Below are 140,034 nucleotides of genomic sequence, written 5' to 3' on the forward strand. Positions count from 1 at the left end.
AAATCTGGATTCAGAGTGGGGGGAAAGAAAAAGAAAAAAAAGATTTAGGTGTCCTAAGCTGTCATCTAACTGCTGGTCTGCTTGAAAACAAACAAGCAAACAAGATGGTTTTGTATGATAATCAATCCTTTCAGCCATTTTACAAAGTGAAATCATCTCCATCTGTCCAGTCAGTAACAGTCTTCTGCTGTTCCTCACCGTCTCTGTCCTACTGAAAGATCTGAAGGTCAAGAGAGCCTCCAGACACCTTGAGGACTCACCTCAAGTGAGTTGAATTGACAACAGAATTGCAAAAGAGAAAAAAAAAAAAAGGAATTTGCTTAGTAAGTCATCATCTGCACTTATGCATCATCTGAAATTCCTTCACAGCTTGAAATTTATTATCAACAGGGACGTAAAAGGTGAAGGGTTTTCCCCATCCTTTGTTCCCCATGGCATTTTTTACACCATTTACTGATTAACACTGACAGACAAGAAAACAAACTACAGCCAGGTTTCTGTCTCACGAGCACAGACCATAATTTAGTCTACACATCCTTCTGGCAACGTAGCTGGGCTGCATGCTTCTGCCTGCCTGCTGCTAGCAGGCTGAGTTTGCCACAATGCTCAGCAGAGCACAAAGGCTGGCTCAGAGCAGTCCTTTCCTACCAGTACTTGCTGAGGAGGATATACAACTAAGAGGACAAGATTTGGGCTAACTAGACTACAATTAATTCCTTTTGTTGGGAAGTTCTGTGACTTAGCAGTTTCATAGTCCTTTCCTTTCAGTCAACCCAAGGTTCAAATCCAACCCCAACTGCACAAGCTGCTTCTTCAGCTCAACCTGCAGCAGCTCTGCAATGCTGCATTCACAGGCTCTTACTGTGCACAAGACTTTGCAAGACTTAAACATCCCTCCAGTGTTTTTTCTGATATTTACCACCTTGTTAGTTTCTTCCCTCTGCAGCAACTCCTTGCAGTCTTCTTGACATCAGTCTCCACAAAATGCATCAAGCAATGGAGCAAAAAAGAACTGATGCCTGTTGTATCATGTACATTCCTGGATTTTTTCTTTTTCATCTCTCTGGCTGCCCTGAGAACACTTCCATCTGCATTGGTGTCACCAGCTCACAGGACAGCATCTGGGAAAGGACACTGAAATACACACTCACCCTGGTACCTCACCTGCTGTACTGCAGCATGAGGTTTACCTTTCTGGGTGCCCAAGGTGTGGGTGTGATTTACATGGAGTGAGGCTCTGGAGATGAGTGCAGTAATGGTCAGAAGGCTGCCTTTTTACAGTGTTCATTTCAACTCACGGCTGACAAATAACAGCACTTCTTTGTCACTGGCTTGCTGTAAGAAGGTGCACTGCTGTCATGTTAAAGGTCAACAAAGCAAACAAGCATCAAACCAAAAGGCTGTGCTTGACTCTTGTCAGCTGAGCCTGAAGGTGAGCAGCACTGAGTGGGAGCTGCCACGCGACAGGGCTCAAGCAACACTACCCAGCTACACTACCCTCCTCCCCACTTAACAGCAGAAAGCTTCTCTTAAAAATGGGCTGGTGGCTTCATCTCGTTCACCCTGACAGAAACCAGCTGCCTCAGGCACCAGTACACCTTCAGGCTTTGGTGCAGGGGTGGGTAATAGCCATGGTAACAGACACCTCCACATCCCTCAGCCCCACCGGACCACCTCAGAGACACAGAGGCCAAAGATGAATTAATGTACCCATCTTGTGGACATGAGGAGCAGACCTTGTGTAGGACCTGACGCTCATACACTAGCAGACCTACCTATTTCCATTATGTACTGGAAAACCTTGCAATTCTCTGCTAGGTGTAAAGCTGATTTGCAGAGCACCACTTGTACATTTTGACAGCTCACCAGCAGTAAAATCAAATTAACAACTGAGAAGGAACGTTAATTCCGCTATTTCAAAATCAGGCTGTTGCTGGAAGCCATAATAATCACCAGTTCAGATTCTCAGCTTTTAGAAGGTAGATGAGATTGATCTGTATAAACCAGCTTTCTTCTTTTTTACTTTAAAATGATATTAAAGTCATTTCTCAATTTTCTTTAAAATAATTAAAAGTTATTGCTTGTCAATCTTATTCAAGATTATTTTCACTCTCTTTGCCTATCACATCTCTTTCTCCCCCATATCTTTCCCGCAGGTCTCAATTATTCTCAAGTATAATGTCCTTATTACTTATGCATCAATAGCAGTACAGTTAAGTTTAGTCTTGCATTCTCCTATTTGTGATCTGAACTATTACATATAAAATAGAAAGAAGGGGAATGGGAAGGGGAAGAGGAACGAGAAGGGGAAGAGAGCTCCTTGTTTTCATTGCTTTTTTGATTCAGACTTTGTTATCAAAGACAGATTTCATCAACTTGTGACTCCTGACGTGATGTTAGAACTATTTCCACAATGGAAAACAGAAGTTTGCTTGTAGTCTGTATGGTGAACATGGTGACACATTCCTTATAGAGCAGGCAGTCTGGATCCTGCACATGGTGCACACAGGATTTTGGGAATCACTATCCTATACTGGAAATAGACAAACAATTAATGATGGCCCATTTATGCAACACACACCCTCTTGTAAGCTCTTTGTGAACCAGTGGCTGGGCTCTTGGGTGCACACAGTGTGTGTTTCATCACATTACTTCTCTTTGTACACTTCTAAGGCAAACCACTTGCTGTTTCCTTTGGATACACAGTCCATCTGATATGCCTGTTTCCTGACTGGGTAGTGATAAAAGCTCCCATTCCCAAAGCAAAAATGTGCCTACAAAAATGATCTTTCCACAGACCCAGCATGACTGCAGTGCAGAAAGCCTTGCTGTCAGACAGAGCTCTCTTCTGCATCCGTTCCCTTTTTTCTTATTAACTGTTATTCTCTGCATTATAGAAGCCTGCAAAAAGTCTAGCCTTGGTCAGACTGTATTGTGTACAAATGCCTCTCAGTAGGCAGCTTCTATCCTCAGAATCTCAGCACCTGAACTACAGACTTACAAGAAAAGAGGAAAGCGTGACCATCCCCATGTCACAGAAATTATTGTTCCCAAATAATGCAGCTTATGACAGAAGAGTGAAACTGAGTCAAAATTCCACCATCGTTTTAAGTGGGCAATGTCTGCTATGAGTGCCACAACAATGCCTGCATCTGCCCTTCCCTTGACCATGGCTGCTTGGTTTGGTGGACTTCAACTCTTCACTTCCTCATAGAATCATCACAGAATCACAGAACAGTTTGTGTTGGGAGGGACTTCAAGGCCCATCCAGCTCCAACCCCCTGCCATGAGCTGGCTGCCACCCACCGGATCAGGCTGCCCAGGGCCCCATCCAGCCTTGGGCGCCTCCAGGGATGGGAAATCTGGGCAGCTGTGCCAATGTCTCACCATCCTCTGCACAAAGATTTTATTTGTAATATCTTAACCTAACTTTCCCCCTCTTTTAGTTTAAAGCTAGTCCCCCTTGTCTTATCATTTTTAGACCTTGAATCTGTGCAGATTAAGTGCCAATAGGAGAAAAAACAGGAAATTCAGTAGAGAATGGCCCACATGATTATGCAGGCTCCTTAGAAGCTTAGAGTGCCTACTACCATAATGAACACACTGGGTCATTCACACGGTACAGTGGCCATGATGTCTGTACACGAAAATGTTACATTAAAGCCTCACAGAGCTCTCAGGTATTACCACAGGACTCATCAGTAAGAAGAGACATGAAAACAGCATCAGAATGCCTTCTTCTGGAGACACTATCCTTATAAATCATCAGAAGGAAATTTGCAATCGAGATAGGAAAGAAAGTAAAGAGGAATTATTTGCAGAAACCCCTTTGCCTGCTAGGACTACTTACCAGCTCTCCCTCCATCCAGCATTCTCTCTGTAGAGCTTGGAGAAGGAATGCTGCAGCATAGAGCCAATCTTCATCCTAAGTCATTTGTGCTCACCGGTGTCAAAGGAGCTCTATTCCTCTTTCCAAAATAAAGTACACTGGATTGCAGAAAATGAGTTCATAAAAAATTATTTTACATGCCTGCTACAAAATTATACTTCTGTCCTGGGTCTCACCCTACTATACATCAATGTGTGCAAGACATCTGTTGCTGGGCTTCCTGCCAAGTCCAGCAGGACACAGTGTGAAACCTAAGTTATGAAAGAAGTAGTTATGAACCTGTAACAAATACATTTTCTTGACCCTGCATCACTCTGCTTTCTTCAGGAACAGGGGGTTCAGCAGCCTTTTCAGGGAACCTGCAGCTCTTGATAAGGCTCTCATACTGTATGACTTGTCAGGAATTCTGATTTTGTTCTGTTCCATTTCATTTCCACATGCTTTACTCCTTCCATTTCCTTATTTAAAATACAACTCATTTCAGATGAACTAAACGGTAGAACACAACACAAAATAAAACAAACAAACAAACAAACAAAAAAAAAAAACAGCAACCTACATGAGCAGAAAATACACTAATTTACGCTAATGCATTTGCATAAAGATGAAATCAATTATTTCAGAAGCAAAGAGTTGATCAAAAGTCCGTTGTTTTGAGTAGTTTTTTAAACAAGATAGCAATAGTTGGTGAATGTGTACCATTGAGACAGAGTGAAAGAAGAACTGAAATCACCCCAAGCATTTCCCAGAGCATCCCTTGGATTCCCACTGAGGAGGTGGCTAAGGAACAGTTTTCACAGAGGGAAGAGAATCCACTGAAATCCACAGAGATCCAGCACTTTGCTGAGCTCACCAATATGGACTGCCTGTAGATGATTTTTTCTTCCATGCCTACCTCTCTTTCAGTACTCTTTTCTCCAGAATTACAGCAATACAGACATCTCCATCTCTTTCATTCTCATCTTTCTTCCAATCCCTCTCCAGCTGCTCACATAAGTGGCAGGGTAATTATCCCTCAAAAACACAAATAAGCAAATGGTACAAAGGCACATACAGAGAAGTTGTTTTGAAGTATTGTCTGAACTTGTGTTTTGTAAAACATTTCTGTAGGAAACGACATTCAATAATGATGCAATTCAGAGAAGAGATCAGTCAAACTGCATGAATTCTCTCCTTTGCCTCCTACAATGCTCTCACGATTTTTCAGACAGAACAACTTGGCCTGTATATTTTAGATGCTTTGAGGCTTGTGTTCATTTTTGTTTGTTTGTTTTGTTATCCTAGAAGTTATTAAAGGAAAAAAGCTGTGAGAAGGATTTGTTTGAGGGCAGGCTGGTTATGAGACAGGGAGGACTGACCTTGGAGAAGTTTAACTGCTTTAGTCAGGTCTAAGTTTAGGGCAACAAGGTTGTCCCTAAGATAGACAAAGTGGGCCGAACCAAAATCATCTCTCCACTAGGCTGGAAAAATCTCTCAATTCTGTCAGTTCAAAGAGCTCAAGAGTGCATATTTATCCAAGACAGATCACAGAATGAAAAAAAAAAAAGAAAAAAAAAAAAGAAAAAAAAAAAAGTAAATATAAAATAAAGGGAAAAAAAAAAAAAAAAAAGAATGTACTCCAAAACATGCTTTCGTTCAGCAATGGAGGGTGCTCTTTGGGTGCAATTTCAATAGAAGCTGCCTTATAGCCAAGGTTCAAACTAATATCTGATGTTTGGCATCTTTGAACCCACTGCGAATCTGGGGAACATGGCTCTGTCATGTTTTTCTTTTGAATCTTTATTCTATAACATCTGTAACCTGTGTTTCTGAGTTTGGGTGTTTTTTTTTTTCCTAATTAAGGCAGATGATAGCATTGCAGAAACAGCAGCGACACTGGCCTTATCCAAAATCAAATGTGAGGGCATTACTGACATCACGATACTGTGATGTTTTTCAATGACTTGAGAAATGCAGGTCTTCTCTCTGAGAACCGCATTTCCAGTGATATTTCTCCACCACTGAATTGCTCAGTCTTTTTCCTCAGTAAGAGCAGTGGAAAGAATAGGCACAAGATAAATGTATTTCATTTTGCTGTGCAAGTGAGCTTCTGAAGTGCTTCTTTCATCCAGAAATTAAAAACAGACAGTTAAAAAGAGAAAATGCTCATCCTGCAGTCTCAGGACAAGCAAACTCATCAAAAGGACAATTTTGTAGAAGTTGTTATCCTGGCTGCAACCTCAGGCATGCTTAGACCAATATCCTGCTCTCTACTGCAGATTTCAGATGAATGTAAATGAACAAACTCCTGACATACACCATGATAAAATAATTTGCCATTAAAGGAATGGGTTTTTAGCACTGTTGGTTAACCTTTAGCTCACTTTCTACACCTTAAGAGCTGCTGCCACGCGACAAAAACAAAAAGCTCCAACCTTTTTAGAGCTCTGTATTTGTTAATTCATGAGCTTTCATTTAGAATTATCATTCAAAAAACCTTTCTGCTCACTTTAGATATACTACATCCAACTCCGTGCAACATCCCATATGTCCGGATTCCCCATGGGGAAAAACAGGAAAACACAAGCAGTGAGAATGCTTGCAGCTTTTCCTGTGTTATTTCCACCACATTTTGCTTCCTCTCTCTCAGCTGCACAGCTGCAGTCCCTTGCAGCACCTCTTCCTTAAGCATTCCAGAAACCACTCCACATCTTACTCATTGCTTCCCACAAACCAACTGGGAGATCAGACAGCAAGGAGATGGCTGCATTTCAAACACAGTGCAGTGTCCCTAGAGCAGCAAGAGTCTGAAAGCCGGGGATGAGGAGGATGCCACTTTAAGCCATGCTGCCCCAGGAGGTGTCAGTGAGTGGTCATCTCATGGAGTCTTTTATGCCCTCTTCAAGGCTCATGAAGCTGTCAGTGGAAGTGCTACATCTACACACTTCAATGAACTTCGGTACAAGTTGTATAAAACTATGACAGTAAATTTTATTTATACCGTGCTTCCTATTTGAACACCAGCCTTGCACATGTTGTTAAAAAACACCTTCATCATTCAGCCCTGATCTGCCACTGGGCAGAAACAGACTTACATCAAATTGTTTGAGGAATGTGGAGGTTTAGAGTAAGAGCAGTCCACCAGACCAATTGGGCAATGTGCAAGTGAACAATTTTTCAACTTTTGAAGTATGGGATAGTTGATAGCAGAGAGAAGGTATGTGATCTGCAGAGACCTTGACAGGCTAAAGAGGTCAGAGGGCTGGAGTACCTTCCCTGTTCAGCAGGATCCCCCATGATTGGGGCTGTTGATGTGGTCTACCTGGACTTCAGCAAAGCCTTTGACACTGTCTCCCACAGCATCTCCTGCAGAAGCTGGCAGCCCGAGGCTTGGATGGATGCACTCTGGCTGGGTGAGGAGCTGGCTGGAGGGCCGGGCACAGAGAGTGGTGGTGAATGGAGTCAAATCCAGCTGGCAACCGGTCGTGAGTGGTGTTCCCCAGGGGTCGGTGCTGGGGCCTGTCCTCTTCAATATCTGTATTGATGACCTCGATGAGGGCATCGAGTGCACCCTCAGTAAATTCGCAGATGACACCAAATTGGCTGGAAGTGTGGATCTGCCTGGGGGTAGCGAGGCCCTACAGAGGGATCTGGACAGGCTGGAGAGCTGGGCTGAAGCCAATGGGATGAGGTTCAACAAGGCCAAATGCCGGGTCCTGCACTTCGGCCACAACAACCCCAGGCGACGCTACAGGCTTGGGGCGGTGTGGCTGGAGGACTGCATAGAGGAAATGGACCTGGGGGTATTGATGGATGCTCGGCTGAACATGAGCCGACAGTGTGCCCAGGTGGCCAAGAAGGCCAATGGCATCCTGGCTGGCATCAGAAACAGTGCTGCAAGCAGGAGCAGAGAGGTGATTGTTCCCCTGTATTCAGCACTGGTGAGGCCGCACCTCGAGTACTGTGTCCAGTTTTGGGCCCCTCACTGCAAGAAAGACATTGAGGCCCTGGAACGTGTTCAAAGGAGGCAACAAAGCTGGTGAGGGGTCTGGAACACAGGGCTGATGAGGAGAGGCTGAAGGAGCTGGGAATGTTCAGCCTGGAGAAGAGGAGGCTCAGGGGAGACCTCATTGCTCTCTATAACTTCCTGAAGGGAGGCTGTAGTGAGCTGGGGGTCGGCCTCTTCTCTCGTGTCATCAGTGATAGGACCAGGGGGAATGGCTTCAAGCTACGGCAGGGGAGATTCAGGCTGGACATGAGGAAGTATTACTTTTCAGAAAGGGTGGTCAGGCACTGGAATGGATGCCCAGGGAGGTGGTGGAGTCACCGAGCCTGGGGGTGTTCAAGGAAAGGCTGGATGTTGTGTTGAGGGACATGGTTTAGTGGGAGCTGTTGGTAATAGGCGGACGGTTGGACTGGATGATCTTGAAGGTCTTTTCCAACCTTGGTGATTCTATGATTCTATGATTCTATGATTCTATGATTAATGATTACTTCTTCGCATTGGGCCCATAACAGAATAGAACTGCTTTCTCACTCAGTTTTTGTAAAGCATTGTCTTACATCCACCAGTTAATAGCACAGCACACTCCTGATGCACTTATTACACTCTACAATTTCCCCCAGTTCCCTACAAGTTCCCCCTCAGATGTCAGTGTTTAACCCTCTGGCTATGATGAACAGTATTTTATTAATACTACAGTACCCTACTATTCATATTTACTTATTTCACCAGCCCCTTATTTGCTGCATCTTGGAAATACTGGCAGAAAATAATTATAATAATTTAGTTGACTACTTTCTTTATCTCTCGTGCACTCCACCTAGAATGCATTAATTTATTTGCAGCATATAATCAGGAACTTTATTCTGAAGCTTCACAGTAATGCATCAAAAGCACCTGGGACCTATAACCTCTGCTGAGGAAAAATCTAAAATGTGTTGACACATCCCCAGCAGGCCCATTTGTGGGTAGATAGATAGATAATGAGAAGAGCAGATTCATGTATCCATTCCTCAAGGTCAAACCTGGGAGCAGGGAATAATTCATGGTTTATTACAGAACAGTAGAAGCCAGTACTTGCATCAAGGAAACCAGACCCCCAGATGAGTTAAAACAGTACATCCCCTATGACATGTAAATGTGTTTTTTAGACAGTCTCTTACATGCAATTCATAACTGGCACTGCTAAATTGCAACCAGAGCAGGAGCTGCCTCATCTGCAGACAAAGCATTGGCAGAGAATTGTTCAGGGTCTCTGCAGTGGCTGAGAGCCCCTGTTCCGTCCTGGTGAATCAGCATCCTTCTCGTGTTCTGTTCATTGCATACTGCACAGTTGCATGCAAGCTAGGCATGCACATCTATGCTTTGAACTGGTCCCCTCTTCTTCTAGCAGAGCCCAGTTTATTTTTCAGCAGCACCTTTATGTGCAGCCATCCTCACACTGAGAGTAAACACTGAGCACTGGGCACAAGTGATAGACAGAGCCACCTCCTGGGTGTGAGCACTGAGGTTTGCACTGAGAACAATGTGGCCATGGGGCATTTTTATCATTTCCAGGAACACTTGCTGAAAAGGATGAGGTGTCTGAATGCTACAACTCTGTCTAACCAGACACATCTGCTGGATCTCACCTTCCATGTTCTTCTGTGCTCTCCTTCAGAGCTCTTATCCCTCACTATCCATCTAGTGCAGATAGCAAAGAGATGTGAGAACTCTATCTCACCAACACAATGCTCTCTGCATTGGTTTGGATTTAGCCTGCCTGTATATGCCTACTGGAAGTGGGAAAGGCTCCCCAGAGCAATGGTCAGGGCACAAAGCCTGCTTGAGTTCAAGAAGAATTCAGAAAATTCTTTCAGAAATATGGTTTGAATTTTGGGTGGTCTTGTGGGGAGCCTGGTGTTGGAATCAATGTGGATCCCTTCCAACTCAGAGTATTCTGTGATGCTATGGTTCTATGAAACAGAAGCATGGAAGCATGGAAAAATGTTGTCTGCATTTCAGCTTCACCATTTTTGCTACAATCATTAAATGTTTGGAGTTGGAAGGGATATCAGAAGACCGTCTACATTTAACCCCTTGTTGCATGGGGAGAGGGACACCTTCCACTACTGGGGCTCGCTCAAAGTCTCACACAATCTGGTCTTGAACACATCCAGAGAAGATGCAGTCGTCACCACCCTTGTCCTCTCACTACACTACAGAAACACAGCGTTATGGGTGAACAATTGGCTGATGACTATTTTGAAAAACTGAATAATTACTTCATAAATGTAGGCATTGATGGCACTGTTCTGGTATGGGGCCAGCAGCTGTTTCACTGGAACTGGGGTTGGCTGCACTATAGAATGAAATAGAGACAAACACTTCTTGCAGATGCGTAGAGACAACGTGAGTAGAAAAACTTTGGCTAGGCAGACCACAAACTATCCTAGAAGCTCACTCAAGCCCAACTAATACATCTAAAATACAGGTGGCAGGTGTAAGCCTGTTACTGATATTGCAAGGAGCAAACCAGCACAGCACGGGGAGCATGAACCATTTCTAGAAGTGAGATTAGCTTCCTTAAACTGACTTTTGTTTGAAATGGCCTAAAAACTGTGTACTTTCTTAACCTTTCTTGGTAAGATGAGAGGGCCTCTTTGTAGATGCAACAGCGTACATGCTTTGATCCTTATACATGGGGGAATGTAAGGTTGCGTACCTCTTTATTTTTGTGCAATTAGAGGTTACTTCCCAAGTTAAGATTGTGCACTCTCCATACACTTGATAAGAGATTTGCAGTCTGATGTCCAACCACTGTTTTTAATCCAATGTAAAGGTGTGAGATGCCACCTGTTGAGTTAGGAATAGGCAACGGAATGTAGGCACCAGGACCAGGAAGAATCACGGCTCATCCCAAGTAAGCACACAAAGACTTTCCCGTACTTAAGAAGGACTGAAGCTCCTGCTGTCAAGGAGCTTTTCTTTCACCCTGCAGTGCTAAAACTAGCAAGTTACTTTGGGTTACTGTTCAAAACCAGCAGCCATTCAAAAAAAAACAAACACCAACTGCAGCTATCTGTTGACTCTTCTTCCCAAATAAAGCTCAGGCTCTTCCTGTTTACCATCTCTTATAATATTTTCTACCCTTTCTTCCCACTTTGTATTTGAGTTGTTTTTCTATGAGCCAGCCAGTTTCTAAACACAGAACATAGAACCATCCATCTCCTCTAAAGCATACAGAGAAAATTAGTAACGGAAAAGCGCGGTATGGAACTCACAGATATTTGGTTTTCAGTAGTGAATTTTAATATTCAGCCCTTAAACTACCATGGATTATGAAAGCTGGGAAACTGTAGGCATAAGAATTGTTCAGGGCCAGACTCTGCAGTCAGTAATAAAGTGTAGAAAATACATGCAGGTGACCTCTCCCAGACAGAAACAGCCCAGATCTCATCAAGGTCATTATTCTAGCAGTATCTCTTTATTTCAGGACGAGCTGCTCTGCCAGATAATGCACAGTGCTTCCAGCTTGTTTGAACAATCTGTATGCACAAGGTCAGCTGCTGATTTCCTCCTGTAGTTTATTGTTCCTTTTGGCCAAAGGCAATGAAGTCAATGAATCTGCAGTGCCTTTCCTAAGTGTTTGTAAAAGACGTAGCAGTGTCACAATTACAGTAAACAAGAAAAAAAGATATATGTGCATGTTTGTATTATTATATTGCTTTCAACAGCTTGCAGAATGATCAGCTCTCTCAGTTTTCTTCACTACCTCTTCCTCCATCTCTTCATTAAGTCAGCAAGCTTCTTCTGACCCTTCCCACTCTTCTGCTATGAATAAATGGCAAACCTCTTCAAAAGCTGGGTACTGACAGATTCTACTTTCTCAGACACTAACGTGCGTGTAACCTGCTGGGTAAAGTTTTGTAGAAATAATGATGAAATATTCATGGGAGCTTGATGGCAACAAATAAATGGAGCAAAGAGAGACTACAAAGCACAAAAGAGGTCATTTATCACATTATTCTAAGCCAAGATATGAAATAACAATGCAATCTTCCGAAGCCTGCTGGGTGAAACATGAGCCTTCAGCTAGGCCTGGAGGTATCAGACTCTTTGCTATTGCCATAGCAAATCAATCTGCTGGCATGTTTGCTCCTTAGTGTGATAGGTATTACTGCAAAATCTCCCAGGTATACCAAAATGAACATACATTGCAATATAGACAAGACTGTCTAGATGCAGCTAAATAATAACATACAAGGGCTGCTCTGAAAATAATGCCTCCTATTTTATTATGTTGGCCCATGACAGCAGAGGCAAATGGTATGGCAGTAAAAGGTTAAACCTCCCCATCAATACTGCATTTCATTTTGTTGCTGTGTGAGAGATGGCAGCAGAGGGGCAGCCTGACAGAATGGTGTCAGGAAGAGTGTATGGAGCAAAGCTGTGTCACTGAATTCCTCCATGTGGAAAGAAAATGCACCCACTGACACTGCTGAATGTTTATGGAGACCAACCAGTAGAAGTCAGCACGGTGAGGCAGTGGGTAGTGTGTTTCAGCAACAAGGCCATCGTAGCAGTGTGTCACCTCTACTGATGCAGATGTTTACGAGTGTGGCATGCAGGCTCTAGCAAAACCGCATAACAGTGGTAACTATACTGAAAAATGGTGTTGTATAGCTGAAAATTTGCTCTATCATATGGTGTTACTGTGCTCTTTGTAGTAGTTTCCATGGAACTAAATATGAGGCATTACTTTCAGAGCGACCTACATATGTGACACAAACTGACATGAATGAGAAAATAAAGCTGTGGAAATGGCTCAGAAGACAGGGTAATGCTAGTGGCACCTTTGGCAAAGTCAGAAAGGAGAAGGACTAGATTCAGAGGGACGTTCAAGGGGTTATTCGCCCACACTTCTTCCAGCCTTACAGTCAAGCAAGCAAACAAAGCTCTCGAAGGGTGTTTTTTTCTTTTTTTTTTTTTTTCCTCAAAAATTGCTAAAACCTCAGTTGCCAGAGATAAAAGAGGAACTCTAGTTTTTACATAGTGAGTGGAGATTCAAAGCGGTAAGCAATCAGGACTGTAACACTTTTACAATGGCTTTTCAGAGGTGTAAATGAGTCTACACAAAGACCTCGGCACCCGACGTGCATCGCAGCTGGCTGAGAGGATGTGAGAGCAGGCTGCCCTTGTCTTTGCTACTGCAAAGTCACAGCGTTTTGATAGCAGATTTGATTCATCCCATTTATTGTCTAAAATGGTAAAACGTTGTAGTAAAGCAAAGACTGTGAAAATTCCATCTACTGCTTAATCGGGACTGTGCTTACGTGAAACCTTCAATTGCACTTTAAAAAACAATAGCCTATTGTTCTCTGCTTCACAGATTTGTAGAAGAGTCACTTCCCAGAGATTCTGTGGGGCTCAGAAGGCCCTCGTCCTCCCTGCACAAAGCAGGATCTCTGGGCTACAAGCCTCCAAAGATGGAGATCCCACAGCCCTCAGGACAGCTCCTTTGGGGCATCGCTGTTATCCTTGGAAAACAAAAGCAGTTTCTTATATGTAGTCAGGCACAGATGTAAAGAGCTCATCCCTGAGCCTATCAAAACGCCCTGAAGCTCTCTCTGCTCCCAGCTGAATCAAAGCCAGCCCCCACAGTCTTGCAGACATGATGCCCCCACCTGCTTACCACTAGAAAAATTAAATAGGACAGGCCTCAGGGCCTCTGGCACCCCATGGCATCCCGCTGGCCTCCAGGCATATCCCACCCACTAACCATCACATCTGAACCCAGCATCACAACCAGGTTGGATGGGGCCCAGGGCAGCCTGGCCTGGTGGGTGACAGCCCTGCCATGGTGGGGAGGTTGGAAATGCGTGATCTTTAAGCTCCCTTCCAACCCATGCCATTGTGTTGATGTGTTTACCCACCTCATGGGCACCAACCCAGATGCTAACATCTGTCTGGGGCACAAGGACACTGTAGGAGTGTGTTGGAAGTCACACTGCAGTCAATGTAACTGACACCGCCTGTCCACACATCTAATCATTTCATCACACAAAGTAACCAGGCCTGACTCAGTGTTGTGGTTTGGTGATTTTTTGTTGTCAGTATTCCACATCAGAACATCATGTGGACAGTGGGAGATAAAGAGTTAATGTTCTGGTCCCATTTACTGCCCAGTATGGGCACTGTGAGTATCCTGATGGGAGGGAAGGGGCAGCATCTCTGGAGGACCCCAGCCTTTTTCCTTCCAGCCCCAGCTTATATCTAAGGATAACCCCGTGATGCTCAGCCATGCTGACTGTCTCAGTCACTGTCTTCTCCCTCATTTGCCCAAGGATGTGGTTCCAAGGGGGCAATCTCAGTGATCAAAGTGAGACTGATTGGCCTGTAGTTCTCCTTTTTTCTCCTTTCTGAAGGCATTATCCTTTCCCCAGTTGTTGGGAATTTCCTCCAGCTTTCATAGCCTTTCAAAAATGCTTTAGAGTGGCCTTACATGGCCATTGGCCAGCTCTATCAGCAACCTTGATGCAAACTGGAATCCCATGGCCTTGTTTGCATCAAGTTTTGCAAGTAGTCACTGACTCAGCTCTCTTCCTGGTTGATCTCATTCTTCTGGAACCCTGCCTCTGAAGAGCCCATCAGTGAAGACTATTGAAGAGACAGCATTGCAGTGCTTTTCACTTAAATTGTCCACCCTATTCAGCCCACATTTTCCTTGGTTAGCTTTTCACTGCTGAGCAGATGTATGACTTACAAGACTGTATTCTGATACTCATTTCATCCACGATGGAACAGAATTGATTGCTATAAAAATAAAATATGTCAAATTCATTGGTATTATCAGACAATGCAGTTTTAGATTACACTGGGAGTCCATCATGCAGTTTTATCATGCAATGATTACAACAGAAATGTCCCTTAAAACTGTTACTTAATGAACAAAGAATCCCTTTTCCTACAGAGAAATTATTTCTGAAGATTTAAGGTTTATTTAATCAGAATCTGCTTTCCTATTTCAATGCTTTTTACCTTATTTTCATTCCATCCAGCAGTTTTATCGTATCATAGCTTTCTTTCAATTGAGATCTCTGGAGATACTTTACCAGGAGATTGCCATACTTAGACTTGATGTTCCTAGGAAAGCACATCAATGTAGCATTTTTGAAAGGCCAACTTGTTTCCTATTGTCCCTTAGGAGACAATATCACTTCGTCCTATCGTTGTTTAAACGTACAAAGAGCTTTTTGGCACTGTGCCTGAACATAGCTGTCAAGATTGTAAATTCAAGTTATAAGCCAAGGAGCATTCACAATTTTATCTTATCCTGAGTTGCCTAACATCAAAAGAAATACTGAGAACACAACCAGTTTTATGCATCCCTTAAAATGCGCAACTGCAAAAGCTTTTAATTTAAAGCAGTAGAAAGCACGACAGCTGTTTTAGAGAAGGATATAAATGATGCTGTGTGCTATGCAGTTGCCAAAGCATCTCTATGTCAGGACAAACAGCTCCAAAATGCAGAAATGGAAGTATATACATACAGAATACACTCTGACAGAAGACAGATCAGCACTCAGTCCCTATTTGCTGCCATGGCGGTAGCATAGAGGTGTCTTCCTCCTCTTCAAGCATCAGCAGACTAAAGCTATACAATTCGATCAAACAAGTGAGAATTTACAGAAATTGAAGTGACATAGACATGGATAAACTGTGTCCAAGTCCCCTCAAACCTTATCCAGCACCCCAGAACCTTCATCCATGATTTGACTTGCAACTTGGTGGAGATGTAGTATGGGAGATGGGCATAGTCCATCTCAACATGGGTTTTTCTTTAAATGCTTCTGACAAGCAACTTTCCTCCACGAACTGAATCATTAAAACCAGATCCCAGAAATTTTCTTACCAGGAAGAGGTATACACATTGTTTACAGCAGTGCTGAGTATTCCTATTTTCCAGTGACTCCAAGAGAACTGTGAATGTTTAGTGGGTTTCTGATTCAAGATTATGCTTACAAATTTAGACTCCATAGGTGGTCATGATTCTGGTTTCTTCAAGATATATCAGTTCCCTATTACTGAAACCTTATCCTAACTGCAGCCACATTTTCAGCTTAAAAGATTTAGTGTATGACGACTAAGAAGCAAGAGGTAAGTAGGTATGCCACTGATAAGCATGCTTTTGACGTATGCTATGCTGCTTTTTGTATTTTGAGGATATACCAGCAAAGAGTAATGAATGGGCTGTATGGCCAGCTGCAAGTAACTCCACAATAAATTACGTTGGCCAAATCTCTATTAACTGCATTGTAAAATTTTGTGTGTAACTGAAAATATAACCCTTACTGGGAATCAAATTGTCATTATGTGATAAAAAATATTAGATTTTGAGCTTGATTGAAATCAAATGTCAAAATGCAGCAGTTTTTAGGAACTGGCTAGATGTATGCTTCATTTGGAACAGTGATTTCATTTAGAGAAGGAAAACACAAATCTCAGCTCCAGCACACTTGGTTCTCAATGGAAGGTGCTCAGTTTCACAGCAGTGGGTCATCCTTCCCTTTAGAGAGTTCCTTTCTGTATTTCTGTTGAGTTTCCAAGTGCACTGCTGATAGAACTCTGCTCTCAGCAAAATCTCTGTGTAATGCCAACACATAACAATTTTAGCAGTGTATCTGGAAGGTAAAGGCCTTAAGATTTCCCAGTAGGACACCTGGTCTTAATCTCAGCAGTTCTGCACATTGGATGAATCCTGAACATACAAAAAGACAACAGCATGTTTTAGAAAATGTCAGGGAACATCACTAGGTAGAGTTTGAGTGGCTGGTTCAGAGAATTGAGTGTATAAACTGAATTAATTTGAAATTGCTCTTTCCCATTCCTCTTAGCATGATGAAGCAAAATTCAAACTACCAGAATTACTTAAAAGTTGTCTATGTAAATGTGCGTTTTCTGGAAATAAAAAACAGAAGATTCAAAAAAGCATTTTTTTTTTTTTTAAATAAAAACAGAGAGTAACAGAAACATATGAATCTAATGCCACAAAATGCATCAGTTGCCTTAGAAAACTCAAATACTCAGCGTCTGTAAAAATGGACACAATGGTTGAAAATGGGCTTACAACTAATATGCCTGAGTGAGCATAGTAGTGACAGTTTTAAAGCAGGACTTGGTCTTACAGGTCATTTCCAGCCTTAATGGCTCTACAATTCTATGATCCTGTGCTTATTTTCATGGAGATAATTTATCATTTAAAGTTATAAATTCCACTGTCCTAAATAATTATGAACTTTTTCATCCTGAAGTCCCAGAATTTGGGACAGGTTTAAAAAAACACACTGAGCAATTGAAATTAATGAAAATATATCCCTCCCACCAAATTGGTTGTCATGGTAACAAGTGTTGTTAGATCCAGGAAAAGAATGAAACGGCCTACAGAACTAGCCTTCCCACAAGCCAAAGCATGAAGAAGCTTCACATGGTGCCATGTTACATCACAACTCACTCCTGGATGCCAGCAGCCACTCCTGACCCAGGAGGCAGCAGTCTGGACTCTGTGTCCAGCTCAGGGAGTTTCAGTGGGTAAACCACCTGCTGTTATTGCTGCAAAGCCCAGTTATGCAGCACTACTTTCAAGTGAAAATACTTCTGCCGAGGAGCTTTTCTGAACTGGCACCAGGACAGGGCTTGTGTCAGCCTGCTGAGGACTACTCACACCTGAACTCTTGCTCTTATAACAGCGAAACTGAACTCCAATTCTAAGACAATGCAGACCTTCACAACCGGGCAGTTCTTTGCATGTTTCAATTATTAGGAATAGAGCTAATGCTGACATTTACTTCACCCTGATTAAGCTGTAGAATAAATTGGATATTATTTAAAACACCGTTTCAAGGAGCTGATTTTCTGTCTGTGATCTGCACTCCCTTTGAGATCCACAGACTATACATAATGCATCTGAAAAAGGTGATTAAGAGGAGCAAGATGTTATCTATTGGCTTGAATTCTTGTCTACATCTCTAATCTCCAAACATTCTAGGAAACTACAAACTGAAAGTCACTGCTTTTCAGGCCCTGGCTGCACTTCATATGAAAGCCTTGACTGACAGAAGAATCTCCATGTATTCCTGCCTAACAAGAAATCATGAAGCTGTGAGTGACATCCATTCATGGAATGTGCATAACCCTAAAAAAGAATGAAAGAAATCTTCCTCCAGAGGGTGTCCAAACCTATCCTGACTGGACTCCCTTGTAGGGAACTGTGATGGACCTGACTCTGGATGGGACATCAGCCCAACAATAGCTGTTCCCTTCCTTGGTATATATTTCGTTATGACCATATGAAAGTCCTTGCTCCCCATCTCATGTTGGCCAATGCACTGAGGAGCTAAATCTGGAGCCATACACCTCCACATCACCACCTGTCTTTGAAATTTCTCTCTCTTTGCTCTGATATGAGAACTGTAACGCAGACTTACATTCTTACTCAGATACCTTAGCCCATTTCCCAGTGTTAGCAGTGAAGGAGCAAAGCAATAGTGTGGTCCATGTCTGGTACAAATGAGCTGACATGGACCCTGTCCATTTCTTAGCTATTTATTTTGAGGAAAAAAGGAGGAATCATCAGCTGACCGAGACCTGCATCAAACGCCAGCAGTATCCTCACTTAATATGCATGTTATAAAACTCAAGTGCTCAATCAGTAGTCACTGTAGGAAAACACACTTTCACTGTTGATGCTCTGTTGACACTTGCAATTCAACACTACTAATTCATCTCACAGCCATTTAGCTTACATGCAGCCTGATCAGAAAGCAAACGAAAAGTCTTGCCCTTGACTTCAGTGTACTTCAGCTGCTGTTTTGCTGCTTTGTTTGTGCTCCTGGACTGAAGTGCCATGCAGCATCTTTCAGGCCAGAGTGAAACTTTTTTTTGCAGTACTATATTCTCTAGAGGAACAACCTCTGTAATGAAAGCACCGACACTGACCCTTAACTAAAGCACAGCTTTAGATGCTGTTACTGCTCTGCCTTTATAAAGTCTCCCACCAGCTTCACAGCTCTAAAGAAGAAAAAGCGAAGTCTTATGGTGCTGTCAAGGAGCATTTAACTCATGCTCACAAGGCATTATTCTTATTCAACCTACCTTTGCCAAATATTAAAGTCTGTTTCACTTCCGAGCTGAATACACCTGCTGTTGTCATAGCATTAACTTCACTTGCTCTTGAGCTATACAAACCGCTAGATTTATGTCACTGTTAATTTGCCTCTGTGCATAAAGCTTGTAGGCTGATTTATAGCTTTAAAATAATTTCTGGTCATAAGCATCTGGGCCAACTCCTTTCCAGAAGCAAATCACTGAGGATTTTCCTTCTGCTCTAGGTAACTCCTCTGAAGGTCTATAAATGCAATTACTCAGAACAGCTTCCAAGTGGCCAGGCCCATCTTAAGAGGCCTCCTCCCCCTTCTGCCACTTTCATACCTATTGCATTCATGGGAAAAAGAAAAGTTATGCAGATTAAGGCAAATTATCACTGGTCAACATGTCTAGGTCCAGGCCAATGATTCAGCCATACATTTCACCATTACACAGCATGAATAAACTATGACAGAGAAGGCACGCTTCAAAGGCCCAGACCTCTCACCAGCTTGCCCTCATTGCTGATCCATCATTTCACCAATGAACCACTGCAGAGGTCTGTCAGTATTGCTGTCACAATGATAAATGAGTCCACTAGCTACAACTTTCTCAAACAATATATTGACACCATCTGTTGTTAATGCTGCCAACACCTTCCTCTCAAGATGCTCCTGGGCTGCCATCACTTCACCAGTTGAGTTTGTTTATTTGAAATTGTTAGGGGAGTAATTGGAGTAAACACTCTATGATTAGAAATACAGGGACTTGCTCATGGATAAGAACACAGGAATAAGCATTTGGAGCAACTGTCTTCACCTATATACAAAGACACATTAAATGACACATAAAAGTCATTTTAACCAATGCTGCCAGTATTTTAACTGCTTTAGCCTGTAATCATCCTTTTCCCTATAAAATATATAAATCATAAAAGGATATACATGGAAAAGGATATACATGGGTAGGATTTCTGGAGCCACTCACTACTGTTAGCATCAGGTTCTGTGATTTGATAAAGTACTGCCTTCACAGCAGGACAGCCATGAAGCGTTTTCACTAGGTCAGCACCCAGTGCACTCTCCTACATTTGCTTGTAGGATATGTAGAAAGTTGGAACAGCAATCTGATCCCTTTTTTGAACAAGGTTTTGTATTGTTATCTAATCATACACTGACGCATTGATAAGCTTAATCAGTGTGGCTGAAATGGTAATGAGGTTCAGGATTGCATGACAGGATTTATTGTTTTGTTTCATTTTGTTTTTTTTTTAATAATAGCCTTATAAAATAAATTTTTATAAATGCTGGTCCCTGAATCTTTGTTGTGAAATGTTTTGTTCAGGTAAGCACAATGAGCACATACTTATTACTCCAGCTTTTAAATAGCTTTAAAAACAACGCTGAAATCAATTAATAATGCAAATCCTTCTACATAATAGCATTTCACTGCATATTCTGAGGAGCTCAATGGCAGATCCCAGGTCCCTCAATTCCACTGTGATGACCTTCCATGCTCGCCTTTGAATGCAGTCATTAATCAGCAAGCATAAAACGTCAAGTGACAAGAAAAGGAAAGCATTGAAGAGGAGGCCTTATTTTCCAGTTCTGAAGATAATATAATGATAAAAACAGCAGAAGCCAGCCTTCACTACTGCTCACATTTGTTTTTCAAAGACCCCTAAGTCTTGTGCACCCTTGAAGGACAGCACTGAGTACCTTGTTCGAAAACATATCCAAGTCTAGAGAGGAGAGAGTGACTGTTACTTAGCTCATCTCTGCTCAAGCACATCTTTATGAAGCCTCTTCCTATCTTACTTCAGACTGCACCCACATCTTGGATTAAGACAAATCCTTGGAAGAAAGAAAAGGTAGGAAGAAATAAGAAAAATGGATCAAAGTTCTTTAATCACAGGAAGGACACGAAAAAGGCCTATGTCCAAATAGAGCTCAAAAAAAGCCCCAGAAACTCAGTTTGCCAGTATATGAGGTCTTCTCTGTTTGGGATGGTGTTGCTGTCATTTTTTTCAATTTGCTGTAATACACACACCACCTTACCCACATGCAGGTGGAAGACACATTGCCCATTCTCTCTCTACATCTGCTGCTGACAGTCAAGTCTCTCTAAACCTTAACACTAGGCATCCCTGGGACAATAGATCTTTTCAAAATGTTAAGAAAAAACTTATGCAGAAGGCAAAAAGCTTGCACCTGCCACACTGCTGAAATGAGTGAGTAGGAGTGAATGCCACGGAAGGTGTTCTAAAGAAATAAAAAAAGCCAATTAGTGCTGCCTAGATCTTTTTCCACATCCAAAGTTCATAGAGCCTTGCTGTGTTACCTGAGCACGAGCAGTGATTTTGTCCTCACTAAAGTCCTCTGAGGACTTTAAGGAAAAGAAAGTTCCAGACTTGTGAAACTCAGTTCAGGGCTAAAGTTGATCTACCTAAACCATATGCTTTATTAATTCCTTAAGATCCTTATGACACAGTATTAGGGATACCTGCAACTTGCACGCTGTCTTTCCCATTGCCAGAAACCAATTTTATCCTACCCAAGGCAAAAACCTCCTTCTTTGGAAGTATATAATTTCTCTGCTGACTTCATAGCTAGCATGTCATTGTTCTGGAGCTTTGTACAGCATATCACGCATGTAGAGTTAAGCTAGACAAATCCCAGAAGGGGGCCCAGTGTTATCAGTGTTTTTTATTAAAGTATTAAGTGTTACCAGAGTAGAGAGCAGCAGTATGGTGTGATCCTACCTTTACATACATTCCACCCCAACAAACATGCTGTCAGTGATTCAGAAAAAAAATAAAACACAGGAGAGTCATGTCATTGTGGACATATTTAGTGGCCTGGTGGTGATGAGTGTAAGGTTGGACTTGATGGCCGTAGCAATCTTAATGGTCTCTTCCACCATTAATGATTCTGTGATTCTGTGGTCTCTCCTGCCGGGTAGGTGATTGATAAACATTTACATTTTTTCACGGACAAGTATATTAAACAGTGCAGAACCATTTTTAAATTACTGATCTTGAGAATTACCTAATGTGCCTCACTCAACTGCACATGTGGCAAGCACTATTTGCCAGCTCTTGCAAACAGCTTGAGTTTTCCAGTTCAAGCCTATGGTATCATCACCTCAATGCAGTTTGGAAATCACTGGCACACTGGAGTTCCTGCTTGTAACCCTATGCTTGTCTGAATGCTTGGGATAGTTACAAGCCTAAGCTTGTTTGAGTGTTTTTATAGACCCCAAGGAGAAGATATTGGCAGTCATTTCATGAGTCCTCCCACTTCAGCCCAGCTGTCACACAAGCCCTGTACCACCATGTTCTTTCAGTCAGTGGCAGGAGCTGGCTGTGACGTCTGTGCACCCTCATGCCTTGACACTTCATTCAAAGATATTTTGGGAATTCTGTGTTTTTTGAAGAACGTTCTTAGGTTATTTTCTATTTTTCACTTTTGGAATTATACCTTTACTTTTCTCTCATGAGTTTATCTGCCTCCCATTCACATTTTCACAAGTTTTCATTCATTGCTGTGCCATACGTGGTACCTCTTCCAGAGTTAGTACGCAGTCCTCCATTGTCCTGTGTGGCAGGGTCTGCATGAAAACTCTCATAGGCAACCCCTTTTGCATCTTGCTAACAGAAATTCCAGTTTCTCTGCTGGCCCCCCTCGTCCCCACAGGAGCTCCCTGTGAAAGTGTCCAACTTTTGTTCTCTGAGACTTTTCAGACTTAGTGGTACGGTAGACAACATGTTATTAGACAAATAAGTAATGATAAACTTATATATAAAACAATGACATGCCTTCCTCTTCCCTTTCTCAACAAAGGAGATGAGTTTCTTTGTTATTACATAAATGAAAGAGCTGACACTCACTTCAGTGCTCAGCACATGTGGGTTTATTGAATTTTTAGCAGACTTGCTTGTTGTAGCCATTCCATTCTTCAATATGCGTAATCCTAAGTCTGGTAGACAACACTGTTCACCAGAATATTGTAAAATAGTGCCTCCAGGCACTAACTCTTCCAGAAAGAAGAAAGAAAACAAAACAAAACAAAACAAAACAAAAACAAAGAAGAAATGCTTTTGACTAGAGCTATTCTGATAGTTCTGATAGTTTTGACCAGAACTATTCTGATTCTGTTGTGGGGGACTACTCACTGCTCACACAAACAGTATGTTTCCACAGTGTAGTGTCCACTAAGCAGGGTAACTGCTAGATCTGCCAGTTTTTGGTGACATACCATCTTCTATATCCTGTCTGCTTTTACTTGATGTACAATTGATCCCTCTGATGCAGAAGTGTAACATTCATCTCCCGGCCCTTAAGTAATATGCCTGCTTTATGCATGAATCAGCCTCCCAGTTAACCTCCTGTCCCAACTCTACAGTTCCATTTAATTGTAAATCACTCAGGAACAACTAATGAATGTCTTTGGCTGGTATCCATACTGCGCTCTGCATGTCTTTCAACTGTCAGCCTCTCAAAGGGCCCATGAAAGGGTACTATAAGGTTATAAGTGAATAGAATTGCATAAATAGTTTTAAGTGTAGATTATACTTCACATTTCAAAGATTACATCCACAGAAGATCAATCTTCCTGTCACAGGGACTTTGAAGTTCAAAAATGTCTATATTTTATGGGAGAATCAGCATCATATACTCCTACAGAATCATCTAGACAGCAAATCCCTTGTACCCACGTCAGCCCTGTCCCCATCTATCTAACTCTGGTCCCGTTGCTAATGCTGTCAGTTTTCCATACAACCGGGTGTCTGTGACTGCAGAGCTTAGTAAAGACTGAACACATACATTTGCTCATGCCAATGTCAGCATGAGAGAGCAGAGTTGGTATGTGATAGGGTCTGCTGCAGTCACTTTCTCAAGCTGGGAGAATGAAAGATCAAACAACAGTTAGCAATAATCTGAGCAGATAAGACAGCAACTATGTCACTGAATTTCCCTTGATGTTTTGGGGAAACTGGCCTGGACAAAGGTCAGAGCAGTGCTAAGGAAGAAAGAGCAGTAGGGATCCACAACCAGGTTCCACACACACACAAAAAAAAGATAAAAAATGCATACCATTTAGGCTCCATGAAAGAAAAAAAGAAAAAACATGAAACTTCCTGTGACTTCTTGCTTCAGAAATAAAAAAACACTCTCAGCTGAATATGGTGAGGAGCCTAGCACCATAGTGCTTACATATGCATCAGCACTATTTTGTTTAAGTGTAAATGCATGTGCATATGCATGAGAATATGTATCTCCATGTTTTTATGCACATATTTTCCAACTGGTGAAGCATCTGTATTTGTAGGGTCTGTAGGTAACATAAAGGTGAGGAAGTCATTATCACAGTAAACTGTTCCTACTCACTGTACAACTGATTGAACTGAGACAGAAAGAAAAGGTAAAAATCACTAATACGAGAGGTGAAAAAGAAAAAATTGACTTAATGATATCTCATCATAGTTCTACAGTCACAAAAGGACAGAGGGATCCATCAGAAGGAACTCATGAAAAGTAAAGATCATGGAGGACTAATACTTCTTAGAAGTGAGCATCACACAGTGCTGTGCATGTCCCTGTGCAGGGGACACAGACAGCTCCCAGGAGCTGAGCTGCCCAGGAGTACCAGAGTAGCTTATATCTGATGGCAACTGAGAAGGTGAGCAAGAACATCGAGTAGGAGGAACTGAGTGGGCAGGAGAGGGCAGGAGAGCAAGCCCTGAAGAAGCATCCTGGCAAACAAGTCCCAGTTTGGTGACAATGTCTCAGCTTCTAAGTATACAGAGCTACCTAAGCAGTTCCTGAACAAGGAATGCCCTGAGGCAGATAAGTACAGTGCAGTGCAGCACTGAAGTTCAGCCTCACTGGCATAGTGGCTATTCAAGCATTTCCTCCCTTTTGTCCTACAGCACCATCACAAATTAGATTCCTGCCCCTAAAACTGCAACAATAAAAGCCTCTGCTTTGCAACATTATTCCAAACAAGATTCAAAGAAATGGGTCATGACATCTTCAGCTGCAGAGCTAATCTATCATAATGCACCATGGCTTCTACAAATTGCTGCCTTGGGCAGATAATGGCAGGCATTTCCAGTCATCCCAGGTGGCTAATATATGGCAATGGTTCTAACGTGCATATGCTGGACCACCACAGCTGCTCCACTGAGCAGTCATGCAGTATTGATGGATGCTGTTCTTGACGTGGAACATTGAACATGTTTAATAGTGAAGTATTGCCACCAAAATCATTCTCTTATGCCCTTCCTCCACATCCTCAATTCAAAAGTCAGAAGTAAAATCAAGCTGCATCAAAGCTGTCTGGTGTTCTCATTTTTGGAAGAGATATTTGTGCTTTCATCTGACAGCTCAGTCAAAATACTCTGTCCTGTTTCAACAAAAAGGATGGTCCTGCACATTAACAACCTGTAACACCTTATTTGTTCCAAAGCCTAAAACCTGTATTTTCTCTGAAATAAGGATGTGACACTTTGGCTTTTGTTTGCTTGTTTTTTAAATGAAAAAGCCTGTTTCTTAATTAGTCTTTAAGAAAGCTGCATAGAAAATAGCAAATGATTGTCACCATACTTGTTAGTGCAATATGCATCATAATGTCTTTCTGTCAAGGGCTGAAAACAACCCCATTTTCAAGTTTGGTTAGATAATATTTCTAAATTACTTAAAACACAAAAAGCTTACCTCAATTTCTTTGTGTGTGTGTACATATATATATGTATACATGTATATATATATACACATATATATATCTTTGTGTGTGTATATATATGTATATATATCTTTGTGAGTGTGTACATACATATATATACAGATATTGGTGTATATACATAAGGAGATATATGAATTACAGACAGCTTAAGAATCCATATCAAAGAGTTTTAAATCTATAGCAGCATTTCATCTGACTCTTGCACCTGGAGTTGAGCCCTTACTACATTATTCGTTTTCTTCTTTTTAGAAGTTGTTGCCTGTTCTGATTTTCTTCTTCACTTCTATGCTCTTTTTTAGCCTCCCTTTTATATCACTTGCCCTTGGTATTGTTAATGGTCTCACTGATTGTTTGCTTGTTAAATGATTTCAAGCTTGAAGGGACTGATAAATCATCTGAATTGATCTCCTTCATGATGCAGTTCAGAAAAACTCACCCAGGTACTTTCACAATGAGACCAATGACTCACATTTAGCTAAAAAATGATCCAATAGACATCTCAATGTAATCTGAGGAGACCAAAGGACATAAAGTTCTCCATAGCCTTTTTGTGATGAGGTCCTCCGGATCTCAGTATTTTACAACTGAAAAGGAAGGCTTAATTCCATTTTGTTTTTTCCTGTCTTCACTTTCTGTAAGCACATTCTCTCTGCTATTTCCCAAACATTTTTCCATATTATTAGTTGTGTAGTAGCAAACATACTAAAAGAAGAGCAAGTAGTGTGTCTACAGGAAGAAAGATCAGAATTAGAATAAATATACTGAGTACTCCATGCATTTCTTTTGGAAAGCAAACATGATTTAGGCATATAGAAACAGGACTGTAGCCAAGATTATGCGAGGCCAAAGGGGTGAAGTTCAATAAGGCCAAGTACCAGATCCTGCACTTTGGGCACAATGCCTGGCAACAATACAGGCTTGAAGTAGTGTGGCTCAAAGACTGCATAGAGGAAACAGATCTAGAGTTGTTGGTGAATGCTTGGCCGAACATGAGCCAACAGTGTGCCCAGGTGGCCAAGAAGGCCAATGGCATCTTGGCTTGTACCAGAAGTGTTGCCAGCAGGACCGGGGAAGCGATCATCCCCCTGTACTCAGCTTCGTGAGGCCACACTTTGAAAACTGTGTTCAGTGTTGGGCCACTCACTACAAGAAAGACATCAAGGCCCTGGAGTGTGTCCAGAGAAAGGCAATAAAGCTCCAGAGCACAGGCCTTAAGAGCAGTAGCTGATAGAGCTGAGATTGTTCAATCTGGACAAGAGGAGGCTCAGGGGAGACCTTATTGCTCTCTATAGCTTCCTGAGGGGAGCTTGCAGCAATGTCAGAGTTGGCCTCTTCTCCCAAGTGACTAGCAACAGGATGAGGGAATGGCTTCAAGTTGCACCAGGAGAGATTCAGGTTGAATGTTAGCTGAGGGTACTTAGTGGTCTTCAGCAGGGTAAAAAGCTGCTGTCCTTTTTCACAAGACAGGGCAGAATACATGTGAGGGATGCACTTCTGTTTCATGCATTCTGACTCAGGTATAACAATACCTGAGCTGATAAGCAGACCCACTGGCGCATAAATACTGTAAAATCATGCAGAGTCAACAGCCCACATTCCTGGGTATAGCCAGTGTTGTTGAAAAGTTATTGGTGATAGAAGAAAAAAAAATCAGTATATACAACTGCAAAAGGAAGAAGTTTGAGTACAAGCCAAAAACTCTGTGCTCTGAGTATTTGCATCCGCTAGAGCCCATGGAACTCTCATGTACACCTCTCAACACCTCCAGGTCAAGAGATATCCTGTCTGACATCTGATGTTCACAGCAAGATAATCAACATGTGCACATGCGTGCAGCCTTTACGTATGTCAGACTAAAGAGACATTTTCCACACATCAAGCTATCTCAAGTATTAGATGTGCACTAAGCAGTACTTGACAGTGCAGTAGAGTATTATTATTGATTAATAAATTATTTTGGTTAATCTTGTGATGAGAACTTTTTTTCAGTAATTCAGAAAACAGGACAGTTACATTAGAAACTGTAGAAAGAGCCAGGTTCAGCATTAGCACACAGCCTCTTGAGGGCAAAGCTGCAAACACACTGGCAAAGGCTGCCTGAGGAGGGCATACATTTCCATCTTCAGAGGTTTTCAGTAGGCTAAAAAAACATCAGCCAAAAATGGCTTGGATGCAGTTAATCCTGCTGCAAGCAGAGAGATGACTTGTGGTGCCAGTGGTCCTCCTTAGTTCTGCTCCATACATTTTCTGCAACTCAGACAGATGAAGCTAATAAGGAAGTGACATCTTCTTTAACTGTACTTATTCTTCACTAGTGAGTTTCACATCACATTTGCTTCCTTGGATTTGTTGTTTGGGTGCTGTTTTTTTTGTTGTTTGTTTTGTTTTGTTTTGTTTTCTGAGACTGAAGTACATTTGTTTTCTTGCATTAAACAAATATTTTATACTAATCTTATAAAGAATTTCACACCATGGCAAATTTGTAAATGCAAATACATGCAATGTTTGTAGAAAGATTGTAATGTAGCCTTGAGGTATCATCTAGATTCCTATCTGCTTTGTTTATCAACAAAAGAAGAGCTAGTCTAAACTGCCAGTCTTGCCATCTTACCTGCAACACAAGTTGTGTTCTTTTCATTCAGAATATCACCATCAGTTGCTAAGATTCAGAAGCTAGAATGTTAATATAATCCTTTGATGTTCACATAGCAAACCACCATAGCTGCCTTTCTGTTGTACTCAATATCCATTAAAATAAAATAAAATAAAATAAAATAAAATAAAATAAAATAAAATAAAACAAAACAGTGGAAAAAAAATACACAAACTGAAAAAAATACAGGCTGCAGAAGAAGAGAATGAAAGAGAATGAATAAAAACGAGAGGAAAACATGAAGAATGGATATTATTTTAGGTATTATTATAATACAAAAAAAGAGAACAAACAAACTCATTAGAAGTGACTAAGCTTTTTTTTTTTTTTTTTTTTTTTTTTTTCAGCCACAGACTGTAAGAAGAGGCGCAGCTTCACTGAAAATTGCAGTGTTGATGTAAGATATTTAGAAACCTGTGCCACTGTTTTTACTTGGAGTTATCTAAGAAATACAATTGGTCCACTGATGTTAAACAGAAGTCATTGTACAGAACCATCTCCCAGATAACCACAATTGAAAATACTTAGAAATGTTAGTTTTTTTCAGTATGATGAGGTGCTGATAGATAAGGGAGGAAACAAAGAAGAGCATACAAAACAGCTTCCATCATCAGGCCATAAGATTATTAGGACTGAAGACAGAGCCACAGGGATGATATTAGTGGTCTTAATACACTGCTTTTATGGTCAGCAGCAGCAATGAAGATAATGGACTGATTTAATTGACAAGTCATTAATTGCAATTTCACAGTAGCCCTCAGATCTTTTTTCAAATCTAATCTCACATGCCAGCCTTAGTGTTGGCAGTTCAGCAGATTTGATTTCTTATAGTACAGGGAACATCATACATAGGACACATTGTCCACATTTTGTCTTGAAAACAGTTAAATTGCCTTTCATTCCTATTCTCTACCCCAGTCTGTATACTCAAAGCCAAATTTAAAACAAACTGACAGAGGTTTGATGGTTCCATATTGTGCCTTCGATCTTGAACTCTTTTGCATGTTTTTATGCATGGTGAAGGACGGTGCGAAATATGTCACAATTGAAATACTTCATCTCATGTTGAGAATGCAAGATGAGACCAGCAGTGGAGATGGAAACAGACCAGTTATGACAAAGAAGCACCTTCTCCAGAGCTACAAAGTAAATGACTGTTAAATTCTCTCAGCACATGTTTACAACTGAATAATAATAAAAAAAATCACTGCCCTTAAGCCATTCTTAATGAAACGCAAAGATTTATAAAACCAAAACACCGAGAATCAGTGTTCACTTGAGAACATCCTTTCAAGAACACTTCTTTGTGATTCCTGAAAGTGGCTAACAGCAGAACTGCAAATACCACCGTTTGTAGAATGGGCTTTTGTTGTGTCCCAGAAAATCACAGGCACTGACTGAACACAAATCACAATAATGTCAGCTGTGTTACCTAAGGAGCCTAATTACAACAAATTAATTTGACATTCCAGAAAACAAGATCTTGACTGGTCAAGTTTTGTGATAAATAAAGTTTGATTTAACCCACATATTTTTGTATACATACATACATACATACATATATATATATATATATATATATATATATTGTATATCCCCGACGTAAGAATATCCAAAACACAAAGATTCCATTTTTTCTATGATCCAAACTTTTGGTGATTCTTGAAATTACCTCAATAACTCTGTTTTCACAGTCCATCTTCTATTATCATTACAGCAGCTCACTTTCCCGTATGTGAAACACGCAGATGTAAAAATGTTTTGAAGGATTTAGCACTCGCTGTACACGAAACAACAGTCCCCCCTTCCGGACGAGGATGACATTGCACTCCATTGCACAGAAACCTCTGCAAAGGAATGCACTGCTCACGGTTACTGCATGTTTTCAACAAGCACTGCTTAAAAAATGTACGTGCTACGGAATGGGAAGGACTGTGAGGCGTGCCTTAACGGGTGGTTAATTGAAGTTCTCGTGCTGCTGGACGTTAGCATGGATTATATGAGTAAAGAGCAAATCTAATAGTCAACATAAATAAGGGTTTCCAATAACCCTGACTGAATTCAGAGGTGACCAGGAAGCAGTTCAGACCTCCGGCCGTGTGGAGTTCATGAGCCTCTAGTTGGCTTTGCAGTTTATGGAGCAGCAGTCAGAATGGCTGTGTGAGGTGTGAGCTGGCAGAACATCTGCTCTGCCTTGTGGCAGGGCTACAGTATGAAAGACAGAGATTAAAAAGTGACACTGGCGACAGACCGAAGGAGCAGGAAAACTACAATTCACCCTTGCACAGGCAGGTTATTTCGAAGAAAAAGAAAACAAACAAACCCAAGGCAGCCTGTGTTTAAGAATCAGGTTATCAAAAAAAAATCTATCTGGACTTTACTAAGTCCTCTGACACGGTAGCCCACAACATCCTTCTCTCCAAATTGGAAAGATACGGGTTTGATAGGTGGACTGTTGAGTGGACAAAGAACTGGCTGCAGGATTGAGTGGTCAGTGATGGTCAATGGCTCGGTGTCTGGATGGATGAGTGGTGACAAGTGCTGTCCCCCAGGGGTTGGAGCTGGGGCTGACACTCTTTAACGTCTTCATCAGTGACACTGACAATTACAGTGGGGTTGAGTGCACCCTCGGGAGAATTGCTGATGACACCAAGCTGCGGGTGCGATCAACACCAGAGGGATGGGGTGCCATTCAGAGGGACCTAGACAGGCCTGAGCAGAGGGCCCAGGTGAACAACATGAGATTTAACAAATCCGAGCGCCAGATCTTGCACCGGAGTCGAGGCAGTCGAATACGAGCTAGAGGACAAAAGGATTGAGTGCAACCCTGGTGAAAAAGACCTGGGGGTAATGGTGAATGGCAGGATGGACATGAGCCAGCAGTGTGCCCTCACAGCCCAGAAAGCCAACCAGATCCCAGGCTGCATCAAAGGAACTGTGGCCAGCAGGTTGAGGGATGTGATCCTGCCTCTCTACTCTGCACTGGTGAGACCTCACCTGGAGTCCTCACTACAGGAGTGATATAAACCTCCTGGAGGACGTCCAGAGAAGGGCCACAAAAATGACCCATGGAATGGAACACCTATGGTGTCCTATCCTAGTGGCTTCTGCTCTGGAAAGTTTTTCAGCTAATTTTAAGGTACCGTGAAGTTCCTTAGATACTAGACAGTATGTTCTCTGTATGTATACTAGACAGTATGTAATTTTTTTTTCTCTTTCCCAATTGATGTGCAGGCTACAAAATAACTTTTCTCAATGACTCTTTCTCCAAAATGACATAATACTGCAGCCATAAGATGAATGGATTGAATCCTCGCACGTAATGGATGGAGCTGGCGCAGACTCTTCCCTTCAGGTAGGCAAGCACCATGCGTGGCATGGGCTTCTGCAGCCTCCACCTGTCAGGCCGCTGGCCCTGACATCCAGACAGCAGAAGCGGGCCAGGCCTCGGGGAGGAAGAGGAGGCCAGAGAAGAGCCCGAGTTGCCGGGCACTTGAGGGAAACCATCACCAGTTGCTTTACCATCAACCAGATGTGCAGTCGCTCAGGAGCTCTGGTTGCAGCGAGAATTTGAGAACCTTTCTGGCAACTGCGAGGTCCTCCACAGCACATCCACTCACACAGATGAGGTCTCCAACTTTGCTACAAGAGGATCCAGCTTTTATATTGTTATATTATCGTATCCACCAATCTGATTCCTGTGCCCGGGGGTTTCCCTGTCCACAGGTGTTGTGATCTGGGCACACCTATCCCCCAAAGTAGGACTGCAGAGCAAAATGCCTCTGCTTTTGCATGCGGCCAGCACCAGCTCCCCTTCAATGCCATTTCCAGGGTGCTGAACAAGACACCGGGCACATGCACGGCAGAGGAGCACCCCACGCACTGGGAGATTCGCAGGCACAGGAATCAGACAGGTGGGGTATGAGCCCCACGAGTCCCAGCACTGAGCTGAGCCACTCCCAGCAGAGCATCCAAGCAAGACGGCCTCTCGCTCTCACCTCGACGAAGAAACATCGTTGAGCAGGCAGTAGCTGCTCTCTTCTAGTGTGTCTTGGAGCATGGTCTGCAGAGTGCGCTGCCTGTCACTGCAAGTGTTGTGGTTTCGTGATTTTTGTTGTAGGTATTCATAACATCATAACATCACGTAAAGCAGTGGGAGTTAAATGATCTGCACAGACTGAACCTGCAGGACAGGTTAAATAGGAGTGAAAGAAAAGCTACTGAGTCAATTGCCAGATACCCTGCTGTTATTCATTAATTCATTCAGAAACGCAGAGGGAGACTGATGCTTAGCGTCGTGCAGTGACGCAGGCAGACCTGCCTATGGCCCTGCCATAAGTCCCTGTGAGGCAAAGAAGATAAGCTAGTTTCCAGCCCTGAGAAGGCAGACCACAGTAACTCACAAGATGAGGGAAACTGGATCCTCCTCTCTGCTTGGAATAGGAGGACCCACTCCCTTTCCCCTAAAGTGGCTCAGAGCAATAGCTGAGAGCCTGTGGGGTAAGAAAGACAAGAGAGGATGGTGTGCAGGTAACAGTTTGAACAGTTTGAAGCCAGCAAGTTACAGCCACCGGTCCAGCCAAGGACTCACGCCACTGGTTCGAAACCAGTGTCAGGAGAAAAAGGCAAAAGGTGTTAGCAACTGGAGGCTACTTGCTGAGAGGCACCAAGGCAGCCGTCTGCCGCCTGGATGAGCTCTCCAAGTAGGTTTGCTACCTGCCAGGCGTCTGCGTTCATGAAAAGAATTGAAGAAGGAGGCCGTGGGGTCTGATAAAGACAGCTACTATCAACCCTTCTCCTTCAAGGCGGGTCACATGAGACTGCAACAAGGAGATGACAAAATCTGAAGGGAGATGGGTAGTGTTCTCCTCGACCACCATGCTGGGCAACCATGACCCAGGAAGAAGGAGGCAAACCCGGCAGGTGAATGGCTGGTGGTGTGATACAGCCACAGAATCATTAGGGACAGATAAGACCTCTCAGGTCATCAAATCCAACCATCAGCACATCCCCACCATGCCCACTAATCATATCCCTCAGTGCCACATCCACGTGTTCACTGAGCACCTCCCGGGACGGTGAGTGCACCGCCTCCCTGTGCTGCCAGTTCCAACGCCTCACTGCTCTTTCTGGGAAGAAATTCTTCCTAATATCCATGATGTCTTGCTCAGGGTTATGGGTACTGTGTTCCTGGATACAACTTCGAGATACCAGGCATATTGAGGTTGGATGAAATGCAGCTGACCAGGAGGGGCAAGAATTCTGGGCAGCATGCTGGCTGGGCTGGTTATTGCAGCTTCACACTGGATATAGAGAGAGATGGGGGTGTATTTCCAAGTGACAGAGAAGAGCCTGGAAACACCGTCACTTTTGGAAACGGCCTAGAGAAAACTCAGATTTGTACTGGTGCAACTCTCCTCCAAGAAGGCAACAGGGCTGACAGCCCAACTGAAGCCTCAACACATGCAGCACGGTTAAGAAGTAGAAGGAGCTACAGTGCAGTCAAAAAACAGTGACCTATCACAGCAGTGCGGTGAGACGAACCACCACACTGGGGTGCTACAACGGAGCGCCACAAGGCTTTTGGAAGAAAGAAGGCAGGGAAGAAGAGGCTGGGGAGCTGCCCTCAGTGTGAACTGGGTGTTAGCTGTTGTGGTTTCGTGATTTTTTGCGGTCAGTATTCCACATCTGAACATCATGGGGACCAGTGGGAGTTAACGCGTGAATGTGCTGGTTCCCTTTACTGTCTTTTGCGGACTCTTTGAGTATCGCCATGGGAGGGGAGGGGGCGGCATCCCCGGAGGACCTGGCGGGCACAGGAGTGCGGTGGAGCTGCGGACGGGACCCGGAGCGGCTGCCTCTCTCCTTCTGGCCCGGCTCAGCCGGCTCAGCTCGCCGCGGAGAAAGCGCGTGCTTTCCTCGCACTGTCGTGGTTTGACTCTCATTTTTTGATACTCTCGTCTCTCTCGTTTTCTTTTAGTTCGATTCAGAAAATTACCCTTCCTCCTCAGATCGTTGCCGTCGTGTTTTCTCTTTGTTAACACTGCCCGCCAGCTCTCTGCCCTTCCCCCTCTCCGGGACGCGCGTGGCCCGGGGCCGGCCGGGTGGCGGCAAACCGTTCGTAACCGTTTTTTTTTCCTCTTCTTCCCGGGGCTGTGCCCTTGTCACGGACTTATATCTAAGGATAGCCCGTGACATTAACCAATGGGAATTGTGCAGGGCTGCCTCTGAAAAACAGCCGCGATCGTGTTGAGAGCTGACGGGTGCTCTGAGCCGTGGGCCGTGGCCCACACGGCCCAGCACAGCTCGCAGGGCAGCCGTCCCTGCCCGGCGCCTTCACAGCAGTGGCCCTATCTTAGCAGAGAGAAACACCACGCCGTATTCGTGTCACCGCTTTTAGGCCACACGCACAGTTGTGAGCACCCATTCTCAAGGAGGAAGCACAGGAGAAACGTATCCGAAATCTCTGACAAACACCTTGAGACCTCACTGAGTATGGCAGCTGCTTCCATCTGACAGACTGAGGTGTTTCACAGAAACGCCAGATGGTTTTGGTGCTGCCCTTTCTGTGTTTTAAGAAAAGCAACGCCTCCTATTTTGTTACGTCAGCCCATGGCGCCAGAGGCAGATGCTGGAGGTAGGGCAGAAGGGGCTGACATCCACCCACATGGTGTGAAGATGTGCTCCCACACTCCTTCTCCCCCACAAATGGTTCATTCACCAGCTTCCTAGCTTTAGCCTTATTGATCTGGCTTAATGTAGCATGGAAGCGATAAGAAAGTCTTTCAGCCACCCTGCCTTCTAGAGGAGCTCTGCAAGTCGTTGTGAAGAAAAACAAAATAAAGCAGGTTAACTTCTGTATCTGGAGACAGTCAAGTAGCTTTTGAAGCTGTCCCACTCTCTACCGTCTCTTCATCCAGAGAGCCAGAGCTCTCACAGTAGGCCCTTGATACTTCCTCTTCTGGCCTGCCCAATATAGACCTCGGCAAGCACCTCATGGTTTTTTTAGGCTCTGTCAGCTTCGCTAAGAGTTTAGCTTAGGTTGACTGTGCTCCTGTGATCCTGCAGACACAAACCGTTGATCGGCCCCGCAAGTAGGAGTGAATTCAGCTGGACCTAGAGGCTTAGAAAGCAGGGGGTGTTAAATCACATGATACCTACGCTGCATGAATAATACAGATGATGTTTATTCTGTATTAGTAAATAGATGTTAATACATAGATGTAGATGTAAAGACAAAAGCTTCCCTACTGCGAGTGAAGATGATGGTGCACTGGTGTCCTTCAGTAACAGCACGGTGAAGCAAGAAGGCTGGCTGTCTTTCAGGGAAGCCAGAGGAGCCAGCAAGGAGCACACAAAGGGGTGTGCAGGGCCTCAGGGCTGGAGCTGGGGGCAGCCCTGAACTCAGCCAGAGTAGCACAGCCAGACAGCTCTTAGGGAGTGCAGCTTCCTCTCCCACACACTTCTGAGCCGGTAACAAAGAGCTTGCTGGGTGCTGATTACAGGCGTTGTTCTCAGGAGCTGGATGGTTTCAGCCAGCAGGATGGAAATGGAAGGGCTGCTGGTGCTCTCCAAACTTCTCAGGGCTGATGTGGAAGAGAACAGAGTGGAAATCAGAGCCCTCGTCTGTGCAAAGCAAGCCAGGAAATTCTCCTGTGTAGCCACCCCACCCAGCTCTTCCCAGGGCCAGAATGGAGCAGGGATACAGCGGGGTCAGCTGCAGAGGGGCTGGCAGCAAACGCTCGCTGCTTTGCCCGCACTGCCCCTTGTCCGCAGAGGTTGCAGAGCGCTCCTGGGTCGGGACCAGGATTGCAGCTCGCCGCCCAGTGTCTTTTCTTCTCCCTGCCACACTGCTTTGACCCCCACGCTGCTCTCACTCACCCTCAATGGTGGTGTTCAGCTTCTCCTCACGTCCATTTCTCAGGTGTCTCCCGGCAAGCCCTAGACACACACAGCCCGTCAGAAATCCCACCAGGATGGGAGGGATGGGAGGTGGCCAGCCCACCTCTCCAGCACAGTTCCCCCAGCATCCTTGCTGGCCTGGCCACGCACCCGCGACTGCAGCACCCTGAGAGGCACCAAGGCACCCAGCAAGGCTCCCACCGCCACCCGCTGCACAGGCAGGGCTGCGGGAGGGCAGCAGGGAGCCCCTCGAGAACCCAGCCCCCGCCTTGGGCCAGCACAGCTCCGCGGGCACATGGCTCAGCCAGCAGCAGCACATGCTGGGGTCGAGCTGCTGCGGGGCGCAGAAGGGTCGGGGTTCGTGGCTCACCAATGAACCTGATGGCCGCCTCTTGCAGTGGTTCCTGGGGGCTGCATAGGTAGGACAGGCTCTGCTCCAGGAACTGATCTGCTCTGCTGCTGTGGCCCACCAGCTGGAAGACAGCACACATGGATGGGGCTGGCGCATTCTCTTCCCCTCGGGCAGGCAAGGGCCATGCATAGCATGGGCCTCCGCGAGGGAAAGGAGGCCGGAGAAGAGCCCAAGCTGCCGGGCACTTGAGGGGAAGGGGTATATGAACGGCAGCAGGCTGTGCCCTTCAGCATGAAGCTGTGGTAGAGGCATGGGCACTGGCCCCACACCCTGGGCCAGGCCTGGCAGGCCTCATCTGGGCCAGATCTCAGGAGCTCTGGGGCACTTGTCCTTACCAGGCACTCGCCGATCCTCTGCAGCTGCGCTGTCTTCAGCAGATAGCTGAGGTGCCTGTGCTTCAGCAGCTTGGCGGCACAAAGAAGGGCTTCCCAGGAGGCCTGCAGAGGAACAGAGACCAGGAGATGCCTTCAGTGCCTGCCAAACAGGGCTGGTGTGTCCTGCACCTTGCCACAGCTTGGGGCTTTATTGGGCTCTGGTGAGAAGGAAGATGCAGCAGCTGGGGAAAGGTATCTGTTCTGTGCTCAGGCAGGGGCATGGGCCAACCACCATCTCTGGCACTGGGTGCTGCCAATGCCCAGGCCATCCTGAGGGCTGTCAGCACCTGCTTCCTCCAGTGACCGTGCAGTTTAGAAATGCCCACCTGAGCCACGCTCTGGTCCTCGTCATGCAGGTGGAAGAAGAGAGGCACGAGGATGTTGTGCACTTCCTCCTTAATCTCCACTGTGTGGGTGTCCCCTGCAACCTCCATGGCATCCTTACAGAGAAGGATGGAGCGCTGCCTCGTCTGGGCGGACTCCTGGTGACACAGAACAAGAGACACAGAACTGAGTCCTGCCTTCTCCAAGCCTCCAAGCCAAGGTCGAGCAAGGGCGTGGGCTGGCCAACAGGGACCCAAACGTTTGTGACTCTCCCGCTCACAGCAGGGAGCTGCAAAAAGCCAGCTGTGCAAGCAGCACCATTGCGCAGCTGTACACCACTGTCAAAGCTGTGCATCTGCAGGGCTCCGCACGGGAGGGGCTGCCCCAGCACGACAGCCTGAGAAGCACCAAGCAAAAGATTTCCTGCACACAGCCAGGCACTGTGGTGGGAAGAGGAGAATTCGTAGGCCAGTCCAGTTAGGCACACACCACGCGCTCATACGCCCCGCAGCCATACTTCCAAGCCTCCCACTCCCCCACTGGCCTTACGTTAAAGAAGAAGGGCAGCAGGAGCTCAGGCAGCTGCAGGGCAGTGGGCACCACCTTCTCTCTGTCTGCCAGGTGCAGCATGTTGTGGAGGACAGTCACAGACTTCACACCGATGATGCTGTGGGCATCTTGCAGTTGCTCTGTGATCTCTGGCAGCAGGTCTTGCAGAGTTACTGCCTGTGGCAAACACAGCATTTCTTCTTCAGAAACCTCAAGCACCACCCCAGCAGAACACCTCTGCTTACAGACCGCACAGCCCAGGGCAGAGACCTGTTTGGGGCTGGATCTGAGCACACAGTGTCCCGTGGGATGGAATGGGATGGGATGGGATGGGATGGGATGGGATGGGATGGGATGGGATGGGATGGGATGGGATGGGATGGGATGGAATGGAGGGCTGCTGCCTTTGGCTTCCAAAGCAACCATTGGTATCAGTGCAGCCCTCAATGGCTGATGAAAAAGGCAGTGGGGCAGTAGCGCAGCTGACAACTCTCAGTATTACGGACAAAGTCCAGGCAAGCCTATGTGGGCACCGCCGCCTGGGGCTGGGCTGCAGGCCCTCTTTGCCATCCCTTTGTCTCAGTGCCACCCACTCACCATCTCGGGTATCGCAGACAGCCTGACCAGGCTGGTGGTAGCCAAGTCACGCAGCAATGAGTACTGACTCTTCAGGTGTGACTGGAGCAGGCTCTGGATGCTGTAGCCATTGACGTACGCCACGATGTCAGTGACCTTAACGCACTTCAGCAGCTGAAACACACCCAGCAGTACCATGAGAGGCCGTCCCCGTCGGCAGGATCCATGTGATGAACTGCCGCCCCCCCTCAAGGCCCAGGGCAGGAGGCCAAGGGCCAGCCACAGTTCTGTCTCGTGGCAGCACAGCAGCTCCCTTCCTGCTGCTCCTGCCCTCACAGCCATGTGCAGCCTCTCGCTCTCAGGAGCTGCACCAAATGCATGTTCTTCCACCCTTTTCCTCAGCCTCGAGGGGAAAAGGCCTTGGGGCAGGGCTGTCCCCAGCGGTGAGAGCGGCCCTGCTCTGTGGACATGCAACCTGACCCTCCCCACTCTGCCACACAGACTAAGGCAGAGGCACCTCCAGGAGGCACCGCTCGCCTCTAGGCCCACCTCAGCAAACACAGCCATGGTCCCGATCTCCTTGTGCTCCTGTCTTTGCGCGAGAGCTGTGACTGTTTCTTCAAACACCATGGGACAGCAGAGCGGTACTGTGCTTCGCAGCGCCCTGGTCAGGGAACGAACACAGAGATGCACTCAGTTTGCTGAGAAGCCTATCTTACGAACAACTTGTGGTCTTCCCACAGGTGCCCGCTGCTGGCCACCTCAGCTTCCCAAGTCCCTGGGCTCTTCGTTGGCTCGAAGGCCACCCTTCTGGCTGCTCTGCCACACATCTCCGGCACAGGCCGCGGCACTGCATGCAGAGCCAGCCCCGGCAATAGCCGCAGCCAGCAGTGCGCAGGGAAAGGGTGCTCTGGGAGGTGACAGGCCCTGCAAGTCCTTTCTCACCAGGCAACAGCAGCCCCTCTCCAGGGGAAAAGAGCTGGGGAGACAGGGACAAGTGGGGAGGCTCTCACCTGGTCAGCACAGCCACGCCTGTGTGGTAGGTGTCAAGGCTCATAAGCATGTCCCAGCCACCCTGCTGCTCTATGTCCTCCACCAGACCGTCACTCTTCAGGTGTTGGAAAAGAGCTCTCATGCTCTCCACCGCATGCCTGCGGACACAGCAAAGCGTGCGTCACACTGGAAGCCCTGGCTCTGAGCCTGGGGCAGAGACCCGGCAGCGGGGATGGAGCACCTGATGATGTTCACAGGCGACATGTCCTCATCATCGGTGATCGCACTGAAGCAGCCATGCTGTGTGCACTGCAGCAGGAAGGAGATCTGGAAGAGCATCCCTACGTACAGCTTGTGGATCAGCTGCCAAGCAGAGCCTTTAGTGGAGGGCAGATGGAGGATCGCGTGCAGGGCATGACTTATCTGCAGGAAGCACCCAAGGATGGCCCTCAGGGTACAGCTGCCCCTGCCATGCTGCCCAAGCCCATGGGGTGACATGCTGGGGTTCGAGGGGCAAGGAAAGAGAGGACAAAGGGCTGCGGAGGGGCTGCAGGGGGGAGGTGGGAAGAGACAGTAAGGAAGGGAAAGGGAGTGGAGAAGAGAGGAGGCGTGGGGAATGCAGCCCTGCCAGGGGTGAGCGAGGTGTCATCCAGAAACTCACTGCCAGGTAACCGGTGCAATTGTGGCCCGGGCCAAGGCCATCGTGCCTGGGCTTTGGCCATTTCTGCAGCAGGGACTCCAGCACGACCTCTGCAAGGCTGGGTTCGGAGACCATCGTCTGCCACATGATTGCAGAAGACCTGCAGAGACAAAGCACGCTGTGTCAGGGACTGCCCCAGCCACCATCCCTTGGCCTGTGCTGGCCCCAAGGGTCTTGAGCCATCCATGAGGTGTGCGGGCCCCGCAAGTGTCGCACCATGGGATGTCACGCAGCACGAAGCTGACCACACACTGTGGGTTCAAGCGTGTCATCTGCTGAAGGGTCCGGATCGCAATGTCCCGGAGCGACTCCTCACAGTCCGACATGAGGTGGTCGTAGATGCTCTGCACGATCAGTGGCACCTGGAGGAGACAAAAGGGCACTGAGATGGAGCAAAGCCACAGCCCCAGCTGCCAGGGGGTAATGCTGCTTCCTCCTGTGGCGCTTCACTGGTCTGAAAAGCCAGCCAAGCTCTCAGGCTGCACTCTCAGGTCAGGGGAAGCCCCGCAGAGGGCAAAAGCACAGGGCAATCTGGCTGAGAAGTGCTTACGTTCGAGAGCTGAGGGTCCGCATCTTTCAGGACCGCATCCAACGTCCTGGCAACCACATCGGTGTCAGAGACCCTTGGCTGCGTTATGCCCTGCAGGATGGTTAGGATGAAGTCTCCCATCTCGCTGGGGCAGAGCCAGCTGCCCACTACCTGTGGGAAGGAGGAAGGGAGATAAGGCCAGATGCAGTGTGTTTAATGGTGATGGGACACATGTGAGCAGCAGCGAGGGTGGCTCTGGAGAGGGGGAGAGATCCAGGGCAGCACTGGCGCTGTAACCCAGGGGAGCCCAGCGCTGAGCTGACTGCAGCCTCAGCGGGTGCAGAGAGGGAGCTGTTGTGCAGAGCCATGGCTGGGCTGGAGTCAGGGTCACAGAGCGCTGGCTCTGCAAGCAGCGGGGGCTCACCGATAGCCAGAACAGCTGCAATCACAGCTCTGACACTGAGAGAAAGTCTTTGGCTACTCCCAGCTGAGACACGGCTGGACCCTGCAGCCAGATTGTTGAGAGGCTGAGACAGCCCCTGCCTCGTGCCCACACTAACTGGCCCGTTGGCTCACATGAGCCTCCTGCCACGGGGAGTCTAGCATCCCAGCAAGGGACGAGCTGCTTACCAGTGTATTCAGAGCAGCATACTGGGCACAGAAAAAGTCCCAGCATTCACCATCCGCATACGATTGGAGATTGGCATGTCCAAACTTGTAACCTGGGCAGAAGGAGTAAGAGAGTGAGTGGTAGGACTGATGGGGAGAAGGCAAGAAGAGCACCTCTCAGGCTGCAGAGAGGCAGGAGAGCTAGGTCCAGCTTTCTGCCCTGAAGGAGGAGAGCAGCCCTGCCATGCCGCTGCTATAGACTCGCCAAGACAAGGAGGGCGGCCAAAGAGGTGCGCTGCCTCGCCTGGAAGTTATTGTGTGGAGCACCGCAGCCCATCCCAGCCTCTCTTACTCTCTCGCATTGCCAGGATCCTGTGGATGCCATGCAGAGCCTCCATAGAATCACGCCTGATGTCCTGGTCCTCCTCGGCACAGCCCAGGATGAGGTGCCCCAACAGCTTCCCCACGAGCATCTTGGACTGGTTTTGTATGGAGCGATCGCCGTCCCAGCTTTCACTGTATTGAGTCGAGCTCTGAGGAACGAAGGAAAGGCAGAGTTGCTGGGCTGAACTGGTGCGCCTGGGACAAAAGCCCTGTCCCCCCAGAGCCAGCAGCGGGTTGAGCACTACAGGAGTTGAGCACCAGCGCTTTGGCCAGCTCTGCCCTGGGCCACGCAGGGGCTGACCCGTGGCAGACCCACATCTAGGTGAGGAGCACACGGACTGTCTTTGGTGAGAACTGTTGAAGGGTTTTGAGTGGCTGCTGGATTTTGGTGTGTAGAGGACTCTGTCCCAGACCTGCTGGTCTTGCAGGGAGCCCAGAGCTACCAGCTTACTGGGGCACCAGGAAGGGGCAAGAAGGGGGTTAAACGCTGCCCGTCTCTCCGGCTTCTTACCGCTATCAGAGAAGCAGGGACTAGGACTTTGCTCAGGTTGGCAATCCTCCCCATGGCACACCGGCGCACTCTCAGCCACTCAGATTCGGCGCAGGGCAGCAGGGCCTGAGAAGACAAAAGCTGTTGGTCAACCACAGATGCGATGGCAGCTCCTGAAGCGGCCGCTGTGCCGGGCAACTGGCGGGGCACTGACAAGGTGCCCAGGCTTCCCCTGAACAGGAGAAGAGCCTGGAATGGAGGCCCGGCCTCCTGGCAGCCTCAGGAATGGCTGCCCCAGCGGAGACCTGCTGCGGTCACCAATCATTATCCCCACCCTCAGCTCCTACAAAATGGCTCTGCCCCTTTTCCAAGAGGGAAGGGCTTTGGGGCTGGCATGCTGCTGGGTGCCCTCAGCGGCCAGAAGAAGAGCGTTTCAAGGCTGAGCTCCCTTCGCATGGTGGCCACATCCCAGCAGACCTCGGCCTTGCTGACATCTGGCACAAAGAGTATCCCCGAGGCAGGTAAAGGAGGGCAGTGGGTCAGCGGTGCCAGCCGCCGCTGCGGGGTCTGGGAAGGGCACTCAGCAGCCTTCCGCTGCTCAGGTGCAAACCACTGGACTTCAGGTGGTTGCGTCCCCACCCCATTGCCCGCTTTCTGTGCCTCTTTCTGGGACACGGTGCCCACCCCAGAGCATCCCTTCTCTCTGGAGGAAGGAAGAGCCCCTGTGAGCCTTGCTCTCTGCACGTGCCAGACCTGCAAGACGATCACCAGGTTGAGGGTGGCGGAGTGTGGCGGAAGACGCAGCAGCACATGCAGCACGCTGTCCAGAGCTTGCAGCATCTGCAAGAAGAACAGAGCAGGTGTGCACTTTTGCTTGCCCTTTTTTTGCAGGAAGCTGGCTTCAACTCCTGCCACCTGAAGCAGAATTCAGCCACCCTACAGTGCCAGGAGCCTGCCCTGTGGTGCCTCCGGGTCTGCCTTGGCTGTCTCCTTCCAGCAGCCAAAGCTAACTGGAAAAAGCGTGCAGAATTGGCTGGCAGGCTCTCTGTAGCACAGCCAGCTCTTACCTCATTGTAGAGAGAAGCGTCAAAGCTGATCTCTTTCTCCTGTTCGGCGAGAAAGCAGATGTAGCTAACACAGGGGCTGAGGTGCTGTTGGATCTGGGCTATGATCTCAGTGCTGCAAGGAGAGGAAATGCCTGTTGGATGCTGGCAGCTGGGGCATGCCTGCTGCTGTCAGGCCCTTGCTGTGGAGAGCCCTTGCACAGCCGGGCTCTGGGGCACTTGCCTCCTTGCAGTGATGGCGAGCGCGGCGTGCCTGCCCAGGCACATCAGCGGTTGCCAGTACTGGGGGAACTTCTTCCGCAGTAGCACCTGGAGAGAGACGGACGGCGCAACTGAGCTGGGACTCGGGCGCTGCCGGCAGCCAGCACGAGGGTGCACAGCACCGCTGTCCCCGCGCCGACACCGGCACCCGAGGCAGAAGCCCCATGGCCGGCAGGCAGCTCTGCGCCCAAAGAGATCTGTCCCACTCGTCCCCGTTCGCACCGCCGGGCCGGCATCCGGCCAGCTCGGCCCCTTCCTTCAGCCTCGCCGGGTGCCCCTCACCTCGTGCTGCGCGTCCAGCTTGCCGTCGGCCAGGTACCTCCCCTCCAGCCGCAGTCTGCAGACGGTACGGAGGGAGACCAGGAAGCTCGTCCTCGCGTCCAGCTCCTGACAGTCGAGGAGACGAACGGGAAGAGTGAGAGGGCGCGAGCAGCGGGGCCGCTGCGCGGAGGGGGTGCAGCGGTGGTGCGGGGGGCCGGGAGGGCAGCAGCTCTGCGCGGCCAGCCGCGCTCCGAGAGCCTGGGTGCGGGCAGCAAGCACGGCGGCACCCGGCTGGGAGCGGCGGGCAGAGCCTCGCGCCGACGAAGTCGGACATCGTTACCTTTTCCTGGCCGGCGAGGAAGGACCAGAAGAACTCGCAGTCCTCCTTCTCCTTGTCATCCAGCTGCTCGACGCCGAAGGCAGCGGCAGCGTCATCTGCTAAAGAAGGAGCGTGGAGAGCTGGGGGCGAGGGCGGTAGGCGCAGGGAAGAGCCGCGCCCTCTCCGGCTCCGTTGCCGCCGCCCCGCAGACGGGGGAGCCACGCATCGGCTCCGGCGCCGGTGCCCGCTCTTCCCCTGGCGGAGCGAGGAACGAGGCTCCCGGCGTCGAGCAGGGTGCGCTCCCTGGCCGCGGTCCCGCCCAGCCCGACTCAAAGCCTCGCTCGCTGGCGGGCTCCACGTGTAGCGGCTGGCACGGCGCCGCCGTGGCACACGGCCACGAGCCCCGACCGCAGCCCGCCGCGGAGCCCGGAGCCGGGGCTGCGGCTGGCCGGGCCCGGTGCCGCCCGCGTACTCACCGGTCTGGAGACCGCGGATCTCCTCGAACGATTCGAACGACTCTCGGCCATCCATCTCTGTCCCCGGGGAACACAAGAACTGGGACTCTGAGGGAACGCTATCGGTAGAAGTGGAGCTCCTCGAAGAGCCTCGCTGCTCCCGTGCAGTCCCGTCGCTGTCCTCCTGGACACTGAGGGGCTGCCGTGCCGTGCCTGGGTAGCCCCAGGCGTTCCATGGGCGTCACAAAGGCCCCATTATGCCATCACCTGCGCCACAGTGTTTGCGCTGCCCACTGCCCGAGGATTGCCACAAGGCTGTCCACCTTTGGGCACCTGAACTGTCTCGCTTAAAGTCCAGGCTGAATATGGCCCCAGGCACTACACAAACACACCCTCTCTGATGCACTCCCCTTTCACAGCGCCTCTGTCACATTGCTGCCTTAAGCTTTAGCATAGCTTTTCATCGCCGTGGTATCGAAAGGTGTCTTGTGCAGAATTACAGCAATGATGAAAGCACCCGAGGAGTGTTTGGCACTTCCCTCTGTGGGAATCAAATGTTGTTTCTGCCTTAGAATTGGATATTTTTTTTTTATTTTTTTTTTTTTTCATGATCTCCGCTATCATAGTTCTTTTTGGGAGTCCTTCTACTTAACTTGTGGAAGATCTCTGGTAAGTTCACATTACTTATCCTCTAGACGAACCTTCCTGGGAACGCACACATTGTATATAGGTGTATAGATGCATATTTTGTCATACACACTGCAAGAATATCCTGCACGAGAGCAAACCAGAGAACTAGCCATGGTTCTCCACGTGGAGAGAACTCCACATGCCCAAGGAAGCGCCCTAAGAGACACTGGAAGGCCTGGCATCATCCCCCAGTACTCTTTGTTCAACGAAGACTTTAAAGAAAATCACTGTATCAATACAAGGAGAGCATGGAGACATTTTGGAAACAACAGGATGGCTACTGACTGGCACCAGATAACAAATAAATTGACAAGTAAATAGCAAATGTAAACCTTCTGATAAGATTGTGAACCTGGAGTACCCAGCCAGTGGGGAAACAGAGGAGGGGGGGGAGGCAAGGGGGAGAAAACCGGGTCTAAAGGCTCTCATGATGTATCCATAGGTGTGCTCCTGCTTGCGGGACGCCCGCCATTGCAATCGCGAATAAAATCTGCTTTTATCAGAGATACCGTCCAGACAAAATTACTTGGATATTTCCAACAAGGATTGAGTGGTCAGTGATGGTCAATGGTGTGGGGTCTGGATGGACGAGCGGTGACAAGTGCTGTCCCCCCCTTCATCAGTGACACTGACAATTACAGTGGGGTTGAGTGCACCCTCGGGAGAATTGCTGATGACACCAAGCTGCGGGTGCGATCAACACCAGAGGGATGGGGTGCCATTCAGAGGGACCTAGACAGGCCTGAGCAGAGGGCCCAGGTGAACAACATGAGATTTAACAAATCCGAGCGCCAGATCTTGCACCGGAGTCGAGGCAGTCGAATACGAGCTAGAGGACAAAAGGATTGAGTGCAACCCTGGTGAAAAAGACCTGGGGGTAATGGTGAATGGCAGGATGGACATGAGCCAGCAGTGTGCCCTCACAGCCCAGAAAGCCAACCAGATCCCAGGCTGCATCAAAGGAACTGTGGCCAGCAGGTTGAGGGATGTGATCCTGCCTCTCTACTCTGCACTGGTGAGACCTCACCTGGAGTCCTCAGTACAGGAGTGATATAAACCTCCTGGAGCACGTCCAGAGAAGGGCCACAAAAATGACCCATGGAATGGAACACCTATGGTGTCCTATCCTAGTGGCTTCTGCTCTGGAAAGTTTTTCAGCTAATTTTAAGGTACCGTGAAGTTCCTTAGATACTAGACAGTATGTTCTCTGTATGTATACTAGACAGTATGTAATTTTTTTTTCTCTTTCCCAATTGATGTGCAGGCTACAAAATAACTTTTCTCAATGACTCTTTCTCCAAAATGACATAATACTGCAGCCATAAGATGAATGGATTGAATCCTCGCACGTAATGGATGGAGCTGGCGCAGACTCTTCCCTTCAGGTAGGCAAGCACCATGCGTGGCATGGGCTTCTGCAGCCTCCACCTGCCAGGCCGCTGGCCCTGACATCCAGACAGCAGAAGCGGGCCAGGCCTCGGGGAGGAAGAGGAGGCCAGAGAAGAGCCCGAGCTGCCGGGCACTTGAGGGAAACCATCACCAGTTGCTTTACCATCAACCAGACGTGCAGTCGCTCAGGAGCTCTGGTTGCAGCGAGAATTTGAGAACCTTTCTGGCAACTGCGAGGTCCTCCACAGCACATCCACTCACACAGATGAGGTCTCCAACTTTGCTACAAGAGGATCCAGCTTTTATATTGTTATATTATCGTATCCACCAATCTGATTCCTGTGCCCGGGGGTTTCCCTGTCCACAGGTGTTGTGATCTGGGCACACCTATCCCCCAAAGTAGGACTGCAGAGCAAAATGCCTCTGCTTTTGCATGCGGCCAGCACCAGCTCCCCTTCAATGCCATTTCCAGGGTGCTGAACAAGACACCGGGCACATGCACGGCAGAGGAGCACCCCACGCACTGGGAGATTCGCAGGCACAGGAATCAGACAGGTGGGGTATGAGCCCCACGAGTCCCAGCACTGAGCTGAGCCACTCCCAGCAGAGCATCCAAGCAAGACGGCCTCTCGCTCTCACCTCGACGAAGAAACATCGTTGAGCAGGCAGGAGCTGCTCTCTACTAGTGTGTCTTGGAGCATGGTCTGCAGAGTGCGCTGCCTGTCACTGCAAGTGTTGTGGTTTCGTGATTTTTGTTGTAGGTATTCATAACATCATAACATCACGTAAAGCAGTGGGAGTTAAATGATCTGCACAGACTGAACCTGCAGGACAGGTTAAATAGGAGTGAAAGAAAAGCTACTGAGTCAATTGCCAGATACCCTGCTGTTATTCATTAATTCATTCAGAAACGCAGAGGGAGACTGATGCTTAGCGTCGTGCAGTGACGCAGGCAGACCTGCCTATGGCCCTGCCATAAGTCCCTGTGAGGCAAAGAAGATAAGCTAGTTTCCAGCCCTGAGAAGGCAGACCACAGTAACTCACAAGATGAGGGAAACTGGATCCTCCTCTCTGCTTGGAATAGGAGGACCCACTCCCTTTCCCCTAAAGTGGCTCAGAGCAATAGCTGAGAGCCTGTGGGGTAAGAAAGACAAGAGAGGATGGTGTGCAGGTAACAGTTTGAACAGTTTGAAGCCAGCAAGTTACAGCCACCGGTCCAGCCAAGGACTCACGCCACTGGTTCGAAACCAGTGTCAGGAGAAAAAGGCAAAAGGTGTTAGCAACTGGAGGCTACTTGTTGAGAGGCACCAAGGCAGCCGTCTGCCGCCTAGATGAGCTCTCCAAGTAGGTTTGCTACCTGCCAGGCGTCTGCGTTCATGAAAAGAATTGAAGAAGGAGGCCGTGGGGTCTGATAAAGACAGCTACTATCAACCCTTCTCCTTCAAGGCGGGTCACATGAGACTGCAACAAGGAGATGACAAAATCTGAAGGGAGATGGGTAGTGTTCTCCTCGACCACCATGCTGGGCAACCATGACCCAGGAAGAAGGAGGCAAACCCGGCAGGTGAATGGCTGGTGGTGTGATACAGCCACAGAATCATTAGGGACAGATAAGACCTCTCAGGTCATCAAATCCAACCATCAGCACATCCCCACCATGCCCACTAATCATATCCCTCAGTGCCACATCCACGTGTTCACTGAGCACCTCCCGGGACGGTGAGTGCACCACCTCCCTGTGCTGCCAGTTCCAACGCCTCTCTGCTCTTTCTGGGAAGAAATTCTTCCTAATATCCATGATGTCTTGCTCAGGGTTATGGGTACTGTGTTCCTGGATACAACTTCGAGATACCAGGCATATTGAGGTTGGATGAAATGCAGCTGACCAGGAGGGGCAAGAATTCTGGGCAGCATGCTGGCTGGGCTGGTTATTGCAGCTTCACACTGGATATAGAGAGAGATGGGGGTGTATTTCCAAGTGACAGAGAAGAGCCTGGAAACACCGTCACTTTTGGAAACGGCCTAGAGAAAACTCAGATTTGTACTGGTGCAACTCTCCTCCAAGAAGGCAACAGGGCTGACAGCCCAACTGAAGCCTCAACACATGCAGCACGGTTAAGAAGTAGAAGGAGCTACAGTGCAGTCAAAAAACAGTGACCTATCACAGCAGTGCGGTGAGACGAACCACCACACTGGGGTGCTACAACGGAGCGCCACAAGGCTTTTGGAAGAAAGAAGGCAGGGAAGAAGAGGCTGGGGAGCTGCCCTCAGTGTGAACTGGGTGTTAGCTGTTGTGGTTTCGTGATTTTTTGCGGTCAGTATTCCACATCTGAACATCATGGGGACCAGTGGGAGTTAACGCGTGAATGTGCTGGTTCCCTTTACTGTCTTTTGCGGACTCTTTGAGTATCGCCATGGGAGGGGAGGGGGCGGCATCCCCGGAGGACCTGGCGGGCACAGGAGTGCGGTGGAGCTGCGGACGGGACCCGGAGCGGCTGCCTCTCTCCTTCTGGCCCGGCTCAGCCGGCTCAGCTCGCCGCGGAGAAAGCGCGTGCTTTCCTCGCACTGTCGTGGTTTGACTCTCATTTTTTGATACTCTCGTCTCTCTCGTTTTCTTTTAGTTCGATTCAGAAAATTACCCTTCCTCCTCAGATCGTTGCCGTCGTGTTTTCTCTTTGTTAACACTGCCCGCCAGCTCTCTGCCCTTCCCCCTCTCCGGGACGCGCGTGGCCCGGGGCCGGCCGGGTGGCGGCAAACCGTTCGTAACCGTTTTTTTTTCCTCTTCTTCCCGGGGCTGTGCCCTTGTCACGGACTTATATCTAAGGATAGCCCGTGACATTAACCAATGGGAATTGTGCAGGGCTGCCTCTGAAAAACAGCCGCGATCGTGTTGAGAGCTGACGGGTGCTCTGAGCCGTGGGCCGTGGCCCACACGGCCCAGCACAGCTCGCAGGGCAGCCGTCCCTGCCCGGCGCCTTCACAGCAGTGGCCCTATCTTAGCAGAGAGAAACACCACGCCGTATTCGTGTCACCGCTTTTAGGCCACACGCACAGTTGTGAGCACCCATTCTCAAGGAGGAAGCACAGGAGAAACGTATCCGAAATCTCTGACAAACACCTTGAGACCTCACTGAGTATGGCAGCTGCTTCCATCTGACAGACTGAGGTGTTTCACAGAAACGCCAGATGGTTTTGGTGCTGCCCTTTCTGTGTTTTAAGAAAAGCAACGCCTCCTATTTTGTTACGTCAGCCCATGGCGCCAGAGGCAGATGCTGGAGGTAGGGCAGAAGGGGCTGACATCCACCCACATGGTGTGAAGATGTGCTCCCACACTCCTTCTCCCCCACAAATGGTTCATTCACCAGCTTCCTAGCTTTAGCCTTATTGATCTGGCTTAATGTAGCATGGAAGCGATAAGAAAGTCTTTCAGCCACCCTGCCTTCTAGAGGAGCTCTGCAAGTCGTTGTGAAGAAAAACAAAATAAAGCAGGTTAACTTCTGTATCTGGAGACAGTCAAGTAGCTTTTGAAGCTGTCCCACTCTCTACCGTCTCTTCATCCAGAGAGCCAGAGCTCTCAGCACTGCTGGTCTGCAGGGCACCCTCTAGGACCAAGACGTTCACAGTAGGCCCTTGATACTTCCTCTTCTGGCCTGCCCAATATAGACCTCAGCAAGCACCTCATGGTTTTTTTAGGCTCTGTCAGCTTCGCTAAGAGTTTAGCTTAGGTTGACTGTGCTCCTGTGATCCTGCAGACACAAACCGTTGATCGGCCCCGCAAGTAGGAGTGAATTCAGCTGGACCTAGAGGCTTAGAAAGCAGCCTTGTGACTCAACGGGGGTGTTAAATCACATGATACCTACGCTGCATGAATAATACAGATGATGTTTATTCTGTATTAGTAAATAGATGTTAATACATAGATGTAGATGTAAAGACAAAAGCTTCCCTACTGCGAGTGAAGATGATGGTGCACTGGTGTCCTTCAGTAACAGCACGGTGAAGCAAGAAGGCTGGCTGTCTTTCAGGGAAGCCAGAGGAGCCAGCAAGGAGCACACAAAGGGGTGTGCAGGGCCTCAGGGCTGGAGCTGGGGGCAGCCCTGAACTCAGCCAGAGTAGCACAGCCAGACAGCTCTTAGGGAGTGCAGCTTCCTCTCCCACACACTTCTGAGCCGGTAACAAAGAGCTTGCTGGGTGCTGATTACAGGCGTTGTTCTCAGGAGCTGGATGGTTTCAGCCAGCAGGATGGAAATGGAAGGGCTGCTGGTGCTCTCCAAACTTCTCAGGGCTGATGTGGAAGAGAACAGAGTGGAAATCAGAGCCCTCGTCTGTGCAAAGCAAGCCAGGAAATTCTCCTGTGTAGCCACCCCACCCAGCTCTTCCCAGGGCCAGAATGGAGCAGGGATACAGCGGGGTCAGCTGCAGAGGGGCTGGCAGCAAACGCTCGCTGCTTTGCCCGCACTGCCCCTTGTCCGCAGAGGTTGCAGAGCGCTCCTGGGTCGGGACCAGGATTGCAGCTCGCCGCCCAGTGTCTTTTCTTCTCCCTGCCACACTGCTTTGACCCCCACGCTGCTCTCACTCACCCTCAATGGTGGTGTTCAGCTTCTCCTCACGTCCATTTCTCAGGTGTCTCCCGGCAAGCCCTAGACACACACAGCCCGTCAGAAATCCCACCAGGATGGGAGGGATGGGAGGTGGCCAGCCCACCTCTCCAGCACAGTTCCCCCAGCATCCTTGCTGGCCTGGCCACGCACCCGCGACTGCAGCACCCTGAGAGGCACCAAGGCACCCAGCAAGGCTCCCACCGCCACCCGCTGCACAGGCAGGGCTGCGGGAGGGCAGCAGGGAGCCCCTCGAGAACCCAGCCCCCGCCTTGGGCCAGCACAGCTCCGCGGGCACATGGCTCAGCCAGCAGCAGCACATGCTGGGGTCGAGCTGCTGCGGGGCGCAGAAGGGTCGGGGTTCGTGGCTCACCAATGAACCTGATGGCCGCCTCTTGCAGTGGTTCCTGGGGGCTGCATAGGTAGGACAGGCTCTGCTCCAGGAACTGATCTGCTCTGCTGCTGTGGCCCACCAGCTGGAAGACAGCACACATGGATGGGGCTGGCGCATTCTCTTCCCCTCGGGCAGGCAAGGGCCATGCATAGCATGGGCCTCCGCGAGGGAAAGGAGGCCGGAGAAGAGCCCAAGCTGCCGGGCACTTGAGGGGAAGGGGTATATGAACGGCAGCAGGCTGTGCCCTTCAGCATGAAGCTGTGGTAGAGGCATGGGCACTGGCCCCACACCCTGGGCCAGGCCTGGCAGGCCTCATCTGGGCCAGATCTCAGGAGCTCTGGGGCACTTGTCCTTACCAGGCACTCGCCGATCCTCTGCAGCTGCGCTGTCTTCAGCAGATAGCTGAGGTGCCTGTGCTTCAGCAGCTTGGCGGCACAAAGAAGGGCTTCCCAGGAGGCCTGCAGAGGAACAGAGACCAGGAGATGCCTTCAGTGCCTGCCAAACAGGGCTGGTGTGTCCTGCACCTTGCCACAGCTTGGGGCTTTATTGGGCTCTGGTGAGAAGGAAGATGCAGCAGCTGGGGAAAGGTATCTGTTCTGTGCTCAGGCAGGGGCATGGGCCAACCACCATCTCTGGCACTGGGTGCTGCCAATGCCCAGGCCATCCTGAGGGCTGTCAGCACCTGCTTCCTCCAGTGACCGTGCAGTTTAGAAATGCCCACCTGAGCCACGCTCTGGTCCTCGTCATGCAGGTGGAAGAAGAGAGGCACGAGGATGTTGTGCACTTCCTCCTTAATCTCCACTGTGTGGGTGTCCCCTGCAACCTCCATGGCATCCTTACAGAGAAGGATGGAGCGCTGCCTCGTCTGGGCGGACTCCTGGTGACACAGAACAAGAGACACAGAACTGAGTCCTGCCTTCTCCAAGCCTCCAAGCCAAGGTCGAGCAAGGGCGTGGGCTGGCCAACAGGGACCCAAACGTTTGTGACTCTCCCGCTCACAGCAGGGAGCTGCAAAAAGCCAGCTGTGCAAGCAGCACCATTGCGCAGCTGTACACCACTGTCAAAGCTGTGCATCTGCAGGGCTCCGCACGGGAGGGGCTGCCCCAGCACGACAGCCTGAGAAGCACCAAGCAAAAGATTTCCTGCACACAGCCAGGCACTGTGGTGGGAAGAGGAGAATTCGTAGGCCAGTCCAGTTAGGCACACACCACGCGCTCATACGCCCCGCAGCCATACTTCCAAGCCTCCCACTCCCCCACTGGCCTTACGTTAAAGAAGAAGGGCAGCAGGAGCTCAGGCAGCTGCAGGGCAGTGGGCACCACCTTCTCTCTGTCTGCCAGGTGCAGCATGTTGTGGAGGACAGTCACAGACTTCACACCGATGATGCTGTGGGCATCTTGCAGTTGCTCTGTGATCTCTGGCAGCAGGTCTTGCAGAGTTACTGCCTGTGGCAAACACAGCATTTCTTCTTCAGAAACCTCAAGCACCACCCCAGCAGAACACCTCTGCTTACAGACCGCACAGCCCAGGGCAGAGACCTGTTTGGGGCTGGATCTGAGCACACAGTGTCCCGTGGGATGGAATGGGATGGGATGGGATGGGATGGGATGGGATGGGATGGGATGGGATGGGATGGGATGGGATGGGATGGGATGGGATGGAATGGAGGGCTGCTGCCTTTGGCTTCCAAAGCAACCATTGGTATCAGTGCAGCCCTCAATGGCTGATGAAAAAGGCAGTGGGGCAGTAGCGCAGCTGACAACTCTCAGTATTACGGACAAAGTCCAGGCAAGCCTATGTGGGCACCGCCGCCTGGGGCTGGGCTGCAGGCCCTCTTTGCCATCCCTTTGTCTCAGTGCCACCCACTCACCATCTCGGGTATCGCAGACAGCCTGACCAGGCTGGTGGTAGCCAAGTCACGCAGCAATGAGTACTGACTCTTCAGGTGTGACTGGAGCAGGCTCTGGATGCTGTAGCCATTGACGTACGCCACGATGTCAGTGACCTTAACGCACTTCAGCAGCTGAAACACACCCAGCAGTACCATGAGAGGCCGTCCCCGTCGGCAGGATCCATGTGATGAACTGCCGCCCCCCCTCAAGGCCCAGGGCAGGAGGCCAAGGGCCAGCCACAGTTCTGTCTCGTGGCAGCACAGCAGCTCCCTTCCTGCTGCTCCTGCCCTCACAGCCATGTGCAGCCTCTCGCTCTCAGGAGCTGCACCAAATGCATGTTCTTCCACCCTTTTCCTCAGCCTCGAGGGGAAAAGGCCTTGGGGCAGGGCTGTCCCCAGCGGTGAGAGCGGCCCTGCTCTGTGGACATGCAACCTGACCCTCCCCACTCTGCCACACAGACTAAGGCAGAGGCACCTCCAGGAGGCACCGCTCGCCTCTAGGCCCACCTCAGCAAACACAGCCATGGTCCCGATCTCCTTGTGCTCCTGTCTTTGCGCGAGAGCTGTGACTGTTTCTTCAAACACCATGGGACAGCAGAGCGGTACTGTGCTTCGCAGCGCCCTGGTCAGGGAACGAACACAGAGATGCACTCAGTTTGCTGAGAAGCCTATCTTACGAACAACTTGTGGTCTTCCCACAGGTGCCCGCTGCTGGCCACCTCAGCTTCCCAAGTCCCTGGGCTCTTCGTTGGCTCGAAGGCCACCCTTCTGGCTGCTCTGCCACACATCTCCGGCACAGGCCGCGGCACTGCATGCAGAGCCAGCCCCGGCAATAGCCGCAGCCAGCAGTGCGCAGGGAAAGGGTGCTCTGGGAGGTGACAGGCCCTGCAAGTCCTTTCTCACCAGGCAACAGCAGCCCCTCTCCAGGGGAAAAGAGCTGGGGAGACAGGGACAAGTGGGGAGGCTCTCACCTGGTCAGCACAGCCACGCCTGTGTGGTAGGTGTCAAGGCTCATAAGCATGTCCCAGCCACCCTGCTGCTCTATGTCCTCCACCAGACCGTCACTCTTCAGGTGTTGGAAAAGAGCTCTCATGCTCTCCACCGCATGCCTGCGGACACAGCAAAGCGTGCGTCACACTGGAAGCCCTGGCTCTGAGCCTGGGGCAGAGACCCGGCAGCGGGGATGGAGCACCTGATGATGTTCACAGGCGACATGTCCTCATCATCGGTGATCGCACTGAAGCAGCCATGCTGTGTGCACTGCAGCAGGAAGGAGATCTGGAAGAGCATCCCTACGTACAGCTTGTGGATCAGCTGCCAAGCAGAGCCTTTAGTGGAGGGCAGATGGAGGATCGCGTGCAGGGCATGACTTATCTGCAGGAAGCACCCAAGGATGGCCCTCAGGGTACAGCTGCCCCTGCCATGCTGCCCAAGCCCATGGGGTGACATGCTGGGGTTCGAGGGGCAAGGAAAGAGAGGACAAAGGGCTGCGGAGGGGCTGCAGGGGGGAGGTGGGAAGAGACAGTAAGGAAGGGAAAGGGAGTGGAGAAGAGAGGAGGCGTGGGGAATGCAGCCCTGCCAGGGGTGAGCGAGGTGTCATCCAGAAACTCACTGCCAGGTAACCGGTGCAATTGTGGCCCGGGCCAAGGCCATCGTGCCTGGGCTTTGGCCATTTCTGCAGCAGGGACTCCAGCACGACCTCTGCAAGGCTGGGTTCGGAGACCATCGTCTGCCACATGATTGCAGAAGACCTGCAGAGACAAAGCACGCTGTGTCAGGGACTGCCCCAGCCACCATCCCTTGGCCTGTGCTGGCCCCAAGGGTCTTGAGCCATCCATGAGGTGTGCGGGCCCCGCAAGTGTCGCACCATGGGATGTCACGCAGCACGAAGCTGACCACACACTGTGGGTTCAAGCGTGTCATCTGCTGAAGGGTCCGGATCGCAATGTCCCGGAGCGACTCCTCACAGTCCGACATGAGGTGGTCGTAGATGCTCTGCACGATCAGTGGCACCTGGAGGAGACAAAAGGGCACTGAGATGGAGCAAAGCCACAGCCCCAGCTGCCAGGGGGTAATGCTGCTTCCTCCTGTGGCGCTTCACTGGTCTGAAAAGCCAGCCAAGCTCTCAGGCTGCACTCTCAGGTCAGGGGAAGCCCCGCAGAGGGCAAAAGCACAGGGCAATCTGGCTGAGAAGTGCTTACGTTCGAGAGCTGAGGGTCCGCATCTTTCAGGACCGCATCCAACGTCCTGGCAACCACATCGGTGTCAGAGACCCTTGGCTGCGTTATGCCCTGCAGGATGGTTAGGATGAAGTCTCCCATCTCGCTGGGGCAGAGCCAGCTGCCCACTACCTGTGGGAAGGAGGAAGGGAGATAAGGCCAGATGCAGTGTGTTTAATGGTGATGGGACACATGTGAGCAGCAGCGAGGGTGGCTCTGGAGAGGGGGAGAGATCCAGGGCAGCACTGGCGCTGTAACCCAGGGGAGCCCAGCGCTGAGCTGACTGCAGCCTCAGCGGGTGCAGAGAGGGAGCTGTTGTGCAGAGCCATGGCTGGGCTGGAGTCAGGGTCACAGAGCGCTGGCTCTGCAAGCAGCGGGGGCTCACCGATAGCCAGAACAGCTGCAATCACAGCTCTGACACTGAGAGAAAGTCTTTGGCTACTCCCAGCTGAGACACGGCTGGACCCTGCAGCCAGATTGTTGAGAGGCTGAGACAGCCCCTGCCTCGTGCCCACACTAACTGGCCCGTTGGCTCACATGAGCCTCCTGCCACGGGGAGTCTAGCATCCCAGCAAGGGACGAGCTGCTTACCAGTGTATTCAGAGCAGCATACTGGGCACAGAAAAAGTCCCAGCATTCACCATCCGCATACGATTGGAGATTGGCATGTCCAAACTTGTAACCTGGGCAGAAGGAGTAAGAGAGTGAGTGGTAGGACTGATGGGGAGAAGGCAAGAAGAGCACCTCTCAGGCTGCAGAGAGGCAGGAGAGCTAGGTCCAGCTTTCTGCCCTGAAGGAGGAGAGCAGCCCTGCCATGCCGCTGCTATAGACTCGCCAAGACAAGGAGGGCGGCCAAAGAGGTGCGCTGCCTCGCCTGGAAGTTATTGTGTGGAGCACCGCAGCCCATCCCAGCCTCTCTTACTCTCTCGCATTGCCAGGATCCTGTGGATGCCATGCAGAGCCTCCATAGAATCACGCCTGATGTCCTGGTCCTCCTCGGCACAGCCCAGGATGAGGTGCCCCAACAGCTTCCCCACGAGCATCTTGGACTGGTTTTGTATGGAGCGATCGCCGTCCCAGCTTTCACTGTATTGAGTCGAGCTCTGAGGAACAAAGGAAAGGCAGAGTTGCTGGGCTGAACTGGTGCGCCTGGGACAAAAGCCCTGTCCCCCCAGAGCCAGCAGCGGGTTGAGCACTACAGGAGTTGAGCACCAGCGCTTTGGCCAGCTCTGCCCTGGGCCACGCAGGGGCTGACCCGTGGCAGACCCACATCTAGGTGAGGAGCACACGGACTGTCTTTGGTGAGAACTGTTGAAGGGTTTTGAGTGGCTGCTGGATTTTGGTGTGTAGAGGACTCTGTCCCAGACCTGCTGGTCTTGCAGGGAGCCCAGAGCTACCAGCTTACTGGGGCACCAGGAAGGGGCAAGAAGGGGGTTAAACGCTGCCCGTCTCTCCGGCTTCTTACCGCTATCAGAGAAGCAGGGACTAGGACTTTGCTCAGGTTGGCAATCCTCCCCATGGCACACCGGCGCACTCTCAGCCACTCAGATTCGGCGCAGGGCAGCAGGGCCTGAGAAGACAAAAGCTGTTGGTCAACCACAGATGCGATGGCAGCTCCTGAAGCGGCCGCTGTGCCGGGCAACTGGCGGGGCACTGACAAGGTGCCCAGGCTTCCCCTGAACAGGAGAAGAGCCTGGAATGGAGGCCCGGCCTCCTGGCAGCCTCAGGAATGGCTGCCCCAGCGGAGACCTGCTGCGGTCACCAATCATTATCCCCACCCTCAGCTCCTACAAAATGGCTCTGCCCCTTTTCCAAGAGGGAAGGGCTTTGGGGCTGGCATGCTGCTGGGTGCCCTCAGCGGCCAGAAGAAGAGCGTTTCAAGGCTGAGCTCCCTTCGCATGGTGGCCACATCCCAGCAGACCTCGGCCTTGCTGACATCTGGCACAAAGAGTATCCCCGAGGCAGGTAAAGGAGGGCAGTGGGTCAGCGGTGCCAGCCGCCGCTGCGGGGTCTGGGAAGGGCACTCAGCAGCCTTCCGCTGCTCAGGTGCAAACCACTGGACTTCAGGTGGTTGCGTCCCCACCCCATTGCCCGCTTTCTGTGCCTCTTTCTGGGACACGGTGCCCACCCCAGAGCATCCCTTCTCTCTGGAGGAAGGAAGAGCCCCTGTGAGCCTTGCTCTCTGCACGTGCCAGACCTGCAAGACGATCACCAGGTTGAGGGTGGCGGAGTGTGGCGGAAGACGCAGCAGCACATGCAGCACGCTGTCCAGAGCTTGCAGCATCTGCAAGAAGAACAGAGCAGGTGTGCACTTTTGCTTGCCCTTTTTTTGCAGGAAGCTGGCTTCAACTCCTGCCACCTGAAGCAGAATTCAGCCACCCTACAGTGCCAGGAGCCTGCCCTGTGGTGCCTCCGGGTCTGCCTTGGCTGTCTCCTTCCAGCAGCCAAAGCTAACTGGAAAAAGCGTGCAGAATTGGCTGGCAGGCTCTCTGTAGCACAGCCAGCTCTTACCTCATTGTAGAGAGAAGCGTCAAAGCTGATCTCTTTCTCCTGTTCGGCGAGAAAGCAGATGTAGCTAACACAGGGGCTGAGGTGCTGTTGGATCTGGGCTATGATCTCAGTGCTGCAAGGAGAGGAAATGCCTGTTGGATGCTGGCAGCTGGGGCATGCCTGCTGCTGTCAGGCCCTTGCTGTGGAGAGCCCTTGCACAGCCGGGCTCTGGGGCACTTGCCTCCTTGCAGTGATGGCGAGCGCGGCGTGCCTGCCCAGGCACATCAGCGGTTGCCAGTACTGGGGGAACTTCTTCCGCAGTAGCACCTGGAGAGAGACGGACGGCGCAACTGAGCTGGGACTCGGGCGCTGCCGGCAGCCAGCACGAGGGTGCACAGCACCGCTGTCCCCGCGCCGACACCGGCACCCGAGGCAGAAGCCCCATGGCCGGCAGGCAGCTCTGCGCCCAAAGAGATCTGTCCCACTCGTCCCCGTTCGCACCGCCGGGCCGGCATCCGGCCAGCTCGGCCCCTTCCTTCAGCCTCGCCGGGTGCCCCTCACCTCGTGCTGCGCGTCCAGCTTGCCGTCGGCCAGGTACCTCCCCTCCAGCCGCAGTCTGCAGACGGTACGGAGGGAGACCAGGAAGCTCGTCCTCGCGTCCAGCTCCTGACAGTCGAGGAGACGAACGGGAAGAGTGAGAGGGCGCGAGCAGCGGGGCCGCTGCGCGGAGGGGGTGCAGCGGTGGTGCGGGGGGCCGGGAGGGCAGCAGCTCTGCGCGGCCAGCCGCGCTCCGAGAGCCTGGGTGCGGGCAGCAAGCACGGCGGCACCCGGCTGGGAGCGGCGGGCAGAGCCTCGCGCCGACGAAGTCGGACATCGTTACCTTTTCCTGGCCGGCGAGGAAGGACCAGAAGAACTCGCAGTCCTCCTTCTCCTTGTCATCCAGCTGCTCGACGCCGAAGGCAGCGGCAGCGTCATCTGCTAAAGAAGGAGCGTGGAGAGCTGGGGGCGAGGGCGGTAGGCGCAGGGAAGAGCCGCGCCCTCTCCGGCTCCGTTGCCGCCGCCCCGCAGACGGGGGAGCCACGCATCGGCTCCGGCGCCGGTGCCCGCTCTTCCCCTGGCGGAGCGAGGAACGAGGCTCCCGGCGTCGAGCAGGGTGCGCTCCCTGGCCGCGGTCCCGCCCAGCCCGACTCAAAGCCTCGCTCGCTGGCGGGCTCCACGTGTAGCGGCTGGCACGGCGCCGCCGTGGCACACGGCCACGAGCCCCGACCGCAGCCCGCCGCGGAGCCCGGAGCCGGGGCTGCGGCTGGCCGGGCCCGGTGCCGCCCGCGTACTCACCGGTCTGGAGACCGCGGATCTCCTCGAACGATTCGAACGACTCTCGGCCATCCATCTCTGTCCCCGGGGAACACAAGAACTGGGACTCTGAGGGAACGCTATCGGTAGAAGTGGAGCTCCTCGAAGAGCCTCGCTGCTCCCGTGCAGTCCCGTCGCTGTCCTCCTGGACACTGAGGGGCTGCCGTGCCGTGCCTGGGTAGCCCCAGGCGTTCCATGGGCGTCACAAAGGCCCCATTATGCCATCACCTGCGCCACAGTGTTTGCGCTGCCCACTGCCCGAGGATTGCCACAAGGCTGTCCACCTTTGGGCACCTGAACTGTCTCGCTTAAAGTCCAGGCTGAATATGGCCCCAGGCACTACACAAACACACCCTCTCTGATGCACTCCCCTTTCACAGCGCCTCTGTCACATTGCTGCCTTAAGCTTTAGCATAGCTTTTCATCGCCGTGGTATCGAAAGGTGTCTTGTGCAGAATTACAGCAATGATGAAAGCACCCGAGGAGTGTTTGGCACTTCCCTCTGTGGGAATCAAATGTTGTTTCTGCCTTAGAATTGGATATTTTTTTTTTTTTTTTTTTTTTTTTTCATGATCTCCGCTATCATAGTTCTTTTTGGGAGTCCTTCTACTTAACTTGTGGAAGATCTCTGGTAAGTTCACATTACTTATCCTCTAGACGAACCTTCCTGGGAACGCACACATTGTATATAGGTGTATAGATGCATATTTTGTCATACACACTGCAAGAATATCCTGCACGAGAGCAAACCAGAGAACTAGCCATGGTTCTCCACGTGGAGAGAACTCCACATGCCCAAGGAAGCGCCCTAAGAGACACTGGAAGGCCTGGCATCATCCCCCAGTACTCTTTGTTCAACGAAGACTTTAAAGAAAATCACTGTATCAATACAAGGAGAGCATGGAGACATTTTGGAAACAACAGGATGGCTACTGACTGGCACCAGATAACAAATAAATTGACAAGTAAATAGCAAATGTAAACCTTCTGATAAGATTGTGAACCTGGAGTACCCAGCCAGTGGGGAAACAGAGGAGGGGGGGGAGGCAAGGGGGAGAAAACCGGGTCTAAAGGCTCTCATGATGTATCCATAGGTGTGCTCCTGCTTGCGGGACGCCCGCCATTGCAATCGCGAATAAAATCTGCTTTTATCAGAGATACCGTCCAGACAAAATTACTTGGATATTTCCAACAAGGATTGAGTGGTCAGTGATGGTCAATGGTGTGGGGTCTGGATGGACGAGCGGTGACAAGTGCTGTCCCCCCCTTCATCAGTGACACTGACAATTACAGTGGGGTTGAGTGCACCCTCGGGAGAATTGCTGATGACACCAAGCTGCGGGTGTGATCAACACCAGAGGGATGGGGTGCCATTCAGAGGGACCTAGACAGGCCTGAGCAGAGGGCCCAGGTGAACAACATGAGATTTAACAAATCCGAGCGCCAGATCTTGCACCGGAGTCGAGGCAGTCGAATACGAGCTAGAGGACAAAAGGATTGAGTGCAACCCTGGTGAAAAAGACCTGGGGGTAATGGTGAATGGCAGGATGGACATGAGCCAGCAGTGTGCCCTCACAGCCCAGAAAGCCAACCAGATCCCAGGCTGCATCAAAGGAACTGTGGCCAGCAGGTTGAGGGATGTGATCCTGCCTCTCTACTCTGCACTGGTGAGACCTCACCTGGAGTCCTCAGTACAGGAGTGATATAAACCTCCTGGAGCACGTCCAGAGAAGGGCCACAAAAATGACCCATGGAATGGAACACCTATGGTGTCCTATCCTAGTGGCTTCTGCTCTGGAAAGTTTTTCAGCTAATTTTAAGGTACCGTGAAGTTCCTTAGATACTAGACAGTATGTTCTCTGTATGTATACTAGACAGTATGTAATTTTTTTTTCTCTTTCCCAATTGATGTGCAGGCTACAAAATAACTTTTCTCAATGACTCTTTCTCCAAAATGACATAATACTGCAGCCATAAGATGAATGGATTGAATCCTCGCACGTAATGGATGGAGCTGGCGCAGACTCTTCCCTTCAGGTAGGCAAGCACCATGCGTGGCATGGGCTTCTGCAGCCTCCACCTGCCAGGCCGCTGGCCCTGACATCCAGACAGCAGAAGCGGGCCAGGCCTCGGGGAGGAAGAGGAGGCCAGAGAAGAGCCCGAGCTGCCGGGCACTTGAGGGAAACCATCACCAGTTGCTTTACCATCAACCAGACGTGCAGTCGCTCAGGAGCTCTGGTTGCAGCGAGAATTTGAGAACCTTTCTGGCAACTGCGAGGTCCTCCACAGCACATCCACTCACACAGATGAGGTCTCCAACTTTGCTACAAGAGGATCCAGCTTTTATATTGTTATATTATCGTATCCACCAATCTGATTCCTGTGCCCGGGGGTTTCCCTGTCCACAGGTGTTGTGATCTGGGCACACCTATCCCCCAAAGTAGGACTGCAGAGCAAAATGCCTCTGCTTTTGCATGCGGCCAGCACCAGCTCCCCTTCAATGCCATTTCCAGGGTGCTGAACAAGACACCGGGCACATGCACGGCAGAGGAGCACCCCACGCACTGGGAGATTCGCAGGCACAGGAATCAGACAGGTGGGGTATGAGCCCCACGAGTCCCAGCACTGAGCTGAGCCACTCCCAGCAGAGCATCCAAGCAAGACGGCCTCTCGCTCTCACCTCGACGAAGAAACATCGTTGAGCAGGCAGGAGCTGCTCTCTACTAGTGTGTCTTGGAGCATGGTCTGCAGAGTGCGCTGCCTGTCACTGCAAGTGTTGTGGTTTCGTGATTTTTGTTGTAGGTATTCATAACATCATAACATCACGTAAAGCAGTGGGAGTTAAATGATCTGCACAGACTGAACCTGCAGGACAGGTTAAATAGGAGTGAAAGAAAAGCTACTGAGTCAATTGCCAGATACCCTGCTGTTATTCATTAATTCATTCAGAAACGCAGAGGGAGACTGATGCTTAGCGTCGTGCAGTGACGCAGGCAGACCTGCCTATGGCCCTGCCATAAGTCCCTGTGAGGCAAAGAAGATAAGCTAGTTTCCAGCCCTGAGAAGGCAGACCACAGTAACTCACAAGATGAGGGAAACTGGATCCTCCTCTCTGCTTGGAATAGGAGGACCCACTCCCTTTCCCCTAAAGTGGCTCAGAGCAATAGCTGAGAGCCTGTGGGGTAAGAAAGACAAGAGAGGATGGTGTGCAGGTAACAGTTTGAACAGTTTGAAGCCAGCAAGTTACAGCCACCGGTCCAGCCAAGGACTCACGCCACTGGTTCGAAACCAGTGTCAGGAGAAAAAGGCAAAAGGTGTTAGCAACTGGAGGCTACTTGTTGAGAGGCACCAAGGCAGCCGTCTGCCGCCTAGATGAGCTCTCCAAGTAGGTTTGCTACCTGCCAGGCGTCTGCGTTCATGAAAAGAATTGAAGAAGGAGGCCGTGGGGTCTGATAAAGACAGCTACTATCAACCCTTCTCCTTCAAGGCGGGTCACATGAGACTGCAACAAGGAGATGACAAAATCTGAAGGGAGATGGGTAGTGTTCTCCTCGACCACCATGCTGGGCAACCATGACCCAGGAAGAAGGAGGCAAACCCGGCAGGTGAATGGCTGGTGGTGTGATACAGCCACAGAATCATTAGGGACAGATAAGACCTCTCAGGTCATCAAATCCAACCATCAGCACATCCCCACCATGCCCACTAATCATATCCCTCAGTGCCACATCCACGTGTTCACTGAGCACCTCCCGGGACGGTGAGTGCACCACCTCCCTGTGCTGCCAGTTCCAACGCCTCTCTGCTCTTTCTGGGAAGAAATTCTTCCTAATATCCATGATGTCTTGCTCAGGGTTATGGGTACTGTGTTCCTGGATACAACTTCGAGATACCAGGCATATTGAGGTTGGATGAAATGCAGCTGACCAGGAGGGGCAAGAATTCTGGGCAGCATGCTGGCTGGGCTGGTTATTGCAGCTTCACACTGGATATAGAGAGAGATGGGGGTGTATTTCCAAGTGACAGAGAAGAGCCTGGAAACACCGTCACTTTTGGAAACGGCCTAGAGAAAACTCAGATTTGTACTGGTGCAACTCTCCTCCAAGAAGGCAACAGGGCTGACAGCCCAACTGAAGCCTCAACACATGCAGCACGGTTAAGAAGTAGAAGGAGCTACAGTGCAGTCAAAAAACAGTGACCTATCACAGCAGTGCGGTGAGACGAACCACCACACTGGGGTGCTACAACGGAGCGCCACAAGGCTTTTGGAAGAAAGAAGGCAGGGAAGAAGAGGCTGGGGAGCTGCCCTCAGTGTGAACTGGGTGTTAGCTGTTGTGGTTTCGTGATTTTTTGCGGTCAGTATTCCACATCTGAACATCATGGGGACCAGTGGGAGTTAACGCGTGAATGTGCTGGTTCCCTTTACTGTCTTTTGCGGACTCTTTGAGTATCGCCATGGGAGGGGAGGGGGCGGCATCCCCGGAGGACCTGGCGGGCACAGGAGTGCGGTGGAGCTGCGGACGGGACCCGGAGCGGCTGCCTCTCTCCTTCTGGCCCGGCTCAGCCGGCTCAGCTCGCCGCGGAGAAAGCGCGTGCTTTCCTCGCACTGTCGTGGTTTGACTCTCATTTTTTGATACTCTCGTCTCTCTCGTTTTCTTTTAGTTCGATTCAGAAAATTACCCTTCCTCCTCAGATCGTTGCCGTCGTGTTTTCTCTTTGTTAACACTGCCCGCCAGCTCTCTGCCCTTCCCCCTCTCCGGGACGCGCGTGGCCCGGGGCCGGCCGGGTGGCGGCAAACCGTTCGTAACCGTTTTTTTTTCCTCTTCTTCCCGGGGCTGTGCCCTTGTCACGGACTTATATCTAAGGATAGCCCGTGACATTAACCAATGGGAATTGTGCAGGGCTGCCTCTGAAAAACAGCCGCGATCGTGTTGAGAGCTGACGGGTGCTCTGAGCCGTGGGCCGTGGCCCACACGGCCCAGCACAGCTCGCAGGGCAGCCGTCCCTGCCCGGCGCCTTCACAGCAGTGGCCCTATCTTAGCAGAGAGAAACACCACGCCGTATTCGTGTCACCGCTTTTAGGCCACACGCACAGTTGTGAGCACCCATTCTCAAGGAGGAAGCACAGGAGAAACGTATCCGAAATCTCTGACAAACACCTTGAGACCTCACTGAGTATGGCAGCTGCTTCCATCTGACAGACTGAGGTGTTTCACAGAAACGCCAGATGGTTTTGGTGCTGCCCTTTCTGTGTTTTAAGAAAAGCAACGCCTCCTATTTTGTTACGTCAGCCCATGGCGCCAGAGGCAGATGCTGGAGGTAGGGCAGAAGGGGCTGACATCCACCCACATGGTGTGAAGATGTGCTCCCACACTCCTTCTCCCCCACAAATGGTTCATTCACCAGCTTCCTAGCTTTAGCCTTATTGATCTGGCTTAATGTAGCATGGAAGCGATAAGAAAGTCTTTCAGCCACCCTGCCTTCTAGAGGAGCTCTGCAAGTCGTTGTGAAGAAAAACAAAATAAAGCAGGTTAACTTCTGTATCTGGAGACAGTCAAGTAGCTTTTGAAGCTGTCCCACTCTCTACCGTCTCTTCATCCAGAGAGCCAGAGCTCTCAGCACTGCTGGTCTGCAGGGCACCCTCTAGGACCAAGACGTTCACAGTAGGCCCTTGATACTTCCTCTTCTGGCCTGCCCAATATAGACCTCAGCAAGCACCTCATGGTTTTTTTAGGCTCTGTCAGCTTCGCTAAGAGTTTAGCTTAGGTTGACTGTGCTCCTGTGATCCTGCAGACACAAACCGTTGATCGGCCCCGCAAGTAGGAGTGAATTCAGCTGGACCTAGAGGCTTAGAAAGCAGCCTTGTGACTCAACGGGGGTGTTAAATCACATGATACCTACGCTGCATGAATAATACAGATGATGTTTATTCTGTATTAGTAAATAGATGTTAATACATAGATGTAGATGTAAAGACAAAAGCTTCCCTACTGCGAGTGAAGATGATGGTGCACTGGTGTCCTTCAGTAACAGCACGGTGAAGCAAGAAGGCTGGCTGTCTTTCAGGGAAGCCAGAGGAGCCAGCAAGGAGCACACAAAGGGGTGTGCAGGGCCTCAGGGCTGGAGCTGGGGGCAGCCCTGAACTCAGCCAGAGTAGCACAGCCAGACAGCTCTTAGGGAGTGCAGCTTCCTCTCCCACACACTTCTGAGCCGGTAACAAAGAGCTTGCTGGGTGCTGATTACAGGCGTTGTTCTCAGGAGCTGGATGGTTTCAGCCAGCAGGATGGAAATGGAAGGGCTGCTGGTGCTCTCCAAACTTCTCAGGGCTGATGTGGAAGAGAACAGAGTGGAAATCAGAGCCCTCGTCTGTGCAAAGCAAGCCAGGAAATTCTCCTGTGTAGCCACCCCACCCAGCTCTTCCCAGGGCCAGAATGGAGCAGGGATACAGCGGGGTCAGCTGCAGAGGGGCTGGCAGCAAACGCTCGCTGCTTTGCCCGCACTGCCCCTTGTCCGCAGAGGTTGCAGAGCGCTCCTGGGTCGGGACCAGGATTGCAGCTCGCCGCCCAGTGTCTTTTCTTCTCCCTGCCACACTGCTTTGACCCCCACGCTGCTCTCACTCACCCTCAATGGTGGTGTTCAGCTTCTCCTCACGTCCATTTCTCAGGTGTCTCCCGGCAAGCCCTAGACACACACAGCCCGTCAGAAATCCCACCAGGATGGGAGGGATGGGAGGTGGCCAGCCCACCTCTCCAGCACAGTTCCCCCAGCATCCTTGCTGGCCTGGCCACGCACCCGCGACTGCAGCACCCTGAGAGGCACCAAGGCACCCAGCAAGGCTCCCACCGCCACCCGCTGCACAGGCAGGGCTGCGGGAGGGCAGCAGGGAGCCCCTCGAGAACCCAGCCCCCGCCTTGGGCCAGCACAGCTCCGCGGGCACATGGCTCAGCCAGCAGCAGCACATGCTGGGGTCGAGCTGCTGCGGGGCGCAGAAGGGTCGGGGTTCGTGGCTCACCAATGAACCTGATGGCCGCCTCTTGCAGTGGTTCCTGGGGGCTGCATAGGTAGGACAGGCTCTGCTCCAGGAACTGATCTGCTCTGCTGCTGTGGCCCACCAGCTGGAAGACAGCACACATGGATGGGGCTGGCGCATTCTCTTCCCCTCGGGCAGGCAAGGGCCATGCATAGCATGGGCCTCCGCGAGGGAAAGGAGGCCGGAGAAGAGCCCAAGCTGCCGGGCACTTGAGGGGAAGGGGTATATGAACGGCAGCAGGCTGTGCCCTTCAGCATGAAGCTGTGGTAGAGGCATGGGCACTGGCCCCACACCCTGGGCCAGGCCTGGCAGGCCTCATCTGGGCCAGATCTCAGGAGCTCTGGGGCACTTGTCCTTACCAGGCACTCGCCGATCCTCTGCAGCTGCGCTGTCTTCAGCAGATAGCTGAGGTGCCTGTGCTTCAGCAGCTTGGCGGCACAAAGAAGGGCTTCCCAGGAGGCCTGCAGAGGAACAGAGACCAGGAGATGCCTTCAGTGCCTGCCAAACAGGGCTGGTGTGTCCTGCACCTTGCCACAGCTTGGGGCTTTATTGGGCTCTGGTGAGAAGGAAGATGCAGCAGCTGGGGAAAGGTATCTGTTCTGTGCTCAGGCAGGGGCATGGGCCAACCACCATCTCTGGCACTGGGTGCTGCCAATGCCCAGGCCATCCTGAGGGCTGTCAGCACCTGCTTCCTCCAGTGACCGTGCAGTTTAGAAATGCCCACCTGAGCCACGCTCTGGTCCTCGTCATGCAGGTGGAAGAAGAGAGGCACGAGGATGTTGTGCACTTCCTCCTTAATCTCCACTGTGTGGGTGTCCCCTGCAACCTCCATGGCATCCTTACAGAGAAGGATGGAGCGCTGCCTCGTCTGGGCGGACTCCTGGTGACACAGAACAAGAGACACAGAACTGAGTCCTGCCTTCTCCAAGCCTCCAAGCCAAGGTCGAGCAAGGGCGTGGGCTGGCCAACAGGGACCCAAACGTTTGTGACTCTCCCGCTCACAGCAGGGAGCTGCAAAAAGCCAGCTGTGCAAGCAGCACCATTGCGCAGCTGTACACCACTGTCAAAGCTGTGCATCTGCAGGGCTCCGCACGGGAGGGGCTGCCCCAGCACGACAGCCTGAGAAGCACCAAGCAAAAGATTTCCTGCACACAGCCAGGCACTGTGGTGGGAAGAGGAGAATTCGTAGGCCAGTCCAGTTAGGCACACACCACGCGCTCATACGCCCCGCAGCCATACTTCCAAGCCTCCCACTCCCCCACTGGCCTTACGTTAAAGAAGAAGGGCAGCAGGAGCTCAGGCAGCTGCAGGGCAGTGGGCACCACCTTCTCTCTGTCTGCCAGGTGCAGCATGTTGTGGAGGACAGTCACAGACTTCACACCGATGATGCTGTGGGCATCTTGCAGTTGCTCTGTGATCTCTGGCAGCAGGTCTTGCAGAGTTACTGCCTGTGGCAAACACAGCATTTCTTCTTCAGAAACCTCAAGCACCACCCCAGCAGAACACCTCTGCTTACAGACCGCACAGCCCAGGGCAGAGACCTGTTTGGGGCTGGATCTGAGCACACAGTGTCCCGTGGGATGGAATGGGATGGGATGGGATGGGATGGGATGGGATGGGATGGGATGGGATGGGATGGGATGGGATGGGATGGGATGGGATGGAATGGAGGGCTGCTGCCTTTGGCTTCCAAAGCAACCATTGGTATCAGTGCAGCCCTCAATGGCTGATGAAAAAGGCAGTGGGGCAGTAGCGCAGCTGACAACTCTCAGTATTACGGACAAAGTCCAGGCAAGCCTATGTGGGCACCGCCGCCTGGGGCTGGGCTGCAGGCCCTCTTTGCCATCCCTTTGTCTCAGTGCCACCCACTCACCATCTCGGGTATCGCAGACAGCCTGACCAGGCTGGTGGTAGCCAAGTCACGCAGCAATGAGTACTGACTCTTCAGGTGTGACTGGAGCAGGCTCTGGATGCTGTAGCCATTGACGTACGCCACGATGTCAGTGACCTTAACGCACTTCAGCAGCTGAAACACACCCAGCAGTACCATGAGAGGCCGTCCCCGTCGGCAGGATCCATGTGATGAACTGCCGCCCCCCCTCAAGGCCCAGGGCAGGAGGCCAAGGGCCAGCCACAGTTCTGTCTCGTGGCAGCACAGCAGCTCCCTTCCTGCTGCTCCTGCCCTCACAGCCATGTGCAGCCTCTCGCTCTCAGGAGCTGCACCAAATGCATGTTCTTCCACCCTTTTCCTCAGCCTCGAGGGGAAAAGGCCTTGGGGCAGGGCTGTCCCCAGCGGTGAGAGCGGCCCTGCTCTGTGGACATGCAACCTGACCCTCCCCACTCTGCCACACAGACTAAGGCAGAGGCACCTCCAGGAGGCACCGCTCGCCTCTAGGCCCACCTCAGCAAACACAGCCATGGTCCCGATCTCCTTGTGCTCCTGTCTTTGCGCGAGAGCTGTGACTGTTTCTTCAAACACCATGGGACAGCAGAGCGGTACTGTGCTTCGCAGCGCCCTGGTCAGGGAACGAACACAGAGATGCACTCAGTTTGCTGAGAAGCCTATCTTACGAACAACTTGTGGTCTTCCCACAGGTGCCCGCTGCTGGCCACCTCAGCTTCCCAAGTCCCTGGGCTCTTCGTTGGCTCGAAGGCCACCCTTCTGGCTGCTCTGCCACACATCTCCGGCACAGGCCGCGGCACTGCATGCAGAGCCAGCCCCGGCAATAGCCGCAGCCAGCAGTGCGCAGGGAAAGGGTGCTCTGGGAGGTGACAGGCCCTGCAAGTCCTTTCTCACCAGGCAACAGCAGCCCCTCTCCAGGGGAAAAGAGCTGGGGAGACAGGGACAAGTGGGGAGGCTCTCACCTGGTCAGCACAGCCACGCCTGTGTGGTAGGTGTCAAGGCTCATAAGCATGTCCCAGCCACCCTGCTGCTCTATGTCCTCCACCAGACCGTCACTCTTCAGGTGTTGGAAAAGAGCTCTCATGCTCTCCACCGCATGCCTGCGGACACAGCAAAGCGTGCGTCACACTGGAAGCCCTGGCTCTGAGCCTGGGGCAGAGACCCGGCAGCGGGGATGGAGCACCTGATGATGTTCACAGGCGACATGTCCTCATCATCGGTGATCGCACTGAAGCAGCCATGCTGTGTGCACTGCAGCAGGAAGGAGATCTGGAAGAGCATCCCTACGTACAGCTTGTGGATCAGCTGCCAAGCAGAGCCTTTAGTGGAGGGCAGATGGAGGATCGCGTGCAGGGCATGACTTATCTGCAGGAAGCACCCAAGGATGGCCCTCAGGGTACAGCTGCCCCTGCCATGCTGCCCAAGCCCATGGGGTGACATGCTGGGGTTCGAGGGGCAAGGAAAGAGAGGACAAAGGGCTGCGGAGGGGCTGCAGGGGGGAGGTGGGAAGAGACAGTAAGGAAGGGAAAGGGAGTGGAGAAGAGAGGAGGCGTGGGGAATGCAGCCCTGCCAGGGGTGAGCGAGGTGTCATCCAGAAACTCACTGCCAGGTAACCGGTGCAATTGTGGCCCGGGCCAAGGCCATCGTGCCTGGGCTTTGGCCATTTCTGCAGCAGGGACTCCAGCACGACCTCTGCAAGGCTGGGTTCGGAGACCATCGTCTGCCACATGATTGCAGAAGACCTGCAGAGACAAAGCACGCTGTGTCAGGGACTGCCCCAGCCACCATCCCTTGGCCTGTGCTGGCCCCAAGGGTCTTGAGCCATCCATGAGGTGTGCGGGCCCCGCAAGTGTCGCACCATGGGATGTCACGCAGCACGAAGCTGACCACACACTGTGGGTTCAAGCGTGTCATCTGCTGAAGGGTCCGGATCGCAATGTCCCGGAGCGACTCCTCACAGTCCGACATGAGGTGGTCGTAGATGCTCTGCACGATCAGTGGCACCTGGAGGAGACAAAAGGGCACTGAGATGGAGCAAAGCCACAGCCCCAGCTGCCAGGGGGTAATGCTGCTTCCTCCTGTGGCGCTTCACTGGTCTGAAAAGCCAGCCAAGCTCTCAGGCTGCACTCTCAGGTCAGGGGAAGCCCCGCAGAGGGCAAAAGCACAGGGCAATCTGGCTGAGAAGTGCTTACGTTCGAGAGCTGAGGGTCCGCATCTTTCAGGACCGCATCCAACGTCCTGGCAACCACATCGGTGTCAGAGACCCTTGGCTGCGTTATGCCCTGCAGGATGGTTAGGATGAAGTCTCCCATCTCGCTGGGGCAGAGCCAGCTGCCCACTACCTGTGGGAAGGAGGAAGGGAGATAAGGCCAGATGCAGTGTGTTTAATGGTGATGGGACACATGTGAGCAGCAGCGAGGGTGGCTCTGGAGAGGGGGAGAGATCCAGGGCAGCACTGGCGCTGTAACCCAGGGGAGCCCAGCGCTGAGCTGACTGCAGCCTCAGCGGGTGCAGAGAGGGAGCTGTTGTGCAGAGCCATGGCTGGGCTGGAGTCAGGGTCACAGAGCGCTGGCTCTGCAAGCAGCGGGGGCTCACCGATAGCCAGAACAGCTGCAATCACAGCTCTGACACTGAGAGAAAGTCTTTGGCTACTCCCAGCTGAGACACGGCTGGACCCTGCAGCCAGATTGTTGAGAGGCTGAGACAGCCCCTGCCTCGTGCCCACACTAACTGGCCCGTTGGCTCACATGAGCCTCCTGCCACGGGGAGTCTAGCATCCCAGCAAGGGACGAGCTGCTTACCAGTGTATTCAGAGCAGCATACTGGGCACAGAAAAAGTCCCAGCATTCACCATCCGCATACGATTGGAGATTGGCATGTCCAAACTTGTAACCTGGGCAGAAGGAGTAAGAGAGTGAGTGGTAGGACTGATGGGGAGAAGGCAAGAAGAGCACCTCTCAGGCTGCAGAGAGGCAGGAGAGCTAGGTCCAGCTTTCTGCCCTGAAGGAGGAGAGCAGCCCTGCCATGCCGCTGCTATAGACTCGCCAAGACAAGGAGGGCGGCCAAAGAGGTGCGCTGCCTCGCCTGGAAGTTATTGTGTGGAGCACCGCAGCCCATCCCAGCCTCTCTTACTCTCTCGCATTGCCAGGATCCTGTGGATGCCATGCAGAGCCTCCATAGAATCACGCCTGATGTCCTGGTCCTCCTCGGCACAGCCCAGGATGAGGTGCCCCAACAGCTTCCCCACGAGCATCTTGGACTGGTTTTGTATGGAGCGATCGCCGTCCCAGCTTTCACTGTATTGAGTCGAGCTCTGAGGAACGAAGGAAAGGCAGAGTTGCTGGGCTGAACTGGTGCGCCTGGGACAAAAGCCCTGTCCCCCCAGAGCCAGCAGCGGGTTGAGCACTACAGGAGTTGAGCACCAGCGCTTTGGCCAGCTCTGCCCTGGGCCACGCAGGGGCTGACCCGTGGCAGACCCACATCTAGGTGAGGAGCACACGGACTGTCTTTGGTGAGAACTGTTGAAGGGTTTTGAGTGGCTGCTGGATTTTGGTGTGTAGAGGACTCTGTCCCAGACCTGCTGGTCTTGCAGGGAGCCCAGAGCTACCAGCTTACTGGGGCACCAGGAAGGGGCAAGAAGGGGGTTAAACGCTGCCCGTCTCTCCGGCTTCTTACCGCTATCAGAGAAGCAGGGACTAGGACTTTGCTCAGGTTGGCAATCCTCCCCATGGCACACCGGCGCACTCTCAGCCACTCAGATTCGGCGCAGGGCAGCAGGGCCTGAGAAGACAAAAGCTGTTGGTCAACCACAGATGCGATGGCAGCTCCTGAAGCGGCCGCTGTGCCGGGCAACTGGCGGGGCACTGACAAGGTGCCCAGGCTTCCCCTGAACAGGAGAAGAGCCTGGAATGGAGGCCCGGCCTCCTGGCAGCCTCAGGAATGGCTGCCCCAGCGGAGACCTGCTGCGGTCACCAATCATTATCCCCACCCTCAGCTCCTACAAAATGGCTCTGCCCCTTTTCCAAGAGGGAAGGGCTTTGGGGCTGGCATGCTGCTGGGTGCCCTCAGCGGCCAGAAGAAGAGCGTTTCAAGGCTGAGCTCCCTTCGCATGGTGGCCACATCCCAGCAGACCTCGGCCTTGCTGACATCTGGCACAAAGAGTATCCCCGAGGCAGGTAAAGGAGGGCAGTGGGTCAGCGGTGCCAGCCGCCGCTGCGGGGTCTGGGAAGGGCACTCAGCAGCCTTCCGCTGCTCAGGTGCAAACCACTGGACTTCAGGTGGTTGCGTCCCCACCCCATTGCCCGCTTTCTGTGCCTCTTTCTGGGACACGGTGCCCACCCCAGAGCATCCCTTCTCTCTGGAGGAAGGAAGAGCCCCTGTGAGCCTTGCTCTCTGCACGTGCCAGACCTGCAAGACGATCACCAGGTTGAGGGTGGCGGAGTGTGGCGGAAGACGCAGCAGCACATGCAGCACGCTGTCCAGAGCTTGCAGCATCTGCAAGAAGAACAGAGCAGGTGTGCACTTTTGCTTGCCCTTTTTTTGCAGGAAGCTGGCTTCAACTCCTGCCACCTGAAGCAGAATTCAGCCACCCTACAGTGCCAGGAGCCTGCCCTGTGGTGCCTCCGGGTCTGCCTTGGCTGTCTCCTTCCAGCAGCCAAAGCTAACTGGAAAAAGCGTGCAGAATTGGCTGGCAGGCTCTCTGTAGCACAGCCAGCTCTTACCTCATTGTAGAGAGAAGCGTCAAAGCTGATCTCTTTCTCCTGTTCGGCGAGAAAGCAGATGTAGCTAACACAGGGGCTGAGGTGCTGTTGGATCTGGGCTATGATCTCAGTGCTGCAAGGAGAGGAAATGCCTGTTGGATGCTGGCAGCTGGGGCATGCCTGCTGCTGTCAGGCCCTTGCTGTGGAGAGCCCTTGCACAGCCGGGCTCTGGGGCACTTGCCTCCTTGCAGTGATGGCGAGCGCGGCGTGCCTGCCCAGGCACATCAGCGGTTGCCAGTACTGGGGGAACTTCTTCCGCAGTAGCACCTGGAGAGAGACGGACGGCGCAACTGAGCTGGGACTCGGGCGCTGCCGGCAGCCAGCACGAGGGTGCACAGCACCGCTGTCCCCGCGCCGACACCGGCACCCGAGGCAGAAGCCCCATGGCCGGCAGGCAGCTCTGCGCCCAAAGAGATCTGTCCCACTCGTCCCCGTTCGCACCGCCGGGCCGGCATCCGGCCAGCTCGGCCCCTTCCTTCAGCCTCGCCGGGTGCCCCTCACCTCGTGCTGCGCGTCCAGCTTGCCGTCGGCCAGGTACCTCCCCTCCAGCCGCAGTCTGCAGACGGTACGGAGGGAGACCAGGAAGCTCGTCCTCGCGTCCAGCTCCTGACAGTCGAGGAGACGAACGGGAAGAGTGAGAGGGCGCGAGCAGCGGGGCCGCTGCGCGGAGGGGGTGCAGCGGTGGTGCGGGGGGCCGGGAGGGCAGCAGCTCTGCGCGGCCAGCCGCGCTCCGAGAGCCTGGGTGCGGGCAGCAAGCACGGCGGCACCCGGCTGGGAGCGGCGGGCAGAGCCTCGCGCCGACGAAGTCGGACATCGTTACCTTTTCCTGGCCGGCGAGGAAGGACCAGAAGAACTCGCAGTCCTCCTTCTCCTTGTCATCCAGCTGCTCGACGCCGAAGGCAGCGGCAGCGTCATCTGCTAAAGAAGGAGCGTGGAGAGCTGGGGGCGAGGGCGGTAGGCGCAGGGAAGAGCCGCGCCCTCTCCGGCTCCGTTGCCGCCGCCCCGCAGACGGGGGAGCCACGCATCGGCTCCGGCGCCGGTGCCCGCTCTTCCCCTGGCGGAGCGAGGAACGAGGCTCCCGGCGTCGAGCAGGGTGCGCTCCCTGGCCGCGGTCCCGCCCAGCCCGACTCAAAGCCTCGCTCGCTGGCGGGCTCCACGTGTAGCGGCTGGCACGGCGCCGCCGTGGCACACGGCCACGAGCCCCGACCGCAGCCCGCCGCGGAGCCCGGAGCCGGGGCTGCGGCTGGCCGGGCCCGGTGCCGCCCGCGTACTCACCGGTCTGGAGACCGCGGATCTCCTCGAACGATTCGAACGACTCTCGGCCATCCATCTCTGTCCCCGGGGAACACAAGAACTGGGACTCTGAGGGAACGCTATCGGTAGAAGTGGAGCTCCTCGAAGAGCCTCGCTGCTCCCGTGCAGTCCCGTCGCTGTCCTCCTGGACACTGAGGGGCTGCCGTGCCGTGCCTGGGTAGCCCCAGGCGTTCCATGGGCGTCACAAAGGCCCCATTATGCCATCACCTGCGCCACAGTGTTTGCGCTGCCCACTGCCCGAGGATTGCCACAAGGCTGTCCACCTTTGGGCACCTGAACTGTCTCGCTTAAAGTCCAGGCTGAATATGGCCCCAGGCACTACACAAACACACCCTCTCTGATGCACTCCCCTTTCACAGCGCCTCTGTCACATTGCTGCCTTAAGCTTTAGCATAGCTTTTCATCGCCGTGGTATCGAAAGGTGTCTTGTGCAGAATTACAGCAATGATGAAAGCACCCGAGGAGTGTTTGGCACTTCCCTCTGTGGGAATCAAATGTTGTTTCTGCCTTAGAATTGGATATTTTTTTTTTTTTTTTTTTTTTTTTCATGATCTCCGCTATCATAGTTCTTTTTGGGAGTCCTTCTACTTAACTTGTGGAAGATCTCTGGTAAGTTCACATTACTTATCCTCTAGACGAACCTTCCTGGGAACGCACACATTGTATATAGGTGTATAGATGCATATTTTGTCATACACACTGCAAGAATATCCTGCACGAGAGCAAACCAGAGAACTAGCCATGGTTCTCCACGTGGAGAGAACTCCACATGCCCAAGGAAGCGCCCTAAGAGACACTGGAAGGCCTGGCATCATCCCCCAGTACTCTTTGTTCAACGAAGACTTTAAAGAAAATCACTGTATCAATACAAGGAGAGCATGGAGACATTTTGGAAACAACAGGATGGCTACTGACTGGCACCAGATAACAAATAAATTGACAAGTAAATAGCAAATGTAAACCTTCTGATAAGATTGTGAACCTGGAGTACCCAGCCAGTGGGGAAACAGAGGAGGGGGGGGAGGCAAGGGGGAGAAAACCGGGTCTAAAGGCTCTCATGATGTATCCATAGGTGTGCTCCTGCTTGCGGGACGCCCGCCATTGCAATCGCGAATAAAATCTGCTTTTATCAGAGATACCGTCCAGACAAAATTACTTGGATATTTCCAACAAGGATTGAGTGGTCAGTGATGGTCAATGGTGTGGGGTCTGGATGGACGAGCGGTGACAAGTGCTGTCCCCCCCTTCATCAGTGACACTGACAATTACAGTGGGGTTGAGTGCACCCTCGGGAGAATTGCTGATGACACCAAGCTGCGGGTGCGATCAACACCAGAGGGATGGGGTGCCATTCAGAGGGACCTAGACAGGCCTGAGCAGAGGGCCCAGGTGAACAACATGAGATTTAACAAATCCGAGCGCCAGATCTTGCACCGGAGTCGAGGCAGTCGAATACGAGCTAGAGGACAAAAGGATTGAGTGCAACCCTGGTGAAAAAGACCTGGGGGTAATGGTGAATGGCAGGATGGACATGAGCCAGCAGTGTGCCCTCACAGCCCAGAAAGCCAGCCAGATCCCAGGCTGCATTAAAGGAACTGTGGCCAGCAGGTTGAGGGATGTGATCCTGCCTCTCTACTCTGCACTGGTGAGACCTCACCTGGAGTCCTCAGTACAGGAGTGATATAAACCTCCTGGAGCACGTCCAGAGAAGGGCCACAAAAATGACCCATGGAATGGAACACCGCCTATGAGGAGAGGCTAAGAGAAACAAAATGCCAGAGTAGAAAGGATTATTCATCCGTTTTGAATCGTATGTGATCTGATCATAATTAAGCACATAATGATGCTATGTTAGCCCGACAGAGATGCAGGATGGAATCTCTGAAGCTCTGAAGCCTCAGTGGTGACTGAACTGATCTACAATGGGAAGCACAACACTCCTAATTCAAACTAACAGTAGGCACACCCAATGAGAAAGGACTGGTTGCTTCCAGAGTGCCAGTCTTGAAATGGCACACAACACTTAGCAGTCTCACCAAATTCTGCCTGTCCTTGGTGAAAACTCATCTCACTGGCATTTTTTATATATATTTAAGCTAATCTTGAAGTGAACATTCTACATCTCGGAGTGGCAAACTTCTAAGTCATGCTTATTGTGGCGTTCAACATCCTAACTTACTTACTGGAATGATGAAAGCGACATATGAGCAAGTGCCTGAGCATAGGGATAAGCAGAATCATAGAATCATAGAATCACAATAACATGTAAGATCAGCCAGTCCAACGTCTCCTCATTACCACTGCTACCACAAGCTAATAAACCAGGTCTTGCAGCTCCTCATCCAGATGCCTCTTGAACACTGCCAGGGACAATGACTGTACCACCTCCCTGGGCAGCCATTCCAGTGCCTGACCACCCTCTGAGAGAAAAAGTTTTCCTCATGTCTGACCTGAACCTCCTCTGGTACAACTTGCAGTCATTTCCTCGGGTCCTGTTTGTTGTCTGGGAGAAGAGGCCAAACCCCCTTTCACCACAACCTCCCTTCAGGAAGTTATAGAGTGCAATGAGGTCTCTCCTGAGCCTCCTCCAGGCTAAACAATCCCAGCTCCCTCAGCCGCTCCTCATAAGACTTGTGCTCCAGACCCTTCACCAGTTTCGTTGCCCTTCTCTGGACACGTTCCAAGACCTCAACACCTTTCCTGTAGTGAGGGGCCCAAAACTGAACACAGTACTCAAGGTGCGGCCTCACCAGTGCTGAGTACAGGGGGATGATCACCTCCCTGCTCCTGCTGGCCACACTATTTTAATGCAGGCCAGGATGCCGTTGGCCCTCTTGGCCACCTGGGCACACTGTCAGCTCATGTTCAGCCGAGCATCAGCCAACACCCCCAGGTCCCCTTCCTCTTCACACTCATCCAGCCACTCATCCCCATGCCTATAACGCTGCATGGGATTGTTGCTGGTTGGCAGTCACCTCCACCAGCTCCCTCAGCTCCCTCAGGTGTAACCCATCCAGTCCCATGGATTTGTGACAGTCCAGATGGAGAAGGAGCTCTCTGACTGTCTCCACCTGAATCGCTGGGGGTATATTCTGAATAGCATCCCAGACTTCCAGATCAGGGTGTAAAATGCCCAGAGGATAACTGATCTGTCTACTAAAGGCAGATGTAAAGATGGCATTGAGGACCTCAGCCTTCTCCTTGTTCTCAGTGGCCACATTCCCTGCTGCATCAAGTATAGGATGAAAATTATCCTTGGTTCTTCTTTTGCCATTGATATATTTATAAAAGGATTTTTTATTGTCTTTTATTGCAGTGGCCAATCTGAGTTCAAATTGGGCTTTTGCCTTCCTAACTTCCTCCCTGCATACCTTAGCTACTTCCTTGTAATCTCCCCAAGCAGCCTGTCCCTTCTTCCAGAGGACATAGATTCTCTTTTTCTTCCTGAGTCTCAGCAGTAGTTCCCGGCTCATCCACACCAGTTGTCTTCCCCTGCGGCTCGCCTAACAGCACTCAGGGACAGCCTGTTCTTGTGCCTGTAAGATTTCCATCTTGAGGAGCGTCCAGGCTTCCTGGACCCCTTTACCCCTGAGAAGTGACTCCCAAGGGACCCGTGCTACGAGCGCCCTGAACAGATCAAAGTCTGCCCTCTGGAAGTTCAAGAAAGTTGTTTTGCTGCTTACTCTTCTGACATCCCCAAGAATGGAGAATTCTACAATTCCATGGTTGCTCTGCCCAAGATGGCCCCCAACCTTCACTTCTCTCACCAGTCCTTCTCTGTTAGTGACGACCAGATCCAGCAGGGCACTGCCCCTGGTAGGCTCTCCTACCAGTTGCATAAGGAAGCAATCTTCCACGCAGTCTAGAAACCTCCTGGACCGCTTCCTCTGCGCTATATTATATTTCCAACATATATCAGGGAAATTGAAGTCTCCCATGAGAACAAGTGCTGGCAATTGCGTGACTTCTGCGAGCTGCTCATAGAATGCTTCGTCCAACACTTCATCCTGATTAGGCGATCTATAACAGACCCTCACCAAGATGTCGCCCCTACAGGCCTTCCTCCTGATCCTTACCCATAGACACTCAACTCTCATTCCCAACCCCAAGCTTTTCAACATCAAAACAGTTTTTAATATAAAGGGTCACACCACTGCCCTTCTTTCCTTGTCTATCCCTTCTGAAGAGCTTGTAACCATCTATCTCAGCACTCCAGTCATGGGAGTGGTCCCACCATGTTTCGGAAATAGCAACAAGGTCATAATTAGCCTGACTCTGAATCACTTCCAACTCTTCCTGCTTGTTGCTCCTGCTGCACGCATTGGTATAGATGCACTTCAGTTGAGTCATCTGCCTCACCCCCATCTTAAGTATTGTTCCCTTAGGCTTATCTCTTGTGAGGCCTGTTTTGTCTCCTTCCCCCTCTGTAGCTAGTTTAAAGCTCTTTCAATAAGCCCCACTAGCTCCTGTGCTAGGATTTGTTGCCCTCTTTGAGATAGGTGGGTTCCACGGACAGACGATAGACCAGGGGCTGACTAAACTGTCCCATGATCAAAGAACCCAAAGTTCCTGGCTTGACACCAGCCTGTGAGCCAATAATTCATTGCTTGTGCTTTCCGATCCCGTTCAGTGTTCCTTACTGGCCCTGAAGGTATAGAGCTGGAGATCACTTGAGCTCCCACTCCTTGAATTAAACACCCTAAACGCCTGGAATGATTGGAGATGGAATTTTAGAATTGTTGAATCCTCTTGGTTGCCAGTAGGGACAGCAACGTAACAAGTGCAAGTCTGATAGCAATAGCATTCATAGAATCGCAACACAGTCAGGTTGTAAGGGAGCTCACAGCCCCCCAGTCCAGCCCTGCCATAAGCTGGTTGCGCACCCCCCAGCTCAGGCTGCCTAGGGCCTACGCATGGCCTGCAGCACCTGCAGGGATGGGCACACATACTTCCGAGAAGCTTTATTAACCAACGATAAATACAGTGTCTAAATATAGCGTTTGCTGCACTCTGGTTCATCTCAGCTATAAACATCGGCAGTTTGACACTAGGAGATCTCCTGTAAAGCCCCGGGAGCCAGTGCAAGAGAAACCAGTTTTCACACTAGGAAAAGGAAAGCAGCTGCCAGCTCCACCGCACGATTCTGCCCGCTGCGCAGCCCCAGGCCGCCGTGTTCGAGCAGCCGGCCAGCAGGCCATCGCTCCGCTTTCAGCGAAGCGGGCCGAAGAGAGCGCGTCGCCCGCGCCGCCTTACGTCACAACGGCGCGCCAGAAGCGGCGTCACCGCCCCACCCCACTGAGACACTGCGTCGTGCAGGAAGTGCGTGCGCGCGCGCGCGCGCAGGGCGGTGCCGCCGTTGCCAGGCGGAAGCGCGGCCGCGCTGGAAGCTGCGTGAGGCTGCCGGGCAGTGCTGGCGGCGCTTCCGGTCCGCGCCGGCGTTGTGGTCGCGCCCGCCGGGCAGAGCGGGGCGATGGTGTCAAGGGCTGCCGACCGGCTGCTGATCGTCGTCTCCGTTCTGGAAGGTAAGCGGGGGCGGATTCTAAACGCGAGCCGTAGCCCTGAAGTCACACGGCCAGTGGGGAGTCGTGGACAGAGCGTGTTCCGGGGGAATGTTGTGGGTGGACCGCGGCGGCTTCTTTATGCTTCGCTGCACGGCAGGCGATCTGTAGGAAGCGGAGCCAGCTCTGGTGCTGGCTTTCGTACAGAAAAGGCGCAGCGAGGTTTCGTTCTTTATGGCTTAAACGTCGTGGACGTCCATCCTTATACGTATCTCTACTTGCCGTAGCTGATGTTTAAACCCCTTATTGCTGCTTTTCCACGTGACCGTTTGTTGCTGCCCGGTTGAATAGAGCCGTCAAGCCTGTAAAGGCGACCGTGTCTCCGCCTTTTCCAGCTGTGGGAAGCAAAACCTCCTGCTGACTTCTCCTGGCCTCTGACTTCTGCTGGGCCCAAGACATTGGAGAAATGATGAGCAGAGGAATAGAATAGGAATTTTCTCACTGGGCTCTTCCCATTTATGTTTTGTTTTTGTTGTTCCAGTCTGCTGTTTCACAAGCCCAGTTACCAAATCCACCGTTATGCTGTGTGCTGGTTAATCGCAGGTCATCTGATTTGTGCTGGATAGGCTTGCTGAGGTGTATGAATATTCTGTGCAAGTTGTCGGTGCTGTTGGGGCATGTGTCTGAATGCTTTCCATTTGTAAAGCACTGTGTTATTTCTCTGGCTGCTTGTTTTGTGATGCCTGTAAACTTTAGGCATTCATTTTGTCACAAAAACTATGAATTAAAATGTAGAAGGATGCTGAATCCAAGAGAAATCTTATGCAGCTTTCTACATTCTCTTAGTAGTGAATTCTAAAAAGCACAGCATGTGCTTGGATAAACTTTTTAGTAATTCATGAGATCATGCTTGCTCTTTTAATGCAGGAGAGTAGTAAAATTTGCAGTGAAGGAAGAATGCTTTATCTTTGCTGTTTGCTACCTATTGCCTTGACTTTTTCCCTTTCTTAGATTTCTCAATGTTAAATCATACCAAGTACTTGGTTTCTATCATAGTTCATAGCTGTTACCTGGTATCTTGCTGTTTCTGGGTGCTTCTCAAACGCTTTGTTCTTCGCTGTGTCCTTTATTACTTCTAAGTAGTGAGAAGACATTTCAAAGTAAGAAAACTACAATTGCAGAGAAAGTTTGAGGAAGATGGGTGAATACATCTCCGTATAATTGGTTTGCAGTAAGGATCGGAGCTCCCTTGTTCCATTGGTGATGTCTGATGATTGCACTGTGTTTCAGGACGCTGTTTTCCAAAACGACCCAAACACATGCTTATAGTTGAAGCGAAGTTTGATGGAGAACAGCTGGCTACTGATCCCGTGGAGCATACTGATCAGCCGGAATTTGCCACTGAATTGGCCTGGGAACTCGATCGAAAAGCACTTCATCAGCACAGGTAACAGCAGAAAGTTTAGCCTGAGATAAAACTTAATTTTTTTGTGCTTACAGCTGCTGAAACACAGTGTTTAATCTAAACTACTTATAAATAGAAGCTTTCTTTTATCTGTGAAATGATCTACTGTTTTGTTTTCACAACAGAGAAAAGTATTATGTGGTGATATAGGTGACTAGAAGTTTCTAAAGCTTCTGTTGGAACTACTTAAAAAAAAAAAATTTGGAAAAGTACTGGATTCTTGTTTTCTTACATAAACCCTGACAAAGAATTAACTTAAAGCCTGAGAATCCTGCTAGAAGAACTGATACATTGGTTTTGGTTTCCAGAACAGTCATCGTTTTTAATTGAAAATATGGAGATACTGTTAGAATCTGTCAGAGAAATGAGAAGGCCACTTGAACTTGGAGGAGGGAAAGATGTCTAAATGCACCTCATGCTGGACACCACACCTATGCCTCTAAGAACATGCAGGTGCTTTGCAACAATCTTTTGCTCCCAAGTGAAGGTGCAGTTCAGTTGCATTACTTGTTTCATGAACGTGGAAAAGACTGAATTTAATATCTCTTGAGGGTCTTTCAGAGTCCAGCTTCTTCTGGTAAGCTTCTCTTACCAGATTTATCTATTTATTCGTTATCTGTTGCTTAATCCCAGATTTTTAGAATTGAGTGTAAGCTAAATTGCTAACTTACTAGAACTAGCTATGTTAGAAATCTCAATAAATTGTTGTTGATATGTTTGAAACATGTGAATCGTTTGTTATGACCTAATTGCACAGGTTAATTTTTACGTTTTGGATTTCAACTGAGATGTTCTTACAGGCTGCAGCGCACACCTATCAAACTCCAGTGTTTTGCTTTGGATCCTCTGTCTTCAGCTAAAGAGAACATAGGCTATGCTGTGCTTGATTTAAGGGCTGTGCAGGAAAAGAAACAGGTATGTTTCTAAGTGTAAAGTCTTACATTTTGATGTTTATAAAACAGTGTTCTGGCAGTAGAATTTGAATTAAGGCAAAATTTGAATCTTTGAGTTGTTCAGGAGGAGAATGAGTCCTACTTCATCACATACTTGCCTTTTTTTTTTGAAGAGAACAAATGAAAGTAGTTTTGTGTCAGTGTTATTGGAATGAAAAATATTTACACAGCCTGCTCTGGAACATGAAAAAGCCAAGTATGCAGATTAAAAAAGAATTCTTACAGTTTAGAATTGGAGGGTTGAAACATTTCTAATCACCCTGTTTAATCGCTGCTATGACTTACCAGCTGGGGAAAAGAAGAAAACAAGGTCCTTTATTGAGCAACTAAATGTAGTTAAGTCAAAACTTTAGAGAGTGAAGCTGTTTGTGATGTGTTCTTTGTATTTTTATTTTTTTTCCTACAGAGGATGTGTGAGGGGTTCTGAAGTTCTGGCCCATTAACAAAGCAGGAGAAATCATGATTGTTTACATAGAATTTTGATGAGTGAATTTTATGTTGTGCTTGATCAGGATGTAGTTGTGGCATGGGTCGCAGTATGATGTTGCTTTAGCGTTTTGACATCCCACTTAAAATTTATAATCCATGTAATACAGTCTGCACTCTTTTAGTTGAAAATTTAAACATTCTCTCTTCTAATTAGATGACTCATTTTATATTTTGCTCCCCCACAGTTTACTTTGTAAATCAATGGAAAAGAGTATGTTCAGCTCTTCTTCCAGGAATGATGATATAGAGTTATTGAGTGTAGCAGTGCAGAATAGACCACGTTTTTGCAAATGAATGCTAGGGTGATTTTCTGTGAATAATAAAATAGAATTGCTAGAGCAAATCTGTTGTCTATTACCGTATTTTATGATTTTGCTACTTTGAAAATGTTTTTTCCTTTTCTGATTTTGTAGACACCAAGGTGGTATTCTTTGCTAAGTAACAAGTATGCTAAATTTAAATCCGAAATAAAAGTAGGCATTATGTTGGAAACTGATTCCAAAGCACCAGTTGGTGATTTAAAAGCAAAGGAGGCAGCCCCTAGAGAAGGGAGGGGTAAGTAATACAATACCGTTGGCTTTGAATTACAGATGCTCCTGTTTTGGATGTGTATTGCTTGATGCAAATGTGGTATTTGAGCTCAAAGAGAGCTACAGTAGTTGAACATTAATTAACTGTAAATCATTTGTATCATGTGTAACCGTAAAGCACGTGAATAGGAAACGCACTGTGTTGTAATAGCAGAGGTGCTTTACTTTGAGTTACTTAGGTGGACAGAGATACAGGCTAACTGATCTTCAAAATCAGCATCAGAGACTCATGCTTACTCCTACTGGCATTTCAGTCAGGTCAGATTTCAGTCCTGTTGCTAAAGAAAGAAGACAAAGGGAGTTTTTTTGCAGTGTGTAATTCTAAATCTAAACTGACAAGTTGCCAAGTAGCGCAGTAGTTCATTGGTTGAGTAGTCAGCTTTTTTTTCCCCACTTTTTCCTTTAACACGTTATTTGTTTTTTTTTTTTTGTCTAAGCCACTCAGTACTTCAACAAATTTTTGCAGTAACATCTGCAAGTTAACTGTTGGCAGTAATTCTGGAACCAGATTCTCTTCTACATTCCTTTCAGAGATAATTTGTGAAATATATCAACATCTGTTAGAACTTGAATTATATTGAATAGTACAAGGTGTCTTCATGTGTCCTATGCTTTTCACTCATTTTTGTATGTGTGTCTTTTGGAGAAAGTTCAGGTTTTGCTGTTCTTTTCTTTTAATTTTAAATCTCTGTAGAAACTTGATCGATGTGTTTTTGTTTTAAAAACAAACTAAAAACAGATATATCTCTTTGCATCCAAAACCAGACCTACTTCCATTTGTCAAAATGGAGTCTCCATTAGACTGGAGGATTTTTGTTTACATACCATGTAGTACATTCTGTTCTTACTCTAAGGGTAACTTCTTCATAATTCCAAACTAATCATTTGCTTGCCGTGGTCTGTGACTGTGGTTTGATAAAGTTTCAGTGGCAGCAGTGCACAAGATTTCTGGCCCTCATTTTGCCTTCTCAGCTGTGTTACGGGCTACGGCATTACAGGAGTTCCAGGTATATTGAGTTTACTTCCAATCCTAGCTATTCTGTGATTCTAAGGGACCCCAAGGATAATCAAGCTCCAACTCCCCTGCCACGAGTCCTTTTAAGTTCATAGCAAAGCACAGGCAATTTTACATAATCTGAAGTTTGTCATAGAGGCAGTGAAGCATTGTAAACGACTTCCTAATTTTTCACCTCTTCCTATGTGACCTGGAGCTCTGTCATCCTTCACGATGCTGGCTCACTGTATAGAAAGTGATAGAAAATTCTTCTTTAGTGTTCTAAGCATTGGGTACAACAGCCCTGCATTGCCCAGTACTACTTTTGTTAGACAGGGAATGGTTTCTTTTTTTAATTCATACACATTTTTAATTTCACCTCACTGTCAGGAGTGATCTAAGTTTTACCAGTGCTTGAAACAGAGCCTTTTGGTTCACAACCTAAAGTGCTGTGGGATTATTACTATTTGCTGTTGTCTGAGGCGCCTCGAAATCTATTAAATGTATTAAATCTATTAAGTTACTAGAATGTGTAACTGTGTAACTGGTAAATGATTTAAAGGGTTCATTCTTGAGTAGGCAATGTGTTTCTTTACTCCATCATTTTCCTTATTTTTAAAGGAAGCAGAGGTGTATATTTCAAGTGTAAATTATGTATAATTACAAGATTTGCATTAAATACCTTATAATTTTGCTTGACATAAGTTGTGTAATATGATTTGTAAGCATTATTTTGCTTAATTCATTTCCATATGTCTCACTTTACTGTTCTAAACTGTATTTCAATATGTAGAAGTTATTTGATGTTGAAGTACAATTTCAGTGCAGCTTTACAAATTACAATTTTTGGTTACTTTACCTCCTTGCCTCTGACAATTCTTCCATCCATGTCTAGCTCTGATGGTGAGTCTCAAAATTTTGTTGGATTGGAAGTGGACTCATTAATGGAGATGTATCAAAGTTACTGTGATTAGATGTTTGGGGCATGAAGTGGATTTTAGAAACTGTCCTCTTGCATCCAGGATTGAGCTGGCTGTTTCTTTAAGTACACTGTCTTCTTGGTCTCATCTGTGTAATGTCACATCTGTGATTCTGAAGCCTGAACAGGAATTCAGATTTCGTTTTCGTCTTTGATCTTCAAAGCATGCAGGCTGCCAAGACCTTGCAATTTTAGGTGGAAAGCACTGATCCTTTTACTGGCAGTAAAAGCTGGTTTGCATACAGCATGCTTCATGGTATTGTAGAATATCATAAGTTAAAGGGGACACAAAAAAGATATTTTGTTGGTTTTGTATTTGCCTTGTGATACGAACTTGTAGGTGAGTAATCAGTTAAAGAGGGCTGTAGTTCAGTGGGTACGTTGGTGTTGCTGGAGGCTGGCAAATTGGAAGCAGTGACCAAAGAGCGTCTGACACACCGCTTGTGAAACCTAAAAGCACTACTTTCCTGTGTATTTTCCACAAAACTAGAAAACCCACAATGCAAGTCTCTGGTGTTTTACGTTAGTTTTATAGCACTGAAGACTTCAGGTGAAGCTTTTTCACATGAGCCATTCCAAAGGTCTGCACAGTGAAACATCATACTTCATCAACAGGTGGACAGTCTGACCTGTCCAGTTACTGCCTTTCATCTCTTTCAACAAGCCAGAGAAGGAGCATAACAGACTCCAACATAGTGAAATAAAGTTCACATCACTTTAGGAATGCTCTAGCATTCTTTCTAGTGGTGTGCAAAATGATGTATGTGATCCCTGATAGAAAATAATTTAAAAAAACAAGCCCACAATGCCTTTGTAGTGAAAGGTGTTTGTGCCTAGGGATCTGCTTTATGCTGAAACACTTTGAGACCAGTCATCAAGTTCTTTATTATCTATGTGGAAAAATTGTGATTATAAAGAAGATTTCTGCCACAATTTGATAACACTGTAACTTATTTCTTAATTGTCTCTTTTCCCTTAGCGTCTGCCCTTCTTTCTAGACTTGATCCTAAAAGTATTGTACCAGTCCTGAATGAAGAAGAGGGCTATCATCAGATTGGACCAGCAGAGCATTGCAGAGACTATTTTGTTTTGTCTGTGACCATTGCATTTGCCACACAATTGGAACAGGTTTGTTTCACGTCCCATTTTGTTTTGAAGAAGTACTGTGCTACACTTGTATTTTTGCCATCCTGTAACTCCTTTCTATTTAGATTTTTTTGGTACCTTCTCTCTTGTAACAAATAGCCTTGTTCCTATACTGAATTAATATAAATTAAATTGAAATTGTAAAACTCTGTGTAGTACTAACATGTTAAAAGATCAGAATTGTTTTGGGCACTTAAACTGTAGTGATACATTCTTCTTTTTCACTTCTCTTTCAGTTAGTTCCTAGTACTACGAAGCTTCCTGAGCATCAGCCTGAGTTTTTTTTCTACTACTCATTATTGGGAAATGATGTAACAAATGAACCTTTCACTGATTTGATTAATCCAAACTTTGAACCAGAAAGAGCTTCTGTTCGAATACGTAGTTCAGCCGATGTCCTTCAGGTGTATCTTTGTGCACAGTCAAAGCTGCAGGTAACCTGTTCCTTCTCAAATGTGGATGAAAACAAATGAAATACTGAAAATAAAGGAAATAGAATCTGGTTTGCTTTGAAAGTAGATTTCTTTTCCCAAAGCTTCCTTATGTTACAGTGTTTTGGCTAAGTATAACTTATTTTTTTATGCCAATGTGAGAAACACCAACAAGTTTCCTTGCTCATAAAGAGTGCAATCTCTTTAATATGGTGACCTTTAGCATAATTTGGTGGTCGCATGTCATGGCGAAAGACACTGCTGCAAAATGACAGTGTTGCTAATGTGGCATCCCCGAGGGCTCTCAGCTCTGGAGCCTCCTGAAAGCAGACCATCTGCAATCCGTGCTCCTGTAACCCTCGAATAAGTTCTAAAATGACTTGCCTTCAGCACTGTGTGTGAATAATAAGAGTGGTCTGGGATTTCCCCCTGCTTCTCAACTGTTTAAAAAATGCTGTTATGGGATATTGCTTGTCTTTAGGTGTGCCTTTAAGTGTTGGGGGTATTTATAGTGATCTGCACTTGGCTCACACTTAAGTCACTCTTAAGTGACTACAAGTAAGTCAGTGTTTCTGAGGGTAGTGTAGGTTTTCTAAACATAGCTGTTAAGTACTACAGTGTTAGTTATAAAGGGTCCATATCCAGACTTATACTCTAAAGACAACTATCTATTTCTTGATGTAGAGCAGTTTCTCTGACATAGATTCTTAAAATTTGGGATCCAGTAGCAGAGCTTTTTTTTTTTTTTTTTAATCCTTAATTTTAATATACTTTTTTTTTTCCCCTGAAAAAGAAGTCTAATGCCAAAATGTGCAAATTTGGGTGTATGTTCATATGTGTATATTAGTGTCTCATATGTATTAAATGTTAAATTTATATATAATACAGCACTCTGGTTTGCTTAAGAAAACTAACAAACAGAAGTGATTTATTGGGAAAAGTGAAATTGATTTATGAGTTTCAGAAAACAGATTTTATTGAGGAATGTACATCACATTTTTTAGATCCTTCTACTGAAATAGGCAAATATTAGACTCTGGAATGTAGAAAGAGTTGAGTCAGAGTTTGAAAAAGGAATTAGCAAGATAAGGAATTAGACTTAGCAAGACTTAAGAATATGATTGCTTAATTCTGTTAAGCTATTTAAGCTTGATTAAATTATTCAAGTGGAGTTTAAGTATGAACTTTCAAATAAATTGCTTTATTTCTTCCTGAGTCATGCATTTTATATGTTTATACCTCAAGGGCATGAATCTGCACTGTGCTTACAAGGCACACACTAATAAATCTGTGATCCAGCAGGGGTGATGTGATGATTGTCCTCAAAAAACAGCATGCACTGATGAGCTGCTGTGATAACACTAGGCACAGCCAGCCAGCTCAGCACTGAAATCTCACAGCAGTTCTTATACTGCTCAGAAAACTGGTTCTCAGCATACAGGGACAAGACTAGGGATGAAGGTTTTTATTAGCAATACATATGAAAATACATATGGCGTTTACTTCCTGGTACTTCTGTATGTATACAGATTCATCTTTGCTGTGGTGACCAGTCCCTTGGAAGCACCGGAATACCTCTGTCTGGACTACTGAAGAAAGGAAGTGTGGAGATTGATCAACACCCTATGGCAATAGAAGGAGCATTTGTCCTTGTTCCACCAAATAGGGCTAAGCAGAACCTGCCACAGTTACCTCTGGATATGGCTCCTACTGTTGGGGTATCTGTCATTCTGCAAAAGGAGTGCTTAAATGATCAGGTACAACTTACTAATAGTTAGAGTGTTGTTTCACAGTTTCATGTTTAAGAAAGAATATTTCTAAGTCATATTTGACAGTTAAATATGTAACAAAAAATCAGAAAAAGATGAATACTTTTGTTGCTTTATTTTTTCTATGTCAGAAAGATAATCTCAGGCTTACTACAGACAGAATTTTTCCCATTCAATCCATGATCAGTAATAATATCATATCACTTCATTCAGCCCTTGATTCCTTCAAACATTCCAACTGAACTCAAACAGCCAAAGAAAGTTCTTTCACCTACTGATAGAGAAGCAGAGGGCCTGAAGCAGAGATCCCAGGATGTCCCGTCTCAAGTTGACCACTCTCCTCCAAGAGAAGGTGAAGCAACAGAAAGTGAAGCAGAAAGTCTGAAGTTTGAAGAAGGCACAGAGCTAAAGGGAGCTGGTATGTGATGTATGTGGGTTTTTTGTTTGTTTGTTTTTGTTTTTCCTAATTGCCAAGCACAATCTTGGGTTATGTACTACTCATCTGTGGTCATAAATCTTTGGCAAGTAAGAATTGTCTACATAGGGTAGATGATAGTGTAAGTGCTCCTCAGATTGAGGATTTGTTGTTGTCTGGATTGTGAGTGATAAGGATAGTCTTCATCTTGAAAAAGAATACCAGAAGCATTTGAAATTACTTGAATCTGAGAATGGTGAGGTTCGGTACAAACTCATGAAGAGAATTATTTCTTTGGTTGTAATGGTCTAAAAGTTCAAATGTTTTAAACAGAATTTTTAAAATTAGATTTTTAAAAGAGGAGCTACTGATCCTAAAGAAACCGTGTTCTGTAGAAGAAAATCTTGTTCTCAGTATTTGTCTGCTATTTCTGAAAAATTTCTTCTAACCCTAACAGATCTTAGCAAAGCAAAGGTTAAATCCTTTTAGGTCAAATGCATCAAAACTTTTATGAGCTATAAAACTGTTTCGAATCTGTGGTTAAGAATGTGTAGTTAACACTTTCATAATGCTTTGGCAAGACGAAAAACATGTCATTTCAACATTATCTTTCAGGGATAGTGGATGAGTCCTGCAAAGATGTTAACAAACAATACACTGAAGAGCTCCCAGTTTTCAAATCACAGAGCAATGCAAAATCACTGCTGTTTTCAGGTTTGGAAAATTCCAGTAATGCAAAATAACTTATAAAAATTAATACATTGAATGGAATTTAAATGTAATAGCAACTTAAATTATTTTTAACTGTAGACTGTAAGAATTTTTTATGTTCTCTTCTCTGTGAGAGCCTTAAAGTTCTTCCCATCCATTTAATTGCACAAAGCAATTTAGTGGCATAATCTGTTACCTAAGTAAATTAGAAGACTTAATTTCATTACCACATTATGCTAACTAGCTGATGTTGAAGTACTGAAGTTTTCCTTTTTATTATTAATGTAAACATCACTCTATAAACCAGCAGAAGGAGAAGGAAATTTGATGCTAGCCATGATGTATTTTTTTTTAAATTACAATAACAGAAACATCTTGGAAGATTATGAAGAAAGAAGATCAGAACAACTAATGCTTACAAAAGGCATATGAGCTTCTCTCTGACAGATCTTGCCTTTTTTGTCTGCTCTAGTCTTAAAAGTTTTGGAGGCTGACTTTTGGAGAGCCTATTTGTAAAAAATTGTTGTTTGACCTGTTACGTTTTTGAAAGAGGTAGTGGAGAGACTAAGGTCCCATTTCATGGACTTGATAAGCCTGGAATACTTCTGTGATCGACTTTTATAATTGAATACTATAATTTATACTGCAAGGAATTAAAATTGTTCAGGAAGTAACGCAGTTGCCCTTATATAAGAAATGAGCTATACATTTTGTTGTTTGGGGCAGAACAAATTATTAAAAATGTGCATGTTCTCTTGTGATTTCAGCAGGTGATGCTCCTGTAGTTGCACCTCAGCCCAGTTCTGTGAGTGCATCTGGTTGTTCTGGGACTGCATCAGCGCAGAAAATTCTCATTCCAGCAGCCTCTCACCATTTTTGCTTTTCAATAGACTTACGAAGTGTGCGTGGTCTAGAAGTTGGTTTTCCTATAAACTGCATTTTAAGGTAAGATTTGTTTTGTTTTTTTCTTGCACTTGGTAGTAGAGCAATTAATACTTCTGAATAATTGCTATCAGTATTCTGCCTGATGAATTTTACTTTCATTTGGCTGAATGCTTTGGAATATTCAACTAGTCCGTCACTAAACCTCTGAGAGCATTAAAGACAGTATGTAACACTTAACCTGCACTGGAATTCTTATTAAATAGCTCACCTGAATATCAGTAATTCTCCTTTCTCTCCTTCTGACTATTTTTCCAGGTGATAGAAGGAATAACTTCTGTGGCGTTTAATGCCTCTATCAGGAACAGGTTGTGTTTTAGTAAGATAATTGGTTGTGTGTGATGTTGAATCTAAAATACACACGCTTTTTTTTTTTACAGTGAAGAACTTGTGTAGTAAATGCTGTATCATTCTGAACAGTAGTATTACTGGTTTGATAGTAGTTTTCATACAGGGAGCAAATTTTAGTAGGAAGATGCATCTATTCTTCTTACATTTATTCCTCAAGTTGAAAGAAAAGACAAGCTTTTGGATAATTGAATGTTGTGCTTCAAGCAGAAATACAAAGCCTCCATGCTAGTTTGGAACATTTGTGTAAAGATCAGTTTGTTACTGTACTGAACATGAAGGAAAAGTGTGGGAGCGCTTCTGGAGCATAATCTTCAGGGAGCGAAAGTTGGCATGGAGGAGAAATTGAGGATAAGAGAAATAAGAACTAAAAGATGAAGCACCACTTACGAGCCCCCATCTCAGTATTCAGTTTGATTTTCTTTAACTTAGTGCTTTTATTTTTTATTCTCCCAGTGTTTTTTTTTTTATCAACTTGTTTTCTTTTAGGGTTTTATTAAAATTATGGTTCAAAAGTTCACAGATATTGGAATATGAAACATTAATGTTAATTTACAGCTTTTTAACATTAAATAAATTGGCATTTTCAGTTCAAGCAAACCAGAGTTCAGTAAATTCTTGGCCTCTTGTTTATCACACCCTGAATTTGCTTATGCAGTACTTTCAGTACACACTCAGTCATACCTGTAGAATATGTCTTTCTTTTTAGTAAATTGAACCGTGGGCATTATAAACATAAAGCATCCAATGTGAGTTAAATTTTCAGGTGGTTCTGACACTGAGTGTATTTGTACTTCATCAATAACCGTGGCTGAACAACACAGAATTACATATACTATAAACAATTACATGTACTAGAATACCTAATTCTTCTTCAGTTATTTTATAAAGTGTGCAGAGAAATAGAATTTTACTATAACAAAAGATTAATTCATGTTTCTGAACATCCATATGGATTTTGAAAGCTTTTTGTCAAAATAACAGCAAACACAAAGGAAGCTGCATTAGCACTGAAGTAAGTGAGAACTCCTAAATATTTCTTAGGTAAGTTCTACTACTGCATGTATTTCTGCTGTTTTCACTAACGCTAGTTTTTCTTTCTGAAAAGCTCAAAAAAATTAATCACATCTATTAAACTGATTACTGTTGCTGCTGTTTTTATTAGGTACTCCTACCCCTTTTTTGGCAGTGCAGCGCCTATTATGACAAGCCCTCCTACAGAAGTCAGAAAGAACATGGAAGTTTTTCTTCCCCAGTCCTACTGTGTATTTCACTTTGCAACTACGCCTCATCAGCTTCAGGACACGTTTTTCAGGTGATAATTTTCATTCTTTTTGTCATAATTATATTGAATGTGTTTCATATTTTTCATTGCAGATAACATCAGTTTCTAATACTTCACTGAAGATCTTCAGTTTGAGAACTTAGTAAAGAATCAAAATGCTTGTAGCAATGTATATTTAATACATTGCTCTTTCAGTTTCTTTTATTACTTTATTTAAAGACAGAGACTCAAATTCTTGTTTTTGTCTCTTAAGTATTTCTGTAGGCTGGAATCGTTGCATGCTGCTGCATTAAGTCTTTAAATTAAAGGTTAATAACATTTCTCATGAAGTATTTATTTCTCATTTGATATATATATATATATATTCTTTTGTTTTAATATACAATGACCTCTGATATCTTTGAAAATACTGAAACCCGGGAAACTGAGTACAGCTCCATTGTGGGTTATAGCATGGTTTTTCCAGAAGTAGGTTTATCCCTTTTGACAGGGGATTGAGATGTGGAATAAAAGAGTAGTCAAAATAGTGGCATTTTGAAAGAGAAGGCACAGAAGAGCTATTCTGTGAGTGACAGTGGCTGAAGTATTTATAGGTAATTATGAATGAAGATGATCTAGATCTAATATTATCAGTTAAAATTTGTCATTTTCATTGCAGTATAGCTCTTCATTGTAATTGGAGTACTGAGGAGTAAGTGATGGAAAATATACCAGTTCCATGAATGTCATTCCTCTGAGTGAAAGGCAGTAAGCCTCTCTCATTTGACTCTTGTGACCAGTCGTGATTTGGGAAGTTACATGAAGTCTTTCTCCTCTTGCATGTTGATCACTGACACGAAGACCATTTCTTGTTTCAGACTACCTCTGCTGGTTGAATTGTGGCACAAGGATAAAACAGCCAAAGACTTGCTTCTAGGGACTGCAAGACTTCAGCTTTCAAATGTTTTGACTTCAGAGAAAACACGGTTCTTGGGTGCTAATGGTGAGCAGTGCTGGCGTCAGACTTACAATGAAGCAGTCGACGTCACAGCAGCACAAGGGTAATAACTAAAAATTGCTTTATTTGTAGCAGACTTTGAAGAATTATTTGTTTAATATTTCTCTCAACAATGGCCAGCCTTTCCTGTTTGCCTTTTTGCTCTGTAGCTTTAAAACCTTTCTTTAAATGGAAGAAACTGAGACTTCCTTGTAAAGGCTGTGTTTTGTAGCCTGTAGTAGAAAACATGCTTAAGAAGTAATAATTTTTTTAATCTTTCAACAAATACTTGCAGTACTCTTACGATTTTTTTTTTATGATAAAAGCAGGAAATAAGAAATGCTGACGGATTGAATCTTCAAAATCAGACGTTTAACTAGGAGTGCTACAGGACTTCTATAGCTGCTTTGCCCAACCCTTGGAAATTCTTGCATAATATCTGTGCATGGGTACTTAAACTGTTGATACATCAACTTGTTCATTTTCATACTAGGAACTCTAGGGAATAATAAGTAAAAAAATTAAATAGAGAAAAAAAAAATTAAGACAGATTCATGATTATTAACAGATCTTGCAGGGATCTCAAAGAGGGTTGCTAATGTGTGAAAAAAAATACTGCTTGAAATTAAGTGTAAAATGATTTTGGTAGAATGCAAATATTATGAAAAAAACTCACAACCTTTCTTGTTTGTTTTTAACCTAAGCTTTCCATTTTGAGACCAGATAAATTGTGATTGTTTTCCTCACTTGAAAATTCAGTCTATGGTTTCACAGAACAGAAACTCATGACTTTATTATTTACTCTCACCCTTGTACGAAGTACAGCTCCCAACAGCTTGTGTTTGTGAGACTACTTTGAATTGGATGTCTGAAACAATCTTTATGGAAAATAATTCTAGTGAAGGATCCTGACTGAATTGGTGAATGGGCTTCTTGCAGAGCAGAAGGGTGGGAGAGGAGGCATCCAAGAGATAAAAAGTTTAATTGCCACAGGCATACTGTGCAACAGTGCACTGCTACTCAAGTCATTTTCTTTGGTTTATATCATTTAATAATGGTCTTGGATAAACTTCACTAACAGATTTAAATAAATAAAAAAACAAGAAAATGTTACTGAGGAACCTTCATGAGTAAGTTATGTAAGAGTTGTGAAAACCTTGTTTGTCCACAGCATGCTTCCAGAACAACTGACTTCAGTGGAAGTTAGGAGAACAATCCACAGAGGGATGTTACTCTGATAATAGCAGTGTTTTCTGCTTGAGTACTTCAGAAGGAGCAGTGGCTTTAGTTAATGTTTCTGAAGATGTTTTTTTACTTGAGGGATTTATATTCTTTTTCATATATATGGAGAAAGTTAATTTGCGGTGACTTCTCTCTTAAACCCTTGTCAGAATTGTGAACTGTTCTGGTAGTCGGTGTCTAAATCCTCATCCTTTTCTGTGTGATAATGAAACCTGACTATGCCTTTTAAAAATAAGTAAAAATTCTACTTAGTGTTAAGTCTCTGCTTGTACAGTTTCTAAGTTTTATATGCAGGAAAATTCTGAGGACTGATATGGAGACCAGTATATTCTGTCCTCTCAGACTTGCAGAAAATTGATCTCTGCTTCCATTTAAGTTTCTGTTGTGTGGCCTGATTCTTTGGAGAGTTGATCTCAGTGAACACTAAGGTTGATGCTTTCTCAAATATTAGAAGTTTAAGATATTAGAAGTTTAAGGTACTTTTTTGCACAGTACCTAACCACTAGATGGCGTTCCCAAAATGGCCTCAACTGCATTTTGCTGTTCTGATACTTTGCTGGCTTTTCTCCTGTTGGTGTAATGTTCATTTTAGACTCAGATGTTAAACCACCATAATTATATTTCTGAGGTCCATTATCTTAAATGCTTTTTAGTCAGCTACTGATAGAAAGTTGTAAGAACTCAATTCAGTAATTTATATTAATATATGAAATTTATGTTTTTCCCTTAAAGGGAATAGTGTAAACAGTTGCACTTTTTTTTCTTTTTAACAATTAGTTTTGTCATTTTATAGCTAGGAGAGAGGATTTCTGTGAAAACTTAAATGATTAATTCCTATGTTTTTTTTCTTGTGAATCAGTGTCCAGGCTGTAAGTGATTGTTCCACTGCCTTCACATCCTTATTTAGTTTATAACTGATATGGTAATGTTTTTTCTGACCACTTATAGGTCTGTGTTGTAATGTACTTTCACATTAGACTAGTGATAACATTCAGTTAAATGATTTATCTGTGGATTCTTTCTCTCAGCGTCTTTCTGTGCAGAAAACTACTTTTGTTTACTGTATTTCGTCTGAGTTTAGAGGTAAGACAGCCAGGGACAAACTGTTCTGTTTGGACAGAAGCTGTAACTTACTTCAGATTAGTTTCCTAAAATATTTGTTTTCTGGACACTCTCACTGTATTTGAAGAGACATTTATTTACCATAAAAAGGTCCATCTCTAAGTGCATGTAAAGATATCAGTTGTCTGTGCTGAAGATTCTAGAAGCATGCTTTTTAGGAGTCCAAGGATACCTTAGCACAAATGATAAGTTGGGTGGCTTATTATATTTATGGTTAATTAGGAAGTTATTGTTCATTTTGTGGAAGGTTAACAGAACTTTGTTGTGTATCTTAATGTGTTCAGTTTAGTAGCAAAATGCTTTCAACACGTGTAGTTTTTAAACATTTAAGACTGCATTTCTGGATCATGCTCTTACTGCAGGATGTGTTGATTATGATTAGATGCTGGTGAGCTAAATTCCCAGTCACAAGCTTGGCTACTTAGGTTTAAAAAAAAAATAAATGAGTCCTTAGATTAACAAAGTAAGTGGGAGAGCATGGTTGGAACGTCACAGATAAGACTGTTCTGGAAGTCTTAGAAATCACAGAAAACCAAATAGCTCTTTAGCTTTGCAGTTTGCAGGTTGCCTTGCAGTTCACTTCCTTAAGTCTGTATTAATTAAAATAATATTCTAATGTAATTTTCAGATCAGACACCAGAATCGCAGAGCTTTTATATGCCATCACTTTGGAAGACTACGGACTTGTGAAAATCCATGAAGTTCTGGTGTCAGACTCTTCTCAAGTAAATTTTGCATTGATCATGGCCTTTTTCCCTGAACAGTTCATTCCAAAGTGTTGGTTGTTTTTTTAATTGAATATCCATTGTTATGTCAGTGTGTAGGTGCTGGTCAGCAGCGGCATGCCACTCATGCTCAGCTTCATTGTGCTTCAGAAAAACAGCCAGAACCACGGGAGACTCTTGAATACAAAGCGGCACTGGAATTAGAATTATGGAAGGAAATGCAAGAAGACATTTTTGAAAATCAGGTTTTTAGTCTTCTACTTTCTAAACAACATGACCACATTGAGCAACTGGCAGCATCAGTGAAAGGAACATTAACTGTGTTTTTTTCTTAAACTTTCCCATTGTTTCTAGAGCTACATCTTACTCATATGCTTTAAAACTTAGGAGATACACAAAAATATCGTTTTGTACTCATAAAGGCAGAATATTAATTATTGATTATTATGAAGTGATAAAGTAGTTGCTGTGTAATGAAATATTAAAGTATTGATCTCCCTTCATGGCTTCTGCAGTGCAGGAGGTATTCAAGGTGCAAACTGTTACTGTTAAATATTAACTCTACAATTACTTATTCTCAGTTAAGCACTACTGCTGTCTTTGTATGCTTCAAACCATTCTGCTCATCCTATAAATGTTTCCTGTAACAGTGAAGATAGGTACTGTTGCAGTCCTGTGCAAGTTGATAGAGTGAGAATCTACTTTGTTTTGGGTTATTTTTTCAAAAGTAGGCTGGCTTCACAATTCATTTGTAAGGGTAAGGGATATCTTTTGCTATCAAAGCCATACCATAAGTTACAGTAAACCAGTGTGTTAAAGGCTTAATTCTGCTAGTTGTCTCTCTAGATTGTGCTATCAACAATTTTGATTTGAGTTCCTACTTTGTGACTTTTTGTATTTTATGACATTTTTTTTTTTTCCCGTTTCTTGCTTTTAAAAGCTTAAAAAGAAGGAAATGGCCCGTATGCAAGCACTTGCAGAAGAATGGAAGAAAAGAGATGAAGAGAGAGAAGCACTAGTGAAGAAAAAGGTGTGGAAACTAGTTCATATACTTGCTGAAATGTCTCATTATAATTTTTATAGTAATATGCTAAAATACTTTGCAACAAACAAGAGAGAGACCATAGTAAATTCTCACAGCTTCATACTGAGTATGTATTTAGCCACAACAAAATAATTTGATTTGCATCAAAATCTGGCTAATCATATGTTTGTTTAATGTTGATGGGAAACCACTAGGTTGTCTACCTTTTGTAAGACTACCTAGAGAATTCTTCTACACATTCCTTTAGTTAGCTAGCTTTCTCTGGAGGAGGGGTTTTAATTTCACTTGGCTCTTATGAACATAAGAGTAAAAAAAAATGACAACAGTACAGTTGGAATATGTTAAGCTGTGTTTCTCTCAGATTCTTTCTAATAAAATAAAAGTTCACTATCTTCATTATTAAAAGATTATTATCATCACTAAAAGCTGGAAATTTGTTTTCTGTGTAAATTTCTAGATCAAATATTATTGATACTTTATCAAGTTTTAAATTTTGAAATCTTCAGCTGTCTAAAAATTAATGGTTATTACAAGAGAAAAGGTTTGTTGTTTGTGTGTGTGAATATATATATGTGAATATATGTATATTTTTAACACAGGTAGCAGAATATACTGCTCTGGAAGAACAGCTTCAGAAAACCCTGAGAGATCTAGATCAACGGGAACGACAGCTTTTGACTGCTGAATCAGAGGTAAAAAGTCTTTTGTCACTTTATCCAGTTTTAATTGCATGAGTTGCTTTCACAAATTTCTCTTGGGTTGCTGTTGTTTTTTTTTAACTTTTCTTATGGACAAAGTTGTGATCTGTGTACAATAACTAAAATAGCAACATTCATACTGATACATAGATGAGCACTAATAATTAAAAGCAAAATTTTTATAAGGGTGCATGTTTACTGAAATAGAAGTTGTTACATTTTAAGAGTTTGCTGAACAAACGTAGAACTGTAAATAGTGTTTTCTTAACAGAGTTAGTTGAGATGTTTATATAACATTACGATATCACAGTTTGGTTTAGTATCCTGTTATGCTAGGCATTGTACATGTGTACAAGCATGCTTCATTTCAAGCAGTAATTGCTAGATGAACAGAGAGCCGGTGACAAGGAATGCTGGGAAGAACTGTGATTGTCCATGTTTTGTCATCCAGGAATTTGATATAATTCCTGTCTTGTATTTTCAGTAGTGACAGAACAAAGAAAATATGGTAGAAATGGCAGCTATGACTGTTTCTGGATCTCACTAAATAATCCTACATCTAGGGAGCAAGATGAGTCCTCAGCTGGTAATGTGGAAAGGGGGCATGGGGTGAACTTTTTTTTGTTTCTTCAGAACAGTCTCACAACACAGGTAGCTGTGGTTGAATTAGCAGTCCAGCAGTCTCTTTTCTCCTGTAGCTCATGTCACTCTTTTTATAAGGCACAAGTGGAAATAAACTTGGCAAGGGATGTGAAAAATAAGAAGAAAGGCAAAGAACAATGTACCCGCTCTGATAAATGAGAAGACATGGAGAACGTGTGATCCTCAGTGAGTTCTATGCCTCAGTCATCATGGGTAGTTAGGCTTCCCACACCTCTTGTGTCCCAGAACCTCTAGGCAGGGGGGAAGGAGGAGAAATCTATCCTGATGTAAAAGCAGAGGAAGTCCGAGAGAGTCTCAAGAGGCTGTATGTGTACAGGTCAATGGGGCGAGACAACATGAGTCCTGTCTTCTGAAGGACTGGCTGATGTCATTGCTGAGCTGCTCTCCATCATATTTGAAAAATCATGGCTGTTGAGTGAAGTTCCTGATGACTGGAAGATGGGAAACATCACTCTCATTTTTAATAAAGGGAGAGAAAGGAGGACTGGAGGAACTACAGACTGGTGGTTTTCTCATCTGTGTCTGGGAGGACTATGGAGCAGATCCTTCTGGCAGCTATGTTAAGGTACATGGGAAATGAGGATGTGATCCGAGACAGCCTGCATGGTTTTACCAAGGGCAGACAGTGCCTGACCAGTCAAGTGGCCTTCTGTGTAAGGGAGGCTCAGGGGAGAAATGATCACTTTCTACAGTGACCAGAAAAGAGGTTGTAGTGAAGCAGGCATTGGCTTTTTCTACCAGGTAACAGTGATAGGATGAGAGATGATAGCCTCAGATTGTGCCAGGGGATATTCAGATTGGAAAAGTTTCTTCTCAGAAAGGGTAGTGAGGTATTGAAACAGGCTGCTCAAGGAAGTACTGTACTCACCATCCCTGAGGATTTTTAAGGAAAGAGTAGATGTTGCACTGAGCGATATGATTTAATGGTATTGTGTTGATGATGTGTTGATCTTAGTGGTCTTTCCAGCTTTAATGATTTTATGACTCTATGGTTTTGGTTCATCTTTAAATTGGAGAAATACGGATTTAAAGGATGGACTATTCAGAAGGCAGGGGGCTGGTGGGATGGTCACAGCCAGAGGGTTGTGGTCAGTGGCTCTATGTCCAAGTGGAGGCTATTGACAAATGGTGTCTCCCAGGGGTCTGTTTTGGAACCAGTGCTTTTCAACATCTTTATCAAGGACATAGATGGTGAGACTGAATGTACCCTCAGCAAGTTTGCTCATGACACCAAGCTGATTGGTGCAGTCAGTACAACAGAAAGAAGGGATAGCATCCAGAGAGATGGAGGCAGGCTTGAAAAATGGGCCTGTGTAAAACTAATGAGGTTCAAAAAAGCCAAGTGCAAGATATTGCACTTAAGTTGGGACAATCCCAGGTATGTCTGCATTCACTGATAGCGACAGGACAAGAGAGAATGACTAAATTAAAAGAGACAGATTAGGCTACAAATTAAGTGGCAAATATTTATTTAGGGGGTGCTGAGGCACTGGCACAGGCTGCTCAGAGAAATTGTGAGTGCCATGTCCCTGGAGGCATTCAGTGCTAGGTTGGCTGGGTTGTGGGCAGATCTGGTGAGTGGCAGCTCTGCCCGGGGCATGGGAGTTGGAACTCAATGACTTCTAAGGTCCCCTCCACCCTAAGCCATTCTGTGACTGTTATCCATCCATTGCTTGTGAACGAAGGTCAAGTCCCCACAGAGGGACTGGCTGTTGGAGCCTGTGTCCTGTTCTGTCCTCAGGACCTCTTTATACTACCCAGAGTGCAGTTTGTACTGTAAACTGTCTGACTTTACCTTCTGTGTACAAAGTCTGGTGATTGTTTTATTCAGACTGAAATACATTCAATCAAAATAATTACTATTTTTCTCATACACCTTTGTCTCAAAAGTTGCTTTAAATTTAATGAGGTTCTAATTGGAGAGTTTGGAGTGATAAAAATCTGTGGATTCTAAAGGAGGCTAGACAAAATTACGTAGAGTTTAGTTAGCAATTACAGTTTGAGAAATGAGCAATTTGGAGAGATTTGTATTCAGCTAGCAGTCATGCAGGCCAGTAACATCTTTTTAGGGAATTCAATCATGTCAAAGATTGTTCTCTTGTTAAGCTCAGCTGGAACTTCTTTCAGTGCTCTCATTTTGAAGAGTGGCATCTTAGTGAACTAAAGACATTGTCTTGACTGTAGCTGAAAATTTGCTATTCATGTATTGAAGGAAAATTTTGAATTTTTAAATTGCTAGTGGAAAATTAAATTGCAGCTTAATTTAGGAAACAAATAGACACACAGATAGCTTTGGTTTGTTGTTTTTTTGTTGTTTTTTTCTTTTTTTGTAAGCCAACTATAGTAATTGGAAGATGATTAGTTATGCTGAAGGAAATAAGAGGATATGCAAGTTCTGCTCTGAAAGTAATGGTTCCTGTTTTATGATGTTGGCCTATGACATCAGAGGCAGCGATGGTATGGCAGTAGAGGCTGACCCTATCAGTATTCCCTTCCATGTTGTTGCCATGGGACAGGTGTCAGCAGAAGGGCAGTCCTACAGAAAGGAGTCTGACATGGAAGTGCAGATGAAGCAAAACTGTGGAATTGAATTCATCTGTGGGGGAAAAAATGGCAGCCACTGACACTCATGTACACTTGCTGAACATTTATGGATACTAAGCAGTGACTGTGAGCACAGTGAGAAAGTGGGTGCTGTGTTTCATCAGTGTGAGTCACTTCCCCTGGTACAGACTTGTACAGGTGCAGTATACAGACTCTTGTTCATAGCTGCTCGAAACACATAGCTAATGGTGGTGTGTTGAAAAAGAGTGTTTTTAGCTCAGAGTTTGCTTTATCAAATAGTGTTATTGTGGTCCTTGTATCTGTTACAGTTTTTGTGGAAATGAATAGGAAGTATTACTTTTGGAATAATCTACAAATTGTATGTACCAGTAACAATACAATTTCTGTTTAAAAATGGAAAATAATTTTTTGTCATGAATAAATAGTAACTTCTTAAAGAGACTAATAAAAGAAAGATCCTGCACCTATGGATTAATGCAGCTGTCTCATTTTTAAGATTCAAAGAGTAAAGAAGGAGTTGCAAGCAGAGCATGAACAAAATAAGCACGAGGTACAGGATTCTGTGCGGCGAACCAGAGAAGAATGTGCCCACCAGGTTGAACTAGAAAGATCAAAAATCAAGCAGCTGGGAGAAGACAAGCTTCGTATACAACAGCAGGTATGCCCATTTATATGTTCTGCTTACATCATTTACTTCAAGATTATAGCAATAAAACTTGAAAATTAAATATGTTAAGTGGAGGAATGATATTTAGACAAGCATATTCTGGCAGTTTGTTAATGCATACTTTATTTCCATTTATTCAGTGAATTACGTGAAGAGATCCATCTCTGTCAGTCCTGCTTAATGTTAGGGCCACTTTGCAATGCAGTCATTATAATTTTACTTTTTTTAATGCTGAAGATCAAATTATGATTACAAGCATATGTTGTGTGTGGCTGTGATCTGAACTTCAGTGTACAGTTCAGTAACTTCTAATGAATTTTTAGCAATGAGCATCTATCAAAATGTCTAGGTAGCTTGACTTTGCAATTCATTTTATGCTTTCACTGCAAAATATTATTTTTATTATGGTGGGGAGGCAGTAATCCTCATGTTGTGGTCTTCTGTTTCGAAAATAGTGCTTCAAAGAAGATTTGGCATTCTGTTGTCCTGTATGCTGTCTTTTGCACTGACAAAACTAACCCACCTACATTTTGCTGACTGTTAAGGAATTCCATACAACTATAAAAGCACTACGGTTTTGGAGCATATTTAGAAACTCGTGTAGATTATATCTTAATAAGAGTTGAACTTCCTTCACTGCTTTTTCAAAATAGACACAATACATCAGACCAAAGGTTAGATTTTGAGTCAAAGAAAACAACTGGGACAAGCATAGAAAACAGCAGGATTACCATCAGGACTTACATATATCCTGAGCGAGAGGCTGCATTTTATAGTTCACTCTGTAGTTTGTGTATTTTAAAATATATTTTGTTCATTTTAAGCTTGTAGCTTAATTTATGTGAGTAATCCTTTTGTGCCATGCTACATGCCATTCCTGTAATTTCATTGGCGTGTCTCATACTCTTTTCCAGACATGAACCCTACTGTGTTTTGTATTCCATTGTATGAAGGCTATACCTTCTGCTGATCATCCTGGCTGCTTCTTTCTGTGTGGCTCCCACTATTTTGAGTCACTCTCGTGCTTTAGGATGAGGAAATATTACTTACCTGCATAATATAAAGATACACTTTTAAAAACTTTTCTTAAAGGAAAAATGCAGGGTTGGTTTTTGATTGGTTGGCTTACTTGGTCTTTATGAGTTGATGTGCTGGGTTTTTTGCTTGTTTTTGTAATTTTGGAGCCTCAATGTGGGATAAGTCTGCTGTGTGAACAAGCACAAAGTCCCTATTGCTACCAGTTGTCATGGGCCTCTTTTTTCATGTGATTTTCAGTATGGTTTTTCTGGTACTTGCTTTCAATAAGGACTGTTGTGGATTAAATTGGAAATACTCTAAAGCATATAGTTTGATTAATCTTTTACCTTTTAAGGAGATGTGTAAATACATGCTTCTTACATATAAAGAACTGTAGCCTAACTTGCTTGGAGGTGAGCTCTAGAATGATTCTTGAAACTTAAAGAATCACTTTTATTTCCTGAAAATGAAGGTTTTGCTTTATTTGTGCAGTTCTCTAATAGCCTGAGGTCTCGTGAGAGAATATTAAAAACAAGAAAAACACTCTTAGACAAAGATTAAACCTTATTGCTGAAGTTCTATATACATTGATTATTGTCTTTATCATATCTTTATAACAGTATTTTAAAATCTACTAAAAAGTATTGATAAGAAACAATATCATTGTCAAAGTTAGTTGTCATGGTATAAGTGGAAAAATAACTGCAGTGAACTGCTTACGTGTATCTTTGCTTTCTCACAAATTCTATTAAAAATAATAAATTATATAATAAACATCAATGAAAAAAAATTGTTTTGTAAGAAAAACTGGGGCAATTCAATTGGGAGTTCCAAAGAATTACAGCATTGACATATTAATAAAATAGTAAATGTTAGGTTTGTAACAAAAAGGAATCTTTGAAGCATTTTCTTGCTGAGAAACATTCATTCTTCTGTAACGTTATTTTATCAACAGAACATTTTTATTAGTTGTTTTATTAATAACATCAATACAACAGAAAAAAGTGGCTGTTAAGCTTTTGACTTGTTTAAGTTTTTGTAGCAAAGTAATATAATCACATACTGGCTTAATTTTTTCAAAATGCTCGTTTGAAAAAAGGAAATCAAAGCTCTTTTTATGTTATCTTCATGAAAGTCTGGAAGTACACAGTGAGGGCAGAGGTACGCAGCACTGAGTCATTCGTCACGGAACTGTTTGCTTCAGCCTTTTAAATCATTATTTGGCTGTATGAGATATTGGTCATTTCCTCATCCAGACACTGCTAAACAAATTATGCTCCTGAAATTTAGTCAGGAGTAGAACTTCATATAGCAGATATCATTGTTGGCTTTCTTTAAAAGTTGTGTGTACATCCAAATAGTTTTGTCTTCTGTGTTTCTTTTGCAAAGCTCTCTTTGAAATGCAAACAGCAGTGTTTATAAATCATCCTCTTTTGTATGAGGAGAGACTTGTTTTTTTCTTTCTAGCACAGAGCAAAGATCCTCTTTAAAATTATTCTTATTAAAACACTAGTGTATGCCATCACCAATATATCATTAATCATGACTGTATAACTCTCAGTATCTGTTTTGTTTCTGTTTTAATGTAGCTCTGTGAAGCAGAAAATAAGTACAAAATTTTGGAGAAGGAGTTCCAGCAGTACAAGGAACAGCAAAGTAGTAAGCCAGAAATCCAGCTACAGTCGGAAATAAATCTTCTCACTTTAGAAAAGGTATCTTGTTTTTTCAGTCTCTAAAAGCTACTGCAACAGTCCGTTGGTGCGGGAGATGCAGAATGATCTTGCAGGAACCTGGTTGATATGTCTATTTTGTTCTATTTTTACTTTTTCCAACAGTTTTCTCAAGCAAAATATTCATAGATAAGGCTAAAAGTGGCATTATTTCTGTAGAGGAAGCTGTCATGTTAGAGACCAAGTCAGAAGAAATAAGCTTATGTAAATGAATTGCTATTGTCATGATTTCTACTTTGGACTTTGAGTATTCCGTTCATAAAATTAAATGAAAAGGTACAATCTCTTGTGAAGGTTAATTTACACTGCTATTTCTTTGTGTGCTGTTTTCTTTTTTAATATTTTTGGACAGAGGTCGTGTTCCTATCTGTCTCAAGTTGATTTCTTTATATCCGATGCATATAGATATTCAAAGCAAAAAATATTCTGTACACAGATACAGGCTGGAATTTTTGAGAATTTTGGGTCAAATTGTTGACAGAATCTTCTGGAAAAAAAACAGATATAAAAGACTCCTGGTTATGCAGCTAGTCTGCATGTCATTTTATGGTTGAATGGCTTCTAAAATGCTAGCAAATGATCAAAATGTTTCCTTGTACAGACATAAAATTTCTAACTAAAATATTTTGCTAAATTTCTTATTTTTGCTTTTTAAAAAAGTCTTCATAAATGTAGTGCTAAATAGCTTTTTTCCAGTGAAAAGAAAATATCATTGTCTCAGATTTTTGATAGAAATGCTTCATTTTTTGGGAAACCCTGCTCTGTACTTTATATCTACTTTCATTTCATGAATTTTTTAATTTCATTTTTAATACTGGAATTTTTTGAATAATACTTTTAATACTGGAATATTTTTGCAAAGTGCAGCAAATTATTTTTCGTAGAGCTTAAGAAGTTTTTTAGATTCATGATTTAAACAGTAAGATCAGAGATACCCACTATATGCGTAGACTTTAAAAAAAAAAAAAAAAAAAGGTCTGAACAGAGATGTGTTTCAAAGAAAAGAATGTAACACATCTTCCATCAGCTCCAGGAAAAAAGAAAAAAAAATTATACACCTTTTAAAGGCAACATTTGTCTATCAGCATGCATTCTTGTTAAATTAAAGTTCATAATCTTAAACAGAAAAAAAAAAAAGAGGGTGTGGGGGGTGGAGAGAGGAGATTATTAATTTGAGAATCTTAAATTTAAAAGGTTACATCAGTAGATTTAGTGCTAAAAACTAATCTTTTCCTTTTTGTATAGATGACTATCCAATAAAAATAAGGCTATGTTTTAAACAAGAAAATGTTCATGTGCCATAATATTTATGTTACATTATATAACAGCTTTAGATGATGTTGTATGCTACACTACATAAACACTTTTCTTAAACCATACCCTTTGTATATATACAGCTTTCAGTGATTGTTACTGCTGTTATTGCTTCAGCTGATATGATTTTAATTGCTTTTAGGTTGAACTTGAAAGAAAGTTGGAGTCAGCTACCAAGTCAAAGCTCCACTACAAACAACAGTGGGCCAGGGCTTTGAAAGAACTTGCAAGGTTAAAACAGGTATGCAGGTTGCTTTCTTTCAGTGTACAACACAATGAAGTTAATGCCGTGTTGGAAGCTATTTACGGTTACTACTAATTACTGGCAGCTTTCCTCATGTTAGTGCTTTGTTCATCTTCATTAAATTCAAGCTCTGAGCTACATTTCTATTTGGAAAAACAAGGATAGTAAAACCCATCTGAGTTTGACGTTACATTCAGCAAGGAGCATAACTCAGGTCAGCAAAGAAGGTTGGTTTCGCTGAAAGCAGGCATGGTTTAAAAAAGAAATGTTTTGTCTCATTCCCAGTGACTTCAGCCAGCACTTCCAAAGAAAGTGCTTTGACCATCCTGGCTGTCTTGGTCAGTAACAGTCCTAGCGATTCCCACTTTTAACAGAAATGAAGAGTAAAGATTAAAACCAAAAATAGAAGCAATGATTTAAGAGTTGGTGAATGCTGTGATGTGATATAAAATTGGAGAAAATAAAAAACAAAAAGGAAACAGAGGGTGAAAACTATTACTCCTGCTGTTGGAAATCCTAATTTCTGAAACTACAGTGGCATGGTTCTTTTTACTTGTTGTTTTGACAGTGCTTTTGTACACATATTACAGTCATACATATGCAACTTAACAATACTCTGTTCAAACTTGCAGTAGTAACAGCTTTGTCCTCACTGAAGATGAGGACTGTAGATGCTCATTGTAGATGCTTTTGTCTTCTTCTGATTGCCTTTTTCATGAATTGCAGTAAACATAAGCTAAGCTGTGATACGTAGGAGTGACAAAGCATGTTCATTGGCTGTGACAAATTAATAAATCATTACTCACTGTTACTGACCAGGGACAGGGACACAGATGTAAGCCTAAAGAATTCAAGTTTAGTAAAAGGCTTTTACTATGTCTCTTGATACTTTTTTCCTCAAAGAATTATAGTCCCTACTTCATTCTTTTTCTTAGAACTTTTGTCTTCTGGAGAGCAAGGAAAGAATCTCACTTCTTCTAATTAATAGCTGAATTTGTTTTACTTTGAAGACAGTAAACATGCTGTGTAATTGCTATTAAAAATTCGTATTTGTTTGTTGTCTTTAAATTAATCCTTTTTTGCCTACTGAGTCATGAATTTTCCTTTCCAGTTTCTGAAATGTCTGTTCTTGGCAAGATGATAGAAGAAGAATAAATCTCATCTTTCTGATTAAGATTTCTTGAATTGCCATGAAATGTTTAGGATATTTTTTTCTTAATGCCATGTTTAAAAATCCCTGCAGAATCAAGGAAAATATTGTTGCTTGCCAGATTAAAACTGACTGTATATCATCGTCATTAAGATTTTATTGTAAGTTTTATCACTGTGGACACGATGATCTGAATTTAGTAATATGTGGATGGTTTCAGCTGACCCCATTCCTAAAAATCTGAACCAAAAAACAAGCTTTCATATACCATGAATTATTCTTCTTAAAACTTCTATACTAAAGAACAAACCCTTTAAAAGTGGTTTCTTATGTTTTTATATTCCCATGCTTCAACTTATACTTAGTCTATTGATAAAGGATTTAAGTGTATTTGGAGAGCCAAATAAAAGTTAAAGCGGGGCTGATCAAAAACCATTTACTGTGCTTTAAATATAAATTTGGAAAGTGTTGCTTCAGGAATTCTAGATCTGCTTTAGTTCAGATGATTTGTGCAATTGCACATAGTTTGACCAATTTCTTGTTTAAATTGGATTAGTACCATGTTAATTTTGCATTGCCTCTGGTGAATAGCCACAGGGCTGTAATCTGTGCCAGTAATTTGTCACACCAAAGCTCTCTGGAGAACTATACAAAACATTTGTGTAGTGAGGATTAGACGCTGAAAGCCATATCTTAGATTGTTAATAAATGTTAATGACAAAACCCAGCTGGTAAGTCTTGGAAATGAGATCTAATGCTTTGTGCCTATTGCCAAAAAAATGTTTAAATAGAGATTTCCATTACTCAAAGGTGACCTAGTACAGTCAATTTGTGAATTAAAGAAGCATAATTCTACAGGCTAAGCATTTAGTAAAATGCTGTCCTGATTTGCAACCATAAAAGTCAATGTTTCTTTAATTAAAAAGTTTCCTTTTACTTGGGAACTATTTGTTAGCACAAATTTCTGATGTCTTTACATTTTGGACAATAAGATATGTACTGCATAGGCTTTTAAAAAAAAAAGTGTTCAACTGTCAACAGAATATGCCCTGAGCTTCTCCATGTGCAGTGTTTTAAATGTTAAAAAACACTGCACTATATTAAAAACATTGTACTGGTGGTAACAGCAACAACAAAAAACCTCAAGCACACGTACACATGTGTATATACATGACCTGTGCTTAACAGAATAGAAGGCAGTTGAATTTAAGCACAGTTTGTAATGCTGAGTGAAAATAGATTTCACCTGAATGTAACCTAGCTTCTTTATTCCTTCTTTGTTACTTCTATATTAATAGTTATCACACCCCTTTTCAGCTTAGGAGGACACAAAACCAAATTAGCTACATAGCCTGTGTTTATGCAGGTAACTTCCATCACTTCTACAGGTTTCAAAACCTGTCTTTCAATGTTTGTTGGAACCTACACAAACAAAATGTACCAAGTTTTGTGTGTGCGAGCCCTGCTTGTGAAATTAATTAAACCATTTGTACAAAATTGCAGAGGTCCTAGACTCTAAACCTGTTAAAAACAAAACAAAAAAAACCAACCAGTTTTAAAACAAACACCTGAGCTAGCAGAAGTGTCATTTTCAGCAGCTGGTAGTCTCTGTCGTAATTTCAAAGTACATGCATGCATATTCGGTGTTCTGGGAGAAATGCTTTTTCAGTTAAGACTTCTGTTGTTTCTGTGACCTACAGATCTGTTCAAACCAATACTGATGCATTTACTTAAAGCAGTGTGGATCTTATTGGCTGGCTGACATTCACTCTATTTTGTCTAGTCTCCCTCTTATCCACTCAGTAATTAATTTGATTAATTTATGACTAATATAGCAAAGGATGGGATATAAATCTTCGCTTTTTTTAAAAAAAAAAAAAAAAAGAAAAAAAAAGGAGAAAACAGTTGGAGGTCCAATTCCTGGTTAAAAACTGTGTCTTGAAACCATCCAGGCCCTCCTACTGACTTGTCAGCTCTGGGTTATTTTCAGAAAACTTTATTTGAGTTCTTTAGCTTCAATCGTAAGTTTTCCCACAGACTTGCATGGTATGTGTGAGTGGGAGATTGAATAGTGGCCGCTATTTAGCCATTGTTTAGTCTAGTGTATGTATGTTTACATCTCCCTTTTGGATTTATAGGCAGCCATGGCAAAATAAAGATTGCGCTTCCTTGATTGAAGAGCCTCTTAACCAAAGCACCTGGTGGCTCAGAGGGGTTCTTTTACAGTTTGATTGTAATTGAAATTTTTGTTTTCTTAATGCTGGCTAATTTTTATTTAATGTTGAGTGTTTCTCCAAAACACAATTTAAGTTCCTGCTATGCCAGCCCTAAAACAATAATATTGCTCTCAAGGACCATGCTAGACATGCAAACCAATGAATAAAAGCAGTAAAACAATGAAGGAAACAATCTGATAAATAGTATGTGGCTTTAGTGCACTGTTTGGCTTGACTTTGTTTTTGGGAATCAAGGCAAGGATGGCACAATATCAAAATGATAGTTAGGAAGAAAAAAAAAAAAAAAAGGAGTATTGGTAAATTTTCATTTTCACTCTTTGGAAAAAAAAAAAGATAAGAAGTGAAAGGAGTAATAGCATCGTGGAGAGCTAAGAGGGTAATGAAGGAGGAAGTACCTATGCCAATTTTGTATACTGCAAAAATACTTTTCAAATGGTGAAAATTAAAAGCATTTTGCAGATGGTCCTCCTGGTCATCTGTTGTTGCTTTACTTTAGTACTGTGGCTGTTGATACTCAGGTTGTAATGCAAGAATTAAGTTTGCAAGTGTTCAGAGTTTCTAGTCTTAACTTCTCTCTCTATAGCTGTCATTAGTCCGGCAGATGATGATTCTGCAATGATTCCTTATCTGAAATTTAAATACACAGTCTTGTAGAGATTTGAATTTATGCAGAGTTTCAGTGGTTCTCACTCAGTCTTAAAGCAGCCTGACTGGGTACAATAAGTGATTAGGAATAAATCTGAAATGGTCCCTGATATAGAATATACTGTAAGAGCATATTCTCTCTGGAAGTAGCATAAATGACCACATAAATATTTTGCCATAAGAGCTTTAAATATGTTTATGTGTAAGGTTATGTGCACTGCCATACACATTTTGATGTATTCAGTTACATTCTTGTTTTTAAATTAAATGAACACAGAACAGAATGAAGATGTTGGAGTTAGTTTTATTAGTACTGTATTAGTACTATTTCATAAATATAATGCCTTTTTAGAAGATTATGCAGTAAATTCTGCTAAATTCTAAATACTAATGTGAAATAGAATTCTGTTTCTTCTTTGGTTTAAAAAAATGCACAATGAATTATTAAACTGTGACAGCAAAGTAGATGCAGTACCTGAATATCTCTCACAAAGGAGGCAGCACCAGCACCACCACTGTGAATAAGGAATTCTTCCTTCTCTCAGGCTGTAGCAAATCTTTTTGGCTGTCTGTGAGCAAGTGCACTGTTACTCACCCTATAACAACCAGTAGACATTTAAAAGAGTCAAAAACTTGCTTTGGGAAATATATTTTAAATTTATCAGGTATTACAAAGTGCGTATCTTAAATTATCTGAAGGATCCATCAGAAATGAACTAGCATAATCCCTGTCACTTGCCTTCATGTCTTAGTTCCTGAGTTGTAACTTAAGCTAAGTGCTACAGAAATATTTCCTCAGAAAATACTGTTGATTTTTTCTGTTGAATGTTTTCTGGTTTAAGACCGTATTATCCAGGATCACTGCACGACACTTTCTAACATGCTACAGAAATTGCTGTTTTGCAGTATGACAGGACTAAAATTAATCTCATTTCCCTCATTATTCCCAAACAAGAAAGTGATAAATATTTTGTCATGCTTACATCGCAGCTGTATTAGTCACATTAAAATTCTAATTGCACTTTCCTAGAAAGAAGCCCCATTCAGTGTTATGGAAACAAAATGTACTGGAAAATTTTTCTCCTTAATGGAGAAAAAGATAACATGATACTCTATATGTTAACCCTTACTTCCCTACAAATCTAGAGATACTGTCCTGAGCAAAGAATGTACTCTTGAAACTTAGCATAGGACTTTGTTCTGAATATTCAGAGAATATACTTCTTCAAATGTTTACTTCTTTCATTTTTTTTTTTCTTTTTGCTATCAGTCTGCTACTGCAGCAGAAAGCTCTGAATCACTGAACTTCCTTGCCACGGATAGTGCGGTATCAAATTGTAATCATAATTCTGTTTCCAGGCCAACACTGTTGTGTCTTTTCTCTGAAGATGTGACTTGAAGAATATTTTCAAAATCTTACCTAATTAGATGTGCGTAACACCCTACAAGCCAAAGGACTGGGTTACAATGCTTCCACTCAGGATAGTCACATAGTAGATTTGTATGTATTATGTGCTTCATTTTTATCTACTGAAGTAATTAATAGGCAAGGGTACCACTTTCTCCTGGCCAGTTGACGTCTTGCTGTGCTAATAATGAGTGCTCCTCTGTTTGCATTAGTGTTCCAGTATTTGGTTTTCAGGTTATGTTTGCCTGGCATGTGTTTTAAAAAAAAAAAAAAATTGTCTCCTACAATTACTGAGACTTAAACAAAAAAAAAAAAAAACGAAAAATAAAATGGACAAATTTACATTCATATCTAGCTTCCCATGACAGGAGTTACAGTTTAAAATTGAGTACAATTAGAGCATGAATTCACTGAGGTGAAGAGCAAGTTTTCTTTTCCCAAATAAGTTCATCCTTTTCTCACAATTGTAACAATTCACAGAATCACAGAATTGTAGGGGTTGGAAGGGACCTCCAGAGATCATCGAGTCCAACCCCCTGCCAAAGCAGGTTCCCTACAGCAGGTCAAACAGGTCGGCATCCAGGCAGGTCTTGGACATCTCCAGAGAAGGAGACTCCACCACCTCCCTGGGCAGCCTGTTCCAGTGCTCCGTCACCTCACTGTAAAGAAGTTCTTGCGCACATTTGTGCGGAACTTCCTGTGCTGCAGTTTACAGCCGTTTCCCCTTGTCCTGTCTCCATTCATTCTGCCCCCCACACCTCAGATACTTATAGACCTGGATCAGGTCCCCTCTCAGTCTCCTTTTCTCAAGGCTGAACAGACCCAGATCACTCAGCCTTTCCTCTGGACTGAAACTAATCATTAACCACTTTCACTGGACTGAAACTAATCATATCTACACATCAGCATAGGTAGAAAAGGAGAAAATGACATTAGAAGGCCTCCTTTCTGTAGAAAATCTGGGTTTCTGACTTCATTTAAGAAAATGTCTATCCTCTGAGTAGCATGGATTTCTTCCTCCACATAAGGCCTTTTTCTTGTGTATTGTGTTCTTACATATCTTTTGGGTGGCCTTCAAGATTTCCAATATTCTCAGATAAAGCCAATAGGAAAACTAACCTACAAGACAAATGAATTTCAAAAGCAGAATTTGAGTAGGCAGTCTGTCTGTGTACAGCAGTATGTATTTTCTGGCATGACATGTTTCTTCAGACTTAATGTCTGACCAGGAAGAGTAGTAGCTGGTCAGCAGGCTGAACTACTGCACAGATGCTTTACCTGTAGGGACAGGCAAATCTGTGGATTTGTACAGTGCAACATTTTTTCTGAGGTTGGATATGATTTAGAATTTTAAATTGAGTAACAGTTCAATGTAGCTTAATGTAGTCTGTTTTGTGCTTTGCTTCAAGTATTAAATCTCAATAACTTTTTTCTGAAATCTGGCAGTATTTTTAATTTGCTTCATTTTGAAAAGAACTGCAGGTCTCGTGAAAGCAACACAAACAGTCATGGTTTCAAATAAATAAATATTGATCTGCCTCCATATTTCTGTGCTCAGGACAAGCAGGGTAATCAAATGCACCATCTTCATTATCTAATTTGGTTGTGTTAAATTTCTGTTGCATTGTCATTATAACAACCCAGTTCAGTGTGTGTCGTGAGCAGTATCTGGTATTACTGCCAGTAAGATCCCTGCTACACTGTGTACTGGAAACTTGGTTTTGCTGTCTGAAAGCTACTGCCTGCGTAGAAATGGGTTCCAGTGGTAGATCCTGGATGTTTCTGAGGTTTGTATGTCTGTGTATGCTTGTCTTTTTTCCACTCAGTTTAATAAATAAGAGGGAGATGAAGTGGAAGGTGGTTGTTACTCTTTGGTTGCCAGCATCAATTTGATCGATGGATTACATGACCAGTTTGTCTTACAACTTTGTGTTTGGATTTCTGTACAACTCTTGGATAGATATCTGTTGGCAATAATGATGCCTTACTGTTTTCTGTGCAGATTTATTGGTTTCTGTTATAAAACCTGACTTACTTCGTTCTGAGACTGTACCTCTTCTATGCAGCAAAGTCTTGATGGAAAAGGGAGGACTTTGGTCTTATCTTTCCTGAGTGGCTTTTTTTATACTTCTATCAACTGTAGAAACTCCTTGGCAAGATTCCTTCTTGTGGTCTTGATTACTAGTATCTGCAAATTCAGCAAATTGCTCTTTAGTCATTTTGACCCATCTCACTGAAGTAGCAGCTTTTAATATGCCTGAGTGATATTTTGGATTTAGTATAAAAATAAAATGCTTTGGTTACGTTCGTCCTGTGATTCCATGTAATCTTGTATGAGTGTTTTCCGTATTTCACTGCTGCTCTCGTTAACAATTAGAGCTTTTGCTCTGATTCCTTGCAAAATGTGGATTTTATTATTATTTAATGGTTATCAGCAAGGAGTTCTGAAGATGCCTATGACCGAGATAGCTGACAACGAGGGTTAGATTCTTTCAGAAAGTATTAGGTTGGCTGTATAATGAATATGCTCGTGTCCGTGAAAGAGAATAGTTTTCTGCTGCAGTAATGAGTATAAAACTTTGTATTAACAGTTAAAGAACTGAGGTCAGAATGATATCAAAACTAAACAGTAGGCTCACGCTTTATGGTTTGTCTATATTTCAGGTTGGATATTAGGAAGAATTTCTTTTCAGGAGGGGTGATCAGGCACTGGAGCAGGCTGCTCATGGAGGTGGTGGAGTTACTGCCCAAGCAGGCATTTAAGGACAGGGTAGATGAGGAGCTCAGGGGACATGCTTTAGTGGGCAGTACTGGTGGTGGATGACTATTGGACTAGATAATCTTAGAGTTCTTTTCCAACATTAATGATTCTGTGACCCTCTCCTACTTTGTTCTGTGTCACTACAGAATCAACTAATACTTCACCTCAGGCTTTCTTTTTTATTGACTGTGTAGAGTTAGTAATCAAGGTTGTATTATCAAAACTGGGAGGAGAACAAGCAGAGAATGCAGCATAATTGTCATTAAGACAATTATGTCCCTGAATGATAGGTGATTCCAACCCTAGTTTTTCATCTCTATACACATGCTAAAGCAAAAAGCAAACTTAGAACCAAGCAGACTTGCAGAATAGGTAGGTTAGTTGGATTAAATGCACCAAATAAATTAGCTAATGCTTTGCATAGATCCATAAAACTGTAAAAGGAAACCTTGCCAGAGTTTTATGTTTTTAAGGTTTATTTATTCAACATAAACTGCAACCTCGGCGATCCATCCTTGAAGTTTTAATGGTAGATATTGCAGGGCCAGTAATGGGAATTTTCTGCAGATACTTAGCATTTTGTATGTGTAATTCAGTGTATTTTTTATTATTTAATACATTATTTTATATAATCTGTAATTCAAAATAGCAAAATAATAATAATAATAATAATATCTGAGAATCTTCAGCAGTTTCACAAATTTTCTATTTACAAGATTAAGCTAGTGTTTGTAGTCCTCCTACCTTCAAAAAGTGGGTTTGTCCCACTTTTGCTGCTTCATTAATGGAGAGGTATCTCTGACTGGACTTCAGGTGATCTGCTCTGGATAGGTTTACTGCAGTTGTAACAGCTTTACAATACTGTGGATAACAACAACAAAGACATCTTGTTTAACTTCTGCACTTCTACTAATACTGGGAATTTAACTGTTGTGATTTCATTCCTGAAGTTCTGCTTGTGTTGTTATAATAAGCACTTCCATGTATAACCATGCAGATAACTGAGTTGCTTTTATCCTTTCACACATCAGCGTGAACAAGAAAATGCAATGGCTCGCCTTAAAAAGCAGCAGCAAGAGCTGGAGCACATGAGGCTATGCTACTTGGCAGCAGAAGAAAAAGAGCTGGGGAAAACAGACCGACAAGAGCTGGAGGATATCAGAAATGAACTTAACAGGTATTAGAACAGTTGTAAGACTCCTCTTTTTCCTCCCTTCTTGAACTCTGCCTCTGAATAAGAAAAGGTTTGGTTAAATCATTTATAATTGGCTGTCAGTCCAGTAATAGAATATGTTTTGGTGTCCCTTAGGTAAAGATTGCAAATCTGTAAAATGCTACAGCACTGTACTACAGAAAATCTATGTCAGTATACTTTGGTTTTAATGTTGTCGTAGTTGTAGAACATCAACGTTTTTTGTATGTGTCTGTTTTGAACCGTCAGGTCTAAAGAAGAACTGTATTATGGGGGAGGTGTGGGGAAAGGCAGATATTTGTCCTTATTTGGGATACATTAAATTTTTAGATCTAACGTTGTCCTCATGGCTGTCAGCATTAATACTGTACATCAAAACCTTGTAATGTGAGTGCATTTGCAAAATCAAAATAGGAGCTTTGGTGGTAATTATTACTGTTATGCACTCATCTTAAAGAGAAGTACTCTAGCTATCATATAATACCTCATTTATGTCTTTTTCCATTAATTTCAATATACACAAGGTAAATTTTCATCTTTTATAAATTTGTTTATTTTACTAATTATTTCAGCAGATGCCTTGTTTTCGTATGAAAAGCAAAGCAGTTTTTAATACACTCATCCTCTCTTCTCTTCCATTTTATCAACATCAGGCTAAAGCAACAAGAAGAGAGAAAGCAATTTCAAGATGCTAGAGATAATTCTGCATGTAAAGTGGAGAGTCTTCATACTAGAAAATCAAATGAGAACATAGATGATTATCTCTCACGTCTGATGGAAGAGAGGGATACCTTGTTGAGGACAGGAGTGTATAATCATGAAGACCACATTGTAAGTGAACTTGATCGTCAAATCAGAGAGGCTATTGCAAAAAGAAATGCCACTAAATAAAACCATACAAACAAAACAGCCTGAATTTGAATAGGCTTACTGATGTTTTTAAACCTTCCTCTTCAAAAATGTGTGGTGATGCATAGGTTTGCACATTGTTAGCTGTTTTTGAAGTCAGTGTCAATATTTGCAGTGCGTGATGTTAAGTGAAGTTGTAAGTTTCAGAGGAGGTGGCTGTTTTTAGTGTTTTTGTACTTCTACACATGCAAATATGTTCATATTCTGAAGTGTTTTCTACAACTCCTTCCACTATTGTGGCAGGGTTTATTTTTAAAATATTTAATAATTGTTCTCAACTTTTTGGTCAGTATTTCAATTTATTTTTTTTTAATGTTCCTCAACTATACTAGGAAGAAGTGTCATCAGCTTTCTTCCATGATCAAATTCTTAATTTTGTCCCAAAATGCAAAAGTGACAAATGTCACTATTAAATTGACAAGCTAATCAATTTTCACTTCTGCAACTGCAGTGAAAATAGCTATGTTCTACAGTTCATCTTTCTTTTTAGAGGCAGGCATTTAATTGGAAGGGAAGGAGCTCCCAAACCTTGTGAAACTGAAAATGATTGAAATGTTAAGTAACTAGTATGATCATACAGGATGAAAATGCCTTTGTCCTAGCAGCTTTGCACATAAGACTGTAAGGGTGAACCCAGCCTTTGTTCATAAATACGTATGCAAATGATGTTTGAGTCATTTAATTCAGAGATTTTTAAACACTTCAGATGCTGGGCACATGCATGATAAGAGCTTTACTAAGTAAAGACACTTTTGTCAATCATAGTCTACTCAGTTTGCAATTCTTTAACGTGTGTTTCAACCCGTGTTTTCTCATTGCTGTTTGTATGATTTATTTGATTGTTGAAGTGTGAAAAGGATAGCCTCAAATAGTTCAAAGCCAGAAGAAAGATCCACGAGAAATGTTAATTTCTGCATAGTAGTTGAAAACGTTTTTTTCTAGCTTCCATTCTGTTTGAGTAGATTAAAATCATTCACATGGACTTGACTAATTACATAAACCTACAGCACTGTGTTTTTAATGGGGGTTTTTGTCATGTTGCCATGATTCTCAGTTTGAATCTTGGGTACTGAAAAAGCACTAAATATCTCTATTCAGGCAAAGCATAACAGATCCTATGCAAAGCATTTTTTTCTGTGAACTTGCATGGATGCAACTGTACGTGTATTGCCTTTTCATGGTGTAAACCTATGAAACCATGCCTATTTTTCATGGTGTAAACCATAGAATAGTGCATCTGACTATGCCTAGTATGGGCCCATTTCCTGATAAGAAAGCCTGGGTGTTAGGCCGCTGAAAGCTTTAATGTAGCTACTTATACTCTCACACCTACATTTTTTCAAGTGAAGGTGTTTGGAAAGATTCTACTCCACTAGTAAAGCAAGTAACACCTTGATGAATCCTGCACAAATCCACGGCATGTAATTTTAAGCTTTTATGCTAGTGCTTCTGTTATCATTGATGCATGATCATGCACTGTTGCATAGTCCTGCATTATTGGAAATGAAGCAGGGGATTCTTCTCTCTTACCAAGAAGACTGGAAGACGTTGTTCTTGAAATTGCTTCTTTTACAAGACGTGCAGTTTCTTTTTCCAACACTAGGGGGTCCATTAGACTTACAGATTGCAGAGTGTGTTTAATAGCATTTTCATGACTGGTGATTTTTTAACCGATTCTGTGATTTTTCAGGTATTACATTACTTAATAAACTCATGTTTTTTAGTATTAAAGACTTTGTGTTTCTTTTTTTTTTTCTATTTATTTGAACAAAACTTTTTTTATTGCTGTAGGTCATATGACAGTCTTTGGTGCTTGGAACCATGAAACTGATCACTTGACTTTCAAAGTTAATTTCATTTCTTCAATTTCTGATAGTCTCTTCCATGATTTGTACAGGGAACAACAGTCATGAGGTGGTAAAATTTGAAAGAAGCCATACAGATTAATTTTCTTCTAGTAAATCAAAATATTTAGTAAAATGTACAGTAGGTCAACATTTTTATTATTTTTTTAGGAGGAAAAAATGCCTCAAGCTGCTATTTTAAGCTCTTTGGGACCACTTTGTCTCCTGAAAGTTCAGTACTTACAGGATGACAGGCATGTGTGTTACAGTGTCTTCCTAATTCCTTAGCAATTTTTTGGTCATGCAGCCATTATGCTTCAAGTTCATTATTTGTATTAGGATAAAATAGTGAACAATACTTTGGGCTTTATATTTCAACTCAAATTATGAGGAAAAGGTTGAAGTCTTTCATTCTGAAGTAATCTAGAAATAAATATGTATTCATATTTGTAGTAGTTAGGTATTGCAGACAGCAGTTTGGTACTGCTTTTTTATATTTTTACATTGGAGTCCATGGGCTCTTTGTTGCCATGAAGCCATTTTAAACATTATAGTCAATTCAGTGGAAAGATCAAATACTGTTTTTATTAAAAATAAAACCAAAAATTATCTTATTTTCTATCATAATCCCTCTTTGTGGCAAGAATAAAAACCATTTAAGCTTATTTTAACTTATCCAGCAAAAAAATCCTGCTGGAAATTGTGTGTAGCAAAGCAGCAAATCTGCATATAATATCTATTTATGCACCTTCATAAGGAGCATGAACTGAGATTCTGAGAACTGTTACAAGGAAATTGAGCTCTTCTTCACTTATTATTAGGCTTTATCAGAAAATTTCTCTAAATTCTTAATTGTTCAAGCAGTGAAATGCGTTGTGAAAAAAATCTTAGAATTATAGAAACAAGAAGAAAGGTTTTCCTCTAAAACTGGTTTATTAAAACGTGGCTACGAATAGATCTTTCCAGCATGTTGTGTACTTGGGGATGAAGCTGTAACTACTGTTTCCATACTTTAGCAGTTACCCAACATTTTCAACCCTAGAGTTTTCAAAACTGCTGTTGCAGGGAAGCAGCAATATTTCATCTGGCACTGAGTTTTCAAGTATTCATTGCATTGCTCTCTTGCACTGCAATACAAATGCTCTTCTCTTCCATCCACCAAGATAAAACTTAATGCATGGCTAAAGATGGAAGTCCTTTATCATATCTCGTAAGTGCTACTGAAGTGTTTATAAATATATTGTATATATTTACGCAATTATTTATTTTGCTACTACTGTGCCTCAGTGATCATGACCTGTGTCAAGTCTTGGATAGGAAGCACCAGCTCTGCTATTGTTACAGGCAGAACTGCAGAAAGGCGGCTGCATACTTAGATCTCATTTAATTTGTTTCCCCAGGGGGTTGTATTAGTAGTGTTTTCATTAGAAGTGTTTTTACAGATGTCAGCTATCCAGATATGAAGTCTCTGTGGTGGAGAAGCAGTCAGGAGTTTGGCATTCAGAAGAAAAAGAAAAAAGTCAAGTTTGAGAGACTAATCTATAGAAAAATAATTTACTGACTTTCTGATGTAGAAATGTTTAGCAACCCCATGGCAGCTCTAATGTGAGTCATTGAAGTTTTGCAAGCAGTTATTTTCTGTTCTTAGCTTCAAGAAATGCTACAGCCTGTTGTTCCTCATCAGCAAAGACTAAAATAGTCCTCATTAACAACATTTCTGGAAAAGTGGCATCCAGTACTTTTTTTTTTTTTTTTTTCCTGCAACTGAAATACTTGTAGTAGTTTGACATCATTTTAAACAATTTATGTTTTGCTACAGAAAGTTTTCTTCTAACAATATACATAGCAAGTAGATGATTGTGCAAGTATGGTGTTACGGAATATCTGACTGAAAGAGGTTTGATGAGGCATAACTGCATTGACAAAATAAGGCATTAACATTTAAATGGGCTTACTTTTAACAGGGAGAGTAGAGCACAGCTACTGTGCACTGCTTGTGGATTTAGCTGTTCTCCAAGAAAAGGATAGAACAACTGTTTTCAGAGATTACTTGTTAGTCATCGGATCTGCAGTACAGATGGGGAGAGGCTGTTTATCAGGGAATGCAGTTGAAGGTAAAAGAAAGACTTGCATATGTGCTTGAAATTTGGGCTGCACAGAAGAGTGTGGGTGCCACGTCCCAGAACTGGGATGGAGATTTGGACACCCTGATGGAATGGGAGGTGTCCCTGCATATGACAGTGGAGTTAGAACTGGATGGTCTATGAGGTCTCTTCTGACCCAGACCTTTCTGTGCTTAGAGCAATGAAATTAAATCATCAGGTTTTAAGTTGAGCAGGCAAATTAAGCTAGTAGGCATTTTATAGAATTTAGGTTGAAGCGGTAATGGTAAGCCTTCAGTGCTTTTTATTTGCTTAATAGCTTAGTTGTAAGTGAAGGAATTTTTTGTTTTGTTTCTGGAGATAGAGTAGGATTGAATTGTTCTCCCATCAAGAGACACTGGTTGTACCATTACCCCAGGCCATTCGTGTTCTTCACCTAAGAAGGATGTTTGGGCAATGAGATGATAATACAGTAGATGTTGTAGATGAGGGCTGCAGGGCACTGTAAGCTATTATTTGCTCTATTATCAGAGTTACACACGAAGGTTAGGAAGACCATTTGTTGCAGGCATTAAACTGACATGTAACTTCTCATCCAAATAAGTAAGACAGCTTCGTGGTTCATTCTTAAAGCTAGCACTTTAAGCCACTAATACTCATACATTTGCATGAATATTAGTGCCTGTTTTGTGCAAGCTGCTGAGCCCTCCTGCTTCACTAGGAATCAGTCAAGCAACATCGAGAATCTTTTATTTAAACTGTATAGCAGTTTTGATGTTTGTACAGCAATTTAACACTTCTGATGTGTATGCATATGATGTTTTGTATGCTCAGGTTTATTTTGCATCCCGATTTTTCTGGTGATTTCACAGCAGAAATGGGGCTAATAACTCTAAATAAACAGACTAAGCAGGATGTCAAGATCAAGACAATAACACTGCCAGAAGGAACTGGTAGGTCTATCTACCTCCATGAGAGGGCACTGCTCTTCATGGAAAGCCTTGGACACCTTGACAGTGTGTCATAACCTAAATAGAAATAGTTAAGCTTAGCAAGAGGACATTTTAAAAGGTGTTATCTCTGCATCACAGCATAAGGGCAAAGCAATGCTTGTGTTGCATTATTTCATGCAATGTGATGGCATCTTTCCTGAAGCAGTTGTGAGGAAGGGCTCCTACGAGCAGACGGTGGGTTGTCTGTATAACAAGCCTCTCCTTTTCTCAGCAGCAAAATGAGAGTAAGGGGGGAAAGGTTTTCTGTGTAAGAAGTTCACCAACTGCTTCAGCCTCAGACTGTATGCTGAGGTGGATGCTGTGTTCTGAGTGCCCTGAACGTGGTAGTCACTAGTTTCTAACAGGACACTTCTTCGGCAAATAATTAGAAATTATTTAAATTACCTAACTTCTCTTAGTAAATAAATCAGTATTTTGTTCCATTTTTCTGAATAGCTATAAATTCAACTGAAGATTTTCAGGAGAAAAATGGAAAAAAAAAAAAAAAAAAAAGTTTTAATCTTTAACTCCTTATTTCTATCTGAAGGAATTTAAGCAAGTTGAGTTGCATGCAGCCTTTCAGGAGAAGCTGTTCAAGGAACACCTATCAAGTTTTGCTGCCCTGGGCACAGCTGTATTAGATGTGAGGCAGTACTGTCTGCTCCTGCTTCCTTCTCTGTTGGGTAGAGGAGGAGGAGGATTCCTCATTGTGCTGATGTTTTGATGAACACCTAGCTAGTTAATGCTTGGTTGTTACAGGTGTTTGGAAAAGGTCAAGCAGTGTTTGCCGTATAAATAAGCAGTAGCAAGGGTTTCAGTGAAAGCTTTTATAAGAAATCTTTTCCTGATTTACTGAGATATTAATAAAAGCAAGTTCCCATTATTCTAACAGTCAGGACAGATACAGCTGGAAATAAGTCTGGAAGGCACTCACTGTGATGGGGAAGAGCTGCAAGCTCTGCTGCTTGTGGAACCTCTGCCTCTACATGTGTAACAGCAAGCCCCAACTGCTCACTGCAGCCATACGGACACACGGTGAAGGGAAAAGCAGATTTCACCAGCAGGCAGTGATTCGTTTATGATGAAAGCCAAAATACGTATTCATTAGGTAATATGCGTGCATCATTTTATATGCTTTCGTTGAAAGCAATCTTGAGCAGGGAATTCATTTTTTTAAAAACGCTACTTGTGCCCTTATTTTGCTTGCTGCTCACTCGAGATAAAAACAGCTTTTGTGTGAACACTGAGGGTTTGAGAACAACTACTGAATCAAATGAGCTGCAAAGCAATTTTTAGTGGGCTTGGTGATTTAGGCTTTCCAAAAAAAAAAAAGAGAGAGAAAACGGACATTGGGTGCTGTTCTCTTTCAGTAAATGAACTCTTGCGAATGAAGTAATTAGATGACCCCTGTGCAGTCTGAACACATATATATGTGTTTTGAAACGCACAGGTGAAGCGGGAATGTGGTCACTGGAATCCACCTAGTTGCCCTGCAGGCAGAGGGGCTTGCTCTGTCCTGCAGCACTCTCCTGATATCCCCCTGTTGCGCAGAGCAGAACTTGAGAGCTCAGCATCCAGATCACCTAAAGTCATGTTAGGATGGAAAGAAGTTGTCCTTGGAGAGATGAGAGGCAGCATAACCTGCTCGTTTTCCTTATGAAACTAAAACCAACCACACAGAATCCCATTGCCACTTGTGCCTTTCCTTGCCGAGATTTCCGAAATCTTGCGTTTAATCATCTCAGTCTCATAAATACATGTTTTTAAAATGCTGCAACCTCAGCCCCCTCCTCCAGCTCCAATTTTGTTATCACAGTATCTATTTTAATGGCTATTAAGCTGCAGTGTCCGTGCCTTATCTTTGTCAGTTAATGTATCTAATTCCACCATCCCAGAGGGAATAAACCTGAAGCTAAAGCCTGCAATATATTAAAGAATCAAGAACGCTTATGCAGAACAAACAGAGGATTTAGCTTGGATAAACAGCAGAGAGCTCAGTGTCTTTTATGTCCAGGGCTCAGGACTGGAAGAAGAAAATGACTATAAATCATCCCTGTGAAACAACATAACATAAATGTTGTATGTTTATTTAAAACTTTATACAATCATTTATCTGGGCTATAGCTCAGTTTCAAAAAGTGCTCTGCTGTAATGAGGTACTGAGACTAGCAGTGATCAAGAGTGAAATGATATATGGTCTTCAGCCAGAATTTGCTTATGGGAAGAATGGAAAGCACTTAGGCAGACACCGAGTATCTATAGCCAGCAGATCAAGCAGGAGGATAATTCAACAATAACAAAATCCTTGATAAATTTTTTCCTGTTTCTCTTCAAAATATCACATTTCTTGTAACGTGACATTGTTTTGAGAGCTAAGCAACCAGCAATTTATGCCTTAATTTTCACAATTGAATAAAGGCTGATTTGTTTTCCACGTCCAAGGTATGACATGTCGCTCCACCAGACTCTAATTTTAAAAAGGCTAAATCTTCTGGGCTTGCATTCCAGGGAGAAGCACTCCTTAAAACATGCTGCTGCTGCTGCTTGCTCGTACCCTGAGTTCCTGCAGACTCGCAGCAAGTCACAGCTAACCTTTTACTTACAGGAAAACTGAGAGCCATCAACTATGTGTGTTCTGCCTATGGAGATGGGCAGAAGTTAATGCAGCTCTTAGCACGGGAGGAGAGCTTTCCCCACATGCTCTGTGGTCTTCCAGAGGGGTGTTTAACTGCCCCCGAAGGCACTGAGGGGCAGTTGAACCAGCTTGCCTCAGACAGGAGGGCTGCCAGGACAGGGCTGAGCCCCGGCTTTGTCTCTGCCAGAGGTCAAGCTGACTTCCATTTTTGTGGGTACACACTTGCACACAACACTTCCTATCACCATATTTTTCCCCTTGCATTTCCACACTGTTGGGGCATATCTCTGGAGAATTGCATTGTGACATCAGAGATCTCAGCAGTGTCACTGGCTGGGATGGCTTCTGCTGATGCTGCAGGTGCTGTCCCCTCCTAAGCATCCGCGTGCCTGGAAGATCTCCCTTTGCCTTAACAGCACTCTGAGTTTCCAGTGCCTCTGGGTTTTTAAAGCTTCCAGAGGTGGACCCTCAAAGCCTGTTCCACATTTCCAAAACACATTATTTCAGTTTGCAGGATTGAATTTTACTAGTGGCCCAAGAATTGGCTGTAAAAAGAATAAGAAATGAGGCACACACTCTGCACCTTGAACTGTTTTATTTATTTTAATTTCACGTCGTTGCCTGTGAAGACAAGGACCTGTAGAGACCAGGTAACTGAGGAACCAATGCCAGAGGTGAGACCTTCTCTGTCTGCACTTCCCCTCTGCTGACAGTGCCCTGTAACACAGTGCTGTACAGGGCACAGGCTCATAAATATTTCTGTGGCTATGCAGCTGCGGATGTTTTCAAGCAAATATATTTATTATGTCAATAACAATAAAAAAAAGATGACTTATTCAATAATTCATAATGGTTGCAGGGCTGCTGGAGGCGAGCATGGCTCACTTTACTTTAGATAACTTATAAATGTAGATAATTTCCATGACAGTCTGAAATTACTTTCTGGTGAGTATTTATCTGAGATTTAATTTTCTTATTAACCCAACCTATTCTAGAAAAGTAGGCAGCAGTGCTGCTGTCTTCCTTGTTCTGCTCTCCCAGATGCAAGCAGCCACATCCAGAAGCGGTTGGTGGAGGCAGTGAGGCAGGAGGAGCGCCGTGTTCTGAGGGCACACAGCTTCCCCCTCCATACCGAGGTGATCACCACCGACCTCGTGGCATGAACCTACCAATAAACCAACAGCCCAGCATGTCGGGTGAGTTCTGTTCTGCAGGTGTTTGGATGCCAACAGCACTTATGGGCAGAAAAGTGTACATGGAACAAGCTTACAGAGAACAAGCTTAGGATAGTGTTTCTGGCTTGTTGTTTAAAGCTCATCTTTACAAGCTGATACATTTATTAACAGGTTTGTAGTGAATGCGAAGTAGAGAATCTATAATTTAGAAATATGAGGTTGCTTATGGATTTTCTTGCAAAATTTATGCAGCACTTCCAAAAAAAAAACCCAAAAAAACAACAAACCTTGCTCTAACACCAATAAAAGCTAGCAACAAACATTAGAAAACTTGAGATATGTACAAAGGTGGCAGATGGCTGTGGGACTCCACTTGGTGTGGGCTCCTGGGCAGAGGCAGTAGTGCGGGATTGAGTCCCACTGTCCTGCTGTCCCACTGTCCTGCTGTCCCACTGTCCTGTTGTCCCACTGTCCTGCTGTCCCGCTCCACGCCACACAACACAGAGCACCCTTCCACCTTCATCGCCAGAGAATTTACTGATGATATGCAACTAAATATTTAGTTGTGCAGAGGACAGCTTGTCACAGACAGCTTTGTGGCTAATGTATACAAATGCTGGTATGGTGCTGGCTTCCTCCCCGCGTGCACAGAGATACACACGCACAGCCGCAGCCTAAATAAGCTGATTTATTTGTTTCAGTTATTTGATAAGTGCATCATACCTCAAACCCTAGGAAACCACTTAAGGAGGATTATAAGTTTTATGATGTGAAAAGATTACCCTGAGTGCGCTGAGCAAAGTTTACATTCAGAGCCTGTGCAGGAGGTGAGGCAGTCACAGAGGCTGGGGAAGGGCTTGCGAGCTGGAAAAGGGATTTTCTCTATTGCTACGCCTCTAGTCAGATTTTCACTCCCTTCTTTCACTAAAGGAGTTGCCCTGGAGAGCCTCAGTGACAGCCAGGGGGCCCAGAGCTGGGGGAAGTCATAGGCTGGGTTGGGCCTGGCACTGTTGGCCCAGCACACATGGACACAACACAGCAGTGCTGCAGTGTGACAGTGTTCATAGTGCATGCAGTGCTGCAGTGCTCAGATTACTCACAGTGCTCATTATGCTGCAGTGCTGCACTGACACAATGCCACAGTGCTCACAGCGCCCACAGGGGTGCATGGTGCAGTGCTCACAGTGTGGCCACACCAGAAGCAGCACTGGCGAGCCGCAGCAGCCACAGATGACACTCACAGTGTTCTGCTTTCATTCATTCCCCCGAGCAGCACAAACCTTGCTCCTGCTCTGCCCACCGCCACCGCTGCTGTGTGAGTGACATTCGCACTGCATTGTGCTCTGTCTCCTGCACCTTTCATGAGGGAGTGCTCTTGTGTCACCAGGAAATACCGGGCAGCACACTTTATTAGCCTCACAATCCCAGGGCCCATCAATACTTGTCAGGGCCCGATGAGATCATGCCACCATTGTTAATCAGAATGGAGGAGGAGGTGAGAAGTGGGATATACCTGCAGGAAGGAATCCATTTTGTGAAATGTACTGCAGGTCCACATGCAAAGAGCTTTTTCGGTACAAAAGAGCGATGATCAGCAGATGACCAGCCTATCACTGAAGTTTAAGCTAACTTCCATTTAGAATCAGACAGCTCATATTTTTACAAGAAGAGAAGAAATATGGCATAGCGGAGACAGGCAAGTGGATCCTTCTATCAGCTTCTGTAAGGCCTGTTACTTAGAAAAGCACTTAAGAGCACCACTGCCTCCAAGCACAGGGGGTGTTAGTTAATGGAAAGCTGTTAGACTGAGGTCTGTGGGAGAAGCCTGAGATACCCTGCTGACACCCCTGGTGGAAATGCTGTCCCATACAGAGCCTCTTTTGCACACCCAGCTGAGCATGACGCACAGCGCTTTGTGTATCACATCTTTCACACAGCACAAGGTCCCCCTCTATCACTTTGGGTCCAGCTGGCATAGGAATGGGAAATGAATGGTGCTCAACAGGCTAGCAGAAGAAATGCAGAGGAGTGGAATGAGCCGTAGGCAGTAATTCCTCCTGAAGCCATAGCAGTCACACCAAAGGGATGCAGCTGAAAGATCTCGGGGAGTCCACACAGCTATTTTAAGAATTCTCACAGAAAACTCTTCATCTGAGCCATGTCAGCACTCCTGAGTGTCTCCCTGGGGTCTTCTGGCACAAAGTGCCTCATCCACAGCTCATGCGGTCTCTGTTCTCACGGTGCAGTGGATGCACTCTTGTGAATGTTAAACACAGCACGACACTCGTGCCTTTTGTTAGGAGAAAGGAGTAGGTTTTTAAGAGAGCATTTCTCCTTCTCTAATCTAAATGCGCGGTTTCAGAGGATAGAGAAACTGGAACACATTATTAGAAAAATTCTGATGGGAATTAAAAGCAAAAAGCAGCAATCAGAACTCAGCAGATGCTGTTACAAACCAAACACGCTTGGCTTCACTGAAAAGCACTTGCCTCTATTTCTAAGTATACAGACATAAGTATGTCTAAATGAGATGCAAATATGTTTCCCTGTGACCTCTCAGAACTGCTGACCCTGCTGGGTCTCTGCGTTTCGGTTCTGCTCTGAGGGGAACACACATTTAGCAATAGCAGCCCAGTTCCAGGGCTCTCCTGGAGCAGAGGCAGAACCAAACTGCTTCTGTGCAAGTCCTGATATACGTGATGACTGCACTGGGTTCAGGGACAACAAAGACATGAATTTACTGCCCATTGATTAGTGTAACTCCTGCAGGCCCCATGAAATTTTTTTAAATGAATATCAGATACAATAATAAAGCTGAGAAATCAAATGCAAATCAGCTTTGCTCAGGGCAAAATCTTGAGTTCATACTTCTATTCCTTATCAGACTGTTCCAGGTAAGAGCGCAACTGACAAACAGAATTAAAAAGCACTTAATTTGCCAGTTTTGGTGGAGTACCTGAGGACAGAAGAGGCCATCAGATCATGCAACCTCATGTTGTGTATCCGAGGGCTTCACGTTTCCTCCAGCAGTCCTGGAGGAGCCCCACGGCCTCCCTGGCAGCACAGCAGCCACCTTGGCAAAGGCACGTCTTGCAGGAAGGCACACAAGCTCACGAGAGGACACCGGTTTGGCAGTTAGCATTCTGCACCAGGGTGACGGGAGGAGAGCTCCTCAGCTCTTCTGATAGGACTGGATCCCGAAGCAACCAGCAAGGGGCAGAAAACTTTTCTAAGCCCATTTGCAAACAATTTTCATAAAACTCTTCTGTAAAACTTCTGGGCTCTGTAATTCAACGCCAGCCCTGAGCTCCGGCCTTTTACTGGGGATGTATCTTGGCCTGATCTCACGCTTCCAAAACTGGGAGCCAAGTTTTGAAAATTAAGCTCTTGGGCTGAATATGGGTTAGACGTGCCCTTGATCCAAGTGCAGCAGTTCTCCAAGCTGTTTGCACTGATTTACAGTGAAAACAGTCTTTCAGTGACTCTAGGTAGTTTTTCCTATTTTTCCACCAGAAAAAGAAATAAAATCAATCACTTTAAACTGCTTTGCTTTCTACTGTCTTTGGGAATCCTTATGGAACAGGTTCTGGTTTAAAACTTACCATTTCCTTGTGACAAGCATGCAACTTAGTTTTACCATCTCTCTGACATCTCCCTCAGCCACCTACCTGTGATCGGTGCTGGCTTGCTTTGTGTTTGGTTCTGCTCTCAGACAGATGTCCGTCGATTTGCTCCCATGCTGGAGGCTGCTGCTACCAGCACTGACCTCAGCAAATGGGACTTCCAGTGTCCTTAGGATAAAATGCAGGCAAGAGGCAGACAATAAAAGGTTTTCTACCTATGTCTTCGAAAGGATACATGTGCATAAAAATATACATATGTGCATTTCTGGTGCATGTGAGGCTTTTTTTTGTGAGAATAACTCTTCCCTTTTCTTGCTGTCTTGTGTTACTCCATTTCCACTTGTCAAATAATACAACAGCATATTAATTTAAAGCTAACTTCAGAAACTATATAGTGTCAGGGACTCATAACTTCTGGGAACTTGCTGGGGCAAGCAGTGTTATCACAATAAGGTGGGCAAAGTGTTTGCTGGCAAGGCATCGCGTGGCAACTTTGGGATGCCTTTCATTCATCATCTGGGTTTTCTGTTTTTTTCCTAACAATCTGTTAGACCTCTTGGGAAAGCTGCTGTACCTTAACAAACCTCAGTGGGGGTGAGTGGAGATGATATTCAGAGCACTTTCCCCACCCGAAGCACCACAGAAGGTCACTTGCTCTCTGCAGTCAGTCATCCTCATCAATCAGAGAGGCACTGCTCTGCTTTGCACTCATTTAAACCAGGATGTGTTTGCATTTCTCATTAATTTGTCAGCTTCCATTTGGGAAGCATTCTCATACAATCAATGGAAGTCAGCAGGTAAGCCTAAATATTTGCACAGGCTGTACCTAATGAGATTGCTTAGACAGCATTTGACACGAGGTGTCACCGGGATGGGAATCCATCCTTAGAAAAGGAATGCCAGGACAGGTAAAGTGGGCACACCTCTGTGCACACACGCTTCCCTTCTTTCCTCCACAGGAAACCCAGTGCTGACCCCACAGATGTGGGCACCATGGGCATGCAGTGCCAGACTGAGGCTGAGGCTGCAATTTGAGCCTGTTTTCTGAGGAATGAGACTGTTGTAGGTTCCTGTAAATCGAATCTAAGCCAAGGAGCAGTTCTTCGATAGGCACTTTCCAGCTCACTGCTTCGATACACGTGCGGGCTGAATCCTGCTCAGCTCTCATGTGCAGCTGGCCTTACACCAATGGATCCAGTGCCCTGCTCGTGCCTTAGGAAACCCAACGCCACGCTCGCTTCTGAGTTATAGCAGATATAAAGGCTTTTTCTCTCTCTCTCTCCTTTTTTTTCTAAATCATTTTAACGCCATCATTTGTTGGGCCTTAGGGTAAAATTACATTTCACAGCTCCCTTGTTCCCATGCTATGGTAAAAAAGAGATTGATGTCTGAAATTTCAACTGTATTTGTCTTACAAATTTGTCCGACTCCCTGGAGAATAATTGTCTCATATCATTTGAAGGCTGGTAATTCCTTTGGAATGACCTCTGTGTTATAATTACAGCGAGAGCACTAGCATGTAGCTGGGCAAAGTGAAAGTTAATGTTTTTGCTTTCTAGCTTTGTTATTTTTGTTGAACTGTTCCCCTTCAAAAGAAATACCTGGAGATACGGAGCCCTACTCTAGGGAGCTTTTTGCAGATAATCCAGAGCGATTTTTTTTCTGAAGAACACTTACACGCATTAACAATTATCTGAAGGTTGCAATATATTCTTAAAGCGATTGCACATTTCTGGAATATATTAGCAGAAATGGTGGCTGTAGCATGCTGCTTACCTCAGGATCATTTATTTTCTCCCACTCCAGACGCTTTGAAATTTTCTGGAAGCATATTCAGCAGTGGTTTATGTACTTTTTCTGTCATGATATGGTGTCAAATTGAGAATAATTTAAATACACGTTCTGCTCAGGGAAGAAAATCCTGCAGAGCTGCAGAGAAATCTGGAGAAAATAGTGAGCGGGCCAGCAGATGAAGAACACAAGGCGTGTGCTCTGGGCGTCAAGGCAGGCAGCATGCAGTTTGCAGCAGGGATGTCACATGGGTGCTGCTGCCAGGACCCCATGAGGTGCCTGGGACCCCTCCTGGGAGCTGTGGGTGCTGGGCGGTGCGTGGGGCTCTCTGCTGCCTGCGGCCATCACTAAGATTTACACGCTCAATCCTTCTGCGTCAGCAAACCGATAAATACCTCCAAATGCTGTACATTATAGGGCCTATTCTGCTCTTGATTTACAAGGCCAGTTACCTATACTAACCTCTGCTAATGTGGGTGGGAATTTCTTTTATAAATCTTTGGCACAATCAGAAGGGTCACTGGACTTAAACTGGCACAGTTCTTCTCTCCAGACAAACCTAGTGGCTCTCATCCCCTTTAACTCAGCTCTTGCATGCGTTTTTAGGTCATTTGAAGGTAAAAATGCCCTTTGGAGAGCCTGATGGGCCTGCGCCCTTCATTTAAAAAGCATAGACCCTTCTCAACACAGTTGCTGTGGTCATAGTTTCTAAATAGCAGTGCTTACCAATCATTTTAGTAGCATCTTTGATAATGTTGCCATTTTTTTACTGACTGCCCACAGAAATCATGACACCCCATAGTGGATACTCTTCAATATGCTGTTCTTTTTTTCTTCTGCACTTTCTTGAACAGTGTCTGCCTTAAAAAACTGAGAATTGAGACTGCTGAAGGTGGCCAGCAGGACAGTACACACTGCCCTATGCTTGTTGTCAGCATGAAAATCCTGGTCCAGGTTACCACTGCTAAATTCATCTCTATTTTTTCCTGCATATTTTCTAGTGATCCTTAAACCTCCCCCAGATCCTTTTCGTTAGATGACTGGAAATGTTTGCAAAGCAGTATTGCATATAGGCAGTCTGGTGACAGAATTAGAGGAAGGAACTTTGTTGAAGTGTAATGAGAATTAATGTTTTGGCTATTGCAGTTGATGGATATGTTGGAAAAATAGTTAAAGTTGCTTTCTGTGTTCATGTCAGCTGCCATAACAATTGTTTCTAGAGAATGCAACTTCTGAATTCTCGTGTAGAGCATGGGGGACTCAAACAAAAGAATATGGGTTTTGAAGGGAAGGGGGGCAGGGAAGGGAGAGAAAAGCATTGTATAAGTTTAACTACTTCCACCTCACTTTTCCCCATTGCAGTAATGAACGTAAGTGCTTCTCAGCTGCAACCCAAGCCAAATCTGGAGACAGCTCCAAGAGTGCTGTCTTTAGTACAAGAACCACCCTGCAGTTACAAAGTCACACCAGCACAGTCTCTATTCCATGTTTTTAGCCCTACATCAGGATGAAAAGTATTTAATGGAGTGAAAGGTAATAAAGACTCTGGAAAATGCTCCCTTTGCTGAATGCAGCAGGCAGACAGAGCCACTGGCACAGCACTGCTGCATCCTACCCAGAGCACCAGCCCTTCCCCACGGACACCCATAGCTCTCAGAAATCTGACTCCCTTTGTGCACTCCTTTCTGTAAGGGAACGTGTCCAGTTTTCTAAGTGTGTCCTACAGCCCAAGATGCTACAGAGCAGTTTTATTTGCACTGGATCAGCCACTGTTTGACCTGGCAAATGCCTGCAGAGGTGCTCTGCAGTGGTTCTCATGTTGCATGCACTCATTAAGGCACTCCTACAAGGAGGCTTGAATAAAATAATGGACAGGATATGCACAGCATTACCAGTTTTCACCAGTATGAAGACCAGAACTCAGAAGTTATCAGAAAAGAAGAGAGTTTATAGTGGAGGAGTAAATTAGGAGACATGTCTAATGACTGTGGTGCCAACACCAAGTTTTCAACATGAGGAAAGACATGTTCATTCTCACTCCTTGCATGCACAACAAACATCTTGATGGGTTCCCATCTTGGAGATGTATTAGCAGAAAATGCAAGAAAATACATCATCTCTGTCTCCTCTTCCTCCTATACAATTTGTTGCAGCCACGTAGGAGTCTCCTTGTAGTTTTTTTGGAAATGTTCATACATCAAGGCAGTGGGGGGGGATTGACAACACACAGCTTGTGCAACGAGAAGCTTTGTAGCTATTGCATCAACTCCAGCACTCAACTTTTGTGATCCAGCACGGCTGAAGAGAGGATTTTGAAGGGATGACTCTTGGTTCCCACCCACCACTGGGGCTATGATGTGGAAGACTGTTCTTCCAGTTTATTGCATTGGACCCAAGAGACAGCTGTGAATCAGTGTGAAGCAGAAAATGTCCTTACAGCACGCTGTTTGAAAGGCTTGATCCAGTGGGAGCAAGCCTTTCATTACAGTTTAGGTTTCAGAGCTTCCCTGGTCCTCAGACAGGGGTACCCCATAGGTTGCTATGCTGCCAGCATATATGATACTTACATGATGTCCTGTTAGTTTTGGTGTTGTCAGCTTTATTCCTGATATCACTCAAATATTCACATCTAGAGAATCCGTTTCACAAGCTAGTGGCTCTGATCAGCCCAAACTCTGTGTATTTTACTTTGATCCTCCATTTTTAGGACTCGTAGCTCATTTTAGAGGTGCTCACCTGCTCTGTTCCCGACGTCTGCATGTGAAATACTTCATGTGAAATGCTTGCATGTGACAGCCTGCAATGAGACCTCTGTAGCAGCACTGTAGAGCTAGCAGAAAGGTATTAATTTCAGCATGTGGGTTCCCATTTGGCAAAGGCTGAGCATCATGCTGACCACATCCTTTCCTACGTTAGGATTTTGATACAAGGTAAACGAGCAAGACATGGCCATGCCCTTGATCTGCTTCCTCTTCTGCAGGGGTGGTGATGCCTGTGACACTGCTAGACTAAGAGGCTGCCATTTCCCTGGCCTGCCTTTGGAGTCTCATGAGGGAGAAGTTCAGGAACAATTTAGAGGTTATAGACCAGATCATAGAGCCATCATAAAGCTTTCATCAGTCAATAAAACAGGCTTTTCTGTTCATAAAAAAAAAAGGGGCTCAGACTTTTTTGTCTTATAAAAAGAATATTGATGTTGGAACCCTGAAAACTGTCTGAACTTTTATTCTCTGTGCTTTTCTTTTCATTTCCTGTTTTTCTTTTCTTTGTATGCAGGGAGCTCTTTCATGAGAGCTTTAATGCTTTTTGATCCACTTATGGGTAAGGTGCCTCAAATAACACCTCCATGCGCCCATCTCCGATTTCCACCAACAGGTCACCAGGCAGCTGCAAACTCCAAGTTGCTGGGAGAGGGAGGTCATCACCCAGTCCTGTCCCCTCTGGAGGAGGAAGGGTGAGTAGGGCAACTGCCCTCCAAACTCCTCTGGCCCTCCCAGTGCCTCTGAAAAGAGCATCATGAGCAGCACCTACACTGAATGGTCTGCTTGCTGGCTTGGCAAGAACAGCATCCCTTCTGCGAAGTGCTTGCACAACCGCTATCACATCACGTGCCTGTCAGGCTGCAGTCAGCAGACAGAGCAGGTGCCTTAGTTTCCTGTTCCGATTATTTGTCTGAGTTTCCTTAGTAGAAACCAGAACGAATTGCTGCTCCTGGCTGAGCTCCTCTCATCTTGGGCTGCAGCCTGCAGGCAAGCTGCTGACTGCACTGCCGACCAACCTCAGCTCACCCAGCAGTTGAGAAGAAGCACTGCATCTGATCCACCTGGACTCAGGACAGCATTCTCAGGCAATTACAATAAAACAAAATAGTTTTAAAAGACACAGCAGTGCTGTCTGTCTTCTCACTTCCTTCTCTGCCTCAGTATGTCCCACTCCGCAGAGCACTGCGATGTGCAGTTGGTGTAGATTGATCTGGCGCATATGTTCTGGATGTCTTATTATTTGCAAGTACTTTGAGGAAAAGGCTTAGTTATATTTTTTCACCATATATATGCTGGCTAAGTTAATCACAGTTAAAATCCTTGCAGTCAATATAACACCACTAGTGACATCTGCTTGTGCTTGTGGTCAGGTGTCTACTGCTAATTACAGAAATTCTGAGACTAAATACAGGAAATAATTTCAGGAAGAAATTAAAGATATTGTCCTTGAAGTTGTGTGGCAAGGGTAAGGCACAGACTATCTCGTATGGTTTAATTACTTCTATATACTCATTTAGTGTCAGCAAATACCATGGATATTTCATGCACAAATGATACTTTCTTTACAGAGGGTGGTGAGGTGCTGGAACAGCTGCCCAGAGAGGTTGTGGATGCCCTGTCCCTGGAGGTGTTCAAAGCCAGGTTGGATATGAGGCTCTGGGCAGCCTGGTCTGGTATTAAATGTGGAGGTTGAGGGCCCTGCCTGTGGCAGGGGGGTTGGGGCTTCATGATACCTGAGGTCTCTTCCAATCTGAGCCATTCTGTGATTCTGTGATTCTATTATACTGTGGATTTTGGCTGCATAAATATTTTGTGACTATATGCCAGGAAGATGTCTGGAGAAACCAGTGTTGGTTGACAGACTGAAATAATTTTTTTTAAATGTTAGAAAAGACAAATTCATCACATAACTTATTTGCAATGAATTATTTGTCCCACCCTGTCTCCACACAGGTGATACTGCACAGCAGCACAGCACTCTAGGGATGATGACAGTCAGGAAATGAGCTCTCTACAGCATTGTTCATGAGTAAAATCTTTACAATTTAATGATAAGAGATTTTGAATTATTGTTGGACAGTTGATTGAAAGTTGCTGTACTTATTTTCAAAATGTGGTAAGTAAAAATTGATGTGATTTTGAAAATGGAAAGCTATTGTATGAAACTCTTTAGCACCAAGAGAGCTTGCTGGATGATGGCCATAAGCTGCATTTGTTCAAGTCAATTTTGCATTAATCAGTGTGCCATGAAGATTGTGTCCTATGTTTTTTTATTTAGTGGGTCGTATATTTTAAGTAGTGCCTTTAAGTGTTTTGATGAAACACATTAAAAATCCACTGTAATGCCTAGGTGGCTGACAGCGTTAATATATAGCAGGTACATTTGCCTTTGCAGTTTAAATGATCTGGAAGAGATGCTATATTATTTCTTCTTAAATTTTATCACCAACAGTCCATAATATATGAGGACCAAATTTACAGCACGTGTCCTCGATACCTTCAAAAATATCAATGAGTGTTTTCCCATCACTCAACAACAAAATCAGACTTTTAAATGAAGTTTTCTATCAGGAAATTATATAAATGATCCACTGCCCTTCTGCTCCAAGAGAGTGCAAACCTGCTGAGGAGGTCTTTTTGTTAGACAGCACACGGACTATCCACACTGTAACATGTAGCTGAAGTACAGCACTCAAGTCCCTGAGCACCCTGATTTTCTAAGTACTCACAAGACTGGCACCTTTTTGGTAGCTTATCTGGAAGTTTTTCATTCAGAAGGTGGTGATGCACTGTAACAGGTTGCCCAAGGAGGCCTTGGATGCCCCATCCCTGCAGGCATTCAAGGCCAGGCTGGATGTGGCTCTGGGCAGCCTGGTCTGCTGGTTGGTGACCTGCACATAGCAGGGGGTTGGAACTCGATGATTGTGGTCCTTTTCAACCCAGGCCATTCTATGATTCTATAATTCTGATTCTGAACATCTTTGTGCCACAAAATGCAACTGGTCTGACGGCAGTGAGATTCCATTTGCACTTTCTGGTCTTGCCAAGGACAGCCTGCTGTCTTGATGACCCTGCTCCTACACAGCCACACTGCAGCCTGGTGTCTGTCCTGACTGTAGATCTGCATACTCATGTGGATGAAGGATTCAGGACTTGATCCTCCTTTTCCAAGTTAGGACAAGCACATGGGAGCAGAGGGACATCCTCCTGAGTACATGTAAGAGGAGGACGAAGTGCCAAGCAGTAAGCACGTGCTGCTTTCACCAGGAAGAGCTCCCTGAAGCTCAGACGGGTACATCTGGCAGCGCTGTCAGAGCAAAAAAAAAAGCTGAAGCAGCAATGAGATGTGCTCTTCATTGCCACCAGACATTGCTTCTGGTCTCTTGGAAAAAAATAATAGTTACAACAGTGGTCAGTAGCCATTTTCTGAGGCAAAAGACCAGCCTGGTTCCTGCCGTGAGCGTGGCCTCGTTGGCATCCCGGCACGGCGCCTGCGGGGTGAGCTCCTGCGGGGCGCAGGCCTGCTCCTGGGCCAGCAGAAGGACTGAGCAGGAGCCTGCAGGGCCAGGAGGGAGAGACCCAGCTGTGCGTATGGATATTTGCAGAAGGCACAGAGCTCAACGCCAAGGGCTGGCCTCACATCAGCCGAGGTTCTGAGCGCGGGTTTTGTTTCATTGCGAGTCTATCCAAGCTCATTTGTCCGTTGCTAGTAATTTGCCCAGTGGGCCACGTCTCACAGCCCTCGGTCTTTATTCAGGCTGCGTGCCCAGTGACCTCAGCACATGCTGTGCCAGGATAAAGATTGCCTGAGGGCAGCAGACTTCAGGCCAGATACCTCGAATGCCGTTTGGATGTGATTTTCAACCTAAAAATCTCCGTTTTTCTTAAATAAAATCAGAGACTCGGGAGGACAGCAACTTTGGTGACATGATTCAAAATAAGCTCTTCTCTAAAGCATCTGTGAGGCGGAGGATGGAAATTGAACCCCCTGGAAGAAACGCAGACTGCATAACACTCAGGGAGTGGCTGATGGGTAAATGCATGCTGGTGGCACTGCAAAGACACAGGGCGTATTTAGCACTTGTCTCAGGCTGTGAGCAGGACCACACAAACACAGCCTGTCACAAATACACATCTATGGAATGATGGCTCCGGTCTGTTACATTTAATGGCATTTCATGTGTTTTGCTGGGCTGCTGATCCAATGCAACAGCATTGAAATGCACCGGGAAACATTTCTTAAATCACTAGGAGAAAATATGAGAGGAGCCTTTACAAGGCTCTGCAGAGAAATCCATGCACGAGGCATCTCCCTGAGCCCACAGTGCCATTGTGGCTGGGTCAAGCCCCAGCCCTGGGCCAGACACACACACACCCGTAGAAGTCACTTGGCAGATTTCAAAAGCCACCTTCTCATCTCAATTAAAGTATTCTGATCTTATGTAACCAGCAGCTCCATACCACTCTCAGTGCCCAGCAGCTGCTGGGCGCATGCTGAGCTCAGGCTCCATTTGCTAAAAGGAGAGGGAGCACACAGTATCCCCACCAGCACTCCAGGCTGTGAGCAGGGGCTGCATAGAAGCTGAGATCCAGCTCTGAGATCCAGCAGTGAGCTCCAGCTCTCTTATCTTCACCAGCTCTGAAGTTGAAGCCTGCAGTGCTTTCCTGGCCTCCCATCTAGGTCTGACCTATCCTCTGAGAGTGTGAGGATATTTTTGGCTTTTTAGAATATACTGCACAGATCACAGACCAGAAAAATTACAGCTGGCAATAATCTTACCTCATTTAGCCTGTCTGCCTGTCTGTGAAGGATTGCTCCCTGGAGCCTGCGCTTATAGTATTCGTAACGCACTGTGGAGCTGGTGAAAAGGAGAAAGTGTGTCCTGAGAGGTCTGCTGTTTTGGGGAAGTGAAAAGGGTTGTGTTAAGGGTGTTTTGGGTAGCCGTTGTCATTTTGTTTTATTTGGATGAAATACACGAGAATTGAGACGGCCTGCCAGCACCTCTCTGTATAGGCAGGTGAAAGAGATGCCCTGCATAGCTATTTATTTCTGTTGTGGTCTGTGTTTCATAGCGATCTGAAGCAGCTTCTGAGTACCATCTGAGCTGATTTGCATCTGAGGTGAGAATTAAAGACTATTGCATGTTACATGAATGATGCAACCTGAGGCTGTAATTTAACATTTCTGCTGCAGTGGCACTTCCCATTGAACCAAATATACAGATGCAGGCGAACAGTTTCCAGACTAACGCAATACCAATGACTTGGCAGCTGGAAGTTCAGATAGCACGCTGTGAAGAAAGACACACAACCAATCAACCAAACAACCCAAAAAAGCCACAAGCAAGCAAAAAGTGCCATGCACAAGACAGCCTCTGAGGAGCCTTCAAACTCATTTGAGTTTGCTGCTCCTGGATCACTTGGGCACTGCTGGACTGCAGCAGCCAGGGAGGGGGCAGTACCCAGAAGAAGTCCCTGGGTGTGGGGGTGCTTTTTGCTTTTGTTTGCAAAGTGAAGCATGCACACTTAGCCCTTCGAGAGCGCTGGGATCTGGCCAAGGGTGAGAGCGATCACTTACAACCATTGTCACAGCTCCAGAGAACCATCTTAAACTTCACTTTTGGTAGGTCAGAATTTAGAGAAACTAAAATGAGAAAAATGCAAGAAAAATAATGCAGGTATTGCTTTCGTTAGAATCATTATATCAATGAATAACATCATTCTTACAAAGTTCTTGAGCTCTGTGTTATTCTTGTTTTTTAACTTGTCTGACTCTGCTTCATTAACTGGCTTCTTCTGGCACAGCACTTTCACCCATCAGATTTACCTGTTTTTAGCTGCCTTTAAAGGAACTCCAAACTGTGAGTAGTAGTTAATATTTAGCTCTGTATCACATCTGGTATTGCTTAAAGTTATGCATAGTCTCTTAGCAGAGTCATTTTCCTTTCTGCTGTACAAAATGAAGCACATTGATTATAATTTGTTTTCACTCCCTTTTATCTTTTTTTTTGACTCAAAACTTGGTAGAAAATATTCGAAAATCACCTTTCTTCCTTTCCTTCTTTCCTTCTTTCCTTCCTTATTCCTCCCTCCCTCCCTCCCTCCCTACCTCCCTCCCTCCCTACCTCCTTTCCTCCCTACCTCCCTTCCTCCCTTC

At 45.8% G+C, this 140,034-nt stretch overlaps 3 protein-coding genes across 5 annotated transcripts; 1 reads left to right on the plus strand and 2 right to left on the minus strand.

The window, feature by feature from the left end:
• Nucleotides 1-34,038: 34,038 nt before the first annotated feature.
• LOC128089670 (uncharacterized) lies at nucleotides 34,039-40,300 on the minus strand. Its single transcript, XM_052701319.1, has 9 exons — nucleotides 39,767-40,300; nucleotides 39,546-39,683; nucleotides 38,554-39,196; nucleotides 37,957-38,133; nucleotides 37,410-37,565; nucleotides 37,045-37,146; nucleotides 36,668-36,770; nucleotides 36,277-36,336; nucleotides 34,039-34,319 (listed from the first exon to the last, which is right to left on the minus strand). Exons 1-9 carry the CDS (start codon nucleotides 40,021-40,023, stop codon nucleotides 34,039-34,041), a joined length of 1,917 nt encoding a protein of 638 aa, XP_052557279.1. The 5' UTR covers nucleotides 40,024-40,300.
• An 8,660-nt stretch (nucleotides 40,301-48,960) lies between these two features.
• On the minus strand, nucleotides 48,961-70,866 carry LOC128089671 (uncharacterized). Its single transcript, XM_052701321.1, has 13 exons — nucleotides 70,747-70,866; nucleotides 70,413-70,558; nucleotides 70,158-70,296; nucleotides 69,738-69,919; nucleotides 69,517-69,654; nucleotides 68,525-69,167; nucleotides 52,937-53,113; nucleotides 52,390-52,545; nucleotides 52,025-52,126; nucleotides 51,648-51,750; nucleotides 51,257-51,316; nucleotides 50,223-50,326; nucleotides 48,961-49,290 (listed from the first exon to the last, which is right to left on the minus strand). The coding sequence occupies exons 1-13, from the start codon at nucleotides 70,864-70,866 to the stop codon at nucleotides 48,961-48,963; spliced, it is 2,400 nt and encodes a 799-aa protein (XP_052557281.1).
• Nucleotides 70,867-79,985: 9,119 nt separating this feature from the next.
• CEP120 (centrosomal protein 120) lies at nucleotides 79,986-118,684 on the plus strand. 3 transcript variants are annotated; one of them, XM_052700876.1, is made up of 21 exons: nucleotides 79,986-80,150; nucleotides 81,417-81,573; nucleotides 82,392-82,506; nucleotides 83,447-83,588; nucleotides 86,576-86,724; nucleotides 86,979-87,176; nucleotides 88,703-88,930; nucleotides 89,156-89,360; nucleotides 89,973-90,071; nucleotides 90,836-91,013; nucleotides 92,524-92,673; nucleotides 93,501-93,683; nucleotides 96,612-96,708; nucleotides 96,801-96,953; nucleotides 97,649-97,738; nucleotides 98,353-98,445; nucleotides 102,176-102,337; nucleotides 104,953-105,075; nucleotides 106,550-106,648; nucleotides 115,884-116,029; nucleotides 116,698-118,684. In XM_052700876.1, exons 1-21 carry the CDS (start codon nucleotides 80,099-80,101, stop codon nucleotides 116,933-116,935), a joined length of 3,057 nt encoding a protein of 1,018 aa, XP_052556836.1. In that variant the 5' UTR covers nucleotides 79,986-80,098; the 3' UTR covers nucleotides 116,936-118,684. The 3 variants fall into 3 exon arrangements, with proteins under 3 accessions (XP_052556836.1, XP_052556837.1, XP_052556838.1); XM_052700877.1 differs by having other exon boundaries at nucleotides 90,839-91,013; XM_052700878.1 differs by lacking the exon at nucleotides 89,973-90,071.
• The last annotated feature ends 21,350 nt before the right edge of the window (nucleotides 118,685-140,034 follow it).

Source organism: Tympanuchus pallidicinctus, unplaced genomic scaffold (genome assembly GCF_026119805.1).
Source record: "Tympanuchus pallidicinctus isolate F22 unplaced genomic scaffold, pur_lepc_1.0 scaffold4, whole genome shotgun sequence".
Classification (NCBI taxonomy): domain Eukaryota; kingdom Metazoa; phylum Chordata; class Aves; order Galliformes; family Phasianidae; genus Tympanuchus; species Tympanuchus pallidicinctus.

Excerpts from the sequence above, each read along its gene's own strand:
- LOC128089671 (XM_052701321.1), bottom strand. The coding sequence starts at position 70,866 with ATGGGAGACTTCATCCTAACCATCCTGCAGGGCATAACGCAGCCAAGG. Across the intron at positions 69,168-69,516 it reads GGCGTGGCTGTGCTGACCAG|GGCGCTGCGAAGCACAGTAC; the intron begins GTGAGAGCCTCC and ends TTCCCTGACCAG. Across the intron at positions 51,751-52,024 it reads AGAGGATCGGCGAGTGCCTG|CTGGTGGGCCACAGCAGCAG; the intron begins GTAAGGACAAGT and ends GCTGTCTTCCAG.
- LOC128089670 (XM_052701319.1), bottom strand. The coding sequence starts at position 40,023 with ATGTCACCCCATGGGCTTGGGCAGCATGGCAGGGGCAGCTGTACCCTG. Across the intron at positions 36,771-37,044 it reads AGAGGATCGGCGAGTGCCTG|CTGGTGGGCCACAGCAGCAG; the intron begins GTAAGGACAAGT and ends GCTGTCTTCCAG. Across the intron at positions 34,320-36,276 it reads GCTGAACACCACCATTGAGG|TGCGAGGAAAGCACGCGCTT; the intron begins GTGAGTGAGAGC and ends AAACCACGACAG.
- CEP120 (XM_052700876.1), top strand. The coding sequence starts at position 80,099 with ATGGTGTCAAGGGCTGCCGACCGGCTGCTGATCGTCGTCTCCGTTCTG. Across the intron at positions 105,076-106,549 it reads ATCTTCTCACTTTAGAAAAG|GTTGAACTTGAAAGAAAGTT; the intron begins GTATCTTGTTTT and ends AATTGCTTTTAG. Across the intron at positions 106,649-115,883 it reads AACTTGCAAGGTTAAAACAG|CGTGAACAAGAAAATGCAAT; the intron begins GTATGCAGGTTG and ends TTCACACATCAG.